The sequence below is a fragment of the Mixophyes fleayi genome, chromosome 1, assembly GCF_038048845.1.
Source record: "Mixophyes fleayi isolate aMixFle1 chromosome 1, aMixFle1.hap1, whole genome shotgun sequence".
In the NCBI taxonomy this organism is placed as follows: domain Eukaryota; kingdom Metazoa; phylum Chordata; class Amphibia; order Anura; family Limnodynastidae; genus Mixophyes; species Mixophyes fleayi.
The window spans coordinates 408,359,818-408,503,996 of record NC_134402.1 but is presented as its reverse complement, the minus strand read 5'-3'; the positions used below and the strand labels follow the sequence as shown (position 1 = coordinate 408,503,996).

The 144,179-nt window shown below is 41.8% G+C and overlaps 1 protein-coding gene across 1 annotated transcript; it reads right to left on the bottom strand.

Moving 5' to 3' along the window:
* Nucleotides 1–48,236: 48,236 nt before the first annotated feature.
* Nucleotides 48,237–112,497, bottom strand: LOC142099027 (proteinase-activated receptor 1-like). The gene is made up of 4 exons (XM_075182096.1): nt 112,302–112,497; nt 98,752–98,814; nt 61,058–61,120; nt 48,237–50,256 (listed from the first exon to the last, which is right to left on the bottom strand). Exons 1-4 carry the CDS (start codon nt 112,381–112,383, stop codon nt 49,262–49,264), a joined length of 1,203 nt encoding a protein of 400 aa, XP_075038197.1. The 5' UTR covers nt 112,384–112,497; the 3' UTR covers nt 48,237–49,261.
* Nucleotides 112,498–144,179: the final 31,682 nt, after the last annotated feature.

The window sequence follows — 144,179 nt, the reverse complement described above, 5'->3', positions numbered from 1 at the left end:
AGGGCAATCATTTTTTTTATTCATACTACAGTTCCCATGTATAAAATGTCAAGTAATTAATTGAGCTCTGAACTTTTCACAGGAATACATGAAATTATATTATTATGACATTGCACACCCTATAGAAGAGAATAATTCACTCAATTAGGGGTGTTGGCTATATGGGAAACTTCTACTTTTCTGAAACAATCCTCTCTGAACATTATTCCCCCCTCTGAACACTCAGCTTAGTTGCCAACCATTCATAACTTTCAGGGACATTCCCAGGTATTGAAGATTTATCCTTGAAAGTTCCTCATTTTTCAACACTGACCAAATGTACACATCACTTTTTCTTATTTTGCAATGTGGATGGAATTTTCTGCATCTGAACTTATTCTTTGTGCTTTATAAAGTAATATTTATTAATGATAAACACTTACAATGCAAAAAAAAAAAATACAGTATAATCGCGTGGTGAGCATTTTCTTATAAAGATGCAACATTAAAATATTAATGGAATATCTATTGAATCCTTGATTTACATACAATTTGGTTACAATAGGCTTTATAGCTCTATATACTGTCCCTGAACAGTCGCAGTGGTTGTTTTTGGAGTGGGGCCAGATGTAAAAATATTTCTTACATGCAATACAGCCCTGCTTTGAAAATTAGCTGATGTGATATGATGGAAGATTTTTTCAGACACAGAAGAGGGGAAGGCATGACAAAAAAATGTAGATCCAGCCCGATTCCTATTTTGGGCTCTTTCCCCCGGTGGATGGCAGCGCAAAGTGACATAGACGAGGCAAGTACGCAGTAAATGCTTCACCATACTTGCCAACTCTCCCTGAATGTCAGGGAGACTCCATAAAATAGGGGTGATCTCCTTCACTCCCTGAAGAATATGGCCTCCCTAAAGCTGAGCCAGTACAAGACGTGGTTGGCTTCGCCATCTGTGGCATGATGACACAGTTCAGAAATTGTGTCCTATGTCCATGTATTGATGCCTATGGAGGTAGACATTTTCATGGAGACCAAGATTTAATCAAAGACTGACAGGTAAGACAACAGGACTTCAGTAATGGAGACATAAATGCAAAAGACACTTTAGTCTCTAGAGATTCATTAGCTGCTTTTCTTTACCGCATAGTTGCTTACTCTCCCGGAATGTCCAGGAGACTCCTGCATTTCTAGGAGACCTCGCGGGAGAGCAGGGCAGCCTCCCGGTTCTCGCCACCCGGTAATTATTTTGGCTTAGGGGTGCCTTGGAAAAATTATGGTGACCCTAATGGTGCCATAGAACTGAGAAAGTTTTGGAATCACTGCTCTAGAGTGTAAGCTCTCATGAGCAGGACTGTCTCTACCCTCTGTCTCATGTCTGCACCTCCTTTGTCAACCTTTTATACACTAGTCCTGCTTACCTCCCAATTGTGCCGGCCAACTGTTTCTGCTTCAGCAGAACAGTCCTGATTTTATGGCCCTGTCCCACTGTTTATCCTGCGGATGGGAATGTTGTGGGGAAGGAAGGTATGTAATGGGCAGCAGCAGCCAGCTGACGTGGCCATGCCCCCATTCTGTCATCACCACGTATGGTTCTGTTTTTATGTGTGATTTGTAGTTTGTGTGATTTGTAATTCTGACTATGCAGTGCTGCAGAGTTTTGTGGTGCCAGACAAATATACAATTATGCTGAGGATGGTTCAAACAACCTTGAGGCAACCTTGAGGCAAATACAGTTGCCTATTCTCCCAGAATGTCCAGTAGAATCCCAAATTTTTGGTAGTCCTCCCAGAGAACAGGGCAACCTCGAGCCTGCTTCATTAGGATAGTTGGTGGGGGCGGAGCTTAGTGACACAATTTTTGCATCATCGTGGCCTCCGCTCCCTGTTGTAATTGGTCAAAGTGGTGACATTTGCTTAGGCGGCGGCGCTAAAATTACACGATTCGTCAAGCCCCGCCTCCCCCACACGCCCACCTCCCCCTGGATCTCCCTGAGACCAAGGAGCAGAAGTTGGAAAGTATGGGCAAACACATTTATAATTATAGACTTGTTGTAAAAGTGTGTAGTGTAAAATGTGACCCGTTTGAGAAGGAATTGTGACCCCTTTTTCAACCCAGACTGTGCACCTTTAATCATGCTCTCTGGTTGTAGAGGTGCAAAGTCTTATCTTATTATTGCCTTCCTGTGTTCATTTGATATTTTTTACACCTCTCTGAACCAACATGATCTTAGTACTAATGACTTACTGCTGGTTTCTGCTTAATTTTTATTACCTTGTTGCCTTTTTTACTCAGGGAAGTAGAAACCAGTTTCTGTTGTACAAATGTTTTGGATTTTATAGTCACCTTTTACTTACATTGACTTTCTGTGCAGACATAGATTTATACGTTGCATTGTGTGCACTTCACTAAGCAAATTGCTTTTCTATGACTGTATGGCTTAAAGCTACACTACCATATGCAAAAAGATTTTACTCACGTGCACCTCCCCTTAGACAGGGCTCTTTTTCGCAAAGCTCTGTCGGTTTACAGCCCCCAAGATTTTGCAAGTAGCAGTCACTGGGTCTCCAGGTTGGAAGGGTGGGTCACTCATCCACCATTACCATCATCATCATCACCATTTATTTATATAGCGCCACTGATTCCGCAGTGCTGTACAGAGAACTCATTCATATCAGTCCCTGCCCCAGTGGAGCTTACAGTCTAAATTCCCTAACAAACACACAGACAGAGAGAGAGAGACACTAGGGTCAGTTTTGATAGCAGCCAATTAACCTACTAGTATGTTTTTGGAGTTCTATCCTGCACCATATGCAAAACAGGTAGGCTACTTACAATTTACACCATCCATTCTGCCCATTAAATGGATGTGAGGATAGACACCCTGTGAAAACAGGAAATTCATAACAATATTTCTGAAACAAATTAAGGTGAATATTATCTTTTTTCTTAAACCGCCTTATTTTTTTAGCATTTTTTTCCCTGTAGATTCAAAACAGCACAATTTGTCAAAGGGCAGTCCTCTGAAAAAATGCTGGTTTTCAAATTAACACTTTAGACATCGCAGTCCCGATGTTTTATAAAACATGAACCACAAAATGATCAAGCTGGAATAACCACCAGAATAAAGAGGTGGTTGTGAGAGGTGAGATAGCTATATTGGAAAACCCCAAAAAAAAACAGGGCTACTAATCGGACAAACAAACTATTAAATAATTAGTGATATTATTAGTGATATTAAATATCAAAAAATCTCACAAGTGACTTAAATCAATAATCTAAATAAATTTATATAGAACAACTACAGATAACACCTAGTTTAAACTTTTTATAACTTAGGATAAGTTATAAAATACACTCTAATTGCTATTTTCTATGTGGCCACATTTTTAGTCTAAAACCATAAATTTAACAATTTGCTAAACACTTAAACCAATCTGCCAGTCTAACTGATTTAATTGATTTGTGAGATGTTTTTGATGTTTAGATTCTGATTATGTAATAGTTTGTATGTCTGATTACTAACCCTGTTTGTTTTCTTGTTTAGAAGGCTCCCCATAACAGTTGCTGTAATCAGACATGGATTTAACATCCAGACACCTTATTACTAGAGATGGTCACTGACCCCCGTGTTTTGGTTTTGTATTCGGTTTTGGATCTGTATTACCTTCGTGTTTTGGTTTTGGTTTTGCAAAACCGCCCTTGCGTGTTTTGGTTTTGGTTTTGGTTTTGGTTTTGTTTGGTTTTGTTTTGCTATTTTTGAGAAAAATACAATTTTTTGGGTCTAAAATAACCAAATTTAGTGCTCCACCAGTTTCTTAGATAAGTGAGGTAATTCTAAAGCTAATAAATTATGAAAAAACAGTTGAATCCCTGGTAGACCGTCCTTAATGCGAACACTTGTCTGTAAATTATACAGTCAAACCTGGTTGTCTACCTGCTCCATCTTTGATTATTGGCAATGTGGCCATCATCTTTGGGTGTATATTAGACCCTACACTTGTAGTTGAATATTAAAAAAGCAGCCTGCACAGACTGTGGAGCTAGAAAGTAGAATTAAATGGACCACAGTACTTTGGTGGCTATCTAAGCCCCCCCCCCCCCCCCGCCCTCCACTTGTAGTTGAATATAAAAAAAAGCAGCCTGCACAGACTGTGGAGCTAGAGAGTAGAATTAAATGGACCACAGTACTTTGGTGGCTATCTAAGCCCCCCGCCCTCCACTTGTAGTTGAATATAAAAAAGCAGCCTGCACAGACTGTGGAGCTAGAAAGTAGAATTAAATGGACCACGGTACTTTGGTGGCTATCTAAGCCCCCCGCCCGCCCTCCACTTGTAGTTGAATATAAAAAAAAAGCAGCCTGCATAGATTGTAGAACTAGAAATTTGAATATACAGAGAAATGGACAAAGGCAGTTTGGTATCTGTCTGCATCAGATCCCCTCTCCACTAGGAATAAAATAGAAAACTATTCAGCCGTTGTATAATCTAGAATATAAATAGAAATTGAGAAAGGCAATTTGGTATCTGTCTGCATCATAATCATCAACATCCTCATTAGCGCCCTCGTCACCTCCATAAATCTCCCCCTCATCCTCTTCTATTTCCAAAGTGGCATCCTCAATTTGTGTATCAGCGGCTACACTCGGGCTGTTCAGGTACACATCAGCAGAACTGCTGAAAAGGCCCCCTCTTTATGGGTACACTAACAAAATGCTCACAATTAGACATACCACTGTTGGATGGACTCTCCACAGGGATCAATGTCATTTCTGATTCAGAGCAAACATTATTCTCCAATGCCTTACTGTTATCTTGCAGCTCGGCTTTGACGCGTAACAGTAGTTGTGCACCACTTGTAGGGTCGGTAACATTTTTGGATCTGCCACTAATAGCCAAAGGTGAAGGCCTCATTCTCTCTTTGCCACTGCGTGTGTAGAATGGCATGTTGGCAATTTTTTTTTTTATGGCCACTTAACTTTTGCTCAGTAACACTTTTTTTTCGCTTCAACACATTAAATTTTTTGGGGGTTTTTGTTTTTTGCACTGATTTGGAAACACTCTGTTGTTTGACATCGCCTTGGCCAGATGACGTACTGGGAACACTAACATCAGAACTGGTGACAGAACCTGGTTGCTCATTCTGATCATATGTGGACTGCTTTGAATCCATTCTGAGCGCAAAGCACTGGGGAGTGCTAAAAATTATTTGGTAGATACTGCTGACAGATATGACTTTTGACAGCCAGAAATATTTATGCACAATTAGAGAGGACACCCCAAAAGCACTGAGGAGTGCTAACAATTATTTGGTAGATACTGCTGACAGATATGACTTTTGACAGCCAGAAATATTTATGCACAATTAGGGAGGACACCCCAAAAGCACTGAGGAGTGCTTAAAAATTATTTGGTAGATACTGCTGACAGATATGACTTTGACAGCCAGAAATATTTATGCACAGTTATGGGGGACACCCCAAAAGCACTGGGGAGTGCCAAATATTACAAAAATAAAATAAACCTCTATTCTCCTCTCTTCTCTAGCGATTTTTGTTACTTGGAATAAGAATATTGTATTCTCTGTCCCTGCTCTAATCAGCCTGTGACTACACCCTGCTCTCTCCCTCTGTCAAATGGCGATGGATTGCTGTGGAGGTGTGTATTTATAATGTTGAAGTATCGCGAGAACCGAGCCACGAGATTCGACGACGTCACGATGACGTTCGGCCTCCATTTGGATTCGGAACGGGCGGGAGAGCAGCTCGGTACTCGGATACCCAAAGTTCGGGTGGGTTTGGTTCTCGGGGAACTGGACCCGCCCATCTCTACTTATTACAAAGTGGTTTCTGTTTTCAGTTGTTTTCCTGTTTGAGATCACTATCTTGTCTTTCAAAAAAACAAAAAAAACAAAGCCTTCCTCCCCCTGTGTAGGTCATACTTGCCAACGATCCCGGAATGTCCGGGAGACTCCCGCATTTTGCGAGAGTATCACGGACTCACGGGAGAGTGTGGCAATCTTCCGGATCTGCCCACTTCACTAGGAAGTGCCCCACTTCCTAGTGAAGTGGGCAGAATTAAGTCACAAACGCTGCGATTCCCGCCCCCGCTGTCAAATGACGCGTTTGCGTAATTACGTCATGGGGGCGGGTCCAAAATGAGTGCATTTTGGACCCGCCCCGCCCCCCCGTCACGCCCACCTCCTCCGCAGGCTCCTGGAATCCAAGATTATCAAGTTGGTAAGTATGGTGTAGGTCTCTGTAGATATCTGAGCTACTTAGCATTGGGCCTGATCCTCTAGAGGGGGGCCGACCTAGGGACCCAGCCCAACCCCTAGCGAGTGGGTACCAGGGAAATAAAATATATGGGCCTGAGTCATTGAGGCACGTAAATGCCAATCCATGCCGTATTATGCGTAAAAACGCTTTGCGTATGCCCTGAAACAAACCACACTTCAGAGAATGCAGCAGCATCCAATTAATCTTTCATGCCCCTAGAACCCTTACTACAAGCTGCGATTTCATGGGCGGAATTGCGAATTGAATAGGCGTATGCATGTAGTCAATGTACAGTAAGATTGCGTCAAGCTCGGGCACACACAGCAGCGTCATATCACTTGCACCAGCTACAGGTCTAGTGTAAGTGCTGATTACTAGTGATGACGGTCGAGTATGCATGCTACAACATGTGTTTGCAATCAGGAGCAACTGTAAACATGCATTTCATGTACAGTAGCCATTAATAACAATCTGATAAATGTATTTTATGGATTTTTTTTTAAAAAAATAAAAAAATATTTTTCAATATTTAGTCATTAACGACTAGATTATTAACATTAATTGAATTTTTTTTTTCTGTTCTATATTTTGGGACTTTATATTCCACATATGTATTGGACGTATCCTGAAGTGTGTTGCCTGTTAAAGCAGAGCGGACCTAGACCCATATTCAACAAGATTTATATGCGGTTTTTTTAAAAAAACACACAGTACGTTAGTTTTGTATGGCTTAATGAATCAGGCCCCTATTGTGTTCTGATATATTTATAATTAATTGTGCCACTGTATCATCATCATCATCCTCATTTATTTATATAGCAAAACTAAATCTGCAGCGCTGTACAGAGAATGTTTGTCACTCACATCAGTCCATGCCCCATTGGAATTTACAGTCTAAATTTCATAACATACACACACAGACTAGGGTCTAGCAGACTAGCAGTCAATTAATCTACTAGTAAGTTTTTGGAGTGTGGGAGGAAACCCACGCAAACACGGGGAGAACATACAAACACTACACAGATAAGACCACGGTCAGTGCTGTGAGGCAGAGCTGCTAGCCACTAAGCTCACCGTGCTGCCCCCTACTGTATATTTATTGTTAACCAGTAGTACCCCATATCTATCATTTAACTAATAGTGCCCCCTTTGGTAAACTAAGATATAAAATGTGCTTTAAGAAAAAATACACACTTTGATAAAATTTCCTCCTTAATGTTCATACTTATATCTGCAAATATATAGTGCATACTATCAACCTGTCCCTTGTTAAAATCTGTCATGTTATGAAAGCATTCCATTCTGTAGCTGATTACAGGTTATGCAATTTTTTTTTTTTTTTGCTGTTTGTCATGACGGAAAGAAAAATACTTAATCATATTTTGATTTTAAACTGAGCTGCAGTGGAAAGTCCTGATCATCGCAGCATTTCAGTTTACAAAAATGTATGTTTGCGGTTTGGGACCTTTAAAGGGCTCACTGTGTATGTTCCCGTAAACCTTACATCAACCTTAGAATTCTAAACCTTTGCATGCAAATAAACACACGGAGACCTGTATAAGTTATTAAAAATTGCCTGAGCTTTTATTATGATTTTAACTTTAACTAGACCTATGGTGGCGGAGAAAGGGCACTGCGAAACAACTCTCAAGCTGACAAACACTATCACGAGTGGACTGGCGCAAACCGCCGTACGTCCACCACCACGGGGAACAAATCCCATCATAACTTGTGCTGAGTTGGCGTCAGAGTGACTGCCCCTTTAAAACTCACGCTGCCCTCCCTCAATGAGCCGGACAGGGACCCTCCTCACCGAAGGGCCAAAAAGGGAGTTACTGGTGCCTCAAAGGGGGGCAGTGACCTACGACAACTACCTGTGCGCCCACAAATCAGCCGCTGAAGGCAGTGCCTTCCTACGGCAACATTACCCAAAAATACTCGCAACTAGGAGTGGGTGGGTGGGACCTCGTGCTGTGGAATGAGGCAGAACAGGAAGTACAGCCTTCTTTACCAATCAAGGTCCCTCCCACTGGAGCACACATTGGTCGGGCCAAAGACCTATGTTAACCCCTTCAGGTAAGAGTTCAGCTTACTACAAACCCTGTCGCCCTTTAAGTGCATTCGTCCTATGCAGCCTCACTTGTCATAAGTAACACACAGTCCTCATGTCATGACAGCTGCTGAGAGCAATCCCAAAGGTCACTCACTGATCTTTATTATGGCAAACAAATAAAATGGTCATTGAGTGCCAAAGTTGAAAAACATATAGATAACATACCATTTAGAATATGGAGGGTGTAGCATTTATTTTTAAATGGCATAAATGCAGAAATGTGTTTTTGTCAGCAGTTTGTATGGTGAAAATATGGTGCATTCTATTTGGTTGTATTGTGTGCTATATTCAAACACAAATCTCTTGAATAAATGGTTAAATAAATGCTTCAAATTAGGTATGTTCACTCACCCCCGTGTTCTGGTTTTTTGTTTTTCAATTTGGATCTCGATTAACTTCGTGTTTTGGTTTGGGTTTTAGCAAAACTGCCCTTGTGTGTTTTGGTTTTGGTTTTAGTTCTGGATTTTTTAGAAAAATTGCTAAAATATGCTAAAATCACATAATTTTGCTCTTTTTTGTTCCTACATTATTATTAACCTCAACAACACTAATTTCAAGTCATTTGCAGTCAATTTTGACCACCTCACAGGTCACAATATTATTTTCATACATTTTTGGACAAATACTGCAGCGACCTGGCTGGATGCTAAGCGACAGAGCAATGACTCAAGCACACGGCAGTTCCTAGCACATCCACTGCCACTGCTGGCACACAGCAGTGGCAGAATAGAAAAGTGGTGCAAGATGGAATTGTCCTCGGATCATGAAACCAGTTATGGTTCATTTGATCGTTACACCCATTTCTTGAATAACTGAGGTAATTCTACGGCTGTGCTGAAAACTCTTTCCGAGTACACTGGAGGGTGGGCAGCTTAGGCAGTGCAAAGTGAGTTGGTACATGGGTCTCCAAATTCCCTTTTTTCCCTCCAAGTATCTAAAGGGACTGTCTGATGTGTCTATTTCTATACTGTCGTGAAAATAATCCTCCACCATCCTTTGGATGTTGATAGTAGTATCAGGTGGAGTTACGGCAGAGGTGTCCCGTTTTTTGGTCAATTCTTTTAGACCAGACCAGATGTCAGAATTTTGTGCTGAGTCATCTGCATCATCCCTGGGTCTCTGGTGAATGCTAAGTTTTTTCGTAGCAGCAGTTGAGTGAGAAACTGAAGGAGGAGACGCCATCCTTTCACATAACACTTGAGCTATCATCTTGCTCACCAGGAGCTCCTTGTATCTCTTCAGATCTGGATCAGTTGAAAACAAAGAGAAGACATAGCTCTTAAACCGAGGATCAAGTACAGTTGCCAAAATGTAGTGATCCGATTTTAAGATTTTGATAACTCTTGGATCCTGGCGAAGCGGACGAAAGTACTTCAAAGTTTCATCTCCTCCTTCAGTTTCTCAAGCTGCTTTTCCAAAAGTCTAATTAAGGGAATCACTTGACTCAAGCTAGCAGTGTCTGAACTCACTTCACAGCTGACTACTTCGAATGGTTTCAGCACCTTGCACAACACGAAAAGTATTCTCTAATGCTCTTGACTAAAATACATCCACCCTTCTTTCCCAATGTCATGGCTTGTGGAATAAGCATGGATGGCTTTTTGCTGTTTCTCCATTGTCAGAAGCATATACAGGGTGGAATTCCACCTTGTCACCACCTCTGGCTTCAGTTGGTGGTAGGGCAAATTAAATTGCTCTTCTAGCTGCTGCAATCTTCTTCACGATGTTGCAGAATGTCGGAAATGTCCAGATATTTTACAGGCCACAGACAGCATCTCCTGCACGTCCCTGTCATTTTTTAAAAAGCTCTGCACCACCAAGTTTATTGTGTGAGCAAAACAGGGAATGTGATGGAATTCACCCAGCTGTAATGCTCGCACTATATTGGTTGCGTTATCAGAAATGACATATCCTGAGGAGAGTCCAAGCGGGATAAGCCATGTTGCAATGACATCCCTTAGTTTTTGTAACAGATTGTCAGCTGTATGCCTCTTAGTTAATCCGGTGATACACAGAGTAGCCTGCCTCTGGCAAATGTGACGTACTTGGGTACATGCTGCTGCTGAAGGCGAATCACCAACCCAGTGGGCTGTCTCAGTCATATAATCTTTATTTTGCCCAGTTCCGCTTATCCACATATCTGTGGTTAAGTGTACAGTGGGTAGAATGGCATTTTGTGACCCAATAATTACATTTTTACGAACCTTCTGGTAGAGGTGAGGAATAGCTTTTCTAGTAAAATGGTGTTGTGATGGAATTTGGTAACGGGGACACAAGACCTCAAGTAATTGTCTAAAACCAGCTGCATTAATAGTGGATATTGGACGCAGATCTAATACTAGTATAGTCGCCATGGAGTCTGTGATCTGCTTTGCAACTGGGTGACAGCTTTCATACTTGCTTCCTCTAGCAAAGGATTGTTTAACAGTCAATTGTTGTAAACTACTAGTAGTCTTCTTCTTGATCTGCTTCTAGGATGAAGATTCACCCCCAGCAGCAGCAGCAGCAGTGGGACTGATACTCAAGAATTCTTCTGAAGAATCCAGGATAGTGGAGGAGTCATCTAGCCTTACCAACTTGGATGCAGGACTAACTCTGATCACTACTGAGGATATTGATGAGGACGGTGTTGTGGGTGTAGATTACAGGCGTCGGGATGTAGCTGAGAGAAGGGACCTAGCTGATGATGGACTGCTTGTTGTTATTTTTTAGCATAAGTTTCTGATTTTCCCAACAGCTTGCCATGAACTCGCATCAAATGGCGGAACATGGATGAGGTTACTAAATGGTTAAGGTCCTTCCCTCGACTGACTATGGCTTTACAAACACTACAAATGGCTAGACAACTGTTGTCACAATTTGAGTAAAAATAATTCCACACATAAGAGGTGGATTTTTTGGTCTTATGTCAAGGCATGTCAATGGCCTTCTTCTTATCACCTGCAAGAACTGCTTCCACCGGTGCAGGACTTACACAAGCACCATCATCCTCATCAACATCCTCATTAGCGTCCTCATTGGCTACTCAAATATCCCCCTCATCCTGTTGCAATTCCAAAGTGGCATCCTCAATTTGTGTATCACTTGGGCTGTTCAGGCACACATCTGCAGAAATGCTGAAAGGGGCCTTCTTTATGGGTACACTATCAGACAGGTCAGGAATACACATAGCACTCGTGGATAGACTCTCCTCAGGAATTTTTGTCATATCTAAATCTGAACATACATTTTCCTCTAATGCCTTACTGTACTGTTTTCTTCCAGCTCGGTTTTCACACGTAAAGTAGCCCACTATGGGACTGGCCCGGGTGGCAGATGACCACCAGCCCCCTAAGTTCAGTCAGCCCCTGGTAATGTCATTTTTGTATGATCCTAAACACATTTTTAGTTTTCTTTCTTTGTTACAGTTTTGTGCATATTTCTATATAGGCTATATTAACTATTATTTATGTAGCAGCACCATATTGCTCATGGAACTTAGAAAATCATTCACATCATTCTGCCTCAGTGAGGATTTCAGTCTAAAGCAAGCATACTAACATTAACCTACCGCTGCATAGCTTCCAACATTCAGAATCCCGAAAGTGGGACAAAATAATTCCTGCCCAAACTCCGCCCATTTACAACCAAACTCCACCCACAAATGTCCATATTTTTTTACATAAAAGCTTTATTATTTTATTTTCTGTGCATATTTATTCACATTGCAACACTTTCTCTTAAGGTATTAATTTTCTTGGAAGCTCACAGTTTCTTCTATAACATTATTTATTTGTGATTTTACCTTTTACCTATACTAGGTCTCCTTTTTCAGAATCAAAAATGTATTTAGCATTTTGTTTGGCCTCGGCACTGTACTTTTTGTTTTTACATTTGCTACACTTTATAACTACTTTTAGCACTGTACTTAATGTTAATGTTATAAAATAATGAGAAAATCACAATTATGTTACTTTTTAAATAATTAACATTAGTAACAGCCACAATAAGAACAACAGTAATTCAACATTTCATTAAATATTTTTAACAACTATAAAATATAAATGAATTTACAAGAAAAATTAAAACATAGAACCATTAAGATTCTGAGACCAGCATTCAGACATCATCTTCCTCTTCCTCCTCATCACCTTAATGTGAAGTGATAGAAATTGAAACCTTACATTATTAACATTTATCAAGTACATCCTGAAAATCCCCTTGTAGCCAGAGTTTGGCCATTGTCACTAAACACAACGAGCAGCATGACAACTGGCTATATCTTTAATAAAGTTATTTGTATCTCTGTATGCTGTTTATCTACTCGACATAATCCAAACCCGTAGACTTTTCATGTTAACCATTACAAATGCTGGTAAAAACACACACCCTTGTTGTGAGGTGCTGTGCTCGTCCTCCTCATTATTATGGCTAGAAGGTGCTGTTTTGGGACAAATTCAAAACTACATATTTTGTCTTTTTGAACATGCAAATAGACTTCCCTCTATTGTTTACTCACTGGCACTCAGCATAGCAGCCAGGATGGCATTAGCAATGTAAACAAGCCTTTTATGTGTACTTTTCAGATGTTCCTTTATTCATTTGCTTACTTTGATCATTTCTGTGCATGTTCCTACATAGAATAATGATCTAATGGAGCCTAATCAACATATATTGGCTGAAACGTAAATTGTGAGTTCAAGAGCTGCTTTTTAATGGTAAGCTCAAACCACATACACTACCTAGTAACACTAATGGGGGTTTTGGACATGTTGCTTTAAATGCTAATGGTCTAGTAATCATGTATGGCCCCCAAGCATTAATGTGTCCTTTGGATATGTCCTCATATTAAGCCCCCTTGCCAGCCACATTTTTAAATGCTAGCAAAATGTGTATATGGATATGAAAATAAAACTGTTTTGTTTCAATGATCCCAAACCCACTAACATTTCCACTTATGTTAGGGAGCGTATTCAAGGTGACATGGATATCAGACACTGTCTGCTCCACTGACCCCCCTGACTGCATGTGCAAGCACTCGTTTACCACCACATGTCAAACGGGATACACTGTGCCCCTGCGGTGCCACCTCATGGAGCGCCAGCCACCAACAAGGAGAAGCAGACATTAGTTTCTTACATGTGAACCTGTTTCCTGCTGCTTGTCCATGTCAGGGTTATGCTGGGAGTACGGTGCTTGGCTGTTTTTTCACAGCCCATTGCCACACTCCCAGTCTGAGGATGCCGTCCGCACCTCCTGTGAACTAAGATAAAGGAAGTTGGGAAGGGTGACCGTTTCTGTGTATGTGGGGGGGGGGGGAGGGGGGATAGGTTGTCCCCAGGGCTTGCACTGGCCCCTGGCCCTGGGTATAGAAAAGCACGTGTAAAATTTGTGCCCGTGATATTTTTATTGTTTAGCATCAATGCCAGTTACAATGCACAATTTTAATTCCATTTTTAGTGTATAGTGCCATGGCTTGTTTTCATCTCTCAAACATTGTTTGTTTATGTCAATCGCATTTATAGTATGTGGTGCTAATACTAGTTTTAAAGTGGTGTCACATAGACACTTTCAGAGCTAGCTCATTTAGGGGCATATTTAACAAATCACGGTAGTGCACTATTGTGCACTTACCGTGGAATTAAAGTCCCGATGTACCCTCCGCAAATTTATTAAAGGTGCATCGCAACAGATATATGGGCTGCACAGTGGTCTAGTGGTTAGCGCGTCTGCCTCACAGCGCTGGGGTCATGAGTTCAATTCCCGGCCATGGCCTTATCTGTGTGGAGTTTGTATGTTCTCCCTGTGTTTGCGTGGGTTTCCTCCGGGTGCTCCGGTTTCCTCCCACACTCCAAAAACATACTAGTAGGTTAATTGGCTGCTATCAAAATTGACCCTTGTCTGTCCCCCTCTCTGTCTTTGTGTGTTAGGTGTGAGTGTGTTGTCTATATTAGGGAATTTAGACTGTAAGCTCCAATGGGGCAGGGACTGATGTGAATGAGTTCTCTGTACAGCGCTGCGGAATTAGTGGCGCTATATAAATAAATGATGATGATGATATCATGGATATCTGCTGCTTTGCACTCCTGATCGTTTTTGCGAGCAGTCACCATTCAACAGAATGGTGACTGCTCCTGGCCGCAATCTAACAAGTCCCGAAAAAAAATTTCGGGAAGCTGGCGTACATCATCCGAATTGAAGAAATCCACTGCTGTCAGCTGTGCTCCGGAGAGCAGAGCTGGACAGCGCATGTGTGGAGGGATCACATGATCCCTCCCTGTCACTCAGCGCGCTCTCTCTGCAACTATCGATGCAGAGACAGAGTGGGGACTTTGTGCGCATGTGCACTGCACATGCGCAATTGAAGGAAGAAGAGGAACGAAGAGGAGATCCCGAGACAGCGCATCCGAAGAGGGAGGTAAATGTGATTTTTTCTATCACAGAAACAGCAGTTTTTCGGAACTGCTGTTTCTGTGTTCCCTTTTTAATAAATTTGAGAAATAGTTCAATCCTTATCCTTGCGATAAGGATTGATAACTATTTCTCACTTTTGCCGATTAATGATAAATGTGCCCCTTAAATCGCTAGCTGTCATTACACTAAATCACTCTCTATTGTTATACGTTCAATTTAATCTCTGAAGACAGACACTGCATGTAACATTTCCTGAGGTAATTGCTCTTGTGTGAGAGAGGAGGATCGTTCCCCTTCATTAAATTTGTCACTGTGGGAACTTTTCTGCCTATGTCATACCACCCTTAAGGGTCTATTTATGAATCTCCAAAGAGCTTTTTATAATAGTAAATCCCCTTCAAAACGGCAGTTTGTGGGATTTATGCATTCTAAAGTAACAAGTGCTATTTATTATTAGTGGATCTTCGATATTTGCTGCGGTCCCAGCCTCTTTGAGCGCAAATACTTGACCTAATTATCAAGTTCTGAAATTCAGGGCTTGACCCCAACAGCTAATGCCATCTTCAGTTAGCTGTGCTATCCTATGGGGAGAGCATAGCAGGAGAGGGATATTAGGATCCCTCCCCAACAGGCTTCATGCTCCTCATTACAAATTGTAGAAAGCTATAAGAACCTGTAGGTAAAGTGATTGCCATCAATTACTATAGAGTATTCCCTGGACAAGCAACTATCATTGCGATAAGAAATAATATTTAATGTGAACAATATGTGATGGGTCATACTAGACTCGTTAAGGTTTATTTAAATTGTGGCTGAACAATTTATCAAGAAAATGTCATCAGGGTAGCTGGGCGATTCTCGGCTTTGCGGTTAATCCTGGCTGACAGTTTTTTTTACCCATTGATAAATAGACCTAAATGTGTGGCGTAAGTGATACAGCATTTTTTAATGTAATGCATTGCTTGTTATTTAGTGCTAAGGAATACTAATGCTAGCTTTATTGTGTGATACAAATCCTAGTTTTTATGTGTGGTATCAATGCTTGTTTTAAAGGGGCATTGTAATGCTGCATTCAACGTGTATTGTAATTGATAGTTTTATTGCGCATGCCGGATATATGTACCATACCCATCGAAAAAAAAAAAAGCAAAATGTGAATACCTTAGTTTAAAACATGATATATTTTTGGGTAAATGTAAGAATTTCCCATTATACCGCTACTTCAAGCCATCTGGGGCTATATGTATCAAGCTGAGAGTTTTCAGATGGGTTTGAAAAGTGGAGATGTTGCCTATAGCAACCAATCAGATTCTAGCTATCATTTTGTAGAATGTACTAAATAAATGATAGCTAGAATCTGATTGGTTTTTCAAACCCCCCGGAAAACTCTCAGCTTGATACATTTACCCCCTGGTCTTCTTGTAGATGTCCCTACACTGTTCATAGATTAGCCGTCTATGGGTGTATTATCCTATGTCATTGGCTAGTGAATGCAGATTACATGTGGAAAAAGTAGAAGAATTATGAGCATTGTTATGACCTTGGAGAGGAAACAATATAAACAGTAAGTTTGTGTCATTGGACTGAGAACACAATGGATTATGTGCAGCATTATTGTTTAAAATGATTTTGGCCACCGATAGTACATGCTAGATAATTTTGTTTTACTGTACTAGCCAATTGTTTGGCTACATCAATTTCTTGTCACATGCATCTGAATATATTGTGGTACCCTGTGCATCATGATTGGCATTTTTTGTATGAAGTTTTGACTTCAGATGTGCGCAGACCTCCGTTTTTTGGTTTTGGTTCTAAAACCATCTTTGTGTTTTGGTTTTGTCTCCAGTTTTGCTCAAAATCCTCATGTGTTTTGGTTTTATGATTGGATTTAATTTAAAATTGTGAAAAATAGGTAAATAGGTTTTTGGGGGCCCAAACAAATCAAGCACAAAAGTGACAATTCCTGTTGATGAACTGCTTGGTTTGTTAAACTATGTCATACTTGCCAACTCTCCCTGAATGTCAGGGAGACTCCCTGAAATAGGGCTGATCTCCCTCACTCCCTGAAGAGTCTGGCATTCTCCCTGATGCTGAGCCAGTAGAAGACGTGGTTGGCTTTGCCATCTGTGGCATGATGACACAGTTCAGAAATTGTGTCCTAAGTCCATGTACTGATGCCTATGGAGGTGGCCATTTTCATGAAGACCAAGATTTAATCAAAGACTGACAGGTAAGACAGCATGACTTCAGTAATGGAGACAGAAATTTAAAACACACTTCAGTCTCTAGAGATTCATTAGCTACTTTTCTTAAATGCATGGTTGCCTACTCTCCCAGAATGTCCGGGAGACTCCTGCAGTTCTGGGAGACCTCCCGCGCTCCCCCGCTGTAATTGGCCAAAATTGTGACAATCGTTTAAAGGGCAGGGCCAAAATGAAGCGATTTGTCAATCCCCGCCCATGCACGCCCACCTCCCCCGGGATCTCCCTGAAGCCAACGAGGAAAATTTGGCAAGTATGAACTATGTGCATGTCATTTTGTTTTTGTTTTTTTTTTGTTTTTTTTAAATCAAATAAGCTTTATTGGTTTTCTTGTAATTTTTTTAAGAGAATAAACAGACAACAGCACTAAACCCACGCAGGGGCACTTAACATGTGTCATATAATCAAACACTGTACAAACATAGAGCACTGCAGACAAAGCATCCATCCCTTCAAAATCAAAGCACATGTACAGCATGAGGTCAAAAGGGAAAACAAACAACATAGACTACAGTGTGCAAACAAGGTTATACATTGAGCAATGCAAATATTCGATAGAAGAAAAAGGAAAAGTCATGGGGAGTGACTGGGTGTCTGCCCAATACAAATTAGAGCGAGCACTCCAAGTCTTGCAGCTACTTCAGGACAAAGGGAAATATTCTCCACCTGTATCAAATCTTTTTATATGTATTGTACATATACAGTACGGTCCCGCGACATAATAATGTCCTTTTTAACATATGAGTGGGTGGTTGGGCCCAAAGACAATTCCCTCTTGCAGTATTTAACATTATGGCTTTGATCTATCATCATCAATTAAATGCAAACCTTTTGGTTGTTGAACTAGAGAATAGATATGAACAGAAAAATTGATTTAGTAGACAATTTAGACAAGTAGATAGATGAAGTTGTGATGCATCCAGAAGAAAAATGGCGAGAGAAAGACCACGCACACTATATTTAGAAGTTAGACAGCACGCCTCATGGAAAATGGAAGTAAGAAAACCTTAGTGCCCCCAAGACACATTTCTGGATTTCTCTATTTATTGTTATTACATGTAAATTGGACGTCAAAGCATCTTTACATCAGTCAGAAAAAAGAAAAGAACACTAGCACTAAAGTAAATCTGAAATTGTAATGTTAACAAAAAAATTAAAAATTAATAAAAAATATAAAGTCCACCTTCTAATCAAGAAACTTATGTTTGTTGCTATCAATAACAATGTAAAACAGTAAAATTCTGTCAAATAAAATAAAATGCCCCCATAGTGTACACTGTAAGTCACACATAAACTGCTGAAAAGTATAGTATATTTCCAGTTGAGATAATGGTGTTGGGTAAAGTCACATCCTTGGTGAAACACACTATATATAGAAGTATATAGACAATAAACTGTGCCTAATTGGATACTGCGCTATAGTGCTAAATAGCGCAAGATGGAATTGTCCTTGGACTCACCCACCCACCTATATGTTAAAAAGAACATGCACATAGTTTAACAAACCAAGCACTTCAGCAACAGGTACTGCCACTTTTGTGACTGAAGTGCTTGATTTGTTTGTGCCCCCACAAAAGAGAACATTTTGATTGTTGGTTGTTGAACTGGAGAATAGCTAGGGATTTTAACAAACTTTTAGTGGAGATTTGGCTAAGAGCATTCATCTTCCTCAATGGTAACAATGCCAACACCCTCATCATCATCATCATCATCAAAGATGTCTAGATTAATTAAATTTTCATTTTACAAAAGAAGATACACCAAGTTGGTAACCATTAGGCAGCTGTTAAAGGCAATATGGAATGTGATCTTCCACTAGTAGAACCACTTCGTAAGATGTTCACCTTTAGCAGCCCCCTCTCCATGGAACTATACAAGTTCCAAAGTACTCATTTGTCCCCAAGACTTAAGCTTGGGTAGTAGCAGTTGATCTCACCATTTCCTAGTGGACTGGACAGAAAACGGTAGGAGGTAGTGAGTAGAATAGATGGTAACAGCAGAGTAAACTGAGAATCAAACTGACACTGCTGAAAAAGGAAAGTGGTGACAGATTTGAGGTAGGCAAATCGAATGCACAGTGCAGAAAGATTGAAAATGGGTAGCAAGCAGGGCCGGACTGTGACTAAAAATCAGCCCTGGTATTTAAAGCTTTCAGGCCAACCTCTCTTGATGAGTAGGAAATGAAGCATGTGCCGCAAAGGGCGTGGCCACATTGTGTTGGGAGCGTGATCAACATGGGGCGTTGATGCATACATTATAATAAAACATTACATTTATCACGCCCTCCCCATCCACATCACGCCCCCCCCAGACACATTATGACAGCCCCAGTCCACTGTACTTATCTATGCTTCTGATGCTGCTGACATCTATCAGGATGGGAACTTCCTGCAGAGTGAGCATGGAAGCTGTGTCCTGTCCAGGGACTGGGAGCAACTATCAGCTTCCTCCTGCTAATCAGAGCTGGATTAAGGCTCAGGGGGCCCAGGGCACTTAAGACAGGGGGCTCCTATGATGCAATATGGTTATATTTTAGACAAATACACAGGCAATACTATGTGAACTACTGTTAGGTGCCCGCAGCTCCGCCTTCACAAGCAGTACAGTGTGAAGCCGGACATACCTCCCAATTGTCCTTGCAGTCAGACCAAATCCTGACTAAGTGAGACAGTCACCCAAATCCTGGACTGCCCCACTAGATTCAGGACAGTTGGCAGACTGTCCTGCTCTCTCCTACCTGTACTTGTCACTTTCACCACCTGTGGCTGCTGGTGTATTTAGTTGCTGCTTGTCTGGATCCTGAAATTTTGGAGGCCCAATTTGGAAAAAAAATGGGTACATGAAATTTAGAAAACTCAAACCAGCCCTGGCATTAAATCAATAGCAGCCCCGGCATTAAATCATATTCTACTGCACCTTAGTGCATATTATGCAGCACCCTAGTGCCCCCAGTTCATATTCTACCGCACCTTAGTGCTCCCAGTTCATATTATACCGCACCGTAGTGGCCCCAGTTCATATTCTACAGCACTGTAGTGGCCCCAGTTCATATTCTACCGCACCCTAGTCCCCCCAGTTCATATTATGCCGCACCGTAGTGGCCCCAGTTCATATTCTACCGCACCCTAGTCCCCCCCAGTTGATATTATGCCGCACTATAGTGGCCCCAGTTGATATTATGCCGCACCTTAGTGGCCCCAGTTCATATTCTACCGCACCTTGGTTCCCCCCAGTTCATATTCTACTGCGCCGTAGTGACCCCAGTTCATATTCTACCACACCCTAGTGCCCCCAGTTCATATTCTACCACATCCTAGTGCCCCCAGTTCATATTATACTGTACCTTAGTGTCCCCAGTACATATTATGCCACACCGTAATGGCCCCAGTTCATATTCTACCGCACATTAGTGCCCCCAGTTCATATTCTACTGCGCCGTAGTGACCCCAGTTCATATTCTACCACACCCTAGTGCCCCCAGTTCATATTCTACCGCATCCTAGTGCCCCCAGTTCATATTATACTGTACCTTAGTGTCCCCAGTTCATATTATGCCACACCGTAATGGCCCCAGTTCATATTCTACCGCACCTTAGTGGCCCCAGTTCATATTCTACTGAACCTTAGTGCCCCCAGTTCATATTCTACCACACCCAGTGGCCCAGTTCATATTCTACTGCACCGTAGTGGTCCCAGTTCATATTCTACTGCACCGTAGTGGTCCCAGTTCATATTCTACTGCACCGTAGTGGTCCCAGTTCATATTCTACCGCACTAGTGCTCCCAGTTCATATTATACCGCACCTTAGTGCCCCCAGTTCATATTATGCCGCACCGTAGTGGCTCCAGTTCATATTATGCCGCACTTTAGTACCCCCAGTTCATATTATACCGCACTGTAGTGGCCCCAGTTCATATTCTACCACACCCTAGTACCCCTAGTTCATATTCTACCGCACCCTAGTGGCTCCAGTTCATATTATGCCGCACTTTAGTGCCCCCAGTTCATATTCTACTGCACCTTAGTGTCCCCAGTTCATATTATGCCACACCGTAATGGTCCCAGTTCATATTCTACCGCACATTAGTGCCCCCAGTTCATATTCTACCACACCTTAGTGCCCCCAGTTCATATTCTAGCGCACCATAGTGGCCCCAGTTCATATTCTACTGCACCTTAGTGCCCCCAGTTCATATTCTACCACACCCAGTGGCCCCAGTTCATATTCTACTGCAATGTAGTGGTCCCAGTTCATATTCTACTGCACCGTAGTGGTCCCAGTTCATATTCTACTGCACCGTAGTGGCCCCAGTTCATATTCTACCACACCGTAGTGGCCCCAGTTTATATTCTACCACACCGTAGTGGCCCCAGTTCATATTCTACCGCACCTTAGTGCTCCCAGTTCATATTCTACCGCACCGTAGTGGCCCCAGTTCATATTCTACCGCACCGTAGTGGCCCCAGTTCATATTCTACCGCACCGTAGTGGCCCCAGTTCATATTCTACCGCACCGTAGTGGCCCCAGTTCATATTCTACCACACTGTAGTGGCCCCAGTATATTCTACTGCACCTTAGTGGTCCCAGTTCATATTATACCGCACTGTAGTACCCCTATCAGAGTAAACTCTTGTTCTGAGTGTATCAAGGTGATTTGCTGTGGATTCCTCCAGATCACTGCAGGCTCCCAGCATTAGTTTCACACATCATCCAGCAAATCAGCCAACGCGTTTCAACTCTCCTGGGGTCTTTATTTAAATCATGTGTATGATTTGAGTATTATTTGCAAGGTAATATACATAAAGTGGTCCAGTGCTCCACAATCTATTATAAGGAGAGGTAGAGATGTACATGAAATTACATGTGAATAGCGCTTATTACAGGAGGAGATAGAAATGTATACAAAGTTACACGTGAACAGCAACTATTTATATCACAAGTACCAATACTTATGTATATAACAGGGTATACGGAGCTGCACCATAAAATGATAACGGTGCGCCAATGTAGGTTGACCTAAAACAACCATTGTGCAAACAATTGTGTGCAATTATTAACACATTTGAACCAGAAATTAAGGTTAATGTTATATATAATAAATGTGACTAAATAACTATGGGCCTGATTCATTAAGGATCTTAAATGCAGAGGTATCTTATTTCAGTTTCCTGGACAAAACCAATTTACAGTGCAAGGGGTGCAAACTAGTTTTCTGTTTTGCACACAAGTTAAATACTGACTGTTTTTTCATGTAGCACACAAATACTTGATAGCTTATTTGTACACTGAAATTTAAAGTTGATATTTGTGTGCTACATGAAAAAACAGGCAGTATTTAACTTATGTGCAAAACAGAAAACTAGTTTGCACCCCTTGCATTGTAACATGGTTTTGTCCAGAAGACTGAAATAAGATACCTCTTCATTTAAGATCCTTAATGAATCAGGCCCTATGTCTCTTGCAGTAGGATTAATATGTGGTAGGTGCCGCAGAGACTTGGATGGCTCAAAGGTAAAATTCTGTTAAAAAGCAGATAATAAACAATTTATTCCTAAAATAATAATCTAATAAAACCATATATCCATTTTTCAATTTCCACATTATTTTGACTGTATGTACAATATAAAACCAAAATCAAACTGAGAAAGATCTTTATCCCCTTAAGGGGCCTTATGGCTTGGGGCAATAGTGAGAAACGGGTCTCTTTCCCTTTAGGCTTTTTAGCCCCCGTAGTTTTTAGAGGAAATTAATTATACACTGTGTTATATTTTGTAGAACAAAGGACTTGGCTTTGCACACTGGCCATCAATCATGTTCTTCTTAGAATGCAAGTCACCAAACACTGATTTACTTTCTAATCTAGCCACCAGACTGCCCACTGCTCTCTACACTAGCCACCTGATATGGTTTTTCTACGCTGCCCACCAAGCTAGAATTTGCTTTCTAAAATAATCATCATATTGACCACTACTTAGTATAAAAGCCACCAGACTTTTCTTTGCTTTATTACATAACTGACTAGTTTCTGCTTTCTACACTAGAATCCTCATTTTAGAATAGTCATGATACCCGGAGTTGTACAGTTGCCACCTGAGTGATCTCTAATTTTTACACGTGCCCACTAAATGGTCTCTGCAATATAGATGCATTTTGGATTTTGCATTATAAAACAACTGCCACACTGTACTTTGCATTCACCACTAGCCACCACAATGGTCTCTGCTTTCTACAGTAGCTTGCAGACTGGTATTTGCTTTCTACAGTAGCTGCCAGCCTGGTGTCTGCTTTCTACAGTAGCTGCCAGACTGGTGTCTGCTTTCTACACAAGGCACCAGACTGTTCTCTGCCTTCTAGACTAGCCATCAGACTGGTTTTGCTTCCCAAGCTAGTGGCAAGACTCTTGTTTATGCTTTTTATGCTGTGCACCAGACTAGACTATGCTTTCTATGGTCTGCACCAGACAAAGCTCTGCTTTCTCTTCGAGTACCAGAAAAAGCAGTGCTTGTTATGCTAGGCAACAGACTAGGCCCTGCTTTTTATAGAAGGTATAAGAATGGTCACTTGTAGGGTGGGGGGGCTCTATAATACTATGTGTGGTGGTGAGTGGGGATGAGAGGTGTAAAGACCACACATAGTATTATAGCGCCCATCCCACCATACAACAACAGAATATAACAATAGAGGCCATCACACCACAAACTGCCTCTTTATCTCAGCTCTAGCCATATAAGAGCTCTTTAAATACCCCTCATCGTTCCAACCACACCCCTCACAAGAGGTACCTTACCCCCACAATATACAGTGCCAATAGGGCCGCCAAACAGGGCTAACTAACTCACAACAGCAAAAGAGCTATAAACTTAAATAAGCCCTATAAGTATATTGTAAGGTACTAGGAATCTGTGTTCTCCACACCACATCCCTATCACCCCCACACATCCTCCCTCTCCCCCTCTCTCTCCCCCCCTCTCTCTCTCTCTCTCTCTCTCTCTCTCTCCTTCTCCCTTCTCTCTCTCCCCCCCCCCCCCTATCTCTTCTCTATCCACAGGCTGCGCCACGGCAAAACCAAGAACATAAGAATGGTCACTGCTTTGTACATTAGATGCTGAAGTGGTCCCAGCTTTCTCCATTTCTCCAACAGGTCTCTGCATTATAAACTTGCTAACGGACTGTGTTCTGTATTTTACATTAGCCATCAGACTGGTCTTTACTATGTAAACCAATCATGTGAATAGTGTTTATGTTGTCTATAATCCCCTGGATAAGGCTGACCTCTCCCCTTTTCTACAATCTTATGTGACCCACTGTCTCTCTGTTATTTCCACATGGACATTCCAACGCCACCTAGTCTTCAGCATTTTCAAAATGGAGCTTATCACTCTACTCAAAATCACCATTTACACTGAAATCTCCCTCACCATCAATAACATCACAATTTCCTCAGTCTCCCAAACCCACATTTGACTCCACCCTATGCTTTATTTCTCCTATCCAGTCTATCTCACAGTCCCATCACCTTCACCTTTGAAATATTGGTAGAGTATGCTCTTTTCTTACCCAAGATGCAAGATCTCATCATCTCCCAGCTTGACTACTGCAGTCTACTTCTATTTGGCATTCCCCTCAACCATCTGTTCCTGCTTCAATCCATCTGATAAGATCCTGCCAGAATTGCCTGATTCCTTGAACATGCCAAATTATGATGGCTTTCTTCAGGGAAAGCTCAGTTGCTCTATAGGGCTGAAAAAAGTTTAAGTTCTGAAACGTGCTCACTGAGCATTTTGCTCCTAACCTGGAAAAAAACATAGGAGAGTAATCCTGGCAAAATAACTATCAGTAAAAGGTGCATTTGTTTGCAAAGATATCTAACAGTGAGTGGGTATTATAAACATTTATGTCTGTTTAGTAAGGCCAGGTACACACTGGAGGTTTTTCAGCCCAATATCGAGCCAGTCACCCAATAAACGACTGCTCGGCCACATATTGTGTTACTGTGTATAATCACACGATGAATGACAATCGTTCCAAAGTGCCGATTGACGTTTCATTTGGTTGGTCGTACTGTTTAATAATCTCGTTCCAATCACCTTCCGATCGTGTAGGGCCTGAGACATTAAGGCACGCACACTGAGCGCATCGTGCAGTTGTTTTCAACGGCACGTAAATTGGCTCTGCGTACTCCCGGAGTCAGCAAGTAACGGATCTCAAGATACATTGCTCACTCTGCTGTACTAGTCCAGACACTGCAGGATGCGGACAATACCTATGTGGAATATGAAATCTCAAAAGAAGCAACAGGAAATAAAATATTAATAAATTAATGTTACCTGTCAATAATATAGTAATTTCTGTTTAGAAATGGAAATTGTATAAAAAATGTTTTTGATAATTGAAAAACATTAGGGTTAGGCTGTCCTTAATGTCTACTGTACATAAAATATAATTTTACAGTTGCTCCTGATTGCAAACACATGTTATAGCTGCATACGATACTGACCCAGGACTTAGACTAGCCCCTTAGCTGGTACAATAGATACAGCAGAGAAACAAGAAATATTCACACACGCAGAGCTTCATTCAGACGTTGCTGCATTCTCTTCAGTTTGGCACATTGTGCATCGAGTATGGGCACACGCCCCTTCCCCGCCCGTTCACTCCCTGAAATCGTAGTAGAACGTCTTAATTGTCATTTGCATTGGCATATGCAGCGAACTTAATAAAAAACAAAGATAAATCTATGGAATCCCCAGGCACCTAATTGTAAGATAGTGAACACAATGTTAAGGTGTAAACAAATGTCAGAACATAGATCTAATAATAATCGTATATTCAAAAACAAATAAAAGTAAATGTGTTGTGTTAAAGGCCTATTGTAGGACCATAAATGCAGAAATAAACATGAATATGCTTATATAATAAACTCAATACCTGTCAACCAATACCTTATTGGTTCACAGGATCGCTAATCATGCATGCGATCAAATCCAGTCCAGAAAACAAAAAATAATAAGTGAACCAAATCCTCGGAAAGTCTCTCTATGAGCAATGATAAGCATCTGTACAAAGCGTAGGGAGACAGAGACTCAATTAATAAGCATCAGTATCGGTCCTAAAACACTAGGAATACACAGTTTCTCTCTAAGCCCAATGTAAACATACTTCATGCATGAAGGAAAAAAAACAAATGTGACAAAAAATGGGTAAAAAATGGGTGTTGAAATTATTATATCCCAGCACTATATATCTCTGAATTTGCACTACAAGTGCTTGGGGTGTCAGATATTCCCCAGTTCTAAAAATAAAGCCATTTTCTGGTGTTGAAATTATTATATCCCAGCACTATATATTTCTGAATTTGCACTACAAGTGCTTGGGGTGTCAGATATTCCCCAGTTCTAAAAAAGCCATTTTCTGGTGTTGAAATTACTATATACCAGCAGTATATATTTTAAAATGGATTCACAGCAGTCCACATATGAGCAGGATTAGCAAGCAGCTGCTGGCACCAGTCCTGATGGTAGTCTTCTCTGTATGTCATCTGGTAAAGCCTATGTAAAAGTACATAGTCTTTTTAAGTTAGGGGAAAAAACACACCCAAAAAAACCTTTTACCGTGTTGAAGAGAAAAAGAGCTCTTACTGATGAAAAGTTAACTGTCGAGAAGAAAAAAATTGCCAACATGCCATTCTACACACGCAGTGGCAAAGAAAGAATGAGGCCTTCACCTTTATCTATTAGTGCGAGATCTAAAAATGTTACTGAGCCTTCTTCTTGTAAGGTCACTCGTGACCAAGCAAGACCAAGTAATTTGGAGTCCAAAAGTGGTGCACAACTACTGTTACGCGTGAAAGCCGAGCTGCAAGAAAACAGTAAGGTCAGAAATGACACCAATCCCGAGTGTAGCTGGTGATACACCAATTGAGGATGCCACTTTTGATTTAGAAGAGGATGAGGTGGAGATTTGTGTAGGTGACAAGGGTGCTAATGAGGATGTTGATGAGGATGAGGTTGTTTGTGTAAGTCCTGCACCAGTAGCAGCAGTTCTGGCATGTGACAAGAAAAAGGCCATTGTCATGCCTGGGCATAAAACAAAAAAAGCCACTTCTTATGTGTGGAAATATTTCTTCCCAAATCCTGACAACAGTTGTATAGCCATTTGTAGTGTATGTCAAGCCACAGTCAGTCAAGGGAGGGACCTTAACCATCTTGGAACCACATCCATGTTACGCCATTTGACGAGAGTTTATGGCAAGGTGTTGGGAAAAGCTGAAAGTTATGGCAAAAAAATAGCAAGCACTCCATCATCAGCTAGGACCCTTCTCTCACGTACATCCCGACAGCTGCAATCTATACCCACAACACCGTCCTCATCAATATCTTCAGTAGCGATCGGAGTTAGCCCTGCATCCCACCTGGTAAGGCTCGATGACTCCTGCACTATAATTGATTCCTCTGAAGAATGTTTAAGCATTAGTCTCACTGCTGCTGCTGGGGGTGAATCTTCCTCCCATAAGAAGGCCAAGAAAAAAAGCACTACTACTTTACAACAATTAACTGTGAAACAATCTTTTGCTAGAGGAAGCAAATATGACAGCAGTCACCCAGTCACCAAGCGGATCACAGACACCATGGCGACTATGCTAGTGTTAGATCTGTGTCCAATATCCACAATAGGAGGGTGTCAGATACAGACAGACACCAAACTGCCTTTGTCCATTTCTATTTTATTGTACAGTCTATGCAGGCTGGTTTTTGTTCTATTTAACTACAAGTGGAGGGTGTCAGATACAGACAGACACCAAACTGCTTTTGTCCATTTCTATTTTATTGTACAGTCTGTGCAGGCTGCTTCTTCTTCTATTTCAATTTTAATCTCTAGGAATCATCTAGACCCAAACAGAACCTCTGCAATTAGCATTTCTATTTATAAAATAGTCTTTGCAGGCTGTTTCTTTTTCTTTTTAACTATAAGTGTAGGGTGTAATATACACCCAAAGACGATGGCTGCATTGCCAATACTCAAAGATGGAGAGGAAGACAAGCAGGCTTGTCTGTAGAATTTGCAGGCAAGTGTTACATTACATTGAATAAATATGATTTTCTATAGCTCTTTTTAGACCGTTGGCTGCCACCCTGGATTGATGTGTGTAGCTGTAGAATTAAGGAGGGTCTACCAGGGATTAAACTGTATTTTTCCTAATTTGCACTAATAAGGTTTGGGTGTAATCTAGAGCCAAACAGAAAAGATGCTTTGGCCATTTCTATTGATCGTCCAGTCTTTGCAGGCTGCTTTTTTTTTATATTTAACTATAACTGTAGGGTGTAATATACAGATAGACACCAAACTGCCTTTTTTGCTATGAATTTCGTTTGCTCCTTTTTAGTGCGTTGTCTGGCACCCTGGATTGGTGTGTGTCTGACAAAAGCAAACATCCCGGGGGAAGGGGGTGGGGGGCAGTGCTCGTTCACATTTGTTAGATTTAGAATCACCTCACTTATCCAAGAAACAGGTGGAGCACTAAATTATTTTATTTTAGCCCAAAAAACTAGAATTTTTTAAAAAATTGCAAAACAAAACCAAACAGAACCAATACACGCAAGGGCAGTTTTGCCAAAACCAAAACACGAAGGTAATCTAGATCCAAAACCAAAACACGGGGGTCAGTGACCATCTCTAATCTGCACCTATTTCCTACTATCAATAAAACTAGCTGAGAGCTAGTTTGCTTTAACTGCTGGACGCTGTTCCCTGTATGCCTGATGTTGTGTGACCCACGTGCACCAGGAGATGACAATCCTGTTCTGTTTATATCCTCACAGAATACCTTACATGTCTGATGAGAAGAATAGACTAGTGTGTTGTACATTTTGCATTGTTTCCTAACTTTAGTAACTCATCAAGAGCTTAGTAATACTATTTCTACTGTTGTTTAATGTCTGGCTAATTGTGCATCTACAATATGGTAATTATATAGTAATACAGTGAGTCATGGTAAAAGTGACACAATAATTACTCTACATAAGATGACTGAATAAGAGATACCAGTGACTCACACATAGATTCATTCATTGACTCCTTATATAGAATATATGATCAGCTTCTATTTTTAGTTAGCAAACTCCTGGCTGCTTGATAAAGTATTGTGCACGGTGAACAGGTTACTGTGCTATCTTGTTTCGCAGCCTTGTGACTGAATTTCCTGGGTTACAATGCAGCATTGTCAGTTTGCTAAAGCTGTAATGCCGACTACGTCCTTTAGTGGAATTTTTCAAGGTTCTGGCAATAGTAAAAATGTTGCCATTGTTATAAATTTTACATAATTGTACATTTGTAAGGATAGGCGTTTTAACTTTCTTCCTCTGACCTGAGTAATAAAGAAAGGATTAATAGTGGCCGTCAAAATTGTAGAATAGGATCTGATTGCTTGTGTAAATAAATCAGTTTTAAATAGGAAGATCATGTTAAATCGAGGTACATAATCATAATGTATTTTATGTAAAGATGAGGTTTATTGAGTTGTGTCATGGGCTCTAGTGTCCTTGACCACAAAGATACCTGGATCAACTGGTGACAACGTCCTGGAGCTTTACATGTTGCAGATAACTCACATGTCATTTGCTGGAGACCTTATGGATTATTTCCTTTATTGGTATATAGACAGTGTCACAGTGATTTTTTCTTACAATGCTGACATGCAGCCCAAGTTGCAGCAATCCTATCTTACCTAACAATGTAATGTAATCCTGGTTTTATAACCAGTGCAAGTTTGTGGTCACATGGAGTACAATCCATTTCCTGTAGATGTTTCAGTATGTACAGATCTCTATCTGTGTTCTAGGATCACAGTATGCTGGTAGATTGTGTGTGTCTGTTAACCCCTTCAGTGCTAAGGACGAGTGGGACTTCTCCTTCACATATACCCCTAAAGTGCTGAGGAGGAGTCCCACTCATTTTGTGCGCTCAGGTGGGGGCTGGGGTAAGAGGGGTTGATTGATGATGTTATCTCTCCAGTGCACAATGACAGCACAGAATGTGTTCAGATCTCCCACATCCTGGATTCAATAAACTCATGGGTAACCTCATTTGATGCTGCAGGTTGTCTATTTTTCAAAATGAACTACCCATATTATTCCTACATATTTTATGCATTTCATTCAAGACAGTGCAAATGAGCAGCAACAACAAAAAAATACATTATCATGTTTAAGTTCAGATTTTATTAGGAAAACATAATCTAAACGTAATTTAAACCTAACCCAAAACATAATCCTACTTTTTGCTGTTTTGGAAAGGAGGATTGATGCTAAAGCAAGCATGTTTAGAATAAAAAAATACACATTTGCTTTTACTTTATTGTAATTTAACACTTTTCTGTCCATTTTGGGTGTCAGCAGGAATAAGCAGACTAATGTGTTTTCTGAAAATTACAAGGTATAGTTTTTGGGGGTACTGTATAAAAAAATTATGGCGTTGATGATAGAATGTGACCAACCTCCAAAGTGCCAAAATAGGCTCAGCACAGGGTGAGAAAAGCCTCAGCGGCAAAGGGGTTAAATAATTTGTGTGTCACAGAAGCTTCACATGTATCTGGCTTGTGGTTAGACACAAATTCCATGTACTTAACCATTACTCTAACGTAACTCACTTGTGCTCAGGTCTTAACAAGAATTTGTGTAATAAGAAGTTAGGCAGTAAAGTAATACTGAAATCACAAGAATATGTTTATGAGGAGAACTATGACACATTGTTTTGTCTGTGTATTGTTATAAAAAACAATAATAATTAATCTGTGCTCGTGTGATTGTCTGAATCACAGAACCTTTTTTTGAAATGGCAGAAACTTACTATTGTTCCAGTTTTTTGACATGATACATTTTGAGTAGCTTCTTTCTGTAGTGTTCTAGAATTAAACGTAGGTAAACATTAATTATCATGATAAGAATATTTACCACATGTAGGCCTTCTATTTTTTCACGTTTTTGGCAGAATATTTCTGTGACAGGATGGACCACCTATGCCACCCTGTCTGTTGTTGCTGGGAACCAGCTCAGCTTACTTTGCCACCGTTCGCTTTCGGTGTTTCAAACACGCCCTCTCACCGCAGTAGGAGGGCCTTACAAATGCTGCCACCACTGGACTCCTTTACCGGCATCCAGTAGCTGGTTTCTTCTGGATAACTGACACTGCTAGTGTACCCCGTTACTGGTGTACCTGGGCTGGTACTCCTGACCTCTTCCTATGGATCAGGGTTGCTGAGGGTGGATCCACTCTGGCCGATCACACTGGCCAGAGCTGCTGGGTAGCAGCAGAGCGGTGGTACTGGAAAGCTGGGTCCAAACCTCAGAAACAGCCAGGAATGGATTAGATTTGGGTCTAATCTGTAGGTCACAGGGATAGAGAACTTTCCAAGCAGGTCTTTGAAGCAAGTGATGTTTATTTGCTCACCCTGGTTTAAGGTACCGGGGAGCAGGTCACATGGAACATGAAGAACTATTTTCAATACAAGAAAGTGCTTTTTATACAGATTTGAACACAGCCTCACTGGGTAAGCTAACCCCCTGAGGTCTGAGCTATTTTTAGAATCAGGATGAAATTTGTTTACCCAAACATGGATTTACATGCAATGCAAAGCTAACAAAATTTACACTTATCTGTGATATTCTATACTTGCTGTGATTTCCTGTATCTCGTTTTTAAACGCAGGAAATCTAGTATCTAGTCTTAATTAAACCTTCCTGTGCCTTCAGGTACTGGACCCTCACACATCAAAAGGTCTAATTAACATGTGATTAACATGGTCTTTCTTCAGACAGCTGTAGAATACACAATTTCAAAGAAAGTCACAAAACCCCAAACAAGCTATTTCCCCACATCAGGATGCACAAAGGACTTCCTCCACAAAGGCTTATTGTATCAGATATATACATCAGAAATCATGCATTTCCTCTAGCAAAGATAAAACAAACAAATTTCTTCCCCTGGTCTCAGAAATAAAGATTTCCTTTACCAGAATATTCATAATATCAAAATAAGTGCATTTGCAATTATGTAAATAAGCGCCCTGCACTATTTCCCTTAAATAAATTTATACCATAAGTTACTTATAAGTGATCCAGTCACAATTTCCATATAGTACTTTATGCTTGTAAATCTGTAGGTGCCAGTACGGAGACTGGGCATCAATAATGAAGAACTTTGTTCTTGTCGGTTTGCATGAAATATCACCTATATTGGTACTGTAGAATGATCTCTCATTTTACCCTGATTTAGGCATACTTCCCAAGATCCAAATATGCCAAATCGTGACTAAATAAGCACCGTCCTAGTTCAGGCGATTCCTGCCCGACCTGCAAACTTTGGGACAAAGATTTGCCCATTTTCATGCAAATCCCTCCCCTAAGAAAAGTTGTAAATTTGTAGGAATTTAGACTTGAACATTGGTGACCTGATTAGCACCTGACTGAGCTGTTTTGCTCACGTGCGAACTGGCTCAAACACTTTCAAAGACAAACATCTAATGCGAACTTCGAAAACAGTAGTGTTAGCAGTTCCAATGAAAACATTATTAAAATATTTTTTATTATTTCAAAATGTTATTTAAATAGTTTGTAAAAATAAAAATATGTGAAAACTTTAATTTTAACTCGAACTGTGAATGTTAAGTTGAAATTTCAAACCACAAATTGCTATCAAGGACAATTGATGATTATACCTATGTAACATCCCTTTCCCTAGCACTCTGAAAGGGGTGGTAAAATGTTGTCTCTCTCTTCATTGCCTTCACCTGAGTCTTCTACACAGTATGGTGGGGTGGGGTACTGAAGAACGGCTATATGAACATAGTTTTAAATTACGGAAGAATAACGATGGGTATAAGTGTGACAGTAATAAAATCACCACTTACCATATAATAGACAATAAGTTTTTCCGAAGCTTTAAATCACCGTCCACTGTAACATCCAAATGGGCTGAACAGCTACAAGACCAAATGACGTAATTTACTATAGAGACAGTGAAAACGGCACTTTTAAAGCGGCAATAACTCGGACCCCATGCCTGTATTCCATTATACATGGCGTGGGGTCATGTTCAAGCCCTCTGGTCTTTGGTGGTGTAGGCTTGGGCATAGTGAGTGTAATGGTCCATCACCATCAGCACGTTGCTAATTTTCCCTTCATCCAGCTCGATGGAGAGGAAATTAATGCAAACTAGCTCTAGTGGCCCACTACTAGCAGTAATGCCGCTCAATCCACCAGCTCAGCAGGCGCTGACAGGTACATACGTACCTGCAGTGGCCAGTGTACTAGAGCCAAATTCAACAGGCTTGATGCATGCGGACGCACGCAAAGCTGAAATCCGTGCGGGAAATACTCAGCGCAGGTTGTGCTCAGATTGTGTACCGTAATGAATCTGGCCATCTGTCTTTCCCGCAGACTCCTATCCAACCTCTCTCCTTCTCCCGCTGCTGTCACACACACCTCAGGCTCCCAGCACCTTTTCCTGTGTGTATTTTTCTTTCTTCCTGTCTCTCCTCTCAGATCAGACTCACTGGCAGAACTGACCTTTGCTTCACTCTGCCTTTCCATAGCATCGTGAGCTTCTGGCTGTTCAGCATAAGACAGCCTGGTTACACTAGAACATGCTGATGGCCTTCAAATAAGTGAAATTCTATTACATTTCAAACTAAATTGACATTTTTCAGTAATTCCTGTCACTATTGATAATGCAATGTCTAAGCACATCATCTGTGACTTTGAACACGCAGTCTTGTACAGACGGTTTTAGTGGAGTTAGTCACTCCTCTGTTGAATCATATGACATTTGGGGGTAAATGTATCTATCGGCAGTTATTTAAAACCAAAGATTTTTTGCATTTTCCCGGCATGATTTAGTACAGCAAGTTTCTTAATGGCAAAGCCCGGTGGAATTACCCTGTAATATAATTATATATGGAATATTGATATCTTAAATACAAGAACTTTGGAGAGCGATTAGTTTCTATTGAGACGTCAGTCTTTGAGGACCCATCCACAAGATAACACTCTGGTGCTCATGCACACAAGGTGGAATGTATATGGTCCTTTTTCTAAACTGATTAAGACTATTAACATAGCTGTCCTCTAAATACGAGCTTGCCTCCACAGTATCATCCCTAAATGACAAGTTGTGATATTAGAATGCCTGTATGGATATAGAATTAATACCACTGAACTATTATTCATTTAATGAATATGGAGTCTAATCTGATTTTAGTTTATATTGTTTATTAAACAGCGCGCTGGTAATAATAAAGTATTGTTGGTTATTTTCAATCCGAATTTATAAACATATGTGATCTACTGGTATATTTATACATTGTATTTTATACATTATTTTATTGGATTATTTTTTAATAAATTTTTACATCCATCATATCACCGCTCCCTTAATATTATTCTTTAATATAATTGCCATTTTAAATACCGATGGCAATACCGGAAAAACGGCAGTTTTAGATAATCGCCGATTTATATATTTACCTCCTAGATGTCTCTTGTAAAACAACTTGTGCTGTATGCTAACGTGTTTGCGGGGATTACAATAACTGTCAAATATGTTTAATAATATATCTGGTTTGTCTGCTGTAGACAGCTCTCCACTAGCACGCCATGGCCTGTGTATACCACTGCTTTTTATTCCCTGTGCATACAAGCATACAGTATATCTTGTCTTTTCACTCTGTCTTCTTGTCAGCATCTGGACCTGCAAGTACCAGCTGCAGCAATTCCTTCCATCTTACCCATTTCTCTAAAATATTTTCTGTGTCTACATCCAGTGGAACAATGTGTTTGCTGCCATGCTTTCCTATTGTTCCGATAACTTCACATCTGATACCACGTATTGTCTTCTGAATACTCATTGACTGCAACTTGTCTCTCTGCACCGCACAACTTTTATTCTCTTTGCAGCGCATTAGTGCTACTTTGCCAGATGTTGCTGCCACTTGGGCAGCATGTCAGCATTGTAAGAAAAGTTCACTGTGACAGTGTCTATAAAAGAAGAAAAGTCAGAATCCATAATATCTCCAGCGAATGCAGGCTGACGTCATTGCGAAGTCTGTCAATAGAAATTTAAAGCGGAAATGTGGGGACCCCTAAGGTTTAGTGTTTAAACACTTAACCCAACATTGCCGTTTTAAATTTCTATTGACAGAAGTCGTGATGACGTCAGCCTGCAGTGCCAAACACTTCTTCAATCAGAATCACTTGTTGTCAGCATAGTACTTTCATCTGAGATGTCCAGCGTCGGGTTGAAGGTAAGTCCGTTTATTTTCAAAGCGGTTTTTCATATTTTCGAATTTAATTTGAATGGCTTCTCCATGTCGGAATACTGGTAATAGGTAAAGCGTACCCAACCCACTAGAGCCCATGGCACAACTTTATAAACTTCAGCTTTATATCAAATTATAATAACATATCTTTTTATATGATCTTCCTATTTAAAACAGCTTACACTAAAAATCAGATCATCTAGGTATTTCAAATTTTCTACAATTTTGACGACCACTATTAATACTTTCTTTATTACTTAAGCAAGAGGAAGAACGTGAAAATGCCTATCATTACAAATGTACATTTATGTAGTAGTGCATTAAGTATTTATAACAATGGCAACATTTTTACTGTTGCCAAAACCTTGAAAAATTCCCCTAAAGGGCGTAGTTGGCATTACAGCGTTAGCAAACTGACAATGCTGTATTGTAACCCAGGATTCAGTCACAAGGCTGCTAAACACGATAGCACAGTAAGCTGTTCACCATGCACAATACTTTACCAAGCAGCCAGGAGATTAACTAAAAATTGAAACTGATCACATATCATATCTGTATAAACAATAACAGTGATTGAATCTGATCAACTGCTGGTAAACAGAAAGGCTCTGTAAATGCATACATCCCAACATTGTAAAAAGGAAAATCAGGAACCAAATAAGCCACACCCCTATTCCGCCCAAACCCGGCTTACGTTATAGCGAGACGACTCACCGTTATTGGTCCTGCAAAGTGGGAGTTCCAGCCCAAACCTTGTCATTTATATGTATGTACTACACCAAATTAAGGGAGTACTAGAGACTCAAATACCAAACAGTTTTTCAGACTACAAAAGCCGTAGGGACAAAGTGAATAGCAAAACATTAGAGTGGGCAACAATGAAATATATATTACATTCATTACCTACATAAAGTGGAGGCAGCCATGTTATGAGCTGAGTCAGTACACATAAGAATGCAACCTATTCACCAGAGACCTGTTCACTAGAAACCAGTGACATCACTGAGAGACAACAACCTGCCATCTGATAAGTAATTATCCAGTTTTACATGTTTGTATCATAATCTTCACATAAATCTATGTAGTGGGGAAATACCCTGTTGTCTATCACTACTGTTGTGGATGTTTTCAGGAATAATTAAAAAACGAAGGGCTAGATTTACTAAGCTGCGGGTTTGAAAAAGTGGGGATGTTGCCAATAACAACCTATCAGATTCTAGCTTTCATTTATTAAGTACCTTCTACAAAATGATAGCTACAATCTGATTGGTTGCTATAGGCAACATCCCCACTTTTTCAAACCCGCAGCTTAGTAAATCTAGCCCGAAGTCTCTTCAGAATATGCTCAGTTTATTCTTGTATGCGCAATACAGACCATTCAAATCAATCCGATCAATAGTGATTACATATTAACTTTGCAAGCATTTTATGCCCTAAAACCACAAATTAATACGTAGATAGAACATCATATAAGACTTTAGCCAATAATATCACTACACATGACAGGACCACTCCACATCCCCCCAGATACAGGCATAAGTCCAAGTAGACCTCGCCACATCTTATCTGCTGTAGACTTACAGTACCACAACTTCCCCGTTTCCCATCATGAACAATGGAGGGCACATTTCATTTTAGACAAGTTATACTATATAACATAATTTAGAGATGTTTCTTCATATAGCTTGAGCAACACTGTCCTAGAAGCAGAAAAACAACTTAATTTGTCAATATATGCGCTGTAGCTTATTAACTCTTACGCGTCCTACTACTATTTTATAACCAGCTTTAATTTAACTTCCATTTGTGTGAATTGATTATCCATATTACTACCACTGTATAATAGGTAACCCTCTTTAACTTCTGTCTCATAGTCCTGTGCAGAAGAATGACAACAATGTGCTATGTAAACTGTGTCATGCCAGTTCAATTATTTCATGTCCACACAAGTTTTAAGTAAGTTGTTAAAACGTATGCTTGTTTGTCTGCAGAGGCTGCAATGAGTGGATGACATATTACGTACAGTTGTTATGGAATTAGATGTGTATTAGTATTCTGAAACTGAGATGAGCCTTTGTAGGCCAACATTCCAGATTATATAATTTATGTTTTGTAAAGTAAGTTTAATGGCAATGTTGTCTTGAATATAAAATACATTGTACTCACATTATTCCACTTTTATACAAAAGTATATTCTCTGTACTGAGAGCATTAAAAGCAGCTTATAGGGCCCATTTAAAAACACATACTCCCATTCAAGACCATTTCCTCTCCCATTCAGTTGGTCTCCTGGCCCGTAATGCAACGTGGATCTCCCTCTCTGATATTGCTTCCCCTGCTGCACTCTCCCACGAGTTCTCTCCTTCTCCCACACTCCTCGTCCTTTGACCACCAAGGAGGTGGTGTAGGTGTCTTACTGTCTCCTGGCTACACCTTCAGTGTTACGCCCCTGAACCCTCCCTCCCCTTCTCCTCCTTTGAAGTTCACTTCACCCGACTCTTCTCCCCTCTCCACTTTTGTATATCATCCTTCTGGCCCTTCCTCCCAGTTTCTTGATAACTTTGCCACCTGGCTTTCCATTTCATCAATTCTGATCTTACCACTATTATTATTGGTGATTTTAATATCCCTACCAACTCCCCTATTGCTAACACCATCTCTAAACTCCTAACTCTTACTTCCTCCTATGGCCTCTCCCAATGGACAACTTCCTCCACCCACCGTGATGGACCTAGTGTTCTCCCATCTCTGACATTTCCAACCTCTCCAGTTCTGTCTTCCCCTTCTCTGTCCACAATATACTTTCCTTTACCCTCTCTTTACCTCTTACTCGAACAACGCATTTTCAGTCGTCTGACCCACCTTCTGTTTTCTTGACCCTCTCCAGTCTGACTTCTGTCCCCTTCACTCAGCTGAATCTGCCCTCGCTAAAGTAACAAACGACTTACTCTCAGCTAAATCTCCCTTCTTGTACTTCTCTGCTGATTTTAACATTGTCGATCATTCTCTTCTAACCACCCTTCACTCCCTAGGTCTTCGTGAAATAGCTCTCTTCTCCTTTACTTTCTTCTTCTCTGGCTGCTCCTTTAGAGTCTCTGCTTCCGACTTTTTCTCCCCCACCATCTTCCTCTTTCTATTGAAATCCCCCAAGGCTCTGTCCTTGGCCCTCTGCTCTACTCTCTCTACACCACCTCTCTGAACTTATTCAATCACACAAATCTATCTTTCCTCCCCTGACCTATCTCCCGCCTTTTTTAATCCAAGTATCTAGCTGTCTCTCTGCTGTAACTACTTGGATGTCACAGTGCGTCCTCAAACTCAACATCTCCAAATCCAAGGTCATCATCTTTCTTCCTGCCAATGTTGCTACCTTCCCAATGTCTCCCTATTGATTGATAACATAACGCTCTTTCCTGTCACCCAAGCCGGCTGCCTCGTGTTAGGGTTCCCAGTAACAGAACCATGGAAAATTGTGTTAGTGAAACAAGGTGGTTTATTTAAACATGGAACATACAGGTAAAACTGAGATGTAGCAAATGAAAAGGCAGTTAACACAAGTACTGGATTGCCAGATAGGACTGAGAAGCTGAAGACTTTGGGCACCAGGCAGGTGAGGTGATCTGCATGCACAGAGAGTCTGAATGTTTAGGTTAAGCAGGGAAGCTTGAGAGCTGGAGACTAGGCAGGCGAGATGATCTGCAAGACAGAGAGACTGGATGTCCAGGTTAAGCTTTGAAGCTTTTGACCTTGATACCAGGCAGATGAGATGATCTGCAGGCACATAGAGACTGGATGTCAAGATTGAGCTGGGAAGCTTGTGAGCTGGATACCAGGCAGGTAAAATGATCTGCAGGCATAGAGAGACTGGATGTCCGCCGGAGAATCAGGCAAAAGTACCAGGGAATAAACAGGAGCAAGGTTAAAACAAAGGGGGGTTAAGGATCACAGGCAAAGTTGCAACATTATAGAACAGGCAGAAGTCAGATAGTCAGCAGCACAACAGGCACAATTACAAAGGCGTACTGACAGGAACCAAAGCAGCAAACAATGGGGCAGGTATATAAGGCAGTGGAACAGGTGGTGGTGGTGATCAGGGAAGGTGGTTAACTCCTGCAGGTGAGGTGGAAATGTCAAATGGGAAAACAGCAGTACCTTTGGTAGTACAGAGGTACTGCAGACCAGATACAAATTAGGATCAGAGTCTTAACACCTTGGAGTAACCCTCCCCTCAGCTTTACCCATCATATCCAGTCCCTTACCAAATTCTGCCACTTCCTACTCCATAACATCATGAAAAACTGGCCCTTCCTCTCTCAGGAAGCAACCACACTCTGGGTACATTCACTCATCATTTCTCGTCTCTAACATTGCAACCTTTTTCTCACTGGCCTTCCTATCATCATCATCGTTATTTATTTATATAGCGGCAGCAAATTCCGTAGCGCTTTACAATTGGAAACAAACATTACTAAAACAATACTGGGTAATACATAGAGGTAAGAGAACCCTGCTCGCAAGCTTACAATCTATGGGACAATGGGAGTTTGAAACACAAGGGCATGTGCTACATCATATTGCACACTGGACCAGCTAGAATGCAAAGGTAAAAGTATTGAGTGGGCTGTGTGTGTGGCAATGTTGGTCAGAGGGTTGTTGTCTTGTGTTAGCTGTGTAGAGGGTGGTAATAGGGGAGATTAAGATGGTGGTTGAGGAATATCATAAGCTTGTCTGAAGAGGTGGGTTTTCAGAGAACGCTTGAAGGTTTGGAGACTAGAGGAAAGTCTTATTGTGCGAGAGAGGGAATTCCACAAAGTGGGTGCAGCCCAAAAAAAGTCCTGTAACCGAGAATTGGAGGATGTGATGAGAGTGGAAGAGAGACGCAGATCTTGTGCAGAATGGAGGTGTCAAGTAGGGAGATATTTTGAGACAAGTGAGGAAATGTACGTCGGTGCAATTCTGTTGACGGCCTTGTATGTTAGTAGAAGAATTTTATATTGGATTCGTTGAAATATAGGCAACCAATGTAGAGACTGACAGAGTGGCTCAGCAGAGGAAGAACGGTTTGCAAGGAAAATCAATCTAGCCGCTGCATGCAAAATAGATTCTAGGAGTTCAAGTCTGATTTTGGGAAGACCAGTAAAGAGGGAATTGCAATTGTTGATGCAGATGATAAGTGCATGAATTAAGGTTTTTGCGGTGTCTTGTGTGAGATATGTGTGTATTCTGGAAATGTTCTTTAGATGGATGTAACATGATTTAGATATAGAGACCATGTGGGGAACAAAGGAAAGTTGTGAGTCAAGGATTACACCTAGGCAACGAGCTTGCGTGGTGGGATTTATGGTCATGTTATCAACAGAAATAGAAATGTCAGGTCACTTTTCTGAGTTTCAATCCATACAGAAAGCTGCGGTTAGGCTCATCTTACTCTACCGTCGCTCCTCTTCCACTGCTCCTCTGAATAAATCTCTTAAATTGGCTCCCTATCCATTTCAGTATTTTGTTCAAGCTTCTCACCCTCACAAAGCCCTTACCAATACTTCTCCCCCTTACATGTCTGACCTTGTCTCAAGGTACACCCAGCCACTCCGCTCTGCCTCTGATCTCCACCTCAATTCACCTCTTATTACCTCCTCCCATGCCCACCTCAAGACTTTTGCTGTGCTGACCCAAATCTTTGGAACTTCCCACTCTATCTCACTCAACTCTTCCTCAACTTTCAATCCTTCAAACACTTCTTGTTCATCACCATGTCTTACTTCACCTGCCATCTCCATTTTCTCTCAGTTAGTCCTATTATCTCTCACCTCCCCTCCCTCTAGAATGTAAGCTCTCACAGGCAGGGTCTTCTCTACCTATTGTCCCATGTCTGTCTACTGTATGACCCTTTAATCTGCACTCTATGTGAGTCCCCATAGATTTACTCATACTCATCTGTGCTAATTATGTGTATTATCTCATCTATTTGTTACTTGCTTCTGTGTCCGGCTCTACGGAATCTGTGGCGGCTTTTAGATATATAATAATAATAATAATAATAATAATAATAATAATAATAATAACATACCAGCCTGTGCTCATTGACAGGGGAACATACAGACATCATTATCACAGATAGGTATTTGGTGACGTAAGCGTTACTCTTACTATAAAGTTATTCCTACGTCTCGACTGAGCTCTCTGTGAAATCTTCGTAGCCTCGTAGTGAGTGCACATCCTGGTTTCCACATGCCTACTGAGTTATTACCGATATATAGTCACTTTATAAATTGCATACATTGCATACTCTATAGTGACAAAGTGACCATCTTAATCTTAAAGAGAACATGTTGCCAAGTTTTACACTGTCTTTTATTTGCTTATTACATAAAGCCTTGTGCACTATACAATAAGCAAGAACTTTGAGGTTGCTTCACAAGACATTTAATAGTATGATCTATATGCACTCAGCTCTCTCCCAGGCCTGGTTCCTTAATATCACATAACAGTAGAGGTATGAGGTGTAGAGGAAGCCAGCCCGGAAAAGACAATAGAGTATCCAGGACCCCAACCTTTCTTTTGTTTCGAGCTATCAGCTTGAGAGCCTGACATATTACGTGCTCTCTCCCGGCTTAACAGGGGCACGGAAGGGTGGTATTCAGTAAAGTATTAATTGTAAATAACCATTTAGGTCTATTTCTACTTTATTTTGTAAATAGTTCTAAAATGGTTTTAAAATAGAGATGGTCATAGAGACTAAGAAAATGAATGTATATGTCTCAACTTTTTCTGAAGCAAATTTAGGATAACATAAGCACCATTCCCAACCTGCCCAGAACACGCTCCTGATCCACCCAAACATGCCCAGTGCCCACCTTCAGATGAAGCCACGCCCATATTTCAATATGTCCGCCCCTTTTGGTGCCTGAGTCTTGGGTCAGTCTCCCTGAAATATGGACTATTGAGAGCTATGCTGTTGGTCACTATTAAACATCTGAACTGCCTATTTTAATTTGAACTCTGGTGACAGTGAAATGGACCAAAATGTAGCTGATCAACATCGTAAATCAACATATTTATTAGTCAGAGGTGCAGTAATGTTTACTACTGCTGTTGCTGATCTATGTCATGTAATTTTCACTTGTATATATAGAATTCAGCAGGGTTACCAAGGAAATAATGCTCTATTCAGTATACTGTAGTTACACTACCATTTCACACTTTTGCTAATAAATGAATCTGTATTGCTTATTTCGCTCAGTTATGTTGTTTTTAATGTTTCCCATTATAAATAAACTCACAAATTCTGCATTTCTGCTCAGAAGTTATATCCTTACAGAATACAGATGTTATGGTAACACTCCCTCTTGTGGATTAGAATGGAAGTGATGCAAAGAAATATACAGTATTATTGTATTGCTAAAATTTTGAAGGCTTGTGGAATGAAGCATTCCCCACCCATACGGAATATGTACCATCATTACCGTTTAATGTGTACATTAATAGTAAAAGTGGGTGCCATGGAATTGGTACTTATCATTTTACATAGTTATTTCTTAGTTTCACTACTTTCTCATCCCTGTCCTTAAGAGCCCTTACCAGGATCATATGTGGGAAATTTACTCGCCTTGTCAATTTAGTTAATAGTCTGTTTGTTTGTTTCTTTTCTCACTTATTTTACAATTGAATTAACTTGATTTAATTAATTGTGTTCTGTAATTAAATTTAAATGTGTTTTATTTAAGCCTAGGTGAATTTGATTTAAAAAATCAGTTTGAAAAACTAGAACAAACCATGAAATGGGTCATATTGGAAGGTGTGACATAGTGAGCTGAGATAATTGATAGTGAATAGAGAAACCACTTCTCAACCTCCTAACATATATAAATGCCAGGTTACAATGAAGACTAAGCTGCTATTAATGACACAGGAAGATGCCACTGGTTAGTGGGCTAATCTCCCCAATTTCTAGAACCATGTTATTAGTGATGGCTTCCAGCAGCCACAAGGGGAAGAAGAAGCCTGTACAGCTGGTCCACGGGAGAGACCAGCAGCAGCAGAGCTCTCAGCGACCAGTAAGGAACAGGTAAGTTACCAGTAAAGCCACAGCCACTGCCCACAGGCCTGAATCACAGTCACAGGCCTGATTTACAGCCACAGGGCACAGCAACTATCCCTAGGCCTGAACCTCAGCCCCTTGGCCTCCCTAGGTCCCTCGACCTGTACCCCTTACCCCAGGAACACCTTGGTAGACCACCCCTAGCCTAATGCCCATAGTGAGTGTGTTTTATCGCCTAGTGTTTATACACTGTATTGTAACTTCATACTGTACCCTCTCCCTCTGCCCCTATTGTCCTCTTGGTTGTATCATTGCTGTGTTGTGTATCTCTTGTTGCGGATGCCAGATAGTTGTCAGGGTTGGGTGCGCGAGCGAATTTAGAAACGTAGCAGCAGTTAGAATAGGGACAGCCTAGGTAGGGAGTCTGCGCTCTGTTTAAAGGCATCAGTCAGCAGGTAAGGACACTGTAAGACCCCAGCCAGTGAGAACCCCCTGGAGTAGCAGGGACAGAGGGAGTCGCCATAATGTACCAGCTTCCGTGAGTATAGCCTGGCAAGGGCTGTTACCCGTGGTGCACTCACTTTGCGGAACTGTCCTCCCCGTCTTTTCCCCCACCCCTTTACAGCAAAATGAGTACCCAGCATATGAGACAAGGGGCTCTCTCCCCTGTTGCGCTTGGGTACTCGGACACCCTCCCATTACGTGCAGACGCCATTGAGGTGAAGGGAGACTCTTTCGAGGACGACCAGAGACCAGCGCGGTGTGTAGTGTAAGTATGAGTTCCTTTCCCGTCCCAGGTTCCCCATCCATAACCCCACCTTACAAGTGTAAGATGTGGCCAACTCTGCATATGGATGTAAGGATATATATATATATATATATATATATATATATATATATATATATATATATATATATCTAATATATAAATGCTTAGTGGCGTCTGTCTGTCTGTGTGTGTGTGTGGAAAAAAAAAACCAAGTTGCAGCTCCACCTGCTGGGCTGAGTTATACACTGACCTACTAAATTCTTAGTGTGTGTGGGGAAAAAAATTCAAAAAGGGCTGAAATTTGGTAGGGCTCAAACTCATTTTCGTGAGGTAATTTTACCTCATGAACACACATGTGTAGAGGCGTGCGTTAGTGTGTGTGTGTGTGTGTGTGTGTGTGGAAAAAACTATTTTCTCAGAAAGGGCTCATCCAATTGACCTGAAATTTGGTATACTGACATTATTTGACAAAAAAATTAGAATAGTCAAGTCAGTTAACTTCCATCATCCCCCCTTCCCCCCGTGGGAGGGGTAGTAAAGGCTAAATTTACGAGTTGAGGGGTCAAACTCATTTTCGTGAGGTAATTTTACCTCATGAACACACATTAAAAAGGGCGCTTGCGTCGGGAAGTAACGATCTTCCCCTGAGGAGGCCTGGGCTAGGTCCAAATGCATGACAAGAACCTTTTTGAGACCTTAAGTATCTTGATTTGACTAGAATGCATGAGTATCATGCACGGGTTAACTTGTGTATATATATATATATATATATATATATATATATATATATATATATATATATATATAACAATCACTTTACAGCTGTATAAGATAGTCTTGAATTAAAATATGCACAATCCCACCGATGAAGCACATAGAGAGTGTGAAATATGTTAGAGAATTCTGGGTATTTAATTTCCAGTTTCTGGGCATAACGTGAAAGAGGACAAAGCTAACCCTCTCGGACCTTGTTCTAAGAATAGAAATTTTAGAAAATTCGATAAGCAGTATCTTATATGTAAGTGGACACTGCTGATATTGTTTATATAATAAAATCATTTGTTTTTTCTCTTTCTCCTTCATTTTTAAGATGTTTGCATAGGAGGCCGGTGTGGATTGCAGCTACAAGAAGGACACTTATCTTATTCACAGCAGAACAGCACAGATCATATCCACTACATACAGGGAAGGGCTGGTAAGTTTCAGCCCGGGGGGCAAGACTCGACTCAGCAGCCTATTTTTAAGGAAGGCAAATGCAGATGGCCCAGTGAACCAGCCCAAGGTAGCCCACTATGGGACCAGCCCGGGTGGAAAATGCCCCCCTGCCTCCCAGCCCAGCGTGCCCCTGACTGCATATGGAGGAATATAGATAATCTGAGCAGAAAGGGGCATAGTCAACAACATGTCCAATCGATTGTGGGCCCTAGGTCTTTTGAGCACTTAGCAACGTCCATAGATAGAAGAGTACATAGACTGCCCTTTAGATCTTCCCGAATCTATGCTGACTGGGCAGGGCAGTGCAATTTAACAATGTAATGAGTTTCTTGCAAATTAAAACTCACGTTAACCACAAATTACCAGGAAAATTAGGAATATTTTGGACCTATAAGGAAATATGGGGTGAATTTTATGGCAAAACTTCAGATCACATGGTTGTTCCAGTTTTTCATATTAATACTATGGGAGTTCTATATATAATATGATCTATGCATCCATCTGATTATGGCATACCCTCTCCCCTCCTCTCATGAAGAGAGCTTATTATCTTACCTCCAAGAGTCACCACCTCTTCTTAAATCTACTTATCTTGCCCCTTGACACTGCCCTCTGCTTTCTCACATCCACTCCCTCGCAGTCCTATCACTTCCATTTTCAAAAAATTGCTACAATACGACATTTTCTTTCCAAGATGCGACCAAAACTCCTCAATTCTCTCATCACATCCTTCTATCTGGAATTCCCCTCAACCACATGCCCCCCTTCAATCCATCTGTTAATCTTGTCTGTATTGTCTAATTCCCTGTGCATGCCATGTGGGGTAGCTTTCTTCAGGGCATGCTCTGTTTCTCTACTGTTCTGAGCACTTTGCACGTAGCCTGGAAAAATAGAAAACAAGATGCAACCAAAGCATCTTCCCAAGATGCAACCAAAACTCTCATCCCATGCTTCAACTACTGCAACATCCTCCGATCTAGCATTCCCCTCAACCATCTATTTGTGCTTTAATATATCCCACATACTGCAGTAAAACTGATCTTCCTCTCTCACTATTTCACATCCACCGCACCACTTTCCAAATACCTATACTGGCTCTCCATATCATCCAGAATCCAATTCAAAAGCATCACTCCCTCCTACAAAGCCCTCAACAAGCCACCCCTTCATGCATCTCAAACTTCACCTCAAAATACTCTCCGTGACACCCTCTAAGATTTGCCTTGCTTCCGCTGTCATAACCACCTCTCACTCCTGATACAACACTTTTCCTGCTACCCAGGGCCGGTGCTAGGGTCCACGGTGCCCTAGGCATTTTAAAAAAATCGCCGCCCCCCCTTCGCAAAAATCGCCGCCCTCCTCCCTCCTCTCCTTACCTTGTCTCACCACCGCCGCCTCTCTGCTCCGTCTCCTCCCCTCCACTCACTGACACTATTAAGTGGAGGGGAGGAGACGGAGCAAAGAGGCGGCGGTGGTGACAAAATAGCCTCTTCCCCCCTCCCCCGTGTATCTGAATGCTGTGCGGCGGCCGTGACAGGTATGGTCAGCGGTCGCCGCACAGTTTTAAAGTAATTTTCATTCTGGAGGGCGCCCTCCAGAGCCTGGCGCCCTAGGCAAGTGCCTAACCTTGCCTAATGGGAGCGCCGGGGTTGCTGCTACCCACTTTTGGAATTCCCTACTGCATATGATTAAACTGTCCCCATCCTTCAAATCATTAAATTGTTTCTGCAAATCACCTGTATATTAGAGCTAATCTGCTTCCACCTGTACTACTCATAGTGGAACATTCTCTCTTGTCCTCTTGTCTCAGCTCTACCCTATTTTCCCTTTGTTTTCACAACTGTATTTATTTTGTTTACCTTGTTTACCTTGTATGTCCCTGTTTTAGGTATACTCTGTTTACCCCACTGTCTGGTGCTTAGGAGCACTGTGTCGCCCTACAAATCAACAACAATAATAATAATCTATACTGAACATCTCTATAGCTAAAATGATAACAATGTTACTGATGCATAAGTTTGAATACTGATTATATTTTCATGCTCTCACATGTATGATCAAGAACATGTAACTGTATGACAATGTATGACAATGTAAACTGTTGAAATACAATCTTCCACACAACGGTCATACTGCAGTGCATTTGTAAATTATTATTTTGTGGAATTCGTAGTCTATAAATAGAGCAATGATTATTCTGAGCCGAACACTTAAGGCCAAATTCTGCAGGAGAAATGTATGAAATTCATAGCTAAGTGTGGAATGAGGTGAATATATTCGCTGAACAGTTTTTTAGTGTGAATATATGTAATATTTTTACACCTTTAGGATATTCCCAGAACCAATATATCTTCAAAATATAAAATATTTATCTAGTCATGAAGTCCGGGCTTTAATGCTTAAAAAAAATCTAAACCAGCAGTATTTTGCCAACACGTTTAAGCTTTCTTATACACTAATGGTTGTTAGTCAATTTTTATCTAACAAGTAGCAAAGTTGCAAGCTGCGTTGGGCCTGTGTTGCATTCCTCCCATTACTTCACTTGCAGTAGGATTCATTGATGATTGTCTATAGCAAGTAGTGATATGCATCAGGTAGTGTAGAGGAGCCCAAGCACTATTCCGTCACAAGGCTCCTTACTGTTTTTGTCCACTGCTTATTTACTCACAAACAATAAAATGGGCAATCACACAGCTTATGATAACTGCAGCAAGTGTCGCATTAGTGGTCACTAGGGCATCAAATGTTTTTTTTTTTTTTTAAAAAAATCTGCATGTATAGTGTTACTGCGCTCCTCGTTTTCCTTATTTAATCTACTTCCAAGCTCCATTTATGCTCCACTGTCACAAAATTTAAACAAAAAAAGTTTCTGTACTTTATTACATTTAATGCTCTGACAAACATGCATTGAAATATAAAATAGACAATTCACAGTGCAACACCAACAAGCATATAGCAACAAAATATGTTCTGTGCTTTATTCACTTTCTTTCTGTGACAAACAGGCATCTAACTTCTTGCAGAGCAGCATTCAGAAAATAGATAAGAAGAAATAACCACATTTGTACATTTATATAATATTACATATCAAGGACCTCTGCTACATTTTGCATTTGTTTACTGGCAACCAATGTTTTCTTTCTAGTTCACTATATATTCATTTGAGTTCTTGCAACTATTGTACTGTAATAATTTGGGAATATGCTTTGTATAATGTCTGTAACAGCTCTCTTAGAAGTGTGTTTACTCACAATATACTCATGTGGTGTTCCAAACAGAATGCATATGGAGGAAACTGCTCTGAATATCACGCACGTATCAGGATCATTGGTCAGATGAGCAGCGGTAGAGACAGAGGTTCGGTCCCCATAGCTATAAAATGGAGCATGCGCGATTTTCTAGCATTTGGGGCTTAACACAGTCTCTATCACGGCTGGTGAACATTTTCAGACATGGTTATCTAAAGCAAAGGCATCAGGTAGTGTAGAGGAACCCAAGCACTTTCCAGACACTAGGTTCATTACTGTTTTTGTCCACCACTGATTTATTCACAAACTAACAAATGGGCCATCGCACAGCTTATCTTGGTAACTGCAGCTACTGAATCTTTACTGTAGTCAAGCTGGCAACAGCAGGTAATGCTGATAAGTACTTTTTACTGGTTTAACTTTTTACTGTTTTACTTTCATCCCACAGTTCAACTGTTGCTGCCAACTAATGTGTACATGAGTCTTTTTAATTTACTGCTATTATTAGGAGAAAGAGTTCAAATACTGTAAGCAATGTGGTAATACAGAGTTGTGTGGAACATTCATATGGCAACATTAAATCTACAAACTATCTGATCATGCTAAACACTGTTGGTTAATAGCTGAATTTCAGGCATATGTTGGACCTCTATTAATAAGTATTAGTGCTTTCTGTAGATATTTCTTTGTGTTCATGAAGTCGTTGTTTCGTTTGCTGCTTCTCAGTTTTCCTACAGCACAACACACTGTATGCATACATCCGACACTTTGAGGATGCGTAGTAATACATTAGAGGATCGAGACAGGAACTGATACTGCTAACACAGGCACAGAGAATGTAGGCAAAATATAGCGACTCATCAGATCCATTAGTGTAGTGCAGATAATGCATTAAAAAGATGACATTTGTTGGTCCAAAGCAAATAATGAACGCAGAAAACACTATAATGGCTAAGAGTACAGCTCTCGTCTTTTTGGAAGAATTTACAACGTTCTTGGATCCCAGGATTCGTATGATCCCAGTATAACAGACGATTGTAATGATTAAAGGTAAGAAGAAAAAGATTGAAGAAAAGGTAGTAAAGTAATATAGGTAGAAGTTCTGTTGTTTTTCTAAATCTAGCACATCGTGACAAGTTGTGATGTTTAATGAGTCAATGTAATAAGTTTGCTCACTCATGAGAAGCGGCACAGTGCTGGCTATGGATATTATCCAGATGAAGACACAGACCAGCCAGGCTCGGGTCATTGTGCGCCAAGAAAGAGACTGCATTGGAAAAACCACAGCCAGGAACCTGTCGGCACTGATGCTGGTCATAACCAGGATGGAACAGTACATGTTGCAGTAGAATGCTGCAGTGACAAACTGGCACATTCCAGGTCCAAACATCCAGTTGTTCCCGGAGAATCGATAAGCGATGTTGAAAGGCAGCAGAATAACAAAGAGCACATCAACGGCTGCCAGGTTCAGCATGTACACCACTCCTGGCTTTCTGACTTTTATTTTGAACAGGAACATGATGATTGCCATTACATTCAAAGGCAGAGCCACTATGAACACCAGGGTGTACACCGATGGTACAAACTTAGTCAACCACTGACTAGAGAGGTAAAAGTTGGCATCATTTGTAAGGTTTAAGGGTCTCCCTGATAAAGACAATAGAAAAAGAATTGTTAAACATTTCAAAAAAGGTATGTTTTATGCTGAGCATACAATGACTATTTATCAATATGTACAAAGGAAGCAGTTATTTATTTTTGCTTATAATCTGTGTATTGATCATCACCATAAACACAGTCACATTTAAAAAACAAAACAAAAATAAACATATAAAGATATGGTGACATACATGAGTTATTAATGGAAGAAAATATATAGAAGGGAAGAAAGAAGAGGAAATGGGAAATGGAGGAGAGAGAATAAAGAAGCTTCTCTACTGAAAACATGTAATAAAACTACAGTAAATATTAAATAATAAATCTGTGGTCTCAAAAAATGTGACATAATCCTATATACTGTAAGTTACATGAATTTAATCCATCATCAATCAACATTAAAATGAACAAAGCAATCTCCTTCCAACAATTCTGTATATAAGAACAAGACCCGGGACAATGGAATATATTAGCAGATCGGAGAGGACACTTTGGACATTTTTGTCTGACTTGAGAATAAGTGTATATTTAATATTATATGCATAATAGGACCTGTGTTTCCCCCAAACAACTGCTGAAATAAATAACTTAAAACAATTAAAACCATCTAGGAGAACTTGTAATATCACACCTTATATGCATTGAGTGTTGGCTGCAGAAAGATTTATATGAAGCTAAATTATAAATAAACTTTGTAGAGTAATACTATATTTCCTTTTTTTTCTTTACTTCAGCTATTATCTGAAAAACAAAATTCAGTTGAAAAAATATTGTAATTATAGTTTTTACAGATAAACTGTGATCAAATTTATAAAATGTTTATGGTTGATTACATAATCAATAGACCTTAATTTTAACCTTATCTCCTAAGTAATATAATAAAAGACTCCACCGACTTGTTGGCAAATAACTCTTATTTATTTAAATTAAACTGTAACTATGGTGAGTGGAGAACACTGTACTCGACCTTGTCCATCCATAAGCGTACTGTCACATTAAAGGCTACGTGAACCGCTGGACGGCAGACCATGCTGTCATCACGCTCACCAAGCATCTCCAGATACCTCCGGGGCTGAACCACAACACCCGTACCATACCATGACCTTCGAACATGTGGCACCAAGAACATCCAGAGCTGAAACAAACCCCAAACCATACAACAGCTTTCGTCCATGTGGCACCAGGTACATCCAGAGCTGAACCACAGCCCGTACCATACCACAGCCTTCGAATATGTGGCACCAAGAACATCCAGGGCTGAACCACAGCCCATACTATACCACGGCTTGCTTTCTTTGCTGGCCCAGTATACCTCCGGGGCTGAATCACAACACCCGTACCATACCATGGCTTCATCTCCTTGTTGGCCCAACATACCTCCGAGGCTGAACCCCAAAACCCATACCACACCACAAGCTCGTGCTCCAATAGGCTCCTCATACCTCCAGCCTGCACCAACACTCCAATGTAAGAATTGGCCTGCACAGCCTGTGGCCATTTGTTCAGAAGCAGGACAAGCTGTACCTCAAACAGACAGCGAACGTTTGAACTAGGACTCGGGAGTGGGAGGGAGGAATTGCTTTCCTGGGCCAAGAGAATGAGTTAACTCCACCCCACTCTTTTACACTGATCCCTTGTCCCTGCCCCTTCATGACATTTGTTTGTACATTACCACAACTACTCACTTTGTTAACACTCAGGGATCCAAATAGTTATGTACACAAACCACAGCTTTTAATCTCCCTCGGAAGATTAAATAACCAATAGACATTAGTCTTAACCTTAACTCCTAAGTATTATAATAAAAGGACACCATACCGTTTGTTGGCAAATAACTCTTATTTATTTAAATTAAACTGTAACTGTTACAGTGACGGAAGAACACTGTCCTCGACCTTGTCCATCCATAAGCGCACACTGTTTCTTAAACTTAATGGGGCATCCGTCCCCAGGCATCCCGGCACCCGCACCCCTCTGGGCTAATCGTAATGTACCGCAAGTCAGCCCAGATGAGCTGTACTTGCACCAAACCTAAGCCGACTCTTTGAAGGGCACGGGTTCCAAATGCCTGACTACCATGAATGTGTGCTTTACCCACTTTGCCTCTCCTGTACAGTGTCATCCTGCCATGCCAGGTTCCCTCCTGAACCTACTCCCGCCACCATACTACACCTTAACCAATTTGCCTGAAACCTTACAAATCTCTGCTATAGAGATACCTAACCCCTCATCTGTTAGGTCCACCCCATAAGTCCTGTAAAGGCCCAGGTTCCGAAACCTTATTCCCGGATACTCAATTTGCAATCCAACAATTCACTGTAGATACTTGGCTACGACCGCATTTACCTTCTTACGGGCACGGACCACCATTCTTCTGTCTGGGAAAAATCTCCACACTAGCTGGGGAACTATGTCAGACCAAAACAGGAACAATTCAGGCCAGGAGGCATGCACCCATGCTAGGTGAGACAATATTGATAGGCGCAACTCAATAGATTTGGCATTGCCGAAATCATTTCCACCCAGATGTATTACCAAAATATGGGGAATCCCACTCTCCGCTTTTTTTCTGCACAGTAGTTCTTTAAAACTCAGCCACGTCATTCCCCTCCAACCTAACCAAGATACCACTAGTGGGCAGGGAAACACAGCTGTATTACAAGCTGCTCGGTGCAAAGCAGCCCAATGCACAAACGAGTGACTCAGGACCCAGATCTTCAGTAGAGTTCCATGCACTGGAATGCAGCAAAACAACACCATTATAACACCACACAGCAACATAGCAATCCCATAGGCCATTGTACACGGAAGCGAAAGCACATTAAGATGAACGAGACCCACTTCAAGGAGAAGAAGGGAAATTGGCAGAGATAAATAGGAATCGAAAAGAGAATGAGAAGAAGAATGAGAAGAAGAGTACGGGCGACACAGGTGAAGGTAAAAACTGTCAAAACCTTGTGGTACCAATAGCCAATCAGGTCCACTTTAGAGGGAAAATCTGGAGAAATTCCTTTGTGCCCCTGCACCCAAGAGGAACAAGCAACAGAGTCCCGTGTCAACCCATGAAGAGGAGGATAAGAAAAGTTCAAGAGAGAAGAGAGGGTCTCGCGTATCGCAGATATGCAGTGGACTTCCATCTTCCTAACTCCTGAATATATGGGCCTGACTCCCCATCTACAGCTGCAGACGTGGCCGCACCTGTTCTACACGAATGTGTGCCAAACTGTGTGCCATTCAATCCCATCTAGTGTGCGCTTAAAGACCACTGTAAACTGGTACCACGTGAGGAGGGACTCATCACTATGCACCAGCCAGGGCAACACATTCTTTGGCCTCAGTCCTGAAAAGCTAGCGACCACTTGCACCGGACAAACCGAGCAATCGCACCTAGGAGACAGTGTAACCCATCGTCCCACTACCCAGCTGATCCATATTGGACCGCTGCCCTCTGCAAGATAGTGAATGAGGGAATAGAACAATGTCTTTAGTTAACAACCCGTAGAGCGGAGCGGACAGGCCAGTGGCCACCAACTTGCTCACCCGAAATGCGCCAAAGAGGAGCATCACAAAGGCCATGCTAGAAAGACCGCTTTCATAAAGATCACGAGCCACACCAGAGACCGCACGTAGCAAGTCTTACAATATCCCCTGACTAATGGGTCTCCTACCATCAGATTTACATTTTCCATACCGCCACTTCTAAATTTACACTTCCACCACTGCTACTGTTATAGTTTTAACAAATCTGTATTTGTGTTCCCACTATCTCAAGCTCTGTGTCCTGCTTCTCCTCCTTCACTAGTGCGCTCTGTTGGTAGCATCTACTTGTTAGGCACGCACCCGAATGAGCACTTATACAGACCTCCCTGTGATGCATGAGCACACATTTGGGTGAATTCCTCTCATGTTAGACACTTGCCTGTTTAAAATCACTAGGGCTGTTGAGCATATGAGCTACAGTTTTTGTTAAATCTTGTTATTTTGAGTATTATTCTGTTTGACTTAAAGATACAGAGTTAGTCTAGTTATGAAGGCCGTAACGTGTGTTTTCCCCGTGGAGAAGTCCATTGCTCTCTTATGGGGAGCAATGGTCTAAACACGGGTGCCCGTCAGAGTCCGATCTAGCCAGCGCCATTTGTTGGCAGCATAGTGTGCATGGAAGACCGTAGGTGGCACAGGACATTAGCAATTTGGGCACAGTTGCTCACAATCCCTTTATCAGTTTATTTTGTAATGTTTGGACTTTTGGCTACCAAGCATTTATTCATTTTGGTAGTTTGGTATATAACATTATTCTAATTATCTTGTGTTTTCAAGTATAAATTTGCTACATTCCTGCCCTGCTACTATACCTCAACCCTAGGATTTCTTAGGCTCATCCACCTATTACTTCAAGAATTTTTTCTCCATATCTTCTTATGAATTTTAATTGTAATGTTTGCCAATTGTTTGGATGATTGCCTTATTCTATAAATTTCTTATGGCATTTATTGCTTGTTACTGCAGCACCTGAAAGAAGGGAAATCATTACCATAGAAGGTGAAATAGAATTAAAAAAAATCCACTGATACCTGTCTGAAGTAGCATAAGTAATGGAGGTTTGAAAAGAGAAGAGAACTTCATTGCCATAGAGGGTGGAATAGGATTAGTTGTATTCCTCTTTAAAAAATGCCACTGATACCTCTCTAAAGTATCATCAGCAATGGAGGGTGTACAACACCTTTAATTTGGCAGCACACAACAGGTGATGATTCCTCTCATCCCCTTACAGGTAATTGAGAAGAATATGCTTTTATTTTTTTTAAAGAATACAATATGCTCTGTTCATGCCTAACTAACTCAGAATGTTGGATTTTATTTAAAATAAACAAAATAGATACCAACATGCTGAGTGTGCTATACACGAACTGAGCATTCAACCTGCAAGTACCATTGTTAAGTCAGTAAAATGTATTTGCAGCCCATGCACCTATTTATATAGAATTATACATGGATTTGTGTGGCAAAATGCGTAGTGTATCAATTTTGAACAGGATAACGGGCAGACCTGGGGTTCCTTTATGCTGCAAGACTGGCATTTCTTTTTGTGTGAACAGATAGCGGAGGTTGTGCTTACATGAACGTGTACCTGATAGTATGCAGAGCCACTTAGTGTTTTACCCATTCAAAATGACCGGAACTTACACCACCTTGGTAAAAATCAGAACTTTTCCAAAAATCCTGTGCAGTATATAGACACAAGTATTACCCACATAAGGCACTATACATAAGTTTAGGTGCAATTAAAACAATGGAGGTAATTTACAAAGGACAAAGCGGCTGCTCTGCTGAGAAAATACAGCTTTTAACCCGTCTGTTCCTCTATTTCCACTGTGGGTGTGTTCCTCTATTTCCACTGTGGAGAATCGGTTTGTGGAGTAAAATGTCTGCATGTGTGGAGGAGCAGAGAATTGCACAGGTAGAGGGGGGGAGTTGGGTGGAGTAATGGCATGCCTGCTGTATTGCGGAAGATGCACACAAGTGCCCATTGTTATGCAAAGCAGTGCACAAATGAGATCGCAGTGAGGTAAAGATGTGTAGAGTAAAAACAAATGTAATCAAACATACAGTACATGATTTCACAGATGGTGAAATGGTCTTTCTTTCATCCACAACTGATGATTTGTTCTCTATATGTTCTTTGGTACAAATATATTGCTAGACAAATCTTTGTACTAGCCTCTAATATATTTATATATATATATATATAATGACACCTTTTTTAAAAGGAAACAAACATAGCTTTTTTTTTAACCTTTCTTTTAACCTTTCTTTATAATTTAATATTTCCATTCTCTTTACTAATGAGATTGCCCACGTCTTGTTTTGCTAGATTTCCTCCAGGGGGCATACATTTGTATTTACAAAGGAGCAGCGAATGAACAGCAGTTACCACAGGCAGAGGGGAGAAGTTGGGCGGAGCTAAGGCGACCTTACTAAAGTAGAGTAAACGCATCACTGTTTTATGGGATAGGGAAAAAGCCAAATTTAATTTTGCAGATCGAGTGTGTTATGCTGAGATGAAGTAATGGTGTATTTTTAGGAGCAGACAACCATTTCAGTCCCCCACCCATTGACCTACCCCCCTCCCTCTCCTGTCCCCCTCCTACTTCCCACCTTTTCATTCTCCTCCCCCCCCCCCTCTGTCTCTGCCTCCGTCATCCCCATTCCCTCCTCCTACCATTGTGTCTCTGTCCGTCCTACCCTCCCCTTAGATTGTACGTTCCTCCGAGCAGGGCCTCCTCTCCTTCTGTTCTCCACCACCTTAACTCTGCTCTCCAGCTCCTTGTCTCCTCCGCGAGGTCCTCCGGCCCTTGTCTCTACCCCGCTGGGGGCTCTCACCTCTAATCTAGCTGTTCATTGAGCTTCTGAGTTACTGTGATTTCTGTTAACTGTACTGTGCTGTCTCACCCTGTATCGTGTTTCTGTCTGTCCCTGTACGGCGCTACGGATACCTAGTGGCGCCTTATAAATAAAAATTAATAATAATAATAATAATAATAATTTCCACTGCAAATTAATTTTGGTTTTGCACCATGTCAGATCTGTTGGATTTCGGGTCTTATACATGTAATAGGAGTATTTTTAGCCCCTTCATGTTGGTGTAAATGCGCATTTATAAGTGCATTCTGAACAGTGTAATAAAAAGTTCAGTTCTGTAGCTCCCTTACATAATGTTTTATTGAAACTCAATAAATAAAATGTTTTCATATTGTAATCACTAATTCCTAAATGTCCCCTCACCAGAATATTAGCTATAGCAGCAGATTCAATTGGCCACGAGGATGTGCACAATGGCAGCAAATTACGGTAATAAATCTCTGCTCATCTATCCTCCCATCTCTTTCATACTAGAAGGCAAATGAGTGGAGATTTGTTTCTCTGCAGACTGTTCCAGAGACACATCACACCACTTTGCTTTGAATTGAATCTGCCCCATAAAGTGACTAATTTTCAGGTTTTTTTATGAAAGATGCGCAACACTGTTGCACAGGGATTAGCATTGATGCCTCACAGAGCTGGAGTTTGATTCAGAGCATGGCCCTATCTCGTTGGAGTTTGTATGTTCTACTCATGCTTGCGTTGGTTTCCTCCGGTTTCCACAGACACTCCAAAAACATACTGGTAGAGTTGATGGATAGGGCAAAGCATTTTTTCGCTTTGACAACTGTTCCTCCATGTTACTTAATGCACTCTTTGCTTAAATCATTGGATAGCATGGTTTTAAAAGAGGTATCACTCTTAGTTAATCTATGGGCACACACCCTGATGCAAGAAATGAAATCATACTTGCCATCCCTCCCAGAATATCCAAAGTACTGCCACATTTTGGGTAGTCCTCCTGGAACCCCAGGACAGCAGGCCTTTCTCCCAGATCCCACCCACTTCCTTGTGATAGGTGCCTCAATGACACAATTCTCAGCAAATTGTGTATTTTTGGTCCTGTCCCCGACTGCAGGGCAAAAGATGAGATTTGTGGGGCCACACTCCCCTGCACTTGCCACTTGAAATCCCCTCTGGGAGAAAGGTGCTATAGACAACCTTTATCTCAGTATTGGAGAATGTAGTAATTCTGAAAAATAACCATGTTGAAAAAGATAACTTGCAATGTGGGAAAGACAAATATGTTTGGAGTTGAAGTCCCAACAATAGTAAATATGAAGTAGATAATGAGGTGGGTAGTATACCCAGTTCTGGTAGCAACTGGAGATTAACTCTTTATCAATTGAGGTAAGGACACTGTTAAAAATGAAACCTCTCTTTTGTTTAAAGTGGTCCTGAACACAAAGGGGGATCAAAGAAGATTATTATACTTATGGAGGAGGTGGTTGATGATGTCACTATAACACCATTAGGCTGCTGCCTTCTCACCCACTGCCTACAGAAAAGTATGGAAGAGTTGGAAGAGTCAGGGAATGTGGAGAAGAAAATAAATGTGCTCTATCTTCTTGAACCAGGCACCTAGAAGCTCAAGGCACTTTTTGTTGAAAGATGGGGTTCCCCTCTTTCAAGTGAAGTGCCAGCTTAATAGTTATTATCTGGTGATCATCAGACAATAATACCTTACACTACAGAAATATTTAGAAATCCAGTGATAGAGTAGGATGGCACAGATCTCCCCCATCCTGGCTTAAAAAAATCAAGGGCACCCTTATTTGAAAGAGGGGTGTCCATTCTTTCAAATGATACGAACTCATAGTAGTTACTGTTTGGTGGTCACATATGATGACCAGACAATAATACCCTACACTACAGAAAACATTAAGGAGCCCTGGATGGTAAGGGGTTTTGTAATGCACAGATCTCTCCCATTCTGGCACCTGGAGACACAGGGCACCCAGTTGTTTACTGGTGATCACCAGACAATAATAATCAACACTACAGAAAGTGTTAAACAATCCAGAATAAAGGGGTGGGGTACAATGTCCACATCTCCCTCATCCTGGCTTCAGTAAAATCAGGGTTGCGCTCATTTGATGTGGTAGGTGAAGACTATGTAGTTTGTGTCATGATCCCCTCAATGTACAGTGCTGCGTAGTATGGTGTTATAAATAGAAGAGAATAATAAAATAAAAGATAACTATTTGATCTTCATCAGTAACGAAGTTGGCACAATTTATTTGGTATTGCAGAATCTTGCAATTTACACCCTCTTCGGACTTTAGAAATGATGAATTGATAACCATTTAGTATTCTTCAATACGTGATTTGAGACACGGGTTGGACACAGTAATAATATTCCCACCCAAAAACAGAAGCTTCCTGTCTAACAATTCTATTTCTGTTGATAACTTGACCATGAATACCACCCTGCAAGCTCGTTGCCTAGGTGTAATCCTTGACTCACAACTTTTTTTTGTTCCCCACATAGTCTCTATATCTAAATCATGTTACATCCATCTAAAGAACATTTCCAGAATACGCACATATCTCACACAAGACACCGCAAAAACCTTAATTCATGCACTCATCATCTGCATCAACAATTGCAATTCCCTCTTTACTGGTCTTCCCAAAATCAGACTTGAACTTCTACAATCTATTTTGCATGCAGCGTCTAGATTGATTTTCCTTGCAAACCTTTCTTACTCTGCTGAGCCAGCAATTTCCGTAGCACTTTACAATTGGGAACAAACAGTAATAAAACAATACTGGGTAATACATACAGACAGAGAAGTAAGAGGGCCCTGCTCCCAGCTTACAATCTGTGGTACAATGAGAGTTCGATACACAAAGGTAAGTGCTACATCATATTGCACACTGGATCAGCTAGAATGCAAAGGTAAAAAGTATTGAGTGGGCTGTGTGATCAGTCACACAGCAATGTTGGTCAGAGGGTTGTTGTCTTGTGTTAGTTGTGTAGAGGGTGATAATAGGGTAACCTAGGGAGATTTAGATGCGTGTTGAGGAATATCATAAGCTTGTCTGAAGAGGTGGGTTTTCAGAGAATGATGGAAGGTTTGAAGACCAGAGGAAAGTCTTACTGTGCGAGAAACGGAATTCCACAAAGTGGGTGCAGCCCGAAAAAGTCCTTTAACAGGGAATGGGAGTATGTGATGAGAGTGGAAGAGAGACGTAGATCTTGTGTAGAAATGAGGTGTCGAATTGGGAGATATTTTGAGACAAGTGAAGAGTTTTATGTTGGGGAATTTTTGTTGGTGCCCTTGTATGTTAGTAGAAGAATTTTATATCGGATTCGTTGAAAAATAGGCAACCAATGTAGAGGCTGACAGAGTGGCTCATCATCGTGTATATTATGTTACAAGAATAACAGCTGTAAAGAAACAACCACTTGTGTGCTGCTACAGCTTCCAGCAACAGGAAAATTGACAGGTTTGACCAAAGACACGGTGCACTCATTTATATATGTCTCCCATATTGTTCTTATTTTCTTAATTGTATCACAGGCTCCTATACAGTATTATATTCTTACCCACTTGTGTAAATCATCATTCAACTCAACACTGAAACAAGAAGTAGAAAAACAACCTTGTGCATGGATCTTAGGTGCGTTTCTTGAATCTCCATCTGAGGTCTTTTCTTTTTATTGCTGTTTTGCAAATGACTACATTTTATTCTATGGTGCATTAATTAAGTGTAGTGAACGAGTAAGGAGAACCGTGTGATGTCATGTGATGTGTCATGTGATTAATACCATTTATTTGAATTTATCTTTCAACATTTGTATTAAACATTTTCATTATTAACAATGGGAAGTATATATAACCTGAATTTTCTAAGTTTACCAACCCATTAAACAAAAAATTCTTGCAAAGGCAGGAGGTAGAACCATAACAAATTTTTCACCGATAAACTCTCCATCATAAAATAGTTAATAAATCAATAAACATAGTGGACCTCATTTAGGAAAATTATAGGATGAGATCCGATGTCCACAAGTTCAGAGCTTTAAAACTCAAATTCTTTTGTGGAGTGGATATGGCTGTACGCACTTCTCCATAACAATTAATACCCTTAACGTTTTAACCCTCTCATTTTGCTTAACACCTCCCATAGACTGGTGCAAACTTCCACTTCCACTGCATCTTGCTTCATGAACCCATGAGCTTTTGCATACTTCTGCAAATCAATGAGCACAGCATCACCAAATGGACTTTTTGCCGTGCCCTGGTCATTTTGTGCTTCGTAAAAATGAGGCTCATTGTATATGAATTTACTTTAGGAACAAATTAACAGGGTAAACTGTGGACAACGGGTTTCAGGGAATTTGCTGTATAAGTTTTCTTCATACCTGTTATATTGTGTCTGCTTTCCGGATTGAAGTAAAAAGAAGAAAATATAAAGTTTGAAAAATCTGTAACAAAAAGAACAGTATGTATTAAAAACAGAGACTTACAAACCAAATCTGTATAATACATTTTGTTGTTTTTGTTTTACAATATCCAAAATATTTGAACTTTCTGGGCCTGATTCATTAAGGAAAGTAATGCAAAGATATGAGTCTTCTCCTGGAGAAAAAAAATGTTACAATGCAAGATGTACACATTAGTTTATTTTTTTGCACATAAGATAAATACTAGCTCTAATATGTAGCACATAAATACTTGATAGCTTTATTTGTACACTGAAATTTAACGTTGATCTAGAACATGCCTCACCCCAACTATAAATCTGCCATCACATTTTAAATTTGCCTCCCCCTCCAATGCAACATGGTTTTACCAAGGTGCAAAGTTACTAATTTTTTTGCTTAACTTTCCCTAATGAATTAGGCCCTAAATACCTATATGCCATACCTCCAATTCTCCCCATTACTTTAGTTGTGTGGGATGCCATAGCTTTGATTACTGATTAGTACCTCTGTCCCTGTGTTCTGATAGAATATGTATCTGCATGAGTTACTCTTTCAAGTAGAAGGAGGAGTTACTGTGTATGGGAGAGAGGTGGCCGTACAGCATGGTTAACAGTCAGGCTGACATCACATGTAAAGCTAAAGTCCAATTGGCGCCTTAACAGGTTTTAAGGTAAGTTTTAAGGAAGAGGTGAGATGATCAATGACCAGTCATTGGAGGAGCGGCCTCCTACAGGCACTTGTACATATGTTTTGAGCTTTACTTTTAAAATCAATTAAGAATAACATAATTTCACATAGTATCTTGAATAGGATGCCAGGGGAGAGAGAAGAAGATGAGGGTGTCAGGGGACAGGTGGGCACGCTTTCAGGGGGGAATCCAGAAAAAGCTGTAAATCAGAACAGAGAGACCGTAGGTCCAGATGCTGGGAAACTGGCAATGTATGTATGTCAGGAAGGTCCTGCCACACAAAGAACTTTAATTAAAACTTTGTAATATAATGCTGGAAATATGCCCAGGTGTTTGTCTACCTTTGCTCAGCTAGAATGTATACCAGAGCCTAATAAGCATTTGTGTGCTGGGGATGTGTTTTTCACACTTTTAGAATATGGAAAACCCAAGTAATGGTTGGAATCCTTTTTCGGATACTTAAAAAAAGGGTAGTGTGACCCCGCTTCCTTTGTTAGTCTTGTCGACAGTGAGATAGAATTGTTTGAATAATCAATCTGTGTTACAGCATGGAGTCCAGCAGCCATTATTGCACTTATATGCTTCTGCTTTTTATGAAGTTTTGCAAGAATAAGAACTGAGGGATTGAATGAGACCGAAGGCAATTTAAAAGCTTTGGTTGTATCTCTAACTGGATTTTTCTCTGGAGTTTAATAGTTAACTATGGGAGTACGCCCATCTGGTGTCATAGGAGAGGAGGAGACAGAAGCTATAAGTGGAATGGGCGGAGAGTTAATCAGTCTCTGCAGTTCTGGATGTTGCTAGTTAGGTATCCTTTGATTCCTGTCTGCTGCATTTTTCAGTGTATTTCCCATCCTGTGGCTTTCTCCCTTTAGTATAGTTATTTTCCTTTCCTTATACTATACCTTCCCTGTCTTTTTCTTGTTTTTCCTCCCTGTTTAGTTCCACATAACTGTACTTTCTAGCCCCTGTTAGATCTAAAATTCTGATCCAAGTTTGCCTGTGGTGTCAAGTATATCTGGAAGCGCTTCAATCAGCTGGAGGGAATTGACACAGACCAAGTTCTGTATACAAGGAATATTCTCTGATTTATTGATACAAAGATACAAGTTTTTATAGCCTACTGAATAAATGAATCCTAAGTCTATGGGAAGCACAACTAATTAACTATCTCACGTATTCTTGAGGTGTTTACTTTCTCCCCTTTTAAGGACAGATGAGCCTATTATTTTTATCTCAAGGGGAGCTGGAGGTTCATCTCCTCTATGCCATGTCCAACATCAAGGGCACAGCTCCCACACTACGGGCTGAACATGAAGCTACTTATTGTTCTCATATCTTGATACATTCTTCAGGTGTTCTCTATGTCAGCTTAACCTCATGGTCATGGGCTTACATCTTGTAAAACTGCATATCAGCAGAAAAATGAATAATCTCTTTTAGCAAATAATATTTCTATGCAAGTTACAATAAATGGCTGAACAAAGGCTTTATGAGGCCTTAACAAAAAATCATATTTAACACCCCCTTTCAATTTAGCCTCCTCTCTCTTAGAGTGTTCACACTAGATGGGACTTTTCCTCTTGATTTAAGCATGTTAGGCTGCAGGAGGCACAGAGCCTAGTATACTATTATGTCTGTATAGTTATGATAGCTGTGGTATTCCAAGAGGGTTTTGCTTGCAGCTACTCTTGATTGTATAATTTTTATTTGTGCTTCTTCACTTCCCTCTGACAGCCATTCAATGGTATGTGGGCCAGGGGTTATACAATACATTTGTGGTAATTTTCAGGTTAATTAAGATGTTATTTGATATCAATCTTTGCACTCATTATGTAGCACGGATTCCCTTCCCCCACCAGCATGCAGGCACAGACATATGTAATGTGCACAGAAATTCTGCTACACATGGGCTGCTTTTTTTTACTACTTGTCACATATTATTTGTCCGTCTAGGCAGACACATAGCTCATGGCAATAAGGAGACATGTGAACCGTTTTATGTATTCACTTCAAATGTCAATATATAAAAAAAACAAAAAAAAAACAAAAGGGTTTATTTTCCCAGACCTGTGCTTTTAAGGTGCTGCCTTATATTTTGCATACATTGGGATGCTACTTACATGCTGTCCCCATGTATGGCATTAAAGGGGGTTACTGATTTGCAAATAGTTGATAAGGTTGTGTTCCACCCACTCACTGGCAGCAGTGCCCATGGCTGAAAGTGCACCCACTACCTGCATGCGGGGGAAGGGGTGTCTGCCCACGGCTTCCACATACAGGGCTCGTCACAGTTTTTTCTGCCAATATCCCCTCCCCACTACAGGTGTAAATTGCTTATGATGCTATACCCCTCTGCTTGATGCCGTCAGCGTCAGGGCCCCTGATGTGTAACCTTTACTGGTCTCATTACTATATATTAATTTACATGAGCCTAGTGCTTATATAACATGTAGGGACGTGCCCATTAGGGATGATGTCAATAGCCTGCTCATTACTGCCTTTGTGATAGGATTTGCAAGCTGTGTGGCAGAATCCCTGCTGAACTTATATGAAATTTTATGTGATGGTTGAAGGTTGACTGTCCATAATATAATTGTGAGGTATATTTTGTACTGCGCATCTCCATATACTCTGAGTATATCGGTATATGTATGCACGTTTTCTTACACTTTATTTTGTCCTGGTAACAGATGCAGTTCATACGGGTGGGATCTGCTATAAGGAAGTGCAGTGAGTACACTGGATATTATGGAAGAGTTGCCGGTTGTGCGACATAGCTTACAGGTCTGGAGTGGGGTGTGTCCTTAGTAAATCCTCTCTATTCTTGCTGTTGACACGGTGAGTACAGAGTTATTATGTACTAAGGCGTTAGGGGCAATTTTATCCTGGGACTAGCAGTTATTACATTATAATTTTACCTATAGCATTCAGTTGAGGTTCCTCCTGGTTCACTTATTAGGTATATGTGGAATGGTACTTGCATGTGCGTAGGATTGCATTATTCGGGAATACTCTACCAGCAGGGCCCATACAGGTTTCTTGTGCCAACCTGGGCTATTTTTATTTTAGGGACATTTTTGCGGGTGAACAGGTATCCATATGTTGGGGATACAGATCTACACTTGAACTATGTTACTCCCAGGAGGTTATGTTTAAGGGAATGACCAATGAAACGATTTTACATACTGAGGGCCAAGTTCTGGAGCAATACCCCAATCAATTGGGGAAAGACAGGGCCAGTTTGTGTCATCTGTGTTGATAAAGGAGGCGGATAATCTTTGTGATCCATTTCCCTAACGGTAATTCTCAGTGGATTTACTATATTTTGCTAGGGTGCTATGGTCCACAGGGTAAGGGGTTATCCTTTATTAAGGATAGTGCCATCCGATATATCACCTTAAGCGCCATGGTGCTATCCGCCCGATCTAATTTTTTCTTCAGCTTCACTGACTGAATATTCACAGGACATGTCAAGGACATTGGCATATTAACTTTATTTGTGTGCAGGCCTGGGCGTGCTGATTACTCTACTAACACAGTGGAACAAACCTGTTTTAGCTGCGAAGTGCAAGGGCAACATCACTCAGATTTATGTTACACAAAGTCTGTAAATATGCTGAGCTATAGAGAAAACAATAGACAAGAGACTTGTCGCATAGGGGAGAGGAATAAACACATGTAGGATTGTGAGTCTGCTGATGTTGTCCTCAGAATCTATAACATGAGCCTTCTCGGGTGTAGGGTCTCCTATAGCTGTGTAGAAATGGATATACCAAATTTATAGTCCCATATATGTATTGTGATTTGTTCCAACTAAATATTAGCAAAAGACTTCATGTATTGTCTATGTGGGAAAACTGATTACTAAACATACAGACTTGAATGCAGTAGGGTTTCCGGACTTGTATTAATATATAATTCGCATATGTGGGATAACCCACTGAAGCTTACGATATATAATGAATTTTCATTGGCCACAAGTTAGTATATTAAGAACTATTCTGATAAGGGAATCAGGTGATGATTCCCCTCATCCCCTCACAGGTGGTTGAGAAGAATATGCTTTTTTATTTTAAAGAATACAATATGCTCTGTTCATGCCTAACTAACTCAGAATGTTGGAATGATTTTATTTAAAATAAACAATATAGATTCCAACATGCTGAGTTTGGTATACACAAACTGAGCATTCAACCTGCAAGTGTTAGGAACTCTTCCAGCCGGCACAACACAACCCGGAGTCTGCTCTGTCAGTCAGGTGTTCACTGGAGCCCCTGATGGTGGGGACAGACTGGGCTGCAGACTGACAGAGGGTCGTGAAGTGTGTACCGGCTGGGGAGAACCCAGGCAAGAAGAGTCAGGTCCACGCAGAGGTCAAAAGGCCGGCAGCAGGTAGCAGTATCGATGAACAAGCTGAGGTCAGAGGTCACAGGCAGAGAAGCGGAACGGGTAAACGAGCCAAGGATCAGGGTCACAGGAAACACAAGAGAAGTCCAATACAAGCCAAGGGTCAAACACGGGTAGTCAAAAACGTAGCTAACAGGATACAGGAACTGGAACAAGCAGGTCAGCAGACTGGAGCACAGAAGCTATAACCGGCAATGAGGCAGCAGACCTCATTGCCTTAAGTACAGACACAGACCAATCAGCAGTTGAACACACTCCTGCAGGCTAATTTACTAGTATCCATCAGGGCCAATCAGGGCTTGCCCCTGACCTACACAGTTGCAGGCTAATGCCTGTTAATAAGCCTAATCAGCCCACAGGCTGCCTGCTATGCGCATGCGCCCGGCTACCAGCACCGCCGGGACGCAGCGCTAGTGTACTAGCGTCTGGCCGTTGCCCTGGTAACGGCCGGACAGGAAGAGGAAATGACGTCCCGGTCGTCAAGGTGACGGCCGGGACGCTGGGGCGCATGAGAAGCGAGCCGCGGCGGCTGTGAGTACCGCCGCGGCTCGTGACAGTACCCCCCCCTTGAGGAGGGGTCAAGGGACCCCGACACCCAGGTTTTCTTGGAAATTTCCTGAAGAATTCCTTCAATTGTTTGGGAGCATGGAGTTGTCTCCGCGGAACCCAAGAGCGTTCTTCTAACCCGCGGTTCCTCCACTGTACCAAAAAGTGCACCTGTCCTTGCACTTTTTTGGAATCCAAGATTTTCTGAACACTGTACCTCTGTGGCTTGCCTGAAGACTGGGCTTGAGCTGGATAAAGAACTGGTTTTAACAGAGAACAATGAAATGTGTTTGGAATTCTTAACGAGCCCGGAATTTTTAACCTAAATGCAACAGAGTTCACCTGCTTGATGATGGGAAACGGCCCGATGAATTTAGGGCCCAACTTCTTGCAACGTTGCTTCAGCCTGATATTTTTTGTAGACAGCCAGACTTTCTGGCCAACCTTAAGAGAGCAGATGGTACGGTGTCGGTCCGAATTTTTTTTTGCAACAAGTGCGGCTTGTCTTAGAGATGAGTGCACTTTCTTCCAGATAACTCTGAGATCCCTGGCAGTGGAACGGATCTCGTGGATACCAACGGACTGGAGAGAATACAAAGAGTTCGATCTGGGGTGAAAACCATAATTGCAAAAAAACGGAGAGGTTTTGGTGGAGGAGTGACAGGAGTTGTTACAGGCAAATTCCGCCCAGGGCAACAAGGAGGACCAGTTGTCATGGAACTCCGACGTGTAGCATCGCAAGAACTTCTCCAAAGACTGGTTAACCCTCTCCGTCTGCCCATTTGACTGAGGGTGGTACGCTGATGACAAACTAATCTTGATTCCCAGGAGGGTACAGAATGATCTCCAGAACTGCGCAATGAACTGAGAACCCCGATCGGAGACGATGTCTGTAGGGAGTCCATGGAGGCGAAAAATGTGTTGAATGAACAGGACGGCCAAATCTCGAGCAGAAGGAAGCCTGGCTAGTGGAATGAAATGCGCCATCTTGCTAAACCGGTCTACCACAACCCAAATGGTATTGTGTCCTGCAGAGGGTGGTAGATCAACTATAAAGTCCATGGATAGATGTGTCCAAGGTTTAGCAGGAGCGGCTAACGGAACTAACTGCCCTACCGGGCGAGTCCTGGGAACCTTGTTCCTGGCACAAACTTCACAGGACAGGACGTGACTTTTGACGTCGGCAGACAGAGACGGCCACCATACGGTACGGGAAAGTATCTCTAGTGTTTTGTAGATGCCAGGATGTCCAGCAGTCCGACTGTTGTGTGCTTCAGCAAGAACTGTCTTCCTTAAATGAACTGGGACAAACAACCGTCCTACCGGAGTGTTGTCAGGAGCCAACTTCTGAAACCTTTGTAAGGTACAGCTCAGATCTTGAGTTAATCCGGCATGGACCATGGATACAGGAACAATAGGCTCTGGGTTAGTGACTGGGGCATGATGTGCCAGAAAACTTCTAGACAGAGCGTCTGCTTGAATATTTTTAGAACCAGGACGATAAGTGATAATAAACTTAAATCGGGTGAAGAACAGTGACCACCGAGCCTGACGGGGGTTTAGGCGTTTAGCTGACTGAATATACTGCAGATTCTTATGATCCGTTATAACGGAGATCTGGTGTGCAGCGCCTTCCAACCAGTGTCGCCATTCCTCAAAGGCCCATTTAATTGCTAGTAATTCTCGATTTCCCACGTCATAATTGGTCTCTGCTGAGGAGAATTGGCGGGAAAAAAAGGCACATGGATGCAAGCGGTGAGTCTGAGGATCCTTTTGTGACAAGATAGCTCCAGCACCGACGTCAGAAGCATCTACCTCGAGAATAAATGGTACCTTTGGGTCCGGGTGTCTAAGGACTTGAGCGGACACAAAAGCTTCCTTTAAGGTTTTAAATGCATTTATTGCTTGCCGTGACCAAACAGCCGGATCACCCCCTTTGCGAGTCAAGGAAACGATAGGAGCCACAATGTCAGCAAAACCGCCAATAAATCTCCTGTAATAATTGGCGAATCCTAGGAATCTCTGGACCGCCTTGAGGTTATTGGGTTGTACCCAATCCAGGATTGCCTGGACCTTGGTGGGGTCCATGGAGAAACCCTCTGAAGAGATTATATAGCCAAGAAAGGATACCTTCTTAACCTCAAACTCACATTTTTCGAGTTTCGCGTAGAGATGATGTTCCCGTAGTTTCTGTAGGACTTGTCTGACATGACTCCGATGTGCCGGCAATGAATTGGAATATATGAGAATGTCATCTAAGTAGACAACAACAAAGTGTCCCAGGAACTCACGTAACACCTCATTAATCAAATCCTGGAACACAGCAGGAGCGTTACTAAGGCCAAATGGCATGACCAAGTATTCGTAGTGGCCCGAGAGCGTGTTGAACGCCGTCTTCCACTCATCACCTGCTCTAATGCGTATGAGGTTATAAGCACCACGAAGGTCGATTTTTGTGAAGACCGTTGCTCCTCTTAATTGATCAAAGAGTACAGAGATGAGAGGAAGCGGATAGGTGTTTTTAACCATAATCATATTCAGTCCCCGATAATCGATACATGGTCTGAGTCCACCGTCCTTCTTGGACACAAAGAAGCACCCAGCCCCTACTGGAGACTTAGATGGCCTGATGAAGCCTTTCTCCAGATTTTCATCAATGTACTCCTGCATGGATTTGGTCTCTGGACCGGAGAGAGAATACAAACGTCCCTTGGGTAGTTTAGTACCTGGAATTAACTCGATGGCACAGTCGAACTCCCGGTGCGGTGGTAGAATATCAGCAGCCTTTTTAGAGAAGACATCCCAGAAGTCATGATACTGGGAGGGAAGCTGCTCCGGAATGGACCGAACCACACGTAGAGGTACTGTCAAACAGGACTGTGAACAATGAGAGCTCCACTGGACAATCTCTCCTTTTGCCCAATCTATGACAGGGTTATGACAGGATAGCCAAGGATGACCTAGAATCAAAGGCACTGACGGGCATTCAATGAGACGAAAGACTATAGATTCGGAGTGGAGAGCCCCAATCCTCAATTGTAGTAGCGGGGTCTCCCAGGTAACCTTACCGCCTGGCAATGGAGCACCATCTAAGCCGCATACCGTGATGGCGGATTTGAGTTTAACCCGTGGAATTCCAGCAGAGCGGGCAAACTCGAAGTCCAGGAAGTTACCTGCAGCTCCACTATCAATGAAGGCCGCCAGACCCACAGAACAAGCACTGAACGTGAGCTGTGCAGGAACCAATACCGCATTTTTTTGGGAGACAATTTGTAGACCTAAGTGAACTCTCCCCTCGTTCCCTAGGCATGCTCGTTTCCCGACTTGTTTGGGCAAGAACGGGAGAAGTGGCCTCTTGCGCCACAATATAAACATAAGCCTTGTGACCGTCTCCTGTCTCTTTCCTCAGAGGAAAGACGGTATGCTCCCAATTGCATTGGTTCCTCACCATCCTGAGAGATAGGAACGAAGGCGGATGGAGGTGATGACGTTTCCTTTTCAGTTTTCCGCTCTTTATATCTCCTGTCAATTTTAATGGAGAGGTGCATCAGATCCTCCAGAGAGCTAGGAGACGGGTATTGCACCAGCGAATATTTAATCTGTTCAGATAGGCCGACACGGAACTGACTACGTAAGGCAGGGTCGTTCCATCCACTGTCAGGTGACCATCTACGGAATTCCGCGCAGTATTCTTCTGCTGACCGTCGGCCTTGTTTCAAGGACCGTAGATGAGCTTCTGCGGAGGCCACTCGATCCGGGTCATCATACAGTAAACCCAATGCCTCAAAGAAGGAGTCTACGGACTGCATGGCCGGACTGGTCTGTGGCAAAGAAAACGCCCAGGACTGGGGGTCACCCTGTAGAAGGGAAATAATAATCCCAACTCGTTGCTGCTCTGAACCGGAGGAGCGGGGTCTCATCCGAAAATAGAGCTTGCAGCTCTCCCTGAAGTTCCGAAACAAGGTTCTATCTCCGGAGAACCGATCCGGTAAATTCATTTCGGGCTCACAGATGGGACCTGGAGGAGGTTGTGAAGCTTTTGTGGCTTCTTCTTGAACAGACATACGCTCAGCCAATCCCTGCATCATCTGATACAAAGACTCAACATGGCCTGCTATGGTTTGTGCCGGAGACGGTGTGGATCCACTTGCATCCATCCTAATCTTGTCTCCGTGAGTGGGCCGGTTATAATGTTAGGAACTCTTCCAGCCGGCACAACACAACCCGGAGTCTGCTCCGTCAGTCAGGTGTTCACTGGAGCCCCTGATGGTGGGGACAGACTGGGCTGCAGACTGACAGAGGGTCGTGAAGTGTGTACCGGCTGGGGAGAACCCAGGCAAGAAGAGTCAGGTCCACGCAGAGGTCAAAAGGCCGGCAGCAGGTAGCAGTATCGATGAACAAGCTGAGGTCAGAGGTCACAGGCAGAGAAGCGGAACGGGTAAACAAGCCAAGGATCAGGGTCACAGGAAACACAAGAGAAGTCCAATACAAGCCAAGGGTCAAACACGGGTAGTCAAAAACGTAGCTAACAGGATACAGGAACTGGAACAAGCAGGTCAGCAGACTGGAGCACAGAAGCTATAACCGGCAATGAGGCAGCAGACCTCATTGCCTTAAGTACAGACACAGACCAATCAGCAGTTGAACACACTCCTGCAGGCTAATTTACTAGTATCCAGCAGGGCCAATCAGGGCTTGCCCCTGACCTACACAGTTGCAGGCTAATGCCTGTTAATAAGCCTAATCGGCCCACAGGCTGCCTGCTATGCGCATGCGCCCGGCTACCAGCACCGCCGGGACGCAGCGCTAGTGTACTAGCGTCTGGCCGTTGCCCTGGTAACGGCCGGACAGGAAGAGGAAATGACGTCCCGGTCGTCAAGGTGACGGCCAGGACGCTGGGGCGCATGAGAAGCGAGCCGCGGCGGCTGTGAGTACCGCCGCGGCTCGTGACAGCAAGTACCATTGTTAAGTCAGTAAAATGTATTTGCAGACCATGAAACTATTTATATAGAATTATACATGGATTTGTGTGGCAAAATGCGTAGTGAGTCAATTTTGAACAGGATGATGGGCAGACCTGGGGTTCCTTTATGCTGCAAGACTGGCATTTCTTTTTGTGTAATCAGATATTTAAATGATGAGGAAGCGGAGGTTGTGCATACATGAACGTGTTCCTGATAGTATGCAGAGCCACCTAGTGTTTTACCCATTCAAAATGACCGGAACTTACACCACCTTGGTAAAAATCAGAACTTTTCCACAAATCCTGTGCAGCATATAGACACAAGTATTAGTCACATAAGGATTAATACATAAGTTTAGGTGCAATTAAAACAATGGAGGTAATTTACAAAGGACAGAGCGGCTGCTCTGCTGAGCAAATACAGCTTTTAACCCAGTCTGCTCCTCTATTTCCAATGTGGAGAATCAGTTTGTGGAGTAAAACGTCTGCATGTGTGGAGGAGCAGAGGATTGCACAGCTGGAGGGGAGGAGTTGGGTGGAGTAATGGCATGCCCAATATACTACGGAAGATGCACACAAGTGGCCATCATTTTGCAAAGCAGTCCACAAATGAGATTGCAATTGTCACGGGCACTAGGAGTCTTTACCCAGTATCACCCGCTGATGGTCTTATCAGAGCAGTAGAGTTGGTATATGATACTCTGGTGGCAGGGTGATAATGGAACTGGAAACAGCAGATGGTTAGAGAATGCTCAGAAAGTCTATGACTAGCAGCACTGGTAAACAATAGGTAACTGAACACGAGGATCTGGATGGACAAGGACACGTGAGGGTAGTCAGTGGTTTGCGCACGGCAAGTTGTACCACTGCTATAGTGAGAAGGAATGTCCAGGAGTAATAAGGAGGTGGAAGTCAGTGGTCTGCGTATAGCAAGTTGTACCGCTGTCTGTAGTGAAGGAATGGAATCCAGGTGAAGGTAACGGGGAAGTCAGTGGTCTGCGTGTAGCAAGTTGTACCACTGCTTATGTGAGAGGATATATGCAACTGGTGACACAGGGAAACAGGAATCAGTGGTCTGCCTCTAGCAAGTTGTACCACTGAATATATATGTGAGGAAGGACACGAGGAGATAAATGCAATGCAGAGTCTACACGGGTACACTGAACTTGATCCCACGTTGAACTGCACACAATAAAATAATGAATGAACAGCACTGCACAGATAAACAAAGTCACTAGAATAGTCCAGCAAAAGGAAACACAGTCAATAATAGCAATAGTCTCAGAGGATGGAAACTCCGGAGGAGAACAACTCAGTCCAGATGGATATGCAATACACCAGCACAGTCAATGAGAAGTATGCATACCGTGGTTCAGATGAGCAGGCTGTTAGAGATAGCTGCAGGGATACCTGAGCGGCAGGGAACTGACGAGATGAGAAGTCCTTGCAGAATGGAAGCGGCAGGTAGGTGCAGCGCACTGTAGGTAGGCCAGCAAGGACGACAAAATACTCAGGAAGCAGTAGTATATCGAATTGAACAGCAGGAGACCACGGGAGAGCTGAAGCGATGTAGCAGAGCTGGAAGCCGAGGAGCGTAGACTCGATGCTAACAGGCAAGTTGACACAAATGGACACACTGTAGAAGCAGTAGGCAGCGGGTCAGCTGACGGCAGGTAGAATGCAGACTGGAGCGCTGAGACGAGCGGGACTCTGTAGACACGCTGAAGTAGCTAACAGGAATCAGCTGGAACAGTAGCGATGTAACACAGGAGAGTTGGAGAGATCTGTAACTTGTTAGACACACGGAGGCAGCGGATAGGAATCAGCTGCTGGAGTCACGATGAAACACAGGAGAGTTTGAAGTAATCTGTAACTGTAGATATACGGAGGCAGCGGATAAGAATCAGCTGCTGGAGTCACGATGAAACACAGGAGAGTTTGCAGTAATCTGTAACTGTAGATACACGGAGGCAGCGGATAGGAATCAGCTGCTGAAGTCACTAGGAACACGAGGAGTAGAAGTGGTCTGGAAACCACAAACGGCAAACAGGAATCAGCATAAGCCGAACACACGAGGAGGCACTGGAACACCTTCAGAGACTCATGAGGAATGAGACTCCAAGATCAGGCAACGTGGTATTGACCACAGGTGCTTAATATAGGGAGTGTTGCCTGATCAGCCAATTAAGTTAAAGGAACAGAACTGAAGGTTAGAAGGGACTGCACATGCGCAGTACCTCATTATAATGGACGGACACGGTTCCTAGCTACCTTTGAAGTAGCACTCACAGTCCGGTGAGTGACAGCAATTAAGTAAAGACGTGTAGAGTAAAAGCAAATGTAATCAAACATACAGTTCATTTTGCAGATGGTAAAATGGTCTTTCCTTCATCCACAACTCATGATTTGTTCCCTATGTTCTTTTGGTACAAAAATATTGCTAGACAAATCCTTGAACTAGCCTCTAATATATATATATGTATATATATATATATATATATATATATATATAGAGAGAGAGAGAGAGAGAGAGAGAGAGAGAGAGAGACACCTTTTTTAAAAGTAAACAAACATAGTTTTTTTTAGAACCTTTCTTTATAATTTAATATTTACATTCTCTTTACTTATGAGATTGCCCACTCCTTGTTTTGCAAAAGTGAACCTAGATTTCCTCCAGGGGGCATGCATTTGTATTTACGAAGGAGCAGCGAATGAACAGCAGTTACCAAAGGCAGAGGGTAGAAGTTGGGCGGAGCTAAGGTGACATTACTAAAATAGAGTAAATGCACCACTGTTTTATGGGACAGGGAAAAACCCAAATTTAATTTACAGATGCTCACTGACCCCCGTGTTTTGGACTTGGTTTTGGTTTTGTTTTTGCCACAACCGCCCTTACGTGTTTTAGCTTTGGTTTTGTTTAGCTATTTTTTACTAAATTTAAATTTTTGGGGTAAAATCACATAATTTCGTTATTCATATATTTCGTTATTATTTTGTACCTGCATTATTATTAACCTCACTAACACTAATTTCCAGTGATTTCCGTTTAATTTTAGGATAGGTAGCATGTACAATTGATCAAGCCAAGCAGTTCATCCACACGGAGTGCCACTTTTGTGGCTGAAGTGCAAGTCCAACATGTCCCTCTCTAAACAAGCTAACAATGGGCTTGTTAGAGTAATGGCAGAAACACACATCAGTGCCAGGAAAGATTAATGGTGCAAGATGGAATTGTCCTTGGGACCTCCCACCCACCCATATGTTGGACCATACAAAGGACATGCACATGTTAACAAACCAAGCACTTCAGCGACAAGGGCTGCCACTTTTGTAGCTGAAGTGCTTGGTTTGTTTGGGCCCCCACTAAACCAGCTATCAATGCCCTAAAGGCATGTTAGACCAACAGTGCTGTGAAGTCAATTCTACACTGTCAAGATGATGTCGTCATCATCTTCAGCATCATCCTCACCCCCATCAGTGTGTACATCATCATCACAGTCTATTAATTCATCTCTGCTGAAATCCGCCATTAGAGAAGTGTCAGTACTTGGATGTATTTGCCAGTAAAGGCCTTCCTCGTGGAAGATGTAGTTCATTTTGATGAACATCATCTATTCCACATTTTTAGGAAGTAACCTCCTATGTCGATCACTGACAAGGTTCCCGGCTGTGCTGAAAACACTTTCTGAGTACACCCTGGAGGGTGGGCAGCTTAGCTATTGCAAAGCAAGTTTGTACATGGGTTTCCATATGGATTGTTTTTCCTCCCAGTATGGAAAGGGACTGTGAGTGACATTTCAATATCAATTAACTGTTGAAAATAATTCTCCACCATCCTTTGCATGTTAATAGTAGGATTGGATGGAGTTATGGCCGAGGTCACACTTTTTTGGTAAAATCTTTCAAACCAGACCAGATGTCAAACTGTTGTGGTCTGCCACCTGCGTCATCCCTGCTTCTCATTGGAAAGTGCAATTTCTTACGAGCAACAGCTGCCTGAGAAACTGAAGAAAGAGACGTTGTCAAGCCAAGACCCAGTTCAGCGGTCAACTTGCTGACCAAGAGCTCCTTGCAACTGTTCAGATCTCAGTCATTTGGAAGCAAAGAATCGATCTAGTTCTTAAACCTAGGATCAAGCACAGTGACCAAAACATAATGATCCGACATCAAGATTTTAATAACTCTTGGATCTTTGAGAAGCGAATTAAGTACTTGGTCTACAAGGCCAAAATACTTTGCGGAATTGCTTTCATCTCCTCCTTCAGTTTGTCAAGCTGCTTTTCCAAAAGTCGATTTAAGGGAATGACTTGGCACAAGCTAGCAGAGTCTCAATTCAATTCACACGTCACAACTTCAAATGGTTTCAGCACCTTGCACAGCACAGAAAGGATTCTCCACTGTGAAGACTGAAATACATTCCCCCTCCTTTCCCAATGTTATAGCTTGTGCAATACGCTTGTATGGCTTTGCGCTGTTCCTCCATCCTGAAGCATGTACAGCGTGGAATTCCACCTTGTTAACACCTATTGCTTTAATTGGTGGCAGGGCAAATTAAATTGTTGTTGGAGCTGCTGCAATCTCCTACATGCTGTGGCAGAGTACCGGAAATGTCCTGAAATTTTACGGGACACCGAAAGCATCTCCTGCACCTCACGGTTATTTTTCAAGAAGCTCTGCACCAAGTTTATTGTGTGAGCAAAACAGGGAATGTGATGGAATTCACCCAGCTGTAATGCTCGCACAATATTGTTGGCGTTATCAGAAATAACATATCTTGGGGAGAGTCCAAGTGGTATAAGCCTTGTATCAATGACATCCCTTAGTTTTCGTAACAAATTATCAGCTGTATGCCTGTTAGTGAAGCCGGTGATACAAAGAGTAGCCTGCCTGTGAGAAATGTTACATAGTGGGGTACATGCTGCTGCTGTTTCTGCTTGTAAAGGCGAATGACCAACCCAGTGGGCTGCCACAGTCATATAATCTTTGGTTTGGCCACTTCCACTTGTCCACATATCTGGTTAAGTGTACAGTGGGTAGAATGGCATTTTTGAGCCCAATTAGTACATTTTTACGAACGTTCTGGTACAGTTGAGGAATAGCTTTTCTTGAAAAATGGTGTCGCAATGGAATTTTGTAATGGGGACACAAAACATCAATTAACTATGAAAAACCAGCTGCGTTTATAGTGGATATTGGATGCAGATCTAACACTAGCATAGTCGCCATGGCGTCTGTGATCCGCTTTGCGACTGGGTGACTGCTGTCATACTTGCTTCCTCTAGCAAAAGATTGTTTCACAGTTAATTGTTGTAAAGTACTAGTGTTCTTCATGTTGGGCTGCTTATGGGAGGAATATTCCCCCCCAGCAGCAGCAACAGCAGCAGCAGAGGGACTAACACTCAAGAATTCTTCAGAGGAATCAATTATAGTGCAGGAGTCATCGAGCCTTACCAAGTTGGATGCAGGGCTAACTCCAATCGCTACTGAGGATATTGATGAGGACGGTGTTGTGGGTGTAGATTACAGGCATCGGGTTGTAGGTGAGAGAAGGGTCCTAGCTGATGGACTGCTTGTTGTTATTTTTTTACCATAACTTTCAGCTTTTCCCAACACCTTATCATGAACTCGTGTCAAATGACGTAACATGGATGAGGTTCCAAGATGGTTAAGGTCCCTCCTTTGACTGACTGTAGCTTTACATACACTACAAATGGCTAGACAACTGTTGTCAGGATTTGGGTAGAAATAATTCCACACATAAGTGGTTTTTTTGTCTTATGTCCAGGCATGTATTAAAGTAATTCTATTGTTTTCAAATAAGCATTGTCTAAGCGATTGTGTTGTGTTTCCAAAGCACAAAGTAATTTATTTTAACAGATGTAAACTTTATCAGTTCAATACATAATTATAATACAGTACAGCCAATACCAAAAGATACATACATACCGCGCCCACATGCGCTCACTACGCTGTGCTCCACTGGTACCAGCGTACAGTACTTCACTCCAGAATACTGTGGTCAGAGAAGACTGACTTGGTGCCAGTTAGAGCTGTATTATATACACTCAGAGTTACAGAGAAATCAATGCAGATGATGTGGCTTGCTTCTATTGGTCCAGGTATCAGGAAGGTCCAGTGTGCTGTAGGTCATAGGCCAGTTCAAACCAAAATATCCAAAGGTGGGGGTCATCTCTCCAGGGGTTGTGCTCCGACATTCCCGCCAAGACTCCAGTTTCAATTAGGCTATTAGCATTTTATAGTCAGTATCACTTTAAGTATTTATTCCCTAACATCACTAACTAGAGTATGCAATGTGCGATCTCTTCAGCAAAAGAACCGGACAACTGCTGATGAATAGGGGATTAAAATGATACTAAACATGACACCGTTCCTGCAACCTGAGCCTCAAATAACACTAAAGTGTACATATAATCATAATATATAAACTAATAATAAACTGAATTCTTTCTGTTTATAAATCACTGTAGAACGGAACCAATATGAATTATATAAATAACTAAATGTTATAGTGTGAGTCTGTGCATGCATATTTTGTTGTGCGATTGCACTATGCCACGTGTTACATGGCATACTGATCGCAATCGCATGGCAAAACAATATTAACCAATATACTTTCGTTCATCCAATTATACGACTTCGACACATGACAATGGCCTTCTTCTTGTCACATGCAAGAACTGCTTCTACTGTTGCAGGACTTACACAAACAACCTCATACTCATCAACATCCTCATTAGCGCCCACGTCAGCTACACAAATATCCCCCTCATCCTCTTCCAATTCCAGAGTGGCATCCTCAGTTGGTGTATCACCGGCTACACTCGGGCTGTTCAGGTACACATCAGCAGAAACGCTGAAAGGGCCCTTCTTTATGGTTACACTATCAGAATTGTCACGATTACACATACCACTCGTGGATGGACTGTCCTCAGGAATTTGTGTCATTTCTGATTCTGAGCATACATTTTCCTCTAATGCCTTACTGTTTTCTTCCAGCTCGGCTTTCACACGTAACAATAGTTGTGCACCACTTTTGGACTCCGAATTACTTGGTCTTGCTTGGTCACGAGTGACCTTACAAGAAGAAGCATCAGTAACATTTTTAGATCTTGCACTCATAGAGAAAGGCGAAGGCCTCATTCTTTCTTTGCCACTACATGTGTAGAATGGCATGTTGGCATTTTTTTTTTATCGGCAGTTAACTTTTCCTGGATTATAGCTCTTTTCTCTTTAACACGACAAAAGGTGTTTTTTTGTTTTTTTTCCCTGACATCAAAAGACTATGTACTTTTACATAGGCTTTACCAGATGACGTACAGGGAAAACTACCATCAGGATTAGTGGCAGCAGCTGCTTGCTGCTCCTGCTCATCTGTGTACTGCTGTGAATCCATTTTAATAAGACCCAACACTTTATAGTGCAAATTCAGAAAAAAACAGTGCTATATTAGGATTTCAGCACTGAGAAAATTCAGCTTTTTTATAAGGGTGTATATAAGACCCCAAACACTTTTTAGTGCAAATTCAGAAAAATATCCACCCTCCTATTTCTACTCTATCATTTTGCCTGCTCTATACTGTGACCTAATCCTTCTCTGTCCCTCTCACAAAAGGTGCTTGATTGCTGTGGAGGCAGGTATTGATTCCAAAACTCGCGAGATCCGAGATCTGACAATGTCACAATGACGTTTTGCCTAGTTTTGGAACCCGAATAGGCGCGAGAGTACCGAGTCGACTCGGCCTGGTACTCGGATACCTGAAGTTCGGGTTGGTTCGGTTTCAAGGAAACCAAGCCCGTCCACCTCTAGTGTAAATGCGCATTTATAAGTGCACTCTAAACAGTGCAATAAAAAGTTCAGTTCTGTAGCTCCCTTACATGATGAGTGGAGATTTGTTTCATTGCGGACTGTTCCAGAGACACATTACACCACTTTACTTTGAATTGAATCTTCCCCATAAAGTGGCTAATTTTAAGGTTTTTTTGCACAGTAGTTAGCATTGATGTCTCACAGAGCTGGGGTTATGAGTTCGACTCTGAGCATGGCCCTTTCTCTGTGGAGTTTGTATGTTCTACTCATGTTTGCGTGGGTTTCCTCCGGTTTCCACAGACACTCCAAAAATATACTGGTAGGTTTGATGGATAGGGCAAAGCATTTTGCGCTTTGATAACTGTTCCCACATGTTATGTAATGCACTCTTTGCTTAAATCATTGGATAGCATGGTTTTAAAAGAGGTATCACTCATAGTTAATCTATGGGCACACACCCTGATACAAGCAATTTAATCATACTTGCCATCTCTCCCAGAATATCCAAAAGACTTCCAAATATCAGGTAGTTCTTCTGGAACCCCAGGACAGCAGGCCTTTCTCCCAGATCCCACCCACTTCCTTGAAAGTGGATGTGATGGGTGCCTCAATGACACAATTCTCAGCAAATTGTTTAATTTTGGTCCTGCCCCCAACTGCAGGACAAAATGATGCGATTTGTGGCTCCACACTCCCCTGCACTTGCCACTTAAGATCCCCTCCGGGAGAAAGGTGCTACAGACAACCTTTATATCAATATTAGAGAATGTAGTAATTCTGAAAAATAACCATGTTGAAAAAGAGAACTTGCAGTATGGGAAAGACAAAGATGTTTGGAGTTGTAGATAGATGGGGTTCCCCTCTTTCCCCTATTTCAAGTGAGGTGCCAACTTAATAGTTATTATCTGGTGATCATCAGACAATAATACCTTACACTACAGCAATATTTAGAAATCCAGTGCTAGAGGAGGATGGCACAGATCTCCCCCATCCTGGCTAAAAAAATTCAAGGGCACCCTTATTTGAAAGATGGGTGTCCACTCTTTCAAATGATATGGCCTCATAGTTATTGTTTGGTGGTCACATATGATCACCAGACAATAATACCCTACACTACAGAAAACATTTAGGAGCCCTGGATGGTAAGGGGTTTTGTAATGCACAGATCTCTCCCATTCTGGCACCTGGAGACACAGGACACCCAGTTGTTTACTGGTGATCACCAGACAATAATAACCAACACTACAGAAAGTTAAACAATCCAGAATAGGGGGTGGGGTACAATGTCCACATCTCCCTCATACTGGCTTCAATAAAATCAGGGTTACGTTCATTTGATGTGGTAGGTGGAGACTATGTAGTTTGTGTCATGATCCCCTCAATGTACAGTGCTGCGTAGTATGGTGTTATAAATAGAAGAGAATAATAAAATAAAAGATAACTATTTGATCTTCATCAGTAACGAAGTTGGCACAATTTATTTGGCCCTGCAGGATCTTGGAATGTACACCTTCTTTGGAATTTAGAAATGATGAATTGATAACCATTTTAGTATTCTTCAATACATGATGTTGAGACACTGGGTTTTTTAAAATTGGACGTATATGGCACCCACATACGCCCGTGTTCAAGTACAAGCAAGAAACGTTTTCATTTAAATATGGGTATTGGTACACTCTGTATATACGGTACTTGCCATATGCAGACAGACATAACAGACTACAGGATATGCACATGCACATATGCAATATAAAGTCGCATGGGAAAAAAATATTAACTACACTATCAAGATGAGGTTTGAGATGTTTGAAATGATGTTGTTGTTAAAGGATAATTAGATGACGGTGAGATTTTGGTAGCTGTGAAGGAGCTCCTATATTGCCGCTAATGATGTAGTCGTGGTGGGCGGAGCTTGAGCCACGCATAATGCCAGCTAGCATTCCACTGCTGTTTACATGCGCCGAACTTATGCGCAGATTAAGATATGAACTGGCTGACAGACAGAGCATTTCAGCCAAAGAAATTGTCCTACATGTGGCATTTGGCACAGAGCATTACAAACAAATAATACATGTGCTCACAGGACAGGAAGTCATAGCTGAGAAACACAGAGCAGTGAGTCATCATTGCAGGCAGTGTCCAGTTGCGTGGGTGTGGTATAGGTCACAAGCACCACCTGGAGCAATGCATTCTCGGTTAAGGTTTATAAGCCATTGAAACAGACAAATCACTCTTTCGATCACACCACATACACACTTGGAAGCTGGGGACTTCTCTTGCACCTGGCGCCCACAGGACATGACCACTCCACAGTAAGCTTATACATTATCTGTCTATAAATTTTATCTTCTTATATCTGTCTGTATAACTTTCCTTGCTTGCATGTATCTCTATTAACTTTCTTTTGAATATTTTACCTTATATGTATTCTGCCTGCAACTTATAATTACTTTGCTTGCACATATATGTAAAGTTTTCCATTTAACTCTCTGAATCTTTAAGTAACCTTTTCACATATACTTTGCAAAGGCTAGCTTCTCAGGAATGTTTGCTACTTACACTACAATGAACTCTAACTTCCATCCCCCTCATCTCTTTCTCGCCCTCTATGGTAGGTCTGACCACGTTACCCACACGGGCACTATGCAATCTTCCTGTATCACTCTCTCATTTATCTTATATCTTTCTCTCTCTCTTGTTTAATCTTTCTTTATCTACCATCTAAACACATTTTGTACACATTTAAACATACACTCTTAAAACACATTCTTTCTCTCTCTTGTTACATCTATGCACACAGAACACGAAAGAGCAATACTGACTATATACTCCCATACATTTCTGTCTTACAGCATATACACTAGTACATATAAATATATATACACGCACACACACAACAGAATAGGATATTATATACTTACTTCTGAAGTTTTAGCATTGTCTATTTAATCTAAAATGTATTATCTGTATTGTATGTATGCATTTATGTACTGTATGTTTGATTATCTTTGTAAAGTAAAAGACTTGTATCCTTATGCCTGCTTTGTATGTTTAGATAACTGGAATGAATAGGATGAATGGATGTTTATATAGATAATGCAGTATAGTGACGTAAATTATAGATATGTATTTATTTAGCGATTAACACATAATGGTGGACTATTTGACAGTGGAGGTCAATAGATGTGTGTAAAATTTAGGCGATATATATAGCCTTGTCAAACACAGGGATCGCGTAAGTTGCTCTTATGGATTTCTAGTTTGGGATGCGCAAGCATAACAACTGGGATACCTTGTTTATGGTTGCCATGGTATTAGGGGAAAGCTCAAAAGGTTGTATGAAATAATACCTCCAAAGTACATCTGAGATGTCACGGGTGCGTATTATTCGATGTAACTAAAATAGCGAAAAAGACGCAAATTGCATTATATCCCAATAATTAATGAGATTGGTTAGTAATAAGATCAAAAGCATTGTATCATTATTATGGCAGATGCCAGGATCCTATTACAGTAGCTATGGGGAGCGAATGACAGAGAGGCAGAATGCCAGATAGGAGGAGGTTGTGGCGGGAAATGAGGGAATGTTTTCGTTGTGTCTTGGGTAATGTAAAAGTGTATCAATATTTCAAATATGGACGTAAAAACTAGGAGAGTGACACTGAGACAGTGGACTTGGAATACTGAGGAAATTGTGGTGTTTTTGTCTTGAGGGAGAATTCAAGGTAGGTGGTGACCCTGGGAGGAGGAAAGATGGTAAGCTGTTTTAGACATGTTGAGCCTGATTCATTAAGGAACACAAAACTAACATATTGTGCATTTTTTTTTTAAGAAACGCACATACATCAGGAATACACACGCCTGTAATTAATTTCACCTGTTAATAATATAGTCATTAATGACAAAACATTAAAAAAAATTATTTCCATAAAAAACATTTGTGATGTCTACTGTATATAAAATGCATTTTAACAGTTCTTCCTGATTGTAAACACATGTTCTAGTAACCATCATCACTACTAATCCATATTTATACCAGACCTGTAGCTGGTGGTAGTGATACACCAGCAAAATATGTACCTTTTGTTAGACAGTCGCGGCAGCCGCGCGCACCGCCGCGACACTCATTACCTTCCTCTGACGTCCCGGCCGTCGCCATGACGACCGGGGCGTCACTTCCGGATCCTGGCCGACCGTTGCCAAGGCAATGGTCGGGAGCTCTGTACCCTGCGCTGCGTCCCGGCAACGGAGGAAGCCAGGCGCGTATGCGCAGAAGGTAGTATGTCGTGTTAGACATCCTGGGGCTTGATTTAAACAAGCCTGTGGGCTGATTAACGCCTGATACATTAATCAGGCAGGGGGCTGTGTGTGATTCAGAGCTAGGCTCTGATTGGTGGCCACTAGTATTTAAGGCAGTGAGGTCTGCAGCCTCACTGCCGGTTATAGTTCTGTATCCAGTCTGCTAGCCTGCTCCCTGCTTGTTCCTGTCTATTGGACCCTGTTACTGCTTACCCGTGTATGACCCTTGGCTTGAATTTGGACCCCGCTTGTGAATCTCGTGACCCTGACCTTTGGCTTGAATACTTACCTCCCTGTCTGCTTGTGACCTCTGACCTCTGCTTGGACTCCACTCCGCTGGCTTGGGTTCTCCCTAGCCGGTGCACACTTCACGACCCTCTGCCAGTCTGCAGCCCAGTCTGTCCCCACCATCAGGGGCTCCAGTAAATACCTGACTAGTAGAGTAGACTCCGGGTTGTGTTGTGGCGGCTAGCGGGGTTCCTAACACCTTTAAGATGCCCAAACCTTAAATCAGACGCTGCTGCGTGCGCTCAAGCTTGGCACGCCCTTACTGTACATTGACAACGTGCATACGCTCATTCTTGTCCCCGTTCCATCCCTGAAATCGTACCCTTTTGTAAGGGTCCTTTGTGCTAGAAGAATTGGTGTTTTCTAGTGTATTGTTTGTTTTCTGTGCATGCACAGTGCAATTTTACACAGAATACGGCACATATCAGTATTTATGTGCCTTAATGAATCAGGCCCATTGTGGTTTAGGTAGCATTGGAGCATAGCAGAGAGTTAGTTGGTCACACAAGGTAGGGGATCAGGGGAGGAGAGGTAGATTTGTCATCGACAGCATGGAGGTGAAACTGGAGGCAAAATGAGTAAATTAGTCAAGAGAAACCATGTACTTTGAGATAAGTAGATGGTTGAGAACAGAGTCATGTGGGACCCCAACAGACAGTGGGAGTGGATAGGAGGATGTGCCAAAGGTAGAGACACAGAAGGGGTGATGGGATAGAGAGAAGGTGAACCATTACAGAACTGTTTCAAGAAGGCTAACGGAGTGAGGAAAGGGTGATCAACAGTAATAAAAGCATCTGAGAGGTCCAGATGGATGACTGTGGAGAAGTGTTCTTTATACTTTGCTGTAAGTAGATTATGGATCATTTTTGTGAGGGAAGGCTCGGCGGAATGTTGGGGCAGAAGCCTGACTGCAGAGAGTCTAGAACAGAATGAGAAGAAAGAAATAGGCAAAGGGGACGGGAGAAATAGCACTGTAGTTGAAGAGAGAGAGGCTGGATTGAGAGATGGTTTCTTTAGGAATAATATAATTATTAGACTAGGTATCATTGCCACGTTGCATACTACAAATTCATAAAGCACACTTATCAACATAAACACCCCCCAGTTCTTTACCATTCCTAGTGTCAAACTCTTCCAAGCCTCCTCACACCCGCAGGAATATTAACTCTATTGATTTTCAACAGTTTTCCACCTCTATTCAACACCTTCTCTCCCCAATTTCTACATTCTCCTCCCCTGATAGAGCAGTACCTCATTTTCACCAAACCCTAGCAACTGCCCTTGATCAAGTGGCTCCAGCGACTCTACATACTTTGCATAGACTTCGTTGCCAACTGTGGCACACTAAATTAACACGAACTCTACCAAACATTTCTCATAAAGCAAAAAAGTCACTGCCGTAAATCTTGTACCTCTAATAATTTCATTACATATACTGCAATCTACCACTCTTATCAAAATGCTCTAGACACTGCAAAATAAACATACTTTCAATCTCTCATTTATGCTCAGGCTTTTAACCCTATAAGCCTTTTTTACACATTTAAATCTCTTCTAAACTCTCCCACCCCAAACCCTCTGACTACCATCAGTGCACAGGATCTTGCTTCCTATTTCAAGGACAAAATAGATACGGTCAGACTTGAAATGGTATCATCTCCCTCGACAATCAGTCAGATCAATTCCTTTGTAGCACCCTCTGACACTCTCTCTCTGCATTTGATCCCACAAATGAAGAGGAAGTTTCTACTCTCTTCTCATCTTCCTACCAGTGTCGGACTGGCTTGCCGGGCAGCCTGTTTTTTTCACCGGTGGGCCCAGCTGCTTGATAGCCCCACCTACTTCGTTGGTGGGGTGGAGCAACCAGGCTAGTGCAGAGATTTTAGTGGCACCTCACAGCTCACCAAACACCCCCATGTACATGGTATACATAAAGCACCAGGATGATGTGTCATGCAGCATGACTCATGCCCCATCCTGCTCTCTATGCTGTGAATTATGTGCACCGCACAGTGCTGTTTGTCATCTGCAGTGGCAGCTGAGCGGGAAGTGCAGAGAGCACGGAGCGGAGCAGCAAAAAGAGCAGGAGGAGGTAAGTGCAGTGAAGGGTTACTGAATATTATTATTAACTACTTGTTCTCTTTTGAAACTTAGCTGCACAGCCAGATCATTGTGTTGTCTGTAACCGGACACTGCATTCCACTTCACTGAATATTTCAACCCTGAATTTATGTCAGTTATCTATAACGGGCTGCACTAATGATAAACTGATTTATTTTCTGACTTTTTTTTTTTTTTTTTTGCTACAAACGCCATGTATGAATTAGCGAACCAGTGATTTATTCATCTGGTGTATAGCCTATTTTGTGGCAGCTATACCTGTATATAACTGCTTTGAAATCTTTAGCTGAAGATTGGGATTTAGAGCCACAGCGTGGCATAACAATTATTCAACTTGTGTTGTAATCACTATTACATAAATAAATATAAAGTTACTTAATTAGATCAATTAATTTATGTATTAATACAAATTATGAAATGTTTTAAGTCAGCACCATAGATACATTTATTTAATAAGTTTATACATTATTCTATATCATTTATATTTTAAGCACTTTGATCAGTCTTTTGTATGCATTGGATGCTTTGTCTAATAATGTATTATCACTGATTGGTTATGACCTATTTAAATTGGGATTGGACATTCTCCTTTTCACCTTCTGATGAAGTGCTACACACACAGAAACATGTCAAGGTTTTATTTATCTCCACACTGAGCATATTCTCAAGCTTCAATCTAAAGATCTGTGGACAATCTTCAAAGATCAGCAATGGATCCAATTTAAAGACCTCTATAAAAGTTTACATCAAGTAAGAATTTTTTTCACTACACCCAGAGAGATCTCTGGTTGGCGAACAATAAGGTAGGTGGTGAGGCACACTTCCTTCTAAAAGGGCCAAAACACAAGTAACCTGGAGGAATAATACAACAATTCACTTTATATAAACTGCCTTTTCTCCTTGAGCTTCTGAAATATATTATATGGTACACCTGGTACAGTGAAGGGCACATGCAGGTACACTGGTGACATATTTCATCATCATCATCATCATCATCATCATCATCATCTAAAGGTGTCATAATGATAAGGTATTAAAGAAATCATCAAAAAAATGTCTGTTGCTGTCTTATAGTGACAAGCTTTCTTATTGCTTTGTTCCAAAATCTAACTTGAAAACTCCCACTCTAGAAATCCTGCTTTTGCTCCTGGGCAGCAATAGAGTTTGGACAGCATTCTGAATCAGACATTCGTGCATCTGAACTACAACCTTGCCAGCCAGTCAGCAAGGAGGAGGTAAGAGTTATCATTTTTACATTACAAATCTCAAATGTGAGAGGGGCTGGGAAGTGAGTATAGGGGGTGTAAAGTCCCTTCGAGAACCCTTGCACCAGCCCTTGGAGCAGCAGAAGACCGTTCGTCCGGAACGATTTTACTTACAGAGAGCCAAGACGCGGCATTAAAGGCATCGTCCTATCCTGGTTCTCATCCTACCTATCTAATCGCTCTTTCAGTGTTAATTTCTCTGGATCCACCTCTGCTCTACTTCCTTTATCAGTTGGAGTACCACAAGGCTCAGTCCTAGGTCCTCTGCTATTCTCTATCTACACCACTTCTCTTGGAAAACTAATAAGCTCTTTTGGATTTCAATATCATCTCTATGCGAATGAAACACAAATCTACCTATCTTCTCCTGATCTTTCACCATTTGTGCTGTCTCGGATTACTGACTGTCTATCTGCCATCTCAACTTGGATGTCTTCTCGTCAACTGAAAGTCAATATTTCCAAAACTGAATTAATAATATTCCCACCCAAAAACAGAACAGAAGCTTCCTGTATGACAATTCTATTTCTGTTGATAACATGACCATAAATACCACTCCGCAAGCACGCTGCCTAGGTGTAATCTTTGACTCACAACTATCCATTGTTCCCCACATGGACTCTTTATCTAAATCATGTTACATCCATCTAAAGAACATTTCCAGAATACGCACATATCTCACACAAGACACTGCAAAAACCTTAATTTATGCACTCATCATCTCACGCATCGACTATTGCAATTCCCTCCTTACTGGTCTTCCCAAAATCAGACTTGAACTCTTACAATCTATTTTGCACGCAGCGGCTAGATTGATCTTTCTTGCAAACCATTCTTCCTCTGCTGAGCCACTCTGTCAGTCTCTACATTGGTTTCCTGTTTTTCAACAAATCCAATGTAAAATTCTTCTGATAATATACAAGGGCATCAACAAAATAGCACCAACATCTCCTCACTTGTCTCAAAATATCTCCCAAATCAACACCTCCATCCTGCACAAGATCGGTATCTCTCTTCCACTCTCATCACATCCTCCCGTTCCCAGTTACAGGACTTTTTTCGGGCTACACCCATTTTGTGGAATTCCCTCCCACAATAAGACTTTCCTCTATTCTTCAAACCTTTAAGCATTCTCTGAAAAACCACCTCTTCAGACAAGCTTCTAATATTCCTCAACCAACATCTTAATCTCCCTAGGTCACCCTATTTATCACCCTCTACACAGCTAGCACAAGACAACAACCCTCTGACTGTGTGACTGATCTCACAGCCGCCTCAATACTTTTTACCTCTGCATTCTAGCTGGTCCAATGTACAATATGATGTAGCACATGCCCTTGTGTTCAAACTTCCATTGTCCCATAGAGTGTAAGCTTGCGAGCAGGGTCCTCTTACCTCTCTGTCTGTATTATCCAGTATTGTTTTATTAATGTTTATTCCCAATTGTAAAGTGCTACAGAATTTGCTGGCACTATATAAACAAATGTTGATAGTGATGATGATGATGATAAACAATTATTATTATTTAAATATAATGATATAGATAAATAAAATTAAGACTAGTAAATATCATAAGTGATAAGAAATTACATATGTAAAAAAGTGTTATAAACTAAAAATTTTACAGTTTTGTATATTGATGTGGGTAATTATATAGATTATATATAGTGTAATAATTTAATAATACATTTGTATTTGTGTTTAACAAAATAAATATATTATATACTTTCTGATTTATCACAATTGAAATAATTTTACTTTATAACACTTGTTGCATACATAATTTTATTACTTTTGAAATTTAGTAATCTTAGTTTTAGTTATTTATGTCATATTCTGCTTTGATAGTATTACATGTTTATGTTTATACCCTGGTATTCAACAGGATAGTGTTACTGGCTATATTGATTATAGGTAAAAATAAATTAATAATAGACATACAGTATAATTTCTTAATGTAAGTATTATCATAAAGTAAATAAACAATTTTTTGATCATAAGTGCATTAAATTTGTCCGTCAAGGGGGCGTGGCTGGGACGCCATCTCGGACGGTTGCTGGTTTTTAGCTCTCCCTCTTTGTAGACTCATATTCTGCCTTACCTTTAGGTTTTTTAGGTTTTCACGCAGCCAACAAGTTCTAAATAGTGTGAAACACTTTTTGGAACCACCGGTGACACTTGCCTGCCTCCTGGGACGTCTGGAGTTTCCCCACAGCCGGCCGGACATCCCGTGCCAAGGGCCTGCTAACGTGCTGGGCTTGCTGCCCTCCCGGCGGTAGCCTAACTTCTGGACCTCCCCGCCTTCTGAAGGACCCCTCTGGCCCCATTGACTCCTGACTGGGTGTCTGGCCGCTTGGTGCGCCTGCCGCGGACCTCGTGGCCTACTTCCGGTGGAGACCAGGGGCTAAAGTTAGAGCTGCCCAGCGGACCCTCTACTTCCGGTTTCGCGGTGGGACTTCCGGTTGGCCCGGATCGAACGGAGCTCCCCGCCAAGACAGTCGCGATCCCCGCAGCGCACACGTGGCCTGTACTCATCCCGGTCCCTGGGGCTGGCCCCCACCCGGCGCCGCACAACTCCCTGCCAGGAAACCTGGGGCTGATTAGAAGGAGCCTGCTGGCTTACCTGGGTCTGTAGATGCCCAGCACTCCTTCCTGACCATCTGGGACCTGTATCCTGGGCAGAAACCGCGGCCTGTAGTGCCACCAGTATCTACTTCTGGTTTCGGGCCCCGACTTCCAGTGGAGACCTGCAGCCGGAGAATACCTCAATCACCCACTGGACGGGCAGCAGCGCCGCAGGACCCTCCTGTAGCAGCTGGAGTGAGGCGCAATGCAACGCTGATCTGCCAGTCCTGAGGTTCCAAGCTGTCACTGGAAGTACTCTGGGCCATAGCTGCCTGAGGAAACCAGCCATCGCTTTTGCCTGGACACACCGGAGGCAGGTCAGTGTGGGAGGGTCATCACGTACGGCAGCTAAACTACATCTGACCACTCAGCCTGCCTCTCCCAACCTGAGAGGAGAACAACTGGCCACCAAATCTGCTTCCTAGTCCTGAGGGAGCCAGACGCAGGGCTGATATTGGTGCCTTAAAGTATAAGCCTGGGCCCTGGGGTCCCTCTGCTGTGCCCCAGCTGCATCCATATTACAATATACCGCCTATAGGCTCCACAGGGACTGCTGCCTCCTAGTGGTCAGTTCCTTATACTACCACCTCTGTATTTCTAAGCATAAAGGTGCTACACTGCCATAAATCCCAGGTTCTCAGTCCTTCCCTACAAAGGCTGTTCCGGGCTGTTGGCCCATCCTCTCCATATTCTACCTATTATTGGATCCTGTCCCGGGCATCCTGGGGTGCTCAATGACCCTATAACCCCCTAAATGCTGATGGGGGGAAGTCTCTTCTACGCTGCTTTGCAATCCCAGATTCATGTGAGCCCTCCTTCCTACGTGGGTCCATTCATCGTAATTTACTCTACTAACCTGCCTGGACATACCGCCACTCCTGCTTAAAACTCCAGTCCTTGGTGTTCCTCCACAATGCCTTAGGGAGGTAAGAAATCTCATCCTAAGGGACTTCCTCAATATTTCTCGAAGCAATCGATTTCAACTCCGCATCGGTCGAGGACAGATTCACCTCACACTTTTGCTGAGTCTGACTCAGAGGAGGACGACACATCCCCGATAACCAGACAAGACTTACTAACACTAATCAAAGAAATGAAAGAGCTTAAATCTTCCGTCCATTCAGAGGTGCAGACTGCCCTTCACTCACTACGCACGGAGGTGGCTTCAATCGGTGTCCGCACTGACCAAGTTGAACAAGACTGGAGACGGTGGTGTCCTCTCAGACAGGAATGAAGGAGGAGATTGTGCGCCTTCGTAGCGACTTGACATTGTCACGAATCAATGTAGAAATACAGCTGAGGAGCCATGAATAAGGTGAAAAACATACAAGTTTATTGTTGAAGAGACTGAACAGATGATGTATTAAGTACAGGTACAGGGAGATGCACAGGAAAGTACCAGGTTCACAGATGAAAACAGGTCAGCAGATAGTATGTTGAGATCCCAATGCAGCATAATCACAGGAGCAAAGCAGGAGGAAGAAACCACAGGGTGTAACATCAATAACCAGCCATGTGTGCTGGGAGTGACAGGTATATATAAGGGAAATGAGAACACACCAAGGTGCATGGGATAATTGGAGAATGGGTTAACCCCTAATGCAACATGAAAGGCACAATAGCAGCACCTCTGGTAAACAGAGGTACTGCTGCAATAATAATAAGGACAAAAGACAGGAGCTGCCAGGCAAAGCAGCATGTAATACATAAGCTACAGGCAGATCCTGACAGTACCCCGCCCCCCTTCCTAGGGCAGATTCCAGACGCCCGATTACCAAAAATGTCTAAATTCATCGGAATCATAGTCCACAATAGGTGGCCTGGCAGAAAAGTCCTCGTCCATGGGCGGAAAGGCAAAAAAGACCATGCCAGCTGCCAGTTCAGGCACTGCAGAGCCACCTCTCTTCTTACGTCCTCCTCTCTTACGGGACTTCCTTGGAGTTGGGATCTGCGCCAACAGGGAGGAGCAGAAAGGTATCTCTTGGCCAGGTGAGATGGGTGGTACTGCTGATAATGTAGAGGCCCCGCAAGATGGCATAGTGGGAGCCTCAACAAATAGTTGTAAGTCAGACAGGAGGGGGTGATCAAACTCAATCAAAGGGTTTGCCCATTCCATAGCCTCTCCTCTAAAATTTGTTAAAAAAAACAAAACTTGCCTCCTTGGGTCACTGACAAGGCTAGGTACTGAGGGGAAATAAGAAGCACAAAACCTTAGTAGAGCACTCAATTGAGAAAGGTGCCCCTCAAAGGTAGGTGACAGCTCAGACTTGGCACCCTCGGCAAAGGATGGTTCAGACTTGGCAGCAGGCCCGGACTGGGCGACAGACTTGGCAGCAGGCCCGGACTGGGCAACAGACTTGGCAGCAAGCCCGGACTGGGCGACAGACTTGGCAGCAGGCTTGACAGGATACCCAGACTGGGCGGCAGGCTTGGCAGCAGACTCGACAGGAGGCCTGGACTGGGCAGCAGGCTTGGCAGCAGGCCCGGACTGGGCGGCAGGCTTGGCAGCAGGCCTGGACCGGGCGGCAGGCTTGGCAGCAGGCCCGGACTGGGCGGCAGGCTTGGCAGCAGGCCCAGACTGGGCGGCAGGCTTGGCAGGGACAGCACTGAGAGAAGCCTTGGCAGGGACAGCACTGTGAGAAGCCTGGGGTCAGACAGCACTTTGAGAAGCCTGAGGGCAGACGGCACTTTGAGAAGCCTGAGGGCAGACAGCACTTTGAGAAGCCTGAGGGCAGACAGCACTTTGAGAAGCCTCGGAGCAGACAGCACCAAGTGGTAACTCGGGCTGGACCGCATGGACTGGTAACTCGGGCTGGACCGCATGGACTGGCAACTCGGACTGGACCGCATGAACTGGCAACTCGGGCTGGACCGCATGGACTGGCATCTCGGGCTGGATTGCATGGACTGGCAACTCGCGCTGGACCGCATGGACTGGCAACTCGCGCTGGACCGCATAGACTGGCAACTCCAGCTGGACCGCATGGACTGGCAACCTCGGGCTGGACCACATGGACTGGCAACTCGGGCTGGACCGCATGGACTGGCAACTTGGACTGGACCGCATGGACTGGCAACTCGGGCTGAACCGCATGGACTGGCAAGGTTTCTGGAACGGACTGTAGTTCTGGAATAGAGACAGCGGCTGGAGACTCGGCACTGGAGGCAGCGGCTGGTGACTCTGCACTGGAGGCAGCGGCTGGAGACTCTGCACTGGAGGCAGCGGCTGGAGACTCGGCACTGGAGTCAGAGGCTGGAGACTCTGCACTGGAGGCAGTGGCTGGAGACTCGGCACTGGAGGCAGCGGCTGGAGACTCGGCACTGGAGGCAGCGGCAGGAGACTCGGGTGCAGAAGCTGCGGCAGCAGGCTCGGAACCGGACACAGTGGCAGCAGGCTCGGGGCCGGACACAGTGGCAGCAGGCTCGGGACCGGACACAGTGGCAGCAGGCTCGGGACCGGACACAGTGGCAGCAGGCACCAAGCTGGAAGCAGATGATGGGACCTTGCAACAGGAGACAGAGGCTGGCACCTCGCAACAGGAGACAGAGGCTGGGACCTCGCAACAGGAGACAGAGGCTGCTGGCGCCTCAGGCCAGGCGGCTGGAGCTGGGACCTCAGGAAAGGCAGCTGGAGCTGGCGCCTCAGGACAGTCGGCTGGAGCTGGCGCCTCAGGACAGGCAGCTGGAGCTGGCGCCTCAGGACAGGCGGCTGGAGCTGGCACCTCAGGACAGGCGGCTGGAGCTAGCAGATTGGGTCTCATTCCAGAGAACAGAAATGGAGGAGCACAAACAAATTTGGAATGCAGAGAGGAAGCAACAGGGGATGGATCAGTAGGCTGACGTGGTCTACGGATAGGACAGTCCTCTAAGAAGTGCTCATTGCTGGCACAGTACATACACAATTTGTTTGTTATTCTGCGCCGCCGCTCCTCTTTGGAAAGATGGGGGCGTGGACCACCTGTCAACCGGGAATTAGTTAAGCCATAGTTCTTGGTAAATGGCAAATTTGTAGGAGCTTGCACAGATTCCACAGCAGAGAAGGTTGGTGGAGACAAATCACCTGCTTCTGCATTAGGAGAGACAGAGTCTGACAGCCTACTGAGTGGGTCCATCAGCAAGGTAGAAAATTTAGCCAGCTGGGAGCGTAGCAGGATTATATCCATCTGTAAAGCCTGAAGTTGTGGCAATTCAAAGGCTGATAATGCAGACATTTTGCAAAAATAAATATGAAAATGAATTGCAGAACAAAATGGTCCCAGAAATAAAAAACTTCACCTGACTTCCAAGCTGTTTTGGGCTGGTTATACTGTCACAAATCAATGTAGAAATACAACTGAGGAGCCATGAATAAGGTGAAAAACATACAAGTTTATTGCTGAAGAGACTGAACAGATGATGTAATAATGGTCTTGTAGAAATTACCAGGTGTACACAGTTGCAGGTAAACGGGAGGTGTGGAATGAATCCAGGCAGCAAGTACAGGGAGATGCACAGGAAAGTACCAGGTTCACAGATGAAAACAGGTCAGCAGAATGTATGTTGAGATCCCAATGCAGCATAATCACAGGAGCAAAGCAGGAGGAAGAAACCACAGGGTGTAACATCAATAACCAGCCATGTGTGCTGGGAGTGACAGATATATATAAGGGAAATGAGAACACACCCAGGTGCATGGGATAATTGGAGAATGGGTTAACCCCTAATGCAACATGAAAAGCACAATAGCAGCACTTCTGGTAAACAGAGGTACTGCTGCAATAATAATAAGGACAAAAGACAGGAGCTGCCAGGTAAAGCAGCATGTAATGCATAAGCTACAGGCAGATCCTGACAGACATCTGTCCAGGAACATCAGGAAGACATGGACAATAGGGCTAGACAGAATTATCTGCGCCTAAAGGGCATTCCGGAAACGGTCTAATCTGCCCACCTGGACCAATATCTGAAGAAGCTTTTTTCCCAATTAGCTCCCGAGGTCCCAGAGAACCACTTGCTATTGGATAGAACTCATAGAGCCCTAAAGCCCAGATCGACCGACCAGAATCAGCCTAGGGATGTTATTCTATGGCTCCATTTCTATACTGCCAAGGAGATGGTCTTGCGTGGGGCCAGAAAATTACATACCCTAACATATGAAGGTCACAACATACAGATCTTCCAGGACTTGTCACCGACCATTCTGGCCAGACGACGGGAGTTCTCCCCAGTAACGCAAGTTTTACGAGATCATATTGTGCGATATTGGTGGGGTCTCCCCTTCCGCCTCTTTCTCTGGCATCAGAAGCGTCAGATTTCCGCCCGAACGCTCCCGGAGGCTCAGGCTCTCCTCCAATGATTGGGTCTTGCTACCGGGCCCCTCGGGGGCGCTTCTCAACCATTTACTTTGGGTAATCAGGACACAAATCCGCGACCTCCAAAGAGCACCACAAGGCGAATGGTCCACATTCCAGAAATCTTCCACTCCTCGCAAGACTTCGTAATTTAACTTTCTGACTGTCCTCTAGGGTTAGGAAGCTGATGTTTTTTTTTTGGTTATTTGCTTGTCTTGTTTTTTGTTTATTTTCTTTGTGTTTTGTTTCTTTTTCTTTCTCTTTCTTGGATCTCTTTTCATGTTTATACGGGTACCTTCTAGCATTTGTAAAAACCAGTCTGCTATCACTGTACCCTCTAGTTAAATAATGTAACACAGTTATTGTATATGTTTTCACTATGTGGCCCTATCCTACAGAGATGCCCTAAACCCCTCCCCCGTCAGCCATATACCTGTTGCCCATAGAGCTTGCTTGCTCTCAGCTGATCCCCGGGTACCTAGAGTACCGCTTCATTTGTCCCACCAGCACCCGTCCTCTTGCCCTTACCTCCCCGACACTCCTACAATGTTTTCCCAGCCTTGGTTGTCCTTGATATATACTCCTCCAGCAAGTCAGAATTACAACTTTCTATACATATTTTCTCCTCCTGACTCCTATCCCCTAACTTTCTCATGACTCTCTGCCTGATATCTTTTAATGTTAAAGGTCTCAATTCTCCTCAAAAAAGGGGCAAACTAAATGCTTCGTTACAGACCCTTAAAGGCGATCTAGTATTCCTACAGGAAACCCACTTTATAAAACACCTGCATCCGGAACTTAAGTCCAAAAGATTCCCCTTCACTTATCCTGCGTGTGACTGCCAAGAAGAGATGCGGAGTAGCAATCCGTTTCTCTCGTAGTCTTGTTTTTGATCTCATAGATACACATAGAGACAAACAAGGTAGATATCTTATTCTAGTGGGTAAATTGAACAACCTTCCTTGTACGTTAGTGAATATTTACGCCCCGAATCAAGACCAGCACAAATTCTTTAAACGTATAGGAACTATACTTTCTCAGGTTCGCAGGGGAGAATTGATAGTAGGTGGAGATTTCAATGCGGTTCTTACCCCCCATCTGGATATGTCTGCCCCCCCGTCTGCTCTTCCCGACGGGAGGGATGGGAGGAACTCCAGGGCTCTGCAGGATTTTATGAAGTTGCATAATCTGTACGATACATGGAGAATCTCTGGCCCGAGATTATTCTTTTTATTCCCCAGTTCATAACACCTACTCCCGAATTGACATGGTCCTGCTCAGCCACGACTTGACCCTTAAACTTACTATCTTTAATATTCACTCAATTACATGGTCTGGTCATGACCCAATCTCGGCAGACCTCTCCTCCTTAGTTTCCCGCCCTTCTTCCTTTTTTTGGAGACTCAACGAATCCATCCTCCATAACCAGAACACAGTAGCTCATCTTAAATCCTTAATATCCGAATATTTTGAAACAAATTAGGCCCCTGATATCTCACCCTCCACTCTCTGGAATGCCCATAAGGCGGTCATTAGGGGCCATTAAATGCCAAAAAGACGAGATTAGCTGAAACCATGCGCCTCTCCACGGCCCTCCAGCAGTTGGAGGAACAACATAAATCCAACCCTGACCCTGCTGTACTTGAACAAATGCTCTCTGTGAGGGGTGAACTTAACCTGCTTCTCTCCCATCGAGTGGCCAAGAAGCTGAAATGGCTGAACCAACATTTTTATGAAAAGGATGATAAGGCGGATGAGCTATTGGCCACTTGATTGCGGACTAAAATTTCGGCCCACAATCTTATGGCTGTCAGGGATTCCTCAGGGGTCCTGGTCTATGATCCAAAATTAATTTGCTCGGAATTCCAGAACTATTATCTAAAACTGTATAATCTTCCTCAACCCCCCAGTGCCATGGCCCATCTTGGACAGGCAGAGTGTATAGATAAATTCCTGGAGGACGCTCGTCTTCCGAAATTTACACCCCAGGCTGCGGATCATCTTAGTGAACCCATTTCCTTAGAGGAGGTGGAGCAGGTTATCAAAGCTCAGAAGACGGGTAAGGCACCTGGTCCTGATGGGTTCTCAGCAGCTTAATATAAAAGCTTTGTGGCCCTTCTGGCCCCCCGCCTCTCCACTCTTTTTAATTCTATCCTGAAGGGCAACCCTTGGCCCAAAGAATCTCTGGAGGCTCGCAAAACCATGATCCACAAGGAGGGTAAAGATGTTTATAATTGTGTTTATAATTGTGCTAGCTACCGCCCAATATCCCTGCTTAACAATGACCTGAAACTATATGCCAACATCCTGGCCAACCGCTTAAACACTGTACTCCCTGGGCTAGTTCACTATGAACAGGTGGGCTTTGTCCCCGGTAGGCAGGCCAGGGATACCACGAGGAGAACTATTGACCTTGCCCACATACTCAACACTAGGAAAACTCCCTCCATTATTTTATCCTTAGACGCTGAAAAGGCCTTCGACAGGATTTCCTGGCATCTTAAGTGCGTTTCTTTGAATCTCCATCTGAGGTCTTTTCTTTTTATTGCAGTTTTATAAATGACTAGATTTTATTCTCTGGTGCATTAATTAAGTTCAGTGAATGAGTAAGGAGAACTGTGTGATGTCATGTGATGTGTCATGTGATTAATACCATTTATTTAAATTTATCCTTCACCATTTTGTATTAAACATTTTCATTATCAAACAATGGGAAGTATATATAGCCTGAATTTTCTAATTTTACAAACTCATTAAACAAAAATTTCTTGAAAGGCAGGAGGTAGAACCATAACAAATTTTTCACCAATAAACTTTCCATCATAAACTAGGTAATAAATCAATAAACATAGTGGGCCTCATTTAGGAAAATTATAGGATGAGATCCGATGTCCACAAGTTCAGAGCTTTAAAACTCAAATCCTTTTGTGGAGTGGGTATGGCTGTACACACTACTGCAAAACAAGTAATACCCTTAACGTTGGGTACTCTCCACCTCTTTATCTCATTTCAATTTTTGCTCAATAAAACCATGTGCAGCAGAGCGCTGCCTTCAAGTAGTTTTGCACCTGCTCCACATTTTGCAAAAAACACTCTCGTTCTGCCTAACACCTCCCATAGACATGAACCCATGAGCTTTGGCATACTTCTGCAAATCAAGGAGCACAGCATCACCAAATGGACTTTGTGCCATGCCCTGGTCATTTTGGAACAAATTAACAGGGTAAACTGTGGACAACAGAGTTTGCTGTATAAGTTTTCTTCATACCTGTTGTATTGTTTCTGCTTTCCGGATTGAAGTAAAAAGAAAAAAAATCAAACTTTGGAAAATCTGTAACAAAAAGAACACTTATTAAAAGCATGTATTAAAAACAGAGACTTACAAACCAAATCTGTATAATACATTTTTATTTATTTTTTTTGTTTTACAGTATCCACAATATTTAAACTTTCTGGGCCTGATTCATTAAGGCAAGTAATGCAAAAATATGAGTAAGTCTTCTCCTGGACAAAACCATGTTACAATGGAATATTTTTTTACACATAAGATAAATACTAGCTGTAATATGTAGCACACAAATACTTGATAGCTTTGATAGCTTTATTTGTACACTGAAATTAAAAGTTGATCTAGAACATGCCTCAACTATAAATCTGCCATCACATTTTAAATTTGCCTCCCCCTCCAATGCAACATGGTTTTGCCAAGGTGCAAAGTTACTCATTTTTTGCTTAATTTTCCCTAATGAATCAGGCCCTATATGCCATACCTCCAATTCTCCCCATTACTTTGATTGTGTGGGATGCCATGGCTATGATTACTGATTAGTACCTCTGTCCCTGTGTTCTGATAGAATATGTATCTCCATGAGTTACTCTTTCAAGTAGAAGGAGGAGTTACTGTGTATGGGAGAGAGGTGTCCGAACAGCATGGTTAATTCAATCAGGCTGACTTCACATGAAAAGCTAAAGTCCAATTGGTGCCTTAACAGGTTTTAAGCAGGGCCGTCTTTCCCATTGGGCACGCTGGGCAGGTGCCCGGGGGCCCTCTGGAGGCAGAAAAAAAAAAAAACCTGCAAAAAAAGAAGAAAATACTTACCGTGCTGTCAGCTGGCGATCCGGCTCCCTCCCTGGTCTCCTCCTCCGTCGCGCTGGCAGTGCATGTTGGGCGTGACGTCATCACGCCCGCCCGACATCCTTTGCGGAGCGCGACGGAGGAGGAGACTAGGGAGGGAGCCGGATCGCCAGCTGACAGGACGGTAACTATTTTCTTCTTTTTTTGCAGGGTTTTTTTTTTCCTGCCTCCAGAGGGCCCCTCTGGGCTGCAGGGCCCATATATATAATCATTTTTTTTTTTTTTTTATATATAGGGGCCCCGGTGCACTGCTGTGCCCGGGGGCCCAAGAGGTTCTTAAGAGGGCCCTGGTTTTAAGGTAAGTTTTAAGGAAGAGGTGAGATAATCAATGACCAGTCATTGGAGGAGAGGCCTCCTTCAGGCACTTGTACATATGTTTTGATATTTACTATTAAAATCAACTAGGAATAACATGATTTCACATAGTATCTTGAATAGGGTGCCAGGGGAGAGGGAAGAAGGTGAGGGTGTCAGGGGACAGGTAGGCACGCTTTCAGGGGGTTCCAGAAAAAGCTGTAAATAAGATCAGAGAGACTGTAAGTCCAGGTGCTGGAAACTGGCAATGTATGTATGTCAGGAAGGTCCTGCCACACAAAGAACTTTAATTTAAACTATGTAATATAATGCTAGAAATTTGCCCAGGTGTTTGTCTACCTTTGCTCAGCTACTATGTATACCAGAGCCTAATAAGTATTTGTGTGCTGGGGATGTGTTTTTCACACTTTTGGAAATATGGAAAACACAAGTAATGGTTGGAATCCTTTTTTGGATACTTATAGAAAAGGGTAGAGTGACCCCGCTTCCTTTGTTAGTCTTGTCGACAGTGAGATAGAATTGTTTGAATAATCAATCTGTGTTACAGCATGGAGTCCAGCAGCCATTATTGCACTTATATGCTTCTGCTTTTTATGAAGTTTTACAAGAATAAGAACTGAGAGATTGAATGAGACCGAAGGCAATTTAAAAGCTTTGGCTATATCTTTAACTGGATTTTTCTCTGGAGTTTAATAGTTAACTATGGGACTACGCCCATCTGGTGTCATAGGAGAGGGGGAGACAGAGGCTATAAGTGGGATGAGTGTAGAGTTAATCAGTCTCTGCAGTTCTGGACGTTGACCACCCACCCTCCCTGGTTGTTGGTTCTTGGTAGCATGAAGAAACAAATGGATGCTGGTCAGGGTGGAGCTCAGTTATTGGCGGCTGACATGGCTGTCCGTGAGCCTGGATGGAGAGTGGCAGGAAAACGCAGTACAGTCGACGGCCAGTGGTTTGGGCGCACATTTACGGTATTGAGCATGATGAACCCGCTTCTCTTTGAGTGAATCGGCTATAGTCTCGGTACAGGTACTGCTCCTGTGGGTTGCCCTGTGGTTGCTTTCCGTCTAACTCAGAGGATGGGTGGGTTCTGTAAAACCATGACCTGGTCTCCCACTAAGGAAGATATGTGCACCTAGGGTGTGATTGGTTGGTCTACCACGTGAACCCAGGGGTTTGGTTGTTCCCCAGTTGATGAGGTCCCAATGTTTAATGCTGGGACAGTTCGGTTTTGCCTGGCAGACGTCGGACTGACAGCTCTATTCTTCACCACCATATTTAAATAAATCATTTAAATTTGCCACACTCAGGTCTCGTGTTGTTATTTAAGGTGATAGTTAAATAACAGTAAGAAGGTAAAGGAGGTCAAGATATCAGCCGTAAGCCTTTTACTGAAAATGCTTATGTCTTTCATGCTTCTTAGATAGTAGCCTTTGCAAGGCCATCAGAAACTGGCAACAGTGATTATTTGTAAACGTATGTAATGTCCAATTGGTACGTTATACTAAACCACACACCCCAGTGATTGCAAGCTGGGGTCATGAGGGGGTGGCATCAAGTTAGGCGGTTGTGAAAAGAGCAGTGACTCAGACTGGTTGCTATGCACAGCCCAGCCTACTATAGACTGAGAAGAAGAAGAAGGTGCTATAAAAAGACGGGTAAAGGAGAAGAAGGGTAAGTAAACAGCAGAAGGAGAGCAGGGAGAGAGAGAGGAGAGGTGATGGGACAGCCAGGGAAATGGGACAGTGTAGGAGGAGGTTGCAGGCTCCCCGGACATTGCCTGGGAGCACAAGCATGGTGGCTGCAGCAAGGGTCAAGTAATGTGTGCCTTGAATAGGAGGAGAGTCCCCAGAGCAGATACCCCAAGAGACAGCATGCATACACTATGGGATATAAGAAAAGAGACCATAGAGAGAGGGTTGTAGTAAAGAGAGGCAGCTATGGGAAACCCAGTAGGGGCAGAGAGAAAACTAGAAAGGAGTGTTATAGCCCAAGGGATTTTACCCCTGCTTGCAAAGCTGAGAGCTACACAGAGAAAGTGTCAGAGCTGCATGTGTGTTGGAGATAAGCTACATTGTGAATCCTGCATTTGTATACTGGAAAAAGACAGAGGTTGATCTGTGAGTAGCTGCGGAACCACAGTGACCAGGAGAACCTGTTATGTACTGTGAAAACACCAGCCGTGTAAGATGTGTGCAGGAGGAGTAAGGAGGTACATATTTTCTTTATTTCTTTGAACTCAAGTAATGTGCTAGAGGGGAAAAACTGTTTAAATAAAATAATTCAGTTTGTGATAGAGATGGCCTACAAAGATAGTTTGAAAACAAAAATACCTGCATGTGCAGGGACCACCTGGTCATTTACACCCATTGCCTTGAGCTTGCCAAGACTGGAGCAGAAGGTGCACTGCCTAACCTGTGCACCTCACACTACATACCGGGACAGGGGGTTACGTAGATAATATTATGTCCCCATACATCAGAGATAGGACCTCTCCTTGAAATGTTTTGGTCAGGAAGGCACATTCTCTAAAGTGGAGGCACACATAATTAATAGTTATTCAATCATTGGAAATGTCGTTGCAAATGTAAATCAAAACATCCCTCTGTGCAAAGATTCCAAGATTATGGTCTATAAAATATCTAAAAATGTTTTGTACTTACCTTCTCATCTACTTAGACCAAGATGGCCCGTGTACAGGAGAGCTAATAAAATTCACTGTTTTTCATTATCAAATCCTCTGAGTACTTATTTTGAAAACAGCAACGACAACAGCGTGATGGTGGGCTTGACCTCTGAAAATCATGCTGTCAGGGGCACCAAGAAACTACTGGCTCAAAGCAGTTAATTTAGTTTGACACTACCTGTGTCTATGGCACAGAGTGTAATGTGAGGTATGGTCTTTGCTATTATGCCCACACAGGTTGCTCTTTCAGACATGACCAACAGGTAAGTGTAAATAAGAGCAGATATAAGATAAGTGGAGATACCAGAAACATCCTGAATAGATTATGATTATTATTATTACTATTAATATTATTATTATTATGCTTTATTTATAAGGCACCACAAAAGGTCAGCAGCGCCGTACATGACATATACAAAAAACATTGATCCATAACACATTACATGAAGAACAAAATACAGTCATGGCCAAAAGTTTTGAGAATGATACAAATATTATTTTTCACAAAGTCTGCTGCCTCAGTTTTTCTGATGGCAATTTGCCTACACTCCAGAATGTCATAAAGTGTGATCAGATGAAATGCAATTAATTTCAAAGTACCTGTTTGCCATTACAATGAACTTTATCCCAAAAACAACATTTCCATTGCATTTGAGCCCTGCCACAAAAGGACCATCTGACACCAGGTGAGTGATTCTCTTGTTAAGACAGGTGAGAGTGCTGATGAGGACAAGGCTGGAGATCACTGTGTCATACTGATTGAGTTAGAATAACTGGAAGCTTTAAAAGGAGGCTGGTGCTTGAAATCATTTTTCTTCCTCTGTTAACCATGGTTACCTGCATGGAAACACGTGCAGTCATCATTGCTTTGCACAAAAAGGGTTGCACAGACAAGGATATTGCTGCTAGTAAGATTGCACCTAAATTAACCATTTATCGAATCATCAAGAACTTCAAGGAGAAAGGTTAAATATTTGTGAAGAATGCTTTAGGGTCCCCAAGAACATCCAGCAAGCGCCAGGACCATTTCCTAAAGTTGATTCAGCTGCGGGATCGGGGCACCACAGTGCAGAGTTTGCTCAGGAATGGCAGCAGGCAGGTGTGAGTGCATCTGCACGCACAGTGAGGCAAAGACTTTTGGAGGACAGCCTGGTGTCAAGAAGGCAAGCAAAGAAGCCACTACTCTCCCAGAAAAATATCAGGGACAGACCTATATTCTGCAAAAGGTACAGGGATTGGACTGCTAAGGACTATGGTAAAGTCATTTTCTCTGATGAATCCCCTTTCAGATTGTTTGGAGCATCTGGAAAAATGCTTGTCGGGAGAAGGAAAGATGAGCGCTACCATCAGTCCTGTGCCATGCCAACATTAAAGCATCCTAAGACCATTCATGTGTGGGGTTGCTTCTCAGCCAAGGGAGTGGGCTCACTCACAATTTTGCCTAAGAACACAACCATGAATAAAGAATGCTACTAAAACATACTCCAAGAGCAACTTCTCCTAACCATCCAAGAACAGTCTGATGTTGAACAATGCCTTTTCCAGCATCATGGAGCACCTTGCTGTAAGGCAAAAGTGATAACTAAGTGGGTTGGGGATCAAAACATCAAAATTTTGGGTCCATTGCCAGGAAACTCCCCAGACCTTAATCCCATTGAGAACTTGTGGTCAATCCTCAAGAGGCGGGTGGACAAAATAAACCCCACAAATTTTGACAAACTCCAAGCATTGATTAGGCAAGAATGGACGGCCATCAGTCAGTATGTGGCCCAGAAGTTGATTGACAGCATGCTAGGGCGAATTGCCGAGGTCTTCAAAAAGAAGGGTCAACACTGCAGATATTGACTCTTTGCATAAAGTTAATGTAATTGTCAATACAAGCTTTTGACACTTATGAAATGCTTGTAAAAACACTGAAGCAACAAAATAGTTATGTCATTCTCAAAACTTTTGGCCATCACTGTACAAAGACCAGACATTATGGATAAACAAAAATAAAGATAAAAAGTTAATGCAGATCAAATTATTTACGAGACAGTAAGTGAGAGTGAGTTTAGTGATCAGCGTGAAGTAGGCCTGAACTTAAGAGAACAGGGCTAGCGAAGCAAGCCAAGAGGTACAGACGGTAATGGAATAGTAGAAGGAGAACCCAAGGAGGGCCCTGCTCATGAGAGCTTACATTCTAAAGAAAAGGGGGAGACACAAATAGCGGGGTATCGATTGGAGGAGTGGGATAATGGAGTTTGGAGGAAGGTTGACAGGCTTGAATAAAGAAATGTGTCTTAAGGGCACACTTGAAGAGTGTGCCCTTAAGGCACTTTGAGAGTGAAGGCTAGCCTGATAGGGCGGGGAGTTTCCACAGCTAGGTAGTCGCCTGGGCAAAGTCCTGGAGGAGGGAGTGAGAAGAGGTAATCAATGAAGTAGTGAGGCGGCGGGCATTGGCAGAGTGGAAGGGGCAGCAGCACAGTAGGCAGAGATGAGGTTGGAGATGTAGGGGAGAGAGGATTGATTGAGAGCTTTCAAGGTGAGGAGTTTAAATTTAGAAGAAGAGGGAGGGGGTAGGTAGGAACAGAAGGAAGCAGAGAGAAGAGCAGCGAAAAAGGACTTAAGAGAAAGAAGGTGAGGGGGGAATGGGAATAGAGAGGGACAGATAGGGGAAGGGGCAGTGAATCAAATTAGGGGCAAAGGAGCAGAGAAGAGGAGAGGGACAGGGAGGAGGACAGGAAGGCAGAGGGGGAGGGGAGAGGGGAGAATATTGGAATTTTGGACAAGGGAAAATGAGGGATGGGGGAGAGGAGCAAATCATAATAATGCTAGAGCTAAGTGTGAAGTAGATAATTGAAAGTATGACAGAAAGAAAGACATTGTGAGGTGAGGTGAAGGTGATAAAGGTAAAAGTGAGTAAAGGAGAAAAAAAAGAAAGAAAAGAGGGAATGAGATCAGCAAGGGGATTGAGAGTAATTAGGACAGTGGAGATGAGGGATGGGTGAGTAATGCAGAAACAGGAGCCAAAGAATCAGGATAGCACAACTAGCATAAACATCAAGATCTGGCACTATATTGCAAAATCTGCTCCTTTAAATAATCTAGGGGAAATGATGGCAGGGAGAGACAGCAACCAATAAGAGAGAGGGGGGGCTTATACATCAATCAAGATATTGTCTGCCATCACCATGCTGCATCGGTCACTGCCAGGATGATTGAGGGGAGCGCAATGGGCCCCTGGTTCCATATATGGGGTTGTTCAAGCCAGGGCATCTCCTTTCAAGAATGTGAGTAAAATCCCCAATTTCAGAGATTGAGTAGGCATGTGGCTTCATTATAAACAACAACCGCATCGGGCTTAAAATTAGCGATTGGGTGCTCACCTTCGAATTTCTCGGGCATAACAATTGAGGATATTGGTCTGGACAAACATTAACAGAGCGTCATATTGACTTGACAGGAGGATCCGAGGGTTAATATTCACCACCTCTGAGATGGGGGAGATCGGGTATGATCATACACTTGTAGTAACATGCATTTTGCACCTTCGGATTGCATTTCTGCAGAAAAGTGCATTGCTAGGCACCCTTCAATCCATGTAATAAAATATTCAGATAGAAATCCCATTAGAAATAATAAACCATTGCCCCTCATTCGCAATCAATTTAAGTGACCGAGCAGTATTTTAGGAGAAATACTGCAAAGTTGAAATGAATGATGGAGTTATCCTAAAGCAGGGGTGGGCAAACCAGTCCTCAAGGGCCATATAACAGTTCATGTTTTTAGGATTTCTGTCTGTAGAAACAGCTGGGATAATTACTGACCCAGCCAAATAGATTAACTCAGCTGTGCATGATTAAAGAAATCCTAAAAACATGAACTGTTATATGGCCCTTGAGGACTGGTTTGCCCACCCCTGTCCTAAAGTGATAGAAGGTTGGAATGTGACGAGTCATACTTTTCATAATGCGCATTCGGGCGTATCCACACAGCTAGATGCAGACTGATTTTCCAGGGGCTTTTCCAATTACCTGGAAATGCTAATGCACCTTGAAATATACAACAAATAGGCATACTTACAGAAATGGAGAAGCAGTGCATCTGATTTTTTACATCTTGAGCCTTATTGTCTTCATTTACACATATGTGAGTTGCAATTTATTTTTCTACCAAGATTATCCCTTTCAAATTATTTTTCTGCCAACAGACAATTATTAATATTATTGTCATTAATGTGTATGATGCCACACTGCTCTGCAGTCCCAGAAAGTGGGGAAAACAGGACGCGCATAAAACAGGGACATACAAGGTAGGCAAAACAAATGTGGACATGGAAACAAATGGTAGGGAGGGCCCTACTCATAAGGGAGCTTACAATCTAAGTGTTACAATGTGATCCCACATTGTACAAGTCAAGACAGTCATCACACATGTTTATATTCAGCAACTAGCTCCTGCTCAGTCAATACATCCGTACCCAATGTCTGCGCTAGTTGCCTGGTGCTGCTTAGTTCTGCCATTTCTCCTGTCTGTAGCATGAATATCTACTTATATAGTATATGTTATTATGTTTATCTCTGTTATGACAATTTCATGTATGGTAATGATTTGCATAAAATAAATAAAATAAACAGAAGTTACAAGCCTGTTACATTGAAGACCCACTCTGTAAGAACTGGGCACTTGAATCCCGCACCTGATTCCAGGACATGTCATTTAATACCATATAAGGGCACTTAAGATTGCTGATAGTATGTGTAATTCACAATTTCCCTCTAGATCCTGCAGATAACATTAATTCCTTCTCACAGCCACTGATAACTCTGACAAACACTTTCCTGATTTGCAGGATTTATTTTCAGTATTACTGATGTACGGGTCTCCTCTATCAGCAGACAGCATGTCATTGTCTATGTGATTGAAGAATGTGTCCTTTCTAAAGTATTTCCTCATACCTAGGGCCAGGAAACCAGGATTTATCATCTTGCATTTCTGCATATTATCTTTTGTGCTGCTAAAACCTGAGAGCAGATTATGTCACTGTCTCTAGAATGTCTACATACAGTTCAGCTATTGCTGCAACACTGGCAGAGATTTAGCTCATGTGAAAATAATGGAGATTCTGCAGATAAGCATAACCATTTATCAGTGTAAAGCAGATTAAATGTACTCATGTGTATTTCATATGATTACACCTAATTATGTGACCATGTGGAATCAAGTTAAGATGTATGATGGGCATTCCAGGTCGGTCACTGGTCATAAATAGTTTAACTACTCATTCTCTACTACGTTTTAATAAATATATCACATTAAAATCTGATATTAAAAGCTTAATTACAACAAACATAAGTAAACATGAATAAAAAGGGTTTGGATTTAATATTGGATCAGTTTAATTTGTACACCGCCAACTAGGGGACAGACTGCACCATTATAACTCACAGGTTCTCTGTAGGCTGCATTCAAATCACTGTGTACTGCAGTAGAAGACACTATTATTCAGTATGGTGTTGGTCCACAGTATGATCCCAACCTGGATCCGCAATCAGTTTCAGTAACGGGATCAAGGAATGTACAACAATTCCTTGGAGGCTCAGTATCCGTGGAAGCAGCCATGCCACATAAACAAATCTACTCCAAATGGAATTTTACTATTCCTTGATCTTGTCCAACAAATGAAACTGTCATCACTGCTCTACTGTCTACAACAGTGCTGCCTTCCCCAAACAGCAATATAAACTCCATATCCTCTAATTTTTAGCCAGCTTGGAAAGATACCCCTCAAACCCATCTGCTCAAGACTATGCCACTCCATGAACCTCACTCCCCTGAACCACAGCAGACATAAGGGACTTAATCAGCTTCTGGAAGAGGTAAGACACAGAGGGCATGAGTCATTAAGGCAAGTAAGGCAAAAAAAAAAGGAGTAAATGTTCTCTGGGACAAACCATGTTACAATGCAAGGGGTGCAAATTAGTTTATTATTTTGCACATAAGTTAAATACTGGCTGTTTTTTCATGTAGCACACTAATATTTGATAGCTTTATTTTTACATGTAAATATAAAGTTGATCTAAGACATGTCCTACCCAATCTATAAATTTGTCCCCACATTTTAAATTTACCTCCCCCTCCAATGCAACATGGTTTTGCAAAGTTACTCCTTTTTTATGCTTTGCTCTCCTTAATGAGTATGTACCACTTCTCATAACTCTCTGACTACAGGCTCAAACCCACCAATCTCCTACAGTGTTGGTCTTTAGGCCTCAGTTTCTTTCTTTTATGAGTTTATTAATTTATAGCAAAACCTAATCTTTACTGATAATTTTTTTATTTTTTTTTAAAGAAAATACATTTCATATATATAGTATTGAGTATTTGTTTATTTTAATGTCTTATATTTTCAGGCTGGTTTTGTTACCTCCCATATCAAAAAAGAGTCCAGAAATAAATATATCAGGAGAGCTAAAAAACCACTTCAACTAGAAGTCCATGTGTCTTCGTTTTATAACGATAATCTTTTTTTCCACAGTGTTCGTTCATTTGCAGTGCTTTTTACCCCATTATTCAGTCTCCAGATACATTAAAATTTGAAAATAGCCACAGAGATATTTAATGTTTTCTCTTTGGTGGAGTGAGCATTAGGGAAGTCTTTCTGAGACATACAGAGTGCACAGTCCTTTTTAATGTAACAATGGAGTTCTAGATAAGAGTTTTTTTCCTGTGGGAGTGTGTAATGTGTTGGCTTGGATGTGAATGCACTATTTTACTAGTAATTGGTGATTGCTAGATCTGAGGTGTTGAGTCTAATGGGACCCCTAGAAGGGAATAATGGAATTTGCATTGGAGAATACAAAGATTGCAGCCCCAAGAACTAGGTTCACTAGACAGGAACTACCTGTGCAGAAAGATGAACCAGGAAATGTAGTCAGTATATAAACCAAGGTCTGGGCAGACAGAAAGGGTTCAGGAACAGTATAACAGGCTGAGATCAGGATCACAAGCAAGTGATCAGGTTCAGGAACAAGCTGGGTCAGTATAGGAGGGCCAGACAGAATTATGCCCAAGCACAACAAACACACAACCTGTTGCTCAGGTACCAGAGAACAGATTAAAATAGGGAAGCTTCCGACATCACTGAGACATTCATCCAAATATGCACTTACTCTTTTGCTACCAATAATGTAGAATCTCTACATCATGGCCTGCCCAATACTAAGATGGTCAATGATGTAGCTTCTGCATTTTTAGCTAAGAACTTCATGAACAAAAGACAGTATTTAACTTATGTGCAAAATAGAAAACTCATTTTCACCCCTTGCATTTTAACATGGTTTTGTCCAGGAGACTTAAGTAAGAAATTTCTTGCCTAAGTTCCTTAATGAATCAGGCTCTGTGTGTCCTCTGGGACATCGGAAAACTAGGCACATGGGGAAAGCATTTTCATATCATTGCTATTCATTGCTTGGGTAGAGGAAGAAATAAAAATTATTTTTGTTGTAGCCAATGTAGTTCAAAAATGGGCGACCTCGTGAGGTGTCGATTCTGGCAATGTTGAACAAGCTCTCTGTATCTTTGCTGCTTTCAGATGTGTGTTGAATTCATCTTCACCTGACGCACCATGGAGAGTCTGTAGACCTTAAAGGTGTTTTTAAATGACTTTTGAAAACTATATCACAAATTGTTCCATGAACTGAACCACAGGACATTCATCTCTCTTCTTTCTATCTATGGAGCTCACTTCACCTGTGTTTCATGATATTTAAATTACTAGATTACCTTTTCTAGTTTCAAAATTCTAGCAGCATTTGTGGAACTAAACATTGTAAAACTGATGTTTCCATAGAAAGTGAATCCATTCATAGCACTTAATCTGCTCTGTTTTGACAGATTTGAAGTGAATGGTGAATGCTCACCAGCTCTCTGTCTACAGTCAGTCTTTATAGGTTCATATCTGGCAAATGTTTCTTTGTGGGTAAAAGAGATGGATGAATGTTGAATTTAATTTTTGCTATTTTTATCATTTAACGCTAATTTCATCATCATGCCCCTACATACTCAGAGTTCTTTGAGGTGGGTGTTGATTGAAGCCGATTTGCATCACTATGGCACATCCCTGCTCCCGTACAGGCAGGTAAGTGTCACTGTCAGAGAATTCCTGTTGTACTGGGAGACTCCTGGACATTCTGGGAGAGTAGGCAACTCTTTTATGTTAGGTTGATCTATGCAAGTATTTATATGATATATAGTCCCTACACTCCCACTTCTTTTACCATCTTGCTGTTTTTAATGTTCCTACATCGAACGCAACAAGTTAGGAAAAGGAGTCTTAATAAAGCTGCTGTTAAACTTTACGCCTGTCTCTGTAGTCGTTGCTCAACCTCTGCCCTCCACAGTTGGCAAAATAGTTGAAATAGTTTCCAGGAACTCTTGGCTGTTGAGTGATGCATCTGAGCATATCATGCAAGACATTGTCTTGGTGGACCCTGGAACACTACAATCTCCATCATGTCACTTATACAGGATTATAATATAATGTTTTGCATTATACATATGCGTCTTCAATAAATACTAACCTATAATGCCCAGTGAATAAATTGGAAGAATAGCATCTAAAGCTGGGTACACATCTATGCAATCTTACTTCAGGTGCAATTTCTGTAACAATTTCTCCAACAATTGAAAGTCCCGATGAGCATGCTGATTCATGCATACACACATATACAATTTACCTTCATCTCTGTGATTTTTATCTCATAACCAGCTGATAAAAAATTGTGATTCTGTACACGCTCTTCAGATATCTGCCTACACTGCTGGTCATGAGTGCATACATACTTCCACATTTGCCCAACATCGTTGATCGTGATTTTTAGGAACTTAAGAAAACCAAATCAACCGATGCGATATGTTTTTGTACGATAAAACATGATTTTGGGAGCGTACAATATCTAAATAAAATGTTGTGAACCGTGTGATCTGCAAAATAATTGCATAGATGTGTACCCAGCTTAACATACATAAAGTGGAATTGTATTTGTGTTGTTGGTTAATATTGAAAAATAAGGATATTTCTATGGCAAAATCTTTAATACCCCTGTTTGTCCTGGAAATTAGGGACAGTTGGCAATTATAGGGTAGATTTATCAAACATTATAAAAGTTAAAGTGGAGGTGTTGCCCATAGCAACCAATCAGATTCTAACTATCTTTTACCTAGTTAGTACATTGTAGAAATAATAGCTATAATATGATTAGTTGGTATGGGCATCACCTCCACTTTTACTTTTTGTAAGGTTTGATAAATCTACTCCCTTGTCTCATATATATTCATACCCAATATATATACATACTTTCCAGAGTTGTATATAAGCATAGCACATCAAATCTTGTGACAACCAATGCATATTTCTCAGAATTCTAGGAGAATTTAATAGTTTTAAAGCCATAGTGTTATTTAATAATGTGGAGCAATATAATTAAATATACTTTATTATTTATTCATATTATAGCTGTCAGTTTCCAAGCACAACTAACAAACGTAAGCTAACATCTGATAATAATGAGATACTGCACATTTGTGTATATTGCACAGTGTTACTAAATAAACCCCTAGGGGCATTGTGACACACTTTCTCATGTAAATAAAACAAATCAAGTGACAGGTTCATTTTACAAGAATCACTTTCACTTACCTGCTGTTGAATTGTCACAGAGCACGGTCCTTATGAAACTGGATACACCAAAGAAAAGAGGAAACACCTGTTTTGGGTTCATGTCTTCTGCATATGTGATAGATTCACACTGTGTTCGTGATCTCTTTTTTTGTTTCACCAACAGTTCAGTTCCCAGAAGAAAAGAAGAGCTGCCAAATCTGTACTGACTACTGGTTCACAGATGCTGTAATGTTTACTCTCACAGACTGGATCTATCCTTCCCCCACATTGAGCCAGGAGGTGGAGAAAGCTAAATCTATACATTACTTTATTGGTTGCAATTAGAGATGCTCACTGACCCACCGTGAAGTGCTTTTGGTTTTGGATCTGGATTAGCTTCATGTTTTGGTTTTGGCAAAACCACCCTCGTGTGTTTTGGTTTTGGTGTTAGATCTGTATTTTTTTAGAAAAATTGCGCATATATGCTAGAATCACATCATTTTGCTCTTTTTTTGATCCTACATTATTATTAACCTCAATAACACTAATTTCAAGTCCTTTGCAGTCAATTTTGACCACCTCACAGGACACAATATTAGTTTCATGCACTTTCAAACAAAGATTGCAGCAGTTTTTGCCAGTGATAAGAAGGCCATTGTCATGCCTGGGCATAAGACCAAAAAAATCACCTCTTATGCGTGAAATTATTTTTACCTAAATTCTAATAACAGTTGTTTAGCCATTTGTAGCATTGTAAAGCCACACTCAGTAGTGGTAGGGACCTTAACCATCTAGTATCCTTATCCATGTTACGCCATTTAAGCGAGTTCATGGAAAGCTCTTGGGAAAATCAGAAACTTATGCTAAAAATTAACAGCAAGCAGTCCAGCATCAGCTACCTCCCTTCTTTCATCTAGATCCCAGCACCTGCAATCTACACCCCCAAAACTTTCATCATCAATATCCTCACAAGTGATGGGAGTTAGTCCTGCATCCAAGTTGCTAAGACTAGATGACCTCCACTAACCATGATTCCCCTGAAGAATTATTGAGCATTAGTCCCATTGCTGCTGCTGCTGCTGGGGGTGGGTCTTCAACCCAGAAGAAGACTACTAGTAGTTTACAACAATTGACTGTTAAACAAACCTTTGCAAGAGGAAGAAAGTAAGAAAGCTGTCACCCAGTCGCAAAGCAGATCACAGCCGCCATGGGGACTATGCTAGTATTAGATCAGCGTAAAATATCCACTGTTAATGCAGCTGGTGTTAGACAATTACTTGAGGTCTTGTGTCCCCATTACCAAATTCCATCACAACACCATTTTACTAGAAAAGCTATTCCTCACCTCTACCAGAAGGTTTGTAAAATGTAATTATTGGGCTACAAAATGCCATTCTATCCACTGTACACTTAACCACAGATACAGGGACAAGTGGAACTGGGCAAACTAAACATTATATGACTGTGACAGTCCACTGGGTCAGTGATTTGCCTTCACCAGCAGGAACAGCAGCAGCATGTACCCAAGTACGTCACATTTTTCTGAAGCAGGCTACTCTGTGTATCATCTGCTTCCATAAGAGGCATATTATGATTATTATTATTATCGTAGATTTGTAAGGCACCACAGTGCTCGACAGAGCCGTATAGTAGGGAAAACAAGGACATATATAAAACAAGACATACGTAAAACAAGAACAGACAAGGCAGACAAAATGAATGGAGACATGAAAACAAGGGGTATGGAGGACCCTGCTTACATTCTAAAGGGAAGTGGGCACAGCTGAAACAAGAGGAGCGAGTGTGGCTCATAGTGGAGATTGGGATAGTTGTGAGGGTGCATTAGTGTGAATAGTGTTATCGAGGATAAGGTCACCTCTAAAAAAGAGATGGGTTTTCAAAGAGCATCTAAAGATTTGAAGGCTGGGAGAAAGTCTGATTGAGCATGGTAGGGAATTCCTTTAATGGGGAGCAGCACGGGAGAAGTCTTGAAGGCGGGAGTGAGATGTGGTTATCAGAGATGAGACAAGGCACAGTTCAGGTAATACCGCTGACAACCTGGTTTAAAAACTAAGGCATGTCATTGCAACATGGCTTATCCTACTTATCCTGCTTGGACTCTCCTGTCGATATGTCATTTGTGATAACGCCACCAATATTGTTTGAGCATTACAGCGGGGGGAATTCCATCACATTTCCTGTTTTGCTCACATAATCAACTTGGTGTTACAGAGCTTTTTAAAAAATTACAATGACATGCAGGTGATGCGGTCTGTGTCCCAGAAATATTTAGTGTCATTTTCGGGATTGTGCAACAGCATGTAAGAGTAAGCTGCAAGAAGAATAGAATTTGAGGGGGAATGTACTTTAGTCCAGCGAAATAGTCACCTGTGAAGAGAGTGTAGACACGGTTAGCTTGAGTCAAGTCATTGCCCTAGCTTTTTATTTACATTTTTGTTTCCCTGACTTAAAACCACTATGCACTTGAACATAGACTTTAGCACATGAGGTAGAGGGATTAGCATCATCATGACTGAGACTGGAGAGTGACCAGAACAATGCCACCCCTCCTGTTTCTGTATGAGATATGGCACAGTAGAATGTCACTGGAGACTTTTAAAAACAGCCCTATCATTACAATTTCAGTTTCAGCACTGGAACCTGCCACCTCTCCTGTTTCTGAGTGAGCTATGATACAGTAAAATGTATCTGCAGATTTCGACCAAGCTGGTTCGGCTCGGTACTCGGATATGCTAAGTTCGGGTGTGTTCGGTTCTCGACAAACCAAGCCTGAGCATCTCTTTGCGCTTTGGGGCATATTTAAGATGCACTGCTTAATAAGAAAGATAGTTTTCAATCCTCATCACATTGACAAGGATTGAACTATCTTTCATATTTATTAATAAACTTCAGCAGGTACAGCAGTCATGTTAAACTGATGTCCCTTTGAAGTTTTTCACTTACCTTTTCGCAGACTCTTCAGTGTGAAGAGAAGAGTCTTCACAGCATCTTCCTCAAAATCCTAATGCGCATGCCCGATATTTTGGGTCAGTGCATGCACACTAGGAGAGCCATTGTAGTGTGACCTTGACTCATAAAACAGGGAGGGATCACATGATCCCTCCACACATGCGCTGTACAGCTCTGCTCTTCGGAACAGAACTGTACAGAGTGAAAGTTTTCAATTATATTAATGTGTGCCACCTTCAGAGAAAATAAAAAAAATATTTTCAGACATTGGTAAATAGCGTCACTGAGCACTCTCCATACACCGTTATGGGGACTGCTCAGTAAAATGAAGAAAGATGCAAAGCAGCAGATATCTATGATATCTGTTGCGATGCAATGGTCATAAATCACAATTTTGCAGTTAATCCCCAAAAACTGACGATTTCAGGGATTTAACTGAGGATTTAGGTTTGATAAATAGGCCCCTTGGAATGTTCACATTGGAAGGTATAGAAACTGGTCGCATGTGAAAGTTACTTCAACATGTATGTATTTTAAGCATCCTAGTGATTATTAGCGATCATTGATAATTATGGTAAACGGATCAAATCCCATAGAGACAATGTATAGTTCCTAACATTTAGAGATAACTTTCAGGGACTTTGTTTCTGAAGTTGTACTAATATACTCCTGCAATTTCAATTACTCTACTTCAATACATATTAAATATAAGAATAAGAAAAGATAACCAAAATGTGTGCGTAATATACAGAAAATAAATATTATACTGTAAACTTGGTCAGTAATGAATCATTGGGACATTTACAGGGACACATTTATAAAATCTGCCTCTCTGGAAAACTTCTCACATACTAAGATACATCTTAAAAAAGTGAATATAATGAAGCAAATAAGCAAGTGAACTGACTAGATGGACTAATACTGGAGTATTGGAGCGAAAATAGATATAGGGGTGGCTTGGTGGAAACAAACCTTCAGGACGGTTAGAGTCTCTCTTTATTTTATACTATGAATTTTGCTTGGTTTCTTGTAATAAAATGTAATCATTCATTGGTAAACATGAGGGGAGTTGAAATTGATGGTGTGTGGAAGATGAATGTAATAATGTGCTTCTAGGTAATTATAAAGCACTTACTGACAATCTTTGTAATTATCTGCTCATCTTGGAGTTATCTGGTGACCCACTCTAAGTCCATCAGCCATTTTCACAGGAAGCCGTCTGTTCGCAATTTTGCAATTAGCTTTATGTTTTTTTTACAAGAGACAGAAAAATGTAAAGACATTTTGATGTTGTGGTTTAGGAAGATGAAATACCATTGTAGTTGGTAGTGCTTATTAATGTGCACAACATTCTGTTTTCTAAATAATGACCTGTAATTTATGAGTAGGGGCAGTGATCAGTTATGCAGAGTTTATAATTGCCAGGAACATATTGATGCTGTCTATCGAGATCTACAATTTCCCATTATGAAGGGACATGATCGTGGCACAATTGTTTTAAATTGTATTAAACAGCATTAAATGTATTAAACAGCACTGGGTGCTCATAGTCTCCAGGGAATGCGGGGCCCTCTGCGATATCCATTGTGGGGCCACTGAAGCAAGCATGGTTACTGCTACTCCCATTTTCCTATTATCATCCTCCTCTCCTCATGATCCCCCTGTCAACATGTCCTCTTCATCATTATCTAATTATCACTATCCTGCCTCCATCATCATCACCATCATCCTGCCTCCATCATCTCCCCATCGCACAGCACAGACACAGTAGGTTCGTGGAACCAGAGCTTGTATTATAGTACCTTGTGAAATCATTCACCTCCATGACCGATTTCCACAGGATGTTGCCAGACAGTTGTTATTTGTAATATAATCCTTCCATTAACTACATTTATAATATACTTCAGTTTTTTCATTCCTATTAAAAAATATTTTTCATTTCAAGTTATTCCATTCTTCAACTTATTTTCTCTGAGTGTTTAAAAAGGACTTCTCCCCCATGCTACTTTGCAATAGTAATTATATGGTGGGTGTAAAAAGTAGGGATGTGCACCGGCGACTTTTGAGGTCTCGTGTTTTGTGTTTTGGATCCGGATTTTCATTATTTTTGGAGTTCGGATTTGTCTCGCAAAACACTTGACGAAAGGTCTCGGTTCGGATTTAAGGTTTTGGATTCGGATTTTTTTTGGAAAAAACATAAAAAGTTTAAAAATCAAGTTTTTGGGCTTATTTTCACTCCTATGCTATTAGTAACCTCAATAACAAGCATTTCCACTAATTTACAGTGTATTCTGAACACCTCACAATATAGTTATTAGTCCAAAACGTTGCAACGAGGTATCTTTCTGGACTGCGTAGAGGAGTGGGTCACCACAATATATATAATAAGAAAACCATCAACTTGTATGATTCGCACCAATAAATGTACCTGGACTGCGTAGAGGAGTGGGTCACCACAATATATATTAAAAACCCTGAACTTGTATGATTCGCACCAATAAATGTACCTGGACTGCGTAGAGGAGTGGGTCACCACAATATATATTAAAAACCCTGAACTTTTATGATTCGCACCAATAAATGTACCTGGACTGCGTATAGGAGTGGGTCACCACAATATATATTAAAAACCCTGAACTTTTATGATTCGCACCAATAAATGTATCTGGACTGCGTAGAGGAGTGGGTCACCACAATATATATAATAAGAAAACCATCAACTTGTATGATTCGCACCAATAAATGTACCTGGACTGCGTAGAGGAGTGGGTCACCACAATATATATTAAAAACCCTGAACTTTTATGATTCGCACCAATAAATGTACCTGGACTGCGTAGAGGAGTGGGTCACCACAATATATATAATAAGAAAACCATCAACTTGTATGATTCGCACCAATAAATGTACCTGGACTGCGTAGAGGAGTGGGTCACCACAATATATATTAAAAACCCTGAACTTTTATGATTCGCACCAATAAATGTACCTGGACTGCGTAGAGGAGTGGGTCACCACAATATATATTAAAAACCCTGAACTTGTATGATTCGCACCAATAAATGTACCTGGACTGCGTAGAGGATTGGGTCACCACAATATATATTAAAAACCCTGAACTTTTATGATTCGCACAAATAAATGTATCTGGACTGCGTAGAGGAGTGGGTCACCACAATATATATAATAAGAAAACCATCAACTTGTATGATTCGCACCAATAAATGTACCTGGACTGCGTAGAGGAGTGGGTCACCACAATATATATTAAAAACCCTGAACTTTTATGATTCGCACCAATAAATGTATCTGGACTGCGTAGAGGAGTGGGCACTGAGCACCACAATAAAATATATAAAAAACCTTCAACAGGTCTGCATTACACTGCACATACGGCTGCTCCTCCATCCTCTCCATCATATACATGTTGGAGTTTTAGCGTGTGACAACCTCTTGTTTTTGATAATGTCAGTGCATTTTGAATATTTTTCAATTTGCCCCACACCACTGAATGTACTTTATCTATGATACGCATCTATCTATCTTGACTGCATAGTGTGGTGGCCCCGGTACACAATTTGGTACCGAGGCCACAATATAATTAAAAAACCCTCCACGGGTCAGAATTCCACCAAAAAAGGGTATGGACTGCGTAGTGTGGTGGCCCCGGTACACAATTTGGTACCGAGGCCACAATATAATTAAAAAATTGGGCATCAACTGTCACCGTTGTTTAATATCTGATACACCTAAATATGGACTGCACAGTGGAGTGGCCCCGGTAGTAAATTTGGTGCCGGGGCCACAATACCTCCTCCAACTTCCAAGTGTAGTGTTTAAAAAGACAGACAGCGTCGAAGTGTTATTAGTTGACTTTCTTAACCCTAAAATTGTCCCTGTTGCAAATATTCGTGCAATGGACAGTTACTTTTTTATTGAAAGACTCAAGCTTTCAAGTGTAGTGTTTATAAAATATAAACAACAATACAGTAGTTTTAGAGCACGTCAATACCTCTTGTTTTAAATTATGACAGGGCATTTTACTTTTGGTTTAATTTCTTGAATTTGTTTAAATTTGGTTTTACTTTTTGAACATGGCAAACGACTGTTGATTGGTCATATAATGCAAAAAAAAAGTTCCAAGATGGAATTGTCCTTGGGCCCTCACACCCACCCTTATGTTGTTGAAATAGGACATGCACACTTTAACAAACCAATCATTTCAGCAACAGGGCCTACCAAACAACTTTGGCTGAAATGATTGGTTTGTTTGGGCCCCCACACCAAAAAAGCTATTCATCTCTCCCTGTACAGACTAAACAGGCTCTACTGAGGCAAGATGTCGTCCTCATCCTCAACCTCTGATTCCTCTCCCCCTACAGTGTGTACTTCCTCCTCATCACACATTATCAATTCGTCCCCGCTGGACTCCACAACCACAGGTCCCTCTGTAGTATCTGGAGGGCAGTGCTGTACTTCATTGAGGAATTGATAATTCATTTTTATAAACATCATTTTTTCAACGTTATGAGGAAGCAACCTCCTTCGCCGCTCACTGACCAGGTTCCCCGCTGCACTAAAAACTCTTTCCGAGTACACACTGGAGGGGGGACAACTCAGGTAAAATAGAGCCAGTTTGTACAGGGGCTTCCAAACTGCCTTTTTTTCCTGCCAGTAACAATATGGACTGTCTGACATGTCTACTTGGATGGTGTCAGCAAAGTAATCATCCACAATTTTTTCTATTGTGACAACATCCAATGCAGCGAGAGTAGACATGTCTGCAATGGTTGGCAGGTCCTTCAGTCCGGACCAGATGTTATCAGCAGGGCTGCCAAGAAGAATTCAGGGCCCGGGTACAACAAATTCATGGGGCCCCCCCTCATAGTCAAGTAAGCCCCAAAAATTTTTTGCGCCGCCTTACGGCGGCGCAAAAAAGTTTGGGTCTATGGTCATACATTCAGGGGCGTAGCTAGCCAAACGGCGGTGCAAAAATTTTGGGAGTGTGGTCATGCATTTGGGGGCGTGGCAAACGTGCCATTGGGCGTGGCTAACATAAAAACCACTAGGCTCTCAATTCGCCGGAGCGTCACATATGTTCAAGCACTCCTGACTTTCAGGACATCTACCACCACAGTGTAGATTACAAACAATGCAGTGTGTACACAAACAGTTCAGTCTTGGCCTACACCTTACATTGGGCACAACATTCACCAAAAATTGCCATTGTCCCTACTAGAATCACAACATTTCACACACTGTGCTGCTCTCTCCTACCTGTTCTTCTCACTTTCTCCACCTGTGGCTGCTGGTTTCTTTAGTTGTGGCTTGTCTGGATCAAGAAATGTTGAAGGACCTATTTTGAAAAAAAAAATGGCTACATTTAGAAAATTACAGCCAGCCCCGGCGTTAAATCAATAGCACCCACGATTAATAATTAGGCCTTCCTCCAGCCCCAACATTAAAATAATACTATTCACATTTAATAAATAAACCTATTTCACTTCCTGCAAACAGCCCCAGCAATACCTATTTCCCGCAACCATCACTGCCATTAAATAATTCATAGTCACATTTAATAAATAGACCTCATTCTCCCTAAACTCACCCCAAGATTCAATAGCCCCCAAACCACCCCATCTTAAATTAATAGTCCCTACTATTAAATTGCCTCACCATCATCCTACAAACAAAATAGCGCCTATTAATTAGCCGCCACCTACCTCACACACACTACATTGCAACAAGCCCCCTGTGCCATCACACACACAATACTGTGCCCCTTCATCACAACTACACTGTACCCCCTTATGCTCACACTGCGACCTCCATGCTGCTTTTCCCCCTTCTTTTTTACTTTGTGCCTCTCTCCCACTTTTTTTATTCCTCTGTTCCTCTCTCCCACTTTTTTTCCTCCTCTGTTCCTCTCTCCCACTTTTTTTTCCTCCTCTGTTCCTCTCTCCCACTTTTTTTTCCTCCTCTGTTCCTCTCTCCCACTTTTTTTTCCTCCTCTGTTCCTCTCTCCCACTTTTTTTCCCTCCTCTGTTCCTCTCTCCCCATTATCTTTCCTCTGTGACTCTCTCCCCCATTATCTTTCCTCTGTGACTCTCTCCCCCATTATCTTTCCTCTGGGCCTCTCTCCCCCATTATCTTTCCTCTGTGACTCTCTCCCCCATTATCTTTCCTCTGTGCCTCTCTCCCCCATTATATTTCCTCTGTGACTCTCTCCCTTCTTTATAGCACTGTCCCTTTCTGTTTTCCCCCTTGCCTCTCCGTTTCTTTGCTCACCTTATGTCAGCTTCTTTCTGTTCTTTTCTCTTCTGTCTTCTCTTCCCTCTTCTTTCTTCATGCTTGGTCCTCCTGGCTGCAGCGCTCCTCACTGACTGACGGGCGTGACTTGATGACGTCACGCCCGGCAGTCAGTATGAATGAAGCAGAGAGAAGGAGCGCAGCTGTCACGTGAGTATGTATTTTTTTATTTTTATTTCCTACAGCTCCCCCCACCAACGATCGAGGAGGACCCGTACCCCACTACCCCCCACGCCCCTGCGCGGAGGGGGGGGGGGGAATCCGCAGGGCATGAAAAAAAAAAAAAAAAAATTTTTTAAATTAACAGTAAGGTTCCGGCCCGGGCCCCCTGGCATGGCCGGGCCCGGGTAAAATGTACCCGCTCCCCCCCCCTCTCGGCGGCCCTGGTTATCAGCATCCCCGCCAGTGCCTCTTTTGGGAAAACTGAGCTTTTTCCTCGCAGCCATAGATGTGGAAGAAAATGAGGGTGGAGCTGTTGGCATGTCACGGTCCTCTTCAGAGGACAATCTCCTGACCAGCAGATCTTTGCACCGCTGTAGACTTGTGTCCGCCGGAAACAGAGACACAACATACGCTTTAAACCGAGGATCGAGCACGGTGGCCAGAATGTATTCCTCTGACTTTAAAAGAGTGACCACCCTCGGATTCTGGCAAAGCGTACGAAGGGCTACATCCACAAGAGCTACATGCTTGGTGTAATCGCAATGGCTTACCAGCTCCTCCCTCACTTTCTCCATCTGCTTCTGCAACAGCCTGATCAGGGGAATGACCTGACTCAAGCTGGCAGTGTCGGAACTGACTTCTCGTGTGGCAAGTTCAAATGGCTGCAGAACCTTGCACAACACGGAAATCAGTCTCCACTGCGCTTGACTGAGGCGCATCCCCACTCCTTTGCCTATGTCGTAGGTGGCTGTGTAGGCCTGAATGGCCTTTTGCTGCTCCTCCATCCTCTGCAGCATATAGAGGGTGGAGTTCCAGCGCGTCACAACCTCTTGTTTGAGGTGATGGCAGGGCAGGTTCATGCTTTTTTGATGTGCCTCTAGTCTGCGGTAGGCACTGGCTGAATGCCGAAAGTGTCCAGCAATTTTGCGCGCCACCGCAAGCATCTCCTGCACACCCCTGTCACTCTTGAGGTAATGCTGCACCACCAAATTAATGGTGTGGGCAAAACATGGGACGTGCTGGAAATTGCCCATATTTAATGCCCGCACAATGTTACTGGCATTGTCTGACACCACAAATCCCCATGAGAGTCTAAGTGGGGTAAGCCACTGGGAGATAATTTCCCTCATTTTCTCTAATATGTTGTCAGCGTTGTGCCTCTTATTAAAGCCTGTAATACACAATGTTGCCTGCCTTTGCACGAGCAGCCATTTTGTAGTTGCTGCTACTGATGCAGCTGTTGCTGTTGCTGCGGAAGGGGATGCATCTACCCAGTGGGCTGTCACAGTCATATAGTCCTTCATTTGCCCAGAACCACTTGTCCACATGTCCGTGGTTAAGTGGACAGTGGGTACAACCGCATTTTTTAGAGCACTGAGGACACTTGATCGTACTTCTCTGTACATTTTTGATATCGCCTGCCTAGTGAAGTGGAATCTCGACGGGATTTGGTACCGGGGACACAATACCTCCATCAACCCTCTAAATCCCACTCCACTGATGGCGGACACCGGGCGCACGTCTAACACCAACATTGCAGTTACAGCCGCAGTTATACGCTTTGCAATAGGATGACTACTATCGTATTTTGTGGTCATGGCAAACGACTGTTGGACGGTCAATTGTTTTGTGAAAGACTTAGCGGTCTTACGACTTCCCCTCTGGGAAGATGACCGACTAACAGCAGCAACAGCAGCAGTGGCAGTAGTAGGCGTACCGCTGCAGGATTCCTCGGATGAATCCCGTATTGAGGAGGACTCAGTCTGGCTGCTGACTTGGGCTGCAGGACTGAATCTGATGGAGATTGTGGAGGAAGTTGACGAGGAGGGTGTTGCTGGTGTGTATTCAACTGGACCACGGGATTTAGGTGTCCCTGTACCGATGAGGGTCCTAGCCCCAGTTCCTGAACTAACCACTGAACTATGAAGGTTATTCAGGTGACGTATAAGGGAGGATGTTCCTAGGTGGGCAAGATCCTTACCCCTGCTTATTTGAGCTTTACATAAGCTACATATGGCCATACATTGGTTGTCTGGATTTGGATAAAAATAACTCCAGACCGAAGAGGTGCATTTTTTGGTCTTCTGACCAGGCATGACGATGGGCTTTTTCATCCCATGGACATCAGCTGTTTCCCCCCCTGGTGCCTCATTTACAATAACCACATCACCATCCTCATCATCAAGTTCCTCCACAGCGCCAGCTACATCATCAATAGCCTCCTCCCGAGCCACCTCTTCCCGTACAGTGATGGGAAGGTCAGGCTTGACAACCACCAACATCCTTGGACTCGCCTTGTGGATTTGTGATAATTTCTCTTTAGAAGGCAGAGTTGTTTGCTGTTTTGTTGCTGACAGCATAACTCTCTTCAATTTTTTGTAGGGGGGGGAGGAGGAGGAGGGCTAAGATCCGTGGGTGAAGCTGAACCACTAGTCATGAACACGGGCCAGGGCCTAAGCCGTTCCTTGCCACTCCGTGTCGTAAATGGCATATTGGCAACTTTACGTTTCTCCTCAGATGATTTTAAGTTTCTCTTTTTGCTACTTTTTCTTAACTTGGGCTTTTTGGATTTTACATGCCCGGTACTACAAGATTGGGCATCGGGCTTGGAAGACGACGTTGATGGCATTTCATCGTCTATGTCATGACTAGTGGCAGCAGCTTCAGTATTAGGAGGAAGTGGGTCTTGATCTTTCCCTACTTTATCCTCCAAATTTTTGGTCTCCATTATATGTAGCACAAGATACTGCAGAATGTGTGAACTTGGTAATATTGCAGTACCAATGGACTTATACTGCTGGATTGGTTTTGCAAATTTGGTTATAATTATATATTTTTTTTTTAATTTTTAATTTTTTATTTTTTTTTACTTTTTTTTTATTTTTTAAAAACTTGGGAATAATGGGGAAATAACTATGCCCTTAGAAGCACAGAGCACAGGACACAGCACCACTGGACTGAACAGGACATGGCACAGGACCCAGCAGCACTACGGAACTCAGCAGGACAGAGCACAGGACACAGCACCACTGGACTTTTACTGCTGAATGTGTGAACTTGGTAATATTGCAGTACCAATGGGCTTATACTGCAGGATTGGTTGTGCAAATTTTGTGGTAATTAAAAAAAATTAAATTAGTTTTTGGTATTTTTTTAAATAACTTTTTTTTATTTTTTTAAACACAGGGGAATATTGGGGAAATAACTATGCCCTTAGAAGCACAGAGCACAGGACACAGCACCACTGGACTGAACAGGACACAGCACAGGACCCAGCAGCACCACTGACCTCAGAAGGACAGAGCACAGCACACAGCACCACTGGACTGATACTGCAGAACACAGCACAGCACAGCACAGCACAGAACTAAACAGCACAGCACAGAACTAAACAGCACAGCACGAGATCTACCAGGACAGAGGACCACCTAACACACCCTCCCTCTACTCTGATCAATGCCCGAGTGAAGATGGCGGCGACTAGCGGGGAATTTATAGGATCCGAGTATCGCGAGATCCGACAACGGGATTATGAGTCAGAGCCTCAGTTTCAGATTTGAATTTGGCGCCAATACCCGGATCTGTCTCGGATCCGACTCGGATCGGCAACGTTCGGGTGGGCTCGGATTTCAGAAATCCGAGTGCGCTCATCTCTAGTAAAAAGTGATTGTGCATGAATGTTTTTGCACGTGTGCAGTTAATTTGTATTGTCTGAATCTGCTGAACACACTTTGGGTGACAAAAACATTCAGCAAGAATGTTCTATGGTACGAGTCCTCATGTCTTTTGGCTCTGTTTTAATAAATGATAATGCGCTAGAATGTTTTTATATTTCTTTGAGCTTGAGGAACCCAAGTGATTGCTGAATTTGAATCCACACTACCTGATCCGATTTGGGTGTGATATCATCTATATTCTAGTAAGCACATACCCTTTGGGGTTTACGCAAAGAGTGAAGACACGGGTGCATATTACAGATATCCAAGCACGGGAATTCTATGGGAATGTGTGCATTTTGAACAACGGATGTGTTGAACATACTTCACCATTATTGTCTCTGTGTTATATGATTTTATGTTGCAGAGATTTGCTTGGAGAGCACCTTTGTACATGTCCGTTCCAGGACACAGTGGGCGTACAGGCAGCGCCATATGTATGTATCAATCTGTTTTGTAACAAGAATGGTATTCAAGCTTAGCTGATGAATGCCTCCCACTCTTCTAGAGGCATGCAGTCCCAAACTGATAAGATGTGCTTCAGATAATGTAGCTAAAGTGGATTTCATGCTTTGTTTCTTTAAATTAACATTAATCTGTTAATTAACCAGCGGTCTGGATTTCAGAACTGAGGGGAGTGGGGAAGGCTATTTGGTTAAAAACATTGGAAAAAAATAAACAATGGTTATCATATTGTAACAGTATCAACAGTATTTTTTTTTATTTACACCCAGATAGATGCAATGGATGTCTGCCAATTCTTTAATGATTGTATGTGGCAGAAAGGTTAATGTGGCAGAGATACAAACAACTGTCTGGTGCTACCAATCAAATCTTGGTCTTCTAAATCTGCAGTCACATTGTACTGTGTTATATAGGCAACACACAAAGAGGAGAGCTCCATTGCTCCATTGCTAATTGTCAGGATCTGCCTGCAAGTTTATGCATTGCATGCTGCTTTGCCTGGCAGCTCCTGCCTTTTGGTCCTATTATTGTATTTATATTGGCAGTACATCTATTCACCAGAGGTGCTGCTATTGTGCCTTACTTGTTTGTATCAGGGGTTAACCTGCTCTGTAATTATCCCTTACACCTGGGTTTCACTCCCAGCATACATTGCTGGTTATTGTTGTTACACTCAAGCTGTTGTTGTTACTTCCTGTTGTTACATGCTGCCGTGCATCCTTTCTGCTGTACTTGTGGTTTACCTGCTACCTGGGATCTCTCCATATCACCGCTTACCTGCATCAGCCATCTATCCGGTATTTATTTCTGCATTTTCCTGTATGCTCATTATTACACCATCAGGTTGTACTTCCAGCAATAAACATTTTGTGTTTTTACCTCATTCCTGGCTCCTGAGCTGTATTTTGCATTGAAGCGTGACACTAATTGTCAATGCTGAAATAGAAATAATAGGGCTGGCGGTGTTCTTCAAAATCTGTAGTGACATTTTACTGTGCCATAGCTCCTACAATAACAGGAGGGGTGGCATTGGTCTTGTCACTCTCCAGACTCAATCATGATGATACTAATCCCTCTACCTCATGTGCTAAAGCCTATGTTCAAGTGCATAGTCGTTTTAAGTCACAGAAACAAAAATGTAAATAAAAAGCTTGTACCTTTTTAAAGAAAAAAACACCTTTCTAATAAAGGTGAAAGTTTGCCAACATGCCATTCTACTCAAAATATTACCAAGCATACCAGCATCAGCTAGCTCCCTTCTCTCAGCTATATCTCAGCACCTGCAATCTACACTGTCATCATATTCACCCTCATCAGTGTGTACATCATCCTCAAACAATACTAATTCATCCCCGCTGGAATCTACCATCACAGAAGTCTGTGTACTTTGATGTAATTGCCGGTAATGGCCTTCCTCATGGAATTTGGAGTTTATTTTACGGAAGAGCTGTCACGATTTTTTGGGCAATTCTTTTAGACTAGACAAAATGTCAAAATGTTGTGCAGACTCATCTGCATCACCACTGGGTGTCTTGGGAAAGCTAAGTTTTTTTCCTAGCAGCAATTTTCAGAGAAACTGAAGGAGGAAACGTCATTCTGTCATGTACCACTTGACCTGTCAGCTTGCTGACCAGGAGGTTCTTGCATCTCTTGAGATCTGGGTCAGTTGGAAAGAAAGAGAAGACAGAGCACAGTTGCCAAAATATAATGATCCGGTTTCAAGATGTTGATAACTCTTGGATCCAGACGAAGCAAATAAAGTATTTAATCTACAAGTCCAACATAATTAGCAGAATTGCTTTGTTTCATTTGCTCCTTCAATTTCTTTTGCTGCTTTACAAAAAGTCTAATTAGGGGAATGACTTGACTCAAGCTAACAGTTGTAACACTTGTGTAACATGCAGTAATATAGGTAATAAATATGGAGTACTTGCCTTACTCTAGATCAGCGCAGGCCAGCCGGTGGTGCGGAGTCTAACGAACCCCCTGGTGTCTACCAAGAACCGCCGCAAGGCGGGATGGGCTTCAATGCCGTGGAACGCAGGTCGCGGTCCACTGGTCTGCCTCTAGAGGTAAGGATGCGGGAGATAGCTTGCGGTCTCACTGGAACTGGGTCTGGTACACTGAAGCGGAGATATAGACACCCATCACTGCCTCTGTTTGCACAAACAGACACACCCTGTCTGTTTGCTGAGAGGAAGGATTTCAGATCATGTAAGTTTAACCAAATTTAAACTATTGCTTTTCATACATAAGTGTTCACTCTAGGTGCATTACTGCACAAATGTTTTACTCTACTTCCCTGCTTTCTCTGTATATTGCCAGCTAAATGTCTCCTTTTGTTACATATCCCTGTTACATATCCCTCCCCCTAGCGTCTCCAAGTCGGGGGACGCGGACTTCGCAAGGAGCGCATATTTTCGTGACAATGCATCTGCATTCTTGTGCAGAATCCCAGGTCTATGTTCTACTGAGAACTTGAAAGGTTGTAGTGCCAAGAACTAGCGGGTTACCTTGGCATTTACCTCCCGGTTGCTCTGCATCCATCTCAATGGTGCATGGTGTCGAAGTCAGCAAATTGGATAAAGTCATTTCAATTAAAGTCTAGCAAACTTGGTTGTCTTTGTCTGAAAAGATGCGTACGGTATGCTATGACGTACAAGGGCACGCTACGGCGTGAAAGGGCGTACGCATCCACTGCACGTGGCAGCAACAGTAATTGGTCTTTTACCATACATTCGCACAAACACGCATACTTATAAAATAGTACACATTAATGGTAGTTGCAACACATAGTCAGTTATGTCGAAATATAGTAGTATTTATATGTTATATCAGAGTTACATGCATATTAGTGAAATACACGGAACGGGTTAAAGGAATAACCTCATGAGTGGTATCATAATGAACCTTGTTACATATCCTACTGTTTGGTTCACTCTGCGAGGGAATCGCAGAGTGCATACGCAAGTTATGAATGATAGGGAATTATGAACTACTTAAGACTAAGGAATCCTGGCGGGAAGAGCAGAGCATACCCCCTGCAGAGATGACCCCCTCCTTTGGATTCCTTAGGATGAACCAGCCAATGATTGACGACCCCTTGGACATTCCTGAGACCCGGACCAATAGATGCAAGCTATACCATCTTCATTGTATTACTGTATTTGATTGTGTATATAAGCAGCAGCTTGTGATCCAGAGGGCAGACATCTTGTCCCCAGACTTCAGGATTGAATGACTGCACTGGATCCAGAGCGCCTGCGATAAGTAACGGCTGTATTTACTATTACTTCGCTTGAGCATATTATTCCACTTATTGCGAATAAATCTTTGTGCTTTGGAAACACAAATCGAGATTCGACAATCGTTATTGGTTAGCGACGATACGCACATAACAATGGTCTGTTATTAATGGGAACTCTCTAGGAGATAATAGCGCAGAGCTTCTGTAGCCCATTTTATGGCGAGACATTCTTTCTCCACAGTGGCATATTTTTGTTCCCTTGGAAGCAACTTATGACTTAGGTACAGGACAGGATTTTCTACTCCATTCTTCTCCTGTGACAAGACTGCACCTAAACCAACACCAGAAGTATCAGTTTGGAGGAAGAACCTCTGGGTAAAATCCGGTGCTTGTAGAACTGGGGAGGAACAAAGAGCTAACCGAAGATCAGACCAGGCGGTTTCTGCAGAATCAGACCAGGTTAATCTATCTAGACAACTTTTTTTTAACATGTCCGTAAGTGGAGCAGCTCTAGTGGCGAAGTGGCTTACAAACCGCCTATAGTAACCTACTAAGCCTAAAAAGGTTCTTAACTGCGACTTTTTTTCTGGTCTTGCCCAATTTTTGACTGCCTCCACTTTGTCTAACTGGGGTTTTACATGCCCTCGACCAACAATGTACCCCAGATATTTAGCTTCTCTCATGGCTATGGCACATTTCTCTGGGTTAGCTGTTAACCCTGCTGACCATAATGAAGCTAAGACCGCTTCAACTTTGGCTAAATGTGATCCCCAGTCTGGGGTATAAATCACTATATCGTCCAAGTAAGCGGCTGCATAAGCTGTGTGAGGTCGTAGCAATTTATTCATGGCCCTTTGGAAGGTGGCAGGTGCCCCATGCAACCCAAAGGGTAGGACTTTATATTGATAGAGACCATCAGGGGTGGAAAATGCAGTCTTTGGCTTGGCCGTGGAAGTCAGGGGAACTTGCCAATAACTCTTTGTTAGATCAAGGGTTGTTAAATAATTACTACCAGCAAGATTTTCCACTAGTTCATCAACACGTGGCATCGGATAGGCATCAAACTGCGACATACTGTTTAGGCGCCTAAAGTCATTGCAGAACCTAATTGTCCCATTGGGTTTTGGGACAAGCTCAATGGGTCTATTCCATTCACTAGTGGACTCTTCAATCACATCTAACTGGAGCATCTTCTCGACCTCCTTTCTCACGTCCACCCATCTGGCTTCTGGAATACGATACGGCTTCTGCTTTACAATGACTCCTGCTGCAGTGACAATGTCGTGTTCGATTAAGGTAGTGCGCCCAGGAATGGAAGAGAAGACATCCCTCTTCCGGCGAATCATTTCTTCAGTCTGTTGTCTTTGCTGAATGGACAAGGCTGGCTCTATGGGCACTTCAGACTTTTCAATGGCAGTACTCACTACCTGAGGAGAGGTTTCCTCATCATGCCAGGGTTTAAGGAGGTTCACATGATATATTTGCTCCTCCCTTCTCCTACCTAACTGGTGGACAGCCTCTAGAACTTCATATGGACCCTGCCAATGGGCGAAAAGTTTGCTTTCCTGGGTAGTAACCAGGAGTAGGACCTTGTCCCCAGGCTTGAAAAATCAAACTTTTCTTCTGTCGTTCCTGAGCCTCTTTTACATGTTGCTGCACAATGGGCCCTATCTTTCCTAGCCTCTCATACATTTGGGACACAAATTGTACCAGATTTGGCTCCCTGGGACCTTGTTGCTCCCACCTTTCTTTTAACATATCCAAGATACCCCTGGGCTGTCTCCCAAACAATAACTCAAAGGGACTAAACCCTGTTGAAGCTTGAGGTACCTCACGAATGGCAAACATCAAATAGGGAATAAGAGTGCCCCAATCTTTTTGCTCTAAGCATTGGCTCTTGCACTCCGAAGGTTGGCTTGCTTTCACTGGCAGTGTCATTCAGCCCAGAAAATGCAAATCTTCAGAAAGCAATGAACAGGTTAAACCATTGCTAATTACATATTCAGTGATTAGTCCTTTGTTGACATTGATTTTTGGAACACATTATCTGTAGACATCACGGAGGCAGCAACAACAGGGGATTCCAGGCAGAGGGAGATGGGTAGCACCTGACTGGATGCCCAGAGAGATTGAGCAGTGAACACCATGGCAGCTGGAAGATAGGACTGGCTAGAGGTGACAGCTCCAGCTGGATGGATCAAGAAGTGTAGAGTTCAGCAAAGGACTTGTCGAAGTCAGCAAATTGGATAAAGTAATTTCAATTGATATCGAGCAAACTTGATCGTCTTTGTCTGAAATTATGTGTAGAGCAAGCTACGGCGTGGAAGGGCGTATCCAGCCACAACACGTGGCAATAACAGTTTTTACACTTTAGTATACATTCGCACCAACACACACATTTGTAAATAGTACACATTAATCGTAGTTGCAACACATTGTTATTTATGTCGAAATATAGTAGTGTTTATGTGTAATATTATAAGTTATATGCATATTAGTGATACATATGGTTCAGGTTAAAGGAAATGTGTCATGTCTAATATCATATTAATCCCCTTTACATCAGCAGCTGTTCGGTACATTCGATGAAGAGATCGCACATTGCATACTCTAGCTATTGATGTTAGGGAATAAACCTTTAATTTGATATTAACTGTCAAATGCTAATGGATTGATTGTAATTGGAGTTTGGCGGGAAGAACAGAGCAGTTTAGCGGGAAGAACAGAGCTCATCCCCTGGAGAGACCGCCACCTTTGGATTCCTTAGATTGAATCAGCCTATGATGTGTAACCCCCTGGACCCTCCTGATGCCTGGACCAATAGAAGCAAGCTATACCATCTGCATTGTTTCACTGTATCTCTGTTTGCATATAAGCAGTAGCTCTCATGTAGTGTTCAGTCACCTTGACCACAGACTTCAGGACTGAATGACTGTTCACTGGATCCAGAGCGCCTGCGATAAGTAACGGCTGTACTTATTATTATTTCGCTTGAATATATTCTGCTACTTTTTGAGAATAAATCTTTTTGCTTTGGAAACACAAATCGAGATTCGGCAATCGTTATTGGATAGTGACAAAACGCTCATAACAGACTCTAAGGATAATCAATCTCTTACTTCCTCATTTGCTATGGGTTCTGTGGATGTGTGTGCCCGTGTGTGACCGTTTAATCACAGTTGGCACAATAAATGGACATCACACCATATTTTCCTCCTATACTGGTCCTCAGTAGTAGTACTGTACACAATGGTCCCAGAGCTAGCACTTTCTGGTATCAGTTTCTCTCTTCTGGCTCTGATCTTATTTCACTAGAGGTTACCTCTCCTCTTCATCCATTCTACATCCTGCCGCTCACAATACTCTTAGAGCAGACATCCACACTCCTGGTCTCTAGACTCACTTTCTGGTCACGCTCACATGTGCACCTCTGATCTCACAGTCACACTACTACTCAGTAGTTACAAAGATTCCTCTGACTGCACTTGGCTGGGCTCCAGACCCTATCTATCAGATCTCAGGCTCTTATTCTTGAACACGTCATTCATGACAGCTGAGTTCTGGAGTCTCCCTCGACACAGATACTTGTCAAAACTGCTGCTGTTGTTATATCTAGCTCCTATTATATTAAAAGGGTACTGGGAAATGATCTATCAGCAAGAGTTTAAACTACAATTTAAACGTTTAGACCCAAAGCTGAGGTAGCAGTCATTCCTCAAAGTGTTCACTAAAGACCAGACCTCACTTATCACAACGCTACTTAATGTGGCTATAATTAGAGATGCTCAGGCTCGGTTCCACGATAACCGAACACACCGGAGCTTAGGGGACTCGGCTCGGTACTTTCGCGCGCCCTCTGAATCGAAAACGAGGAAAAACGTCATTGTTACCTCGTTGGATCTCGGATCTCATGATTTTTGGATTCCTTTTTAAGATCCAACATAACGGTGGGTGGGAGGTAGGATCCAAGGACAATTCCATCTTGCACCATTTTTCTTTTCTGCCACTGCTGTGTGCCAATGTGTCCTAGATGTGCTAGGAACTGCCGTGTGTTTGTGTCATTGCTCTGTTGCTAAGCCTCTAGCCAGGTCGCTGCAGTATTTGTCCAAAAGTGTATGAAAATAATATTGCAAATCTGCAAATGACTTGAAATTAGTGTTATTTAGGTTAATAATGTAGGAACAAACAAAGAGCAAAAATATTTGATTTTAGCATATTTTAGGATTTTTTCTAAAAAATCCAAAACCAAAAGACACAAGGGCGGTTTTGTCAAAACCAAAGCACAAAGCTAATCCAGATCCAAAACAGAAACAAAAACCAGTTCATGGGGGTCAGTGAGCATCTTTAGCTATAATGTCTTTTTTGCACTTTAAATACTATTCTTCTGAAAAATTGAAAAATAGGGAGACTTTAAAATATGAGACTGTACTTGGAAATTATGGATGGTTGGCAACCACATTTCACAGAGATACCAGCTCTTTTGTGGGCTTAGCCTGTATCCCTCAGAATGCAGCCTTCATCACAATAGTAACTAGTGGTATCACTGAAGAACAAACACCCATTCCTAATGAACTGAAAGGTTGAATTATCAACAGTATTGGTTCAACCCACAACATGACTACCACCACTGTGCAAAACTATCAAATATAACCTAATGTAGTAACTATTTGCTACACACATAGCAATTCTGGAGCATTAAAAAGTATCAATTTTGATTGAAAAAGAATGCAACATGAATTCCTGAGCTTCAAAGAAATAACCCAATTGTATTTAATGATAATAATAATTTGGGGCCTGATTCATCAAGGTACGCAAACGCATACGCATCTGCTAAACGGGACTTGAGCTACGTAAAACACCACATACGCAGCGCAAACAGAGCAGATACGGCACTCAAAGTATGAAACACAGATGCGTATGCGTTTGCGTACCTTGATGAATCAGGCCCTTTGTTATTATATTGTACCTTAGTGACTTTGTATCTACATATCAATATGTATAACACGGTACTTTGTTGCCAGTACCAGAATTTAATTCATTATTTTATTTACTTACTCTAATGTATTTATTTTGACAACATGATTATATATTTTGCTTCTGAAACCAAATTATGAAAGTAAAACCATTTCAAATATTTTACAATCACATTTGTATAATAGCTTTTTTTTTCTTTTTTTTTTTATTATTTATGTTAAAACTTCATTGTATAGTTATTTTACGTGATACTATATATATACTAGCCACCTGTTTGTATGGAACAGTGTATACATTCTCAACAAATCAATTTTGCACCAATTATTTACATAGTAAGAGCTGCACTTCTGTTAGAAGTCATTCATTACTCATCTACCAAAGCATTATATATATGCGACATAGTCAATTCAATTTGACAATGTCCTCAGACTGCCAGATGGACATCTCTTTCCCTTCCTTAATGCTTTGAAATCTGCCCAAAATACACAAAAAGCAAGATTTCATTATGGAACAAGGTTCATAAAAGTGGCTGGTGATTGCAGATAGATTAAGATATTCTTTGACACAAACTCATTTTGGACTCTTAACTGCCCTTATATTATAGCACTTGCATTAGAAACCTAAATTTTTCTGATTTTCCCCCTCAGCTCCTCTGTATAGATGAATATTGAGCCCATAATTATGTGATTTACAGCACCCCACTTCCCCTCCAGGAGATTACTGAAGGGATTAAAAAAGAGTTGGCAAGCATACATTGGTCAGAAGAACAGAAGACATTACAAGCAGGACTTTTGGAATTACAAATTTATTTTGGACTTTGTCAAACCGAACTGTGGGATACAAAATTATTTTGGACTTTATTGACAACCATTTTCGGATTAAAAGTTGCTGACAACTTTGGTGAGTATAGGGTATTTATTATTTTTAATAAAAATATATGGTGTAAATGAGGGTGTTTACTATCATTTTTGAGTGTTTATTATTTTTATTTAATGTTAGTGGTTTTAACGAGGGTGTTGGGAATTTGTAAACATTTTGGTTTGTGGAACTACAGGTCCCAGCCAGCCGTAAGTGTCAGGGCATGTTGGCACTTGTGGTTCTCCAAGTGCCAACATGCCCTGGTTGCCATGGGTATGCTGGTGCTTGTAGTTATACAAGTAGCAGCATGCACACACTATTTAGGGCAACCTGGCTGGGACTTGTAGTTCCACAAAACAAAATGGCGTCTGTTTGTTTTTTTAAAACTTATATCGCCATTATTACCCTACACCCACCATAGAGGGGTGTAGGAAGAGCCCTAGTGCTATCAGCATTGGGCTGGGTGTCCCTAGGGGGGGGCCCGCTCGTTTTTTTCAGCGGACTCCACTCCCTAGGGAATCCAGCCCAGCGCTGAACAGCCTGGGGTTGGTTTGTCATTATGGCAGGGGGACCCCTGACGCGCATCCCCCTGCTATAGTGCCACCAACCCCGGCTGGTTTGCCTAGTGCTGGTTCCTTGAAAATCGGGGGGACCCTACGCCAAATTTTTCCAGATTTTCACGGAACCAGCAGTAGTCTGGCAGCACTAGGGTTAGTACTGAATAGAGGGGGGACCCCAAGCTTTTTTTTTTTTAACTTTGATCTATTTTTGACACTTTTGACAGCTGCCGGAGCTTCGGCTGTATGACAGGCAGTGTAACAGTGATGTGTTTATACAACACGCTGCTAGCAAGCAGCGTGTTGTATCTGGCGTGTTTGAAAACAAACTCTCCTGAGTTCGCTTAATCGCAGCTTCATACATTGGAGACTTGTATAGCTGGAGTGACAAACAGTCGGGAGTTTGATCTCTATTGAGTTTGAAAATAGCGATTTTGACAGAAGCACAACTCTGGTGATTTTACATGAAATCTCAGCTTCATACATCTGCGAGTTTCAACTCTCCCGAGAAAATCGCTGGATTTGCAAAATAGGACCTTGATACATTTATCCCACAGTGTCTAGCAGAGTTGTGCTTCCTGTTCATTAATAATCGTAGGTTCAGGGCTCCTGTTGTTTAGCTAGTGGCAGGTTGTGGGTGGTACACTATAGTCTAGTGCAGAGCCGTAACGAGGCAGGTGCGGGCGATGCCGTCGCCCAGAGCGCAAGGCCAAGGGGGCGCAGCAGCCTCCCGCTACCTGCCTCTGTACCTTCATCCCTTCAGTTCCGCAGTTAAACGCATGTGTGTTCCACTGACAGGAAGTTCAGCATACTTGCGTTCCAAATGCCGAACTTCCTGTTAGTGGAAAGCACATGCGTTCCACTGTGGAACTGAAGGGATGAAGAAAATCTTTCTCTTTCCCTCGTAACTAGGCATGTGCGTAAGTCTTGCCAATACTCCCTGTGCACGGCCTTGACGTGATCTTCGGGGCCATAGGAATCTGATAAAAGACAGGGGGCATTGGTTGCATGGGATGATTACTGACTGTTCATGGACCATGTGTATGATTGTTGGAATAGTTCAAGCATGGTATCTTGGTGATTAAATATATGTATGCCTAGGTGAGCTATATTGCATCGTGTTCCCTGGGTCTCAGTGTGGTTTAGTTTGCTATCAGGGATGCAGCAAATACACTATTGTCAATTGCTTTGTGGTGTTAACAGATGGGAAATGTGATAGAGACAAACTGTCCGGAATGTGTTACGGGTGATTGCCTTATGAGTTGGTGTTATTAGAGTGGGGAGGTAAAACTAATACTCATGCACTCTAAAATATGCAGTATTGAGACCTTACCATAGCATTTATTCAGGAACACTCTATTGATGATATTCTATTGTAGCATTGACTCACAGATTAGGAGTGACCACTAGGCAGAGCCCGATACCTGCCTCTGTGCCCAGACGAACCACGACTCTACTCCAGCTCCCCTACAAGCAACAATTCATTCCCGGCATCAGAAGCAGTGGAACGCATGTGTGTTCTGGGGTAAATGCATGGACTGGGGTAAATGCATGGTCCTCTAAGGAACCCACAGACCGCAAGTGCAAATACTAGTTAACCACTGTGTTTGACATGTGGTGCCACTGGTATTTAACCCAGTGCCATATATCTATATAAATATATATATATAGATATAAATATATATACATGCATTTGCAAATATGTGTAACAGAATTTTTTCAGTAAAGTGCCAACCACACCACAACATTAGGTTGGCCACACCCACTCAGCAAAAGTCACTCCCACTTAGATGGGGAGCGCCGGTGCCCTGTCTCGCCCAGGGCACTAAAAAGTCTAGTTAAGGCACTGGTCTAGTGTATAGAGTAGTGTAGGTGGGAGGCTGTGTGTTGTGTTTGTCGTTATAGACGGGGAAAAGTGAGGGAGCAGGGATCAGAAGGTGGAGTTGTCCGGTGAGTATAGCTGTTTGATTTCCTTACTTCTGATCGGCCCCTCACCTATTATTGGGGAGGGGCCGGCTGCCCTGATTCAGAGCAACTGGCCAGCACACTCTCCCAGCCTGTCTCTGCCGAACGGACCTGCACATAGTGTGCAGTCGTTGGCATTAAGCCCCTGCAATAGCCCCCACGCTGCCACTGTTCTGCTGCCCCCCACCCCCTGGATCCCCCCACTGCTACTGTATAAGAGTGTACTGAGATTGTAGGGGCTTGCTGCCGGCGGCTGCACACTATGTGCAGGTCCGTTCCACAGAGACAGGCAGGAAGAGTGTGCTGCCCGGCTGCTCTGATTGTATTTTAAACACAATCAGAGCAGCAAGCCCCTGCAATCGCCCCCCCGCTGCCACTGTAATGCTGTTTCCCCCTCCATCTGGATCCCCGGTACCACTGTATAAGACGCACCCAGTTTTTAGACACCACATTTTTAAAACTAAAAAGAGGGGATAGCTTGGTTACTAATTATTAATAAAGGTAGCAAGGAGTGAATGATTACAGTAGTTATGATGAATAGTTTGATCCCAAATGGGCTTAACGATTCCAATAACTTTATGGTCTATTTATGAAGGAGAATTATATTGTTCGTTATGTGCTTATCTTTTTATATAAGATTTATCCATATTTTCACAATCTGTAGCTATAGTTTCATATCAATTTCTATTCACCTTTAATATTTGTTCACCCAATAAAGCAAGAGTAATTAAATTACTTGGGACTATTTGTAGTCCAAAGTTTCACTTCAAATGCCCTCTTTTTAGTTTTAACATGGGCTCATCTAATTGTTGATTTCACAATCTCATATAGCTTAACCCTTATGGGCTTCATATTTATCATTTTTATTTTATTTTATTCTCACTATATATGTTTTTTATTATCTGTATTTTGATCCATTTAGATCTTGAAGGGTTTAATATAGATAATAAATCTTAATCCAGTTAAATTTAGAATATATAAATATAAGAGGGGCTTCACACATTATAAAATATATGTTCAGGTAATATATCAATTGAGTTAATGGGATTAAGTATCGCTGGATTATGTCACTAGTTTAGTAATTATTAATAAACATATTTTACCTAATTTGTGTCACCTAATCACAAATGTATAATAAGTTTTAATTTTAATCTTTACAGGATCTTTATGTTAAAGAATCAATTATCATCATATACTTACCATGTTATATGGAGAATTATTTCCTTATTTAGAATGTTGTAGGATTCTAAATAAACTGATGCAGTTCAAGAAACTTCAATTCAGTACTCACATACTGTTTATTTACATGCTGATAACGGGGAATATAGATCCACCAATCTTCAACCACTGGGAATGGCTAAACATTAATTCTATTAATAGGATAGGCTACCTTAACCATCAATCATAGGAATCATGAGACACGGAGTCTCCGCCTATTGTAATGTGACACGTCAGATCAGTGGGCGTGAACAGCTGCATAAATACTCTTAATCTTCCTCATTTCTGGTTGCCTTGAAAAAGCATGTAGCGAAACGCGCGTTGGCGTTTACCCTGCTACTGTAATCATTCACTCCTTGCTACCTTTATTAATAATTAGTAACCAAGCTATCACCCACCCGTGTATGGGTCATTTAATAGCTTAAATGTGTGTGTGTGTGTGTGTATGACTGCAAAACGGCACTACCGATATTCAGTAGGAGAATCAACAGACACATCAGGTGACTGATTGATAGAAGTATACCACAGTGTGTGCGTGTATGACTGCACAACGGCACTACAGATATTAGTAGGAGAGCTACAGACATATCAGGGGCCTGATTGATAGCAGCTCAGTAACTATCTAAGCAGATTACAGGGACAAAAGATTGCTAGACTATATAACTAAATAATTACTAGCCAGAGTTTCTTTTAAGCCCTAGTAATACTACTTATCACTATACACTAATGCTCAATCTTTTGTGGGCTTATATAAATATGCATGTATATTGATGTGATTGCACATGGGGTATATTTATATGGAATACTCATTATATCAAGATGTCCCAGTATCGAGAAATGTAGTCATTATAAAGGATGAATGGGATAATGAAGCGCTCCTTACAGTCAAACAATTATCAGAGGTCTTAGTCAACATATAAACTTACTACCTTAGAAATTGTGTCAATTAAAATCATATGACCATTGGTTTCAATCAAGGTTACTATAGTACACATACCACACATTCTTAGTTGGAGTGGTATCTTAGGTAGTTATATATATTCACTATAGGAGTGATTATTATACACTGATTATCCTTATATATATTGATACCAAGTAGCAGGGCATAGCAATTTATTTTGCTATTTTAATTCACTTTAGTCACTTAAATATTTCGCTATTCATTTAGGAGGAATATATTAATATTTTAAAGTATATCAATAAAGAATTAGATTTTTTATCTTTAACAAGAAGACCGCTGAGTGCCTTCCAATACACAATTTCTTTCTATCCTCTTCATGCTTCAATATTAGCTATTTGTGTAGTAGTGCACCATCTAGTAAATTATTTCAACCTTTATAATTATATTATGATACTGGAATAGCGATACCTAGTGCAGTGGTACCCTCTTTTTAGCAATTAGATTCCTATAGTGAGTTTGTCACTATCTTTCTCCACTAGCACAGGCAGATTATTATTGGACTATTATATCCTCCTCCGACTATATATTTATTTTAAATTATATACAATGGCATCGTTCAGTATTAACCAGGAGTTGAGTCTTAGACAAGAAAAGTGGTTAAGAGATACTGAAATTGATTTCCTTGATGGTAATTGGTAACTCCCTAGAAGGTAATGAAAACAGAAGTTGGTCTGAGTATCTAATGGAATTAAAGAACTTACTATTTAAACAAACCAAGGTACATTGGAATAAAACAATGTTTAACAATTATATCAAACATAAAATGATTCCGAGAGGTCTAAGACCGAGACTCTACCCGGCCTTTGAACTAGCCACATTAGATTTAAAAAAAAGAGTGGGAGTCTATTCTGACAAAATGTTCCACTGATTTAATAAATGTATTATTGAAACATGACAACCTATTGTTGGAACAATATACAAGGGATCTTACCAAATTAGGAGACAAATTAAAGGAGTTTGAAGGATTAGATCGCTTTAAGAAAGCTTATGATAAAATTAAGGATGATCTAGATGAATATGACAAATTTATTATGGAGAAAAAACGTACAAAGTTCTTACGTGACAAAAACGATTGTGCCCAAAATAAAATATTTAGATGGGATGTCCGTAAGTCCATGAGACCGACTACCTCATTTAGCACCTCTGAAATAGAATCATCTGAAGGTGAGACATCTGAAACCTCTCCTAGTAATAGAGACCAATTATTTCAATCTAGAGATTTTTTAGGTCGAGGTTCAAGGGATACAGAAGGAGGGGGTCATGCACCCACAAACCGATACAAAGGGGGAGGGGCAAGATCCAAAGACAAAAAGAGGAAGCAGATGGAAGGATTAGAAGGTCTCCAAACGTTTCGAAGGAACAACAGACGACAGAGATAATGGAGGACACTTTGAGAATCATAAATTTGTCAGACAGACCACTTGATATTACGCATATTCAAGTATTAAGTAAGGGTTTAACTTTTTCCCCAAATAAAACGTTCAACAGATTTGAATGGGAAAAAGACCTTGCGTTATTTATTAGAAAACTTCTCCTTAAAAAATTCTTTAGTAATAAAGAGAGACTTAATCCAGATACGAACGATGCTACTGTACAAATAATCAGTCTGGAAACTGAAGAGGAGAGACAAGCTTTACAAACTTTACAAGAATTAGACACTAATTCTGGTCAATGTTTACTAACGGTTACAAATACAGCTAAGTTACAACTGAAGAAGAAATCTAGATTTTCTCCTGACCTGTCAATATGCCCACAAGTTAGAATATACAGGGATCTGGTATCAAGGGATCTTGACAAATTAATGGGTAAATTCAAATATTCACAATCTAAATGTAATCTCACTGTACAAGAGAGGAATGCTCTAAGGGATTTAGAATCTTGGAAGGACATAGTGATTAAACCCTCGGATAAAGGGGGGAATATTGTCTTATGGCCAATATCAATATATAAGGCTGAGATATATCACCAATTGGATGATCCCTTATGCTACAAAAGACTTATCTTTAACCCCACCGCTAACTTCTTGTCAATGTATATGAATTTAATAAAACGAGCCTTCAACAATGGAATAATATCGAAAATGGACTTTGATTTCCTTGAGGTAGTAAACCCAATAATTCCAACTTTATATACTCTACCGAAAATTCATAAGAATGACAAAGTTCCACCAGGGAGACCCATAGTCTCAGGGGTTGGAAGTTTGACTGAAAAAGCCAGTCAGTTTGTAGACCAACATTTACGTGAATTCGTAACGAGTTTACCCTCATATACAAGAGATACTTTAGATGTACTATCTAAAATCAATGACTTATCAGTCAATAGTGAAGCCATGCTGGCATCCCTTGATGTGGAATCCCTGTGCACTAATATATTACATCAATATGGCATCCAGGCAGTTCAATATTTTTTGGACATGAAGATCCAGAGTGAATTCAATACATTTCTGATTGAACTTCTTGATTTTGTCTTGACAAAGAACTATTTTTTATTTGAGAATAAATTTTATCTTCAGATCAGAGGAACTGCTATGGGCACATCTTGTGCACCGACGTATGCTAACATCTTTCTCGGCTGGTGGGAACAACAACATGTATTTAATGATGACAATGAACATTATACGAGCCATATATTATTATGGCTTCGTTATATAGATGACATATTAATATTATGGGATGGTCAGGAAAATGTGTTTCAAGAATTCATTGGAATTCCTAATAACAATAATCTCAATTTGAAATTGACTTCAGATATTTATAAAAACACTATAAATTTCCTTGACCTAAAAATACAAATTAATAGAGAAGGCAGACTTTGTACTGATGTCTATAGGAAGTCTACAGCTACAAACATTCTGTTACATTATACCAGCTCCCACTTTCCCCCTGTCCTTAGAGGTCTCCCTAAGGGTGAACTTCTTAGGACAAAACGTAACTGCTCAGATGAGAATACTTTTCAAGTTAGATCTCAGGAATTGCAGACGAGATTAAAACGGTGGGGGTACAGTAATAAAATTATACGGAAAGCAGTACACTCTGTCCAACAAACAAATAGAGAATCATTAATTTATCCATCTGTAAAAAATAAAGTTCAGGACTCTGGAGTCAGAATGATTGGATCATTCTGCAATGAATGGAAGGATATCTCAAAGATCTTTCAGAGACATTGGAATGTACTATTATTAGATGAGGATCTAAATCAGATTCTGCCCAACAAAGTATCCATGTCCTGGAGAAGATCTAGAAATCTTAAGGACCAATTAGTGCACAGCCATTTTAGTTCCCACAACAAGACTCCTAAGACAACTATAGGATTCTTTAAATGTGGCACGTGTAAGGCGTGTGAGTATTGTATACAAACTAAAGAATATACTGACCGTTATTCTAAAACTTGGCGAATAACTGAGTTTCTGAATTGCAATTCTATCGGTGTGATATACTGTTTAACTTGCCCGTGTGGGTTGAAATACATCGGTATGACAAGTAGGCCGTTCAAGAAACGCCTCTTAGAACATGTAAATAATATCAAAAATGCCTCTCGGGATAGAGACAAATTCAAACCTTTGACCACTGTGGCAAAACATTTTTTATTACATCATAAAAGTAATCCAAAACAATTATTAGGTTTTGCCATGGAAAAGGTCTCATTGGGAATCCGTGGTGGTAATTTTCAACAGGAACTCCTCAAACGAGAAGCAAGACAAATTTTTATGATGAATAGTTTGATCCCAAATGGGCTTAATGATTCCAATAACTTTATGGTCTATTTATGAAGGAGAATTATATTGTTTGTTATGTGCTTATCTTTTTATATAAGATTTATCCATATTTTCACAATCTGTAGCTATAGTTTAATATCAATTTCTATTCACCTTTAATATTTGTTCACCCAATAAAGTAAGAGTAATTAAATTACTTGGGACTATATGTAGTCCAAAGTTTCACTTCAAATGCCCTCTTTTTAGTTTTAACATGGGCTCATCTAATTGTTGATTTCACAATCTCATATAGCTTAACCCTTATGGGCTTCATATTTATCACTTTTATTTTATTTTATTCTCACTATATATGTTTTTTATTATCTGTATTTTGATCCATTTAGGTCTTGAAGGGTTTAATATAGATAATAAATCTTAATCCAGTTAAATTTAGAATATATAAATATAAGAGGGGCTTCACACATTATAAAATATATGTTCAGGTAATATATCAATTGAGTTAATGGGATTAAGTATCGCTGGATTATGTCACTAGCTTAGTAATTATTAATAAACATATTTTACCTAATTTGTGTCACCTAATCACAAATGTATAATACATTTTAATTTTAATCCTTACAGGATCTTTATGTTAAAGGATCAATTATCATCATATACTTACCATATTATACGGAGAATTATTTCCTTATTTAGAATGTTGTAGGATTCTAAATAAACTGATACAGTTCAAGAAACTTCAATTCAGTACTCACATACTGTTTATTTACATGCTGATAACGGGGAATATAGATCCACCAATC

Excerpts from the sequence above, each read along its gene's own strand:
- LOC142099027 (XM_075182096.1), bottom strand. The coding sequence starts at position 112,383 with ATGAACCCAAAACAGGTGTTTCCTCTTTTCTTTGGTGTATCCAGTTTC. Across the intron at positions 98,815-112,301 it reads CTGTGACAATTCAACAGCAG|ATTTTCCAAAGTTTGATTTT; the intron begins GTAAGTGAAAGT and ends TTTTTGTTACAG. Across the intron at positions 50,257-61,057 it reads AAGCAGACACAATATAACAG|GGAGACCCTTAAACCTTACA; the intron begins GTATGAAGAAAA and ends TGTCTTTATCAG.